Consider the following 142,872-nt stretch of genomic DNA (forward strand, 5'->3'; position numbering starts at 1 on the left):
GTGACTCGGTTACAGTATGGTGAGATAGGCTACATCAGAACACAAGATTCAACAGAAAAATCAATATTTGAACATGTCCATCTGGCACAGGATGAGGGATAAGGCTAAAACAATCAGTGCACACACACACACAGGAGCTAGTGTTTCTATCACACAACATGAACCCATCCAAATCCCATTTATTTCACCTGCAGCCGACACTGAGAAAAGCCATCAAAATTCCAGTGTAGACTCCAATCTTTTTTTTTTTTTGGCAAGAAGAGCAGGAGCTAGAAAAACCATCTTCGACACAGCTGCTGTACTTGTCAGGGTTCCTACAGGGTCTGGGAAGCTAATGCCATCATTTCCAGGTCTTGAAAAGTTTGGGATTTGCACAAAAAACGTCTGGAAAAGTAGAAAAGAATCTCCAGACCCGACGCACGTACGACTACACATTTTGATATCTGTTAAGTATTGGCCAGCCACTATCATACTCAACACTGGCCTGCGATATTAAAGCCTGGGAAATGTGCTGCATTTTGAGACTGAGAACATGTAGGAACCCTGCCTTCTCCGACATCAAGCCCACAGATGACAACAGAGGTAGGTGACGAGACAACTTCAGAATGTGTATTGCTGGCATCCAGTGGTTAGACAAAAGTTCAAAATGTACCAATACTACCCAGATGGCAGAACACTGTGTCAGTGGTTATGTAACATACTGCTGGAACTGATCACAGATGAGGAGGAACAGCCCACTACAAGAGTAACTTGAATCCCAACAGTGTATAATCCAAGTGTGGAGTAATGTTCTCCACAAGGTGGCGCTAGTCGGCTTTAGTTTGAGCTTTCACCTTGGTGGGGTATTTTGGTGTTCAGCTAATTCTCACCTGTAATTAGCACACTGTTGATGAGAAGTTGGCAACGAGAAAGACTTATTTTTCAAGCATACAAAATGTTCAGTATTTGAAATGTAACATAGTTTCAGTTTTCACAATGACCAGTGTCTTGTAATACGACTTGTACGATATTGCCTGGTTTTAACACTGTATTTGGACCATCATGACGCATTGTGACACCTAAAGGGTTAATGGCACAAGGTCTACAGGCATCAAATTCACTCACACCTCTCAATCAATTCCTCTGAACAACACGACCTCTGTAACTCGCTGAGCAGGCTTCACATGACTATCTTTTAAAGAAAACCTAAACTCAAAAAATCAAATAAGGCTTCCGAGGGACCAGCCTGGAATCAAAACAGCTTGTGTCCACTATATGCTGAGTGTGTGGACAAGAAGTATGTTAATCTGTAAGTAAATGGGCTCGATGGATCGTATGGGTTTACCCTTTTCATAACCACTCACTTTTTTACTACGGGAAGTAGGTCGGTTCAAGTGTCATCGTGTCGCACTTTAGAAACAAAAGAGCCCTGTGTTCCACTTCTCCCGGGTAAACCCCAAATCCCCTCGCTGAAAAAAGGCATCGCTCACTCCACTGGAGTGTAAATTGTCAGATGAAATGGCAATTATTGCACCGGACATGACGGTGAAGAAAAATAAAGGTAGCATGAAAAGTTAATGTCAAAAAGAAATCATGTATCCTGTGGAATGGAAAAAAAAAACAAAAGGAGGAATTAAGAGATTCTCAATTAAGAGTGATTGGGATGCGGACAGTCCCATTCAACATAAGGGCACGACAGACCAGCAGGATTACACAACCAGTCCACACTCACATGTCGACAAAATGGATTACGTCCTGAAGAGAACAAGAAAATGCAGTGGTTCAAAATACAGAGATATACTTTGTAAAACAATTAAAAAAAGATACCATCAAAATTAGCATTCAAATCACCTGCCCACTTGGGGAATCTATTCCAGATATCAGGCAAACATTGTGCACACAAATAAAATTGTCAAGTCAAATTATGTTAATGATTTTCGCCAATCATTTGACAGATAATTTATGCTTGATTGATAAATTTAAAAAAAAAGGCCATGTGGATTTAGCCTGTCAAAAGATACATAACTGTTAACTACCTATTCACTTCTCAAACATTCAATATTTTCTACTTACGATGCTTTAGAATACAAACTCAAAACTCAAACATACATTGTTATTCTCTCATTCAAAAAGTGTGGCGTGCAGAGATAAACGAGGGGGTCAAAACAGCGAAGGGGGGGGGGGCGGGCCACACCGAGCGTTGGGATAGTCTGTGAAAAAGTGTCTGGGGGAGAGGGGGGAAAAAAAATAAAATACTTTGTGGCTCTAAGAAACCTTCTCGTTCCTGCAAGACGCCTGCAGATGAACACTGGTAAAAAAAGCCACAGCGGCTGAACAGAACGTCCCCTGACCTCGTGAACAATTACAGGCCCGATTCCCCCCCCCCCCCACCCCCCGAAGTTGACAGCCGTCTTGAAAAACATTCGTGGATCGAGTGCTCCCCCCCCCCCCCGGCTCCGCACATTCAGCCCTCTTTCGAGTGTCACTACAGCAAATGCAACGGGACGTTTTTCACTGTAGTGGTTAACCGGACGGCTTTGTGACAACACTAAAAAATAAACCAATACAGCGATACAGACACGATAAACCTGGTGTGTCGGTCCGAATTCTTAGAGATTTCAAAAACTGCTCTCCTCCTGCCCCATGCTGCCTCTGCAACCTCCCTTCCCTGCGGGAGCTGGTGAAGCGCCTCTGCAGACGTTTTTTTGAGGGGGGGGTGGCGGGGGGGGTGCGACGCAGAGCTACAACATGGCTATGCTCTCCGGGGTGCAGTTGAGATGGGTGGACGTGCTGCTCCCGCCGGGGGACTTGAGGCCCTTGGTGGCCCCGCCGAGGGCCGCCGCCCGCGACCCGGGGCCCATGATGACCCCCGAGCCGTGGTGGCTCTGCTGCAGGCCCGCCATCATGGTCTCGTTGGTGACGGTGCCGAACTCGTACGTGAAGGTGCCGTAGAAGACCAGGATGTCCACGGTGAAGACCCACTCGCAGATGGCGGCGGCGTGCTGCAGCACGAAGCTCTCGTGGATGAAGAAGATGCCGCCTGGGGGGGGGGGGGGGGGGTGGGGGTTAAGGAGCGAGAACGTCGCACAGCGGAGAGAGACAGGAAAGAGACGATGATGCATGAAAATGGTCTTTAAAGATATTGAATATCGGCACAAAATATTTGAACCTACTCACAGCTTCAAACCAAAAACATCGGTATTGGCTTTCCGAAACCCATATCGGTCCACTGATAAAAAATGATTCTAATCGTGTTTATAATATAAACTGTCTACAGTTATGTGAGTACTTTGTTGTTAAAAATATGAGCACGTTGAAGCCGTGTTGCTGTAGATCCTCTTTTGAGGCTGAAACAAACAGGCTGACAGGCCCATATGTTCCTAGTATGGCCGATCTCAACCGGCCAGGCAGAAAGCACAGCATCTGTCTCTTATCCCTCCCAGCCCGACTGGGACGGAGCAGGAGAACGAGGAGGAAGAGGAAGAGGAGGAAGACCAGCCTCTGACAGCCTTGCAACAATGTGACAGAAACTCATGTTACATTATGCACCTTAATATCAACTCAGTCAGCCAGGAGCTAGCCGTCACACCTCCGCCCCCAAATCCTCTTCATCCCTTCATACTTCATTCTCAACAACACCCCAGTCTCTTGAGAAAACTCTCTTATTCATCACTAAACAGACAACTTCTGACCTCAAAGGTGCTTTAAAACTGTACAGATCTACAAAAACAGATGATGTCAATATTCATTTAGGAAACACAGCCAATGTGGAAATCAGTGTTCCTGCACATTTCCTATTATACAAACATTTTTTCAAGACAGTAATTGTCTCGACTTGAATTGAGGATTCTGGTCAGTGTGTAGTATAGTATATGCTGATAGGCTGGGTAATACAGGCTGACAAGTTCCTGCAAGTTCCATTTTTAAAGATGTATTTAACAGACGCTAAAATAAAAATTGAGACCAATTTCACCTGAAAAATTACCCTGAAGAGTTAAAAAAATAAACAGTAAAGTATATATCTGCTCAACCAAGGAGATCTCTCACTAGAAAAGTAGTCCACAGAGAACATTACGGAATTGAATTTAAATAATTAAGAGACACCCTACAATATGACTGTGACTGAACAGCTGAAGATTGTAAGTCACAACAAATACCACAGTATGTGAGATGACATTAGGTCTATAACTACATGAATTATGTAGTCATATATACATTGTGTCTGAACAACAATTTCTCCCCACCATACTTCTTCCAGATTTTTTCCCCATACTTTCTTAACAATCAAACTGATTCTCCATATATTTCCATACTTCCCAGACCTGTGTAGGAACCCTGAAAGATGGCTGTGCGCCCCTATTAAAAGTCAACAACATACTACAGGTTCAACCCACTAACCAACTGAGTTTCAATTGGACAATCAACATGAAAGTCTGTACTGAAGTGCTGTTTCTTCAGGTTCTGCACTGGACCTTTAAGGTGTAAAAATACACCTTGACTACACAGGAAATAATGTGTGACTAACAGACTATAAAAAGAAGGATCCAAGGCAAGTCCAAAACTGTTAAAAAGCCTTAGTTCTAATGGCTATTCATGATAATAGATTAACTGTAGTCAATGACCTTATCTTCTATTATAAGCAGCCAATGGAATAGAGAGCTTCTTAATTGGTTTTGGTGTGCTGAGCAACTCTCCTTTTCATTGCGATTGAAGAGCCTTGTACCTGAACAGTCAACATTTTAATAAAAGGTTTCCCTTCTTTTATTCATCCATAGATTGAGCTTAATCTCTCTGTTGCTTGTACTCGTTTCTCTGTGTATACATTAGCTGGATTCGTGGAACTGTGGATTTCACTATTCCATGCTGTATGTACTTAGTTCTTCATGTCGGAGATGTGTAAATCATTTCTAAAAACACCTTTGAGGTCTAAACAGATTTTCCTCCATCTCTGCCATGTGGAAAGAAAAGGATACTAAGGACGAGGGAGACCATGGCACCCAGTGCCAGTGCCACCCGGAAGTGGGCCATCCAGTAGTCGAGGGCGGTCACAGCCACCCGGTAGGTGAGCACACACTGCAGGCACACGAACAGCAGCCCCGCCGGGAACGCCACGCCGGCGCCCACGTAGTGGAGAGACTTGGCGTGGTCAACCTGCCGACAAAACATACGGTCAGAGGGCATGTTCATATTATTCTGATTCTTACCACAGTGCCACGCTCATTAATTCAGGTCAGTCAGTCGCTCCTCTATACCTGTACGCCATCAACATGCTACACTGTTTACAGTACTTGACAAAATCATTCTCTACAAATCCTGTTCTAAAATGAGCAGTATCGTAACAAATAATAGTAATAATTGTAATTTTGTGGTTAACTATGGCTCTTCACACAAGGCTGCAATTTTTCATCCCATATTCCAGAAAGAACTATACGTCATTGCCACATAGAAAAGAGTGGAGCTCCAACCCGAAAGCAAGGCAAAGGAGCTTTTTAGTAGTTTAGTTTCATAACAAGTGGATTTCAGTGGTCTTGCATTTGTTTCTCAAAAACACCACAATATGTGACACAGATACAGATACAAAGTATTTATTGTCACCTCACAAAAACACATTACACATCATGTGGTCTAAAAAGTTTTGCTGTTCTCAACTTTAGAAAGCACTATGCTCTGGAGAAGGCAGGCATCTTTTTCTAAATCAGTTGCTATCCATTGATTTTAAGTAAGTAAGGTACTGGCAGTTTGAAAAAAGCAAAAAAAAATTGCATGAACACACTCATATGTTTTGTTCCTGAGTTTTTCTTCCTCCTGTTAGCAATGCTAGTGCAACTCAATGGGATACAACACCACCATTTAATATCCCAACCAAGGCCCGGACCTACTAAAGGTTTTAGCACTGCAAATCGCATTGCGGGTGCTAAAACCTTGTTTTCTGATCTACTATGACAGCGCACAGTGCATTTGCGCCTGAAATCATGGGTTGATCTGTGAGCGCCGTTTTTTGCGGTTTGGTCTAATTGCAGATGCATTTGTGGGTGTTCCAAGGCCGAGGCGCAAAATAAAGGGGGGGATTTATGGAAATTGGCAGTGGACATGATTCATCAAGAGGCGGTGGCCGTTAACACCTGTCGATTGCGCACAGAATTTAAGAATTACCTAGAAAAAGAATCATTCTGAAACTGCCTCTGGAACCGGCTCCAAGATCAAAGTGACACAGTCATCTACACAGCATAACACACAGTCATTTGATCGCAGGGTTTAAATGAGTATGCTGACTTAAAAAAGTACAATTTAAGCCTCATTGGCAGAGTGGCAGAATACGCACTCAAGATGCAGACTATTACCTAAATATACAAAAAAGAAAAGTTGCACGCTCTTCTCTGGATTTGCTGACACTTATTATGAGCCAATGTCTCCGCGACATTGCCTTGATGAAAACAATACAACATGTGTGTGTAATAACTGTCACTACAGTGGAGAGGTGTGCGCACGGCTTCTCCAGCTATATGTAACCACACCTTCACCCTCTCCATCCCTCCCACACCTGGCACCTGCGTCTCAGCCAGGCTCTCCTGCACTTGCTCCTCCAAGGGAGTTAAGGCTCCTCTTTGGCTTTATTTATGGTCAGCATTTTGGCTCACTTCCTCATATCATACCAGTGCTTTTTACCTCCACTAAATCGCGCTTGTGGTGCCCAACTGCATTTACTTTATGTCGCTCCAGAGTGACTTTTTACGCGCGGGTGAAACTCTTCTCTGCAGCTCTTTGGGGTTTTCTCTGCCACCAACACTTCCAGCTCCACTGGAGAGACATTTGCGCTTCTTTTGCCCATCATTACGTTGCCGTTAAAGGGCTATTGTGCGCATTGCTTGGCCCTTGTATTAGCACAGTCGCAATTCTACTTAATTATCTGCGCCTCTGCTCATTTGCGTGCCCTACTTTAGTAAATACCTTGCACTAGCGGTACCAATTGCACCCGCAACTGCTTTTGCGCTGCGCTGGGAATTGCGACATGTTAGTAGATCCGGGCCCAAAATCTCTAAGTCCTTTCTAACAGTTATATTACAATCTCACCATTACTACAGCGATGGAAAGTAGCTTGTTCAGTAAAACAAAAACTCTGGTGCTAAAACTTTGTAGGTGTTCTGAAGAGAAGACTTCAGGAAAAGACCAAAGCATGAAGGTGAGTGGTGAGTAGCAGCAGATGGCAGGACTCTACAGTGATGAGTTCACCAAGGGGCACATGTCTTCCTAAATTGAAACTGAAAAATGTAGGAGCACAGGAAAGAAACAGCAGTACAATCTCTGTAGTAATTAAGGTTCCCTTTGAACCTTGAGTTGCACACACATGTTTCTTTTTCAGATTTTTTTTTAGCAAGCATAAATTTAGTTTTAGCAGTCCATCACTGCCGTTGTGCGAAAACCTCATCTCTCCAAAATTCAACTTTTCACGCTTTAAAAGGGTTTCATACACCCAAGGGTCAGAAAGGTTTCTTAACTCGTAGAGGAGAACCATGGAATTCTTCAATTCAAGTGAAAAATAAAGAAAAAAAAATCATCAAAATTAGAGTATAGTATTTCCTTACATGGAGTAGAGCAGAGGAGAAATCCCAAAGGGAGAGATTACCTGGAAGTTGCCCACCATGACCAGGCCCACGGCGTTGGTGCAGCCGGACACCAAGGCGCTGGTGTTGATCCAGCACCGGTGGCTGTGCTCTATCACCTGGGCGTAGCGCAGAAGGCACACCATCACCACTGCAGGACAGAGGAGGAGACGGGTACATTTATACTGTATTCACATTGTGGCCTAAAAGATGCCATACCGGTCAGCATCACCGGATGGCAGTAAAGTGCAAAATGCAACTGAAGAAGCCTTCTTGTTAGAAGGATAATTCTGTTTGACCATACAAAAAAAGCCAACAAAAACTGATTTCTTAAATGGGATCATGTGACTGTTCATTTTCATAAATATATTTAATTTCAAAATGTCTACTATTTTGCAGACTATTTTAATATTAGTCCCACTAATATTATTCCCACTGAAAGTATATGAACTGGAGATGAAATGGAGAGGAATTGGAAAAGCCCGACCAAACAAACATTTGGAAGTGCATCTTTTTCTCCTGAAAACTTTTTCCTGATTCCAAAATGGTCACTTAGACAAAGAAAGTCTTGCTTGTTCACTACTTTTATCTTCATCTGAAGAGACAAGAGTAGCAGGTGGACAAACGCATGTGTCTACATCCATTTTGTTAGATGTTACAACATCTGATTTGCATTTACCACCATGTTAGAGGGCAAAAGTTAGAAAAAATCAAAAAAGCGTAACAGTAAAATACACTTAATTTCCTCGATCGGCAATATTACAAGCAACCAACAGTAAGGAGGTCAAAGGTCAAAACCACAGCACCCAGACAACAGACAGACTGGTAAGAGAAGAGCAGTGAGAAGGGGGGAGGAGAGGAAAGGAGGGATGAGAGTAAATAGTGGTAGAGGGAAAGATGCAAGGCAACATTAAAGGGGGTGAGGAGGAGATGGAAATATAAAGGGAGCGAGGGGGAGAGGTGAACTGAACGATGGAGTGAGGGAATGAGAAAAAAAGAGTGAGAGAGATGTAATTAAGAGCAGCGGGGGAAAATGGGGGCAGAGCTGAGTAGTGATAAACAAGACAGGAAGAGGAGTAATGGAGGAAGGTCATGGAGGATGAAGGAGGGGAAGAGGAGAGAGGGGGGAAGTGGAAGGAAGACCACATCTATTATTGATTAGAGAGCACAGGCTATTTAAAGCCCCTCTGCATCTCTTGAAGGCTAGTGGCAGCCGCATGTAGCTGCCATACAGCATTATGGCTAGTTAATATAAAACAGAAAATGCAGTGTCTAGTGTTAAAGAACAGAAACCAATAACCTTAAAACTTCATTCAAGTGGGGGTTGCAATAGGTTAAACCATTGAGATTAAGTCACTAGCCAAGTTTTAGTTTTTAACATATGAATTATGGGTATGTATTAACAAATTCCTAGAGAGCTGCACTACTTATTGATAGAAGATCAGGTTTTTACAGCATTCTCATACTATGCCTCAGTTAAATGCAGCTTCCAAACATAATTAATAAAGTGATATCTCCCCGAATTTCCCCACGGGGATTAATAAATTGATATCTTATTACCTCCGCCAAGGAGGTTATGTATTTGGTGCCGTTTGTTTGTTTGTTTGTTTGTCTGTTTGTCAGCAGGATTACGGAAAAACTACTGCCGAGATTTTCATGAAACTTCGTGGAAGGGTGTAGCGTGGGCCAAGGAAGAACCCATTAAATTTTGGAGCGGATCCGGATCTGACTCGCGAACAAGCCTCACGAACAAGCAATTGGCCTTGGCGGAGGTCTGCGCTCTCCGAGTGCCCTTCTAGTCTTATCTTAAAGTTTAACATATTGTTGATTCATGTGGTCACACTGTCATATGAGGATACTGATAATAACTCAATCAGTCAATCAGAATGCAAACATGTCTCCCATAGTCTCCCAATTTCATATTCACAAAGTCCGTCTAATGTTGCCCAGGGCTGCAGTGATGGGAATACAGATGTAATCTACTGCATTAATCACTCACCTATGAAAGAATTTCAGCACATTTAATATGCAACAGTAAATTCCATTCCCTATTGATAACTCTGGTCAACCAGGCCTAATGTAACCTAATGTAATAGAAGCAGTCCTTTATAGCCAGAGTGGTCAAATAGCCTGGAAACACTACAAATATGTCTTGTATCTCTGATCTAATAAATATCTCTCAGATATAATTAATCATCATGGAAAAGCAAAGTGTTTCTGCTGGTCTCTAAGCACAGTTGAGCTGCTAACAGCCCTTCTTACCATCTGTAAATTCAATAGTTTTCCCCTGTACAGTTCTTTTTTTATTACTTGCCACTTTCATCTGAATGTAATGTTTTTGTTCATATCGGGATTTGGAGATGAAATTGTTGCAATAAAGTTTAATAAAAAGTCTTCTAGGAGTGGTGATGCAAATTTTCCAGAGAGTTTATTGGTGACTAAGCGGGCTTTCCTACGTTTGGATCCAATAGACTCACCATTACCTGGTCCGGAGCAGGGTTAGCTGTGCAGCCTAGGTAACTATGGTGATCAACCCCACTATGAAGTGAGCCACCTTCATGAGACTGAAAAGCCAGGGTTAAGCCCAAAGTTATCTCGCTGAGCCACTAAACTCGCTTTGTGAGACGGGCCCCAGGACTCACAGGTTGACAACAGGTTCCATGGTTTCCTTGTGGTGTGGATAACGGTAAACAACACCTTACTTCCCACTTCCGCTGTCAAACCAGACGAGTGACCCGGAAAGTTTTGTGAAGCTTTACTGGAATACCGTAATCTTCCCGGATCATGTGTGTGAAGTGGGTATAAAGATCTAACCTCACTTGCTGCCACCACTCCTCTTTTAATTACTATAATTTAGCTAAATGTCTGTGTGTGTGTGTGTGTGTGCCGCTCGACTAAATCAAGGCCTTACCCATGAAGGCTCCAACGTTGCCAATCAGACTGAACAGGCAGCTTTCTGGTGGGTAGGAGCCACATTTACTGCAGGACACACCAACAGAGACAAAGAGACACAACGCCACCCATTATTACAGAAAGAAGAAGCCAAACTCTAATCACAATACTAGATACTAAACAGTGTCATATGACTTGCACTAGATGAGAGGCTGTGGTCCTTGTACCATCACCCAGTATTTGTTACACTGCAAGTTGTCACTGTGTTTCTGCACTATTCCCACCAAGACAACGACCGTCCTGTACACTGTACTAAGCAGATAAACTGACTATGACGACAAATGTATGAAACTCATTTCGAGATATTTTTGTCCCCCATGATAAAATCTGAGAGCCTGGGGATTGGTCTCTGTGCATTTGTATCACTGCTGATCAGATTTTGACAAAACTCGGGGGAGTGCAAATGACTGCGTTGCGTCATTTTCAAAATTACGCTGAATGGCCAAAAGGGGTCCTACAATAACAGGTCAAAATGAGCCATTTTATATCCACTCATATCTCCCACACTACAAGTTGGAATTACATGCAATTTGGTGCACACATTTTCCACCAAATTCAGTTTTGTGAAAAACACTTTTCCCACCAAGGCATTTATTTACCGATTGGCCCAGCGGGGGACTAAATCATTTGTAGGGTACGACATGTTTACTGTTGCCTTATTTTACTTGGCCATGTATGTGAAACCACCTGCGATGTTATATCTGGATATAAAACCAAGCTTTAGATGAGGAATTACCTCTACATACGCTCTGCGAACAAAGGCCACTGTGTCTCATGATGCCGTTTAACAAAAGCACGTCTGTACCTACTTGCCAGTGGTGGAGACTGATTTGCAGATTGGACAAATGCAGTTTATGCAGAGTGTGGGTTAATGACTTGCGCAGTGCCACCACATAACAAGGTGCTAATTCAGGCCTCGGGGCCTTCGGTGACAGACAATTGCTTCCTGTGTTGCAGATACAAAGAGCAAGAACTGTCCAGAGAGGCGAAGAGGTTGAATGGGAGACCTGATGAGGGGGATGTCCTGGATGGTGCAGCATGTCTTGGGGAAGCCTGGTCGGGGCAGCTCCTCTGTGCATGTTACGTTGTAAGACCTGCAGCCGGGACACAATGACGAGTTTAGTTTATTGAAAGGATCCCCCATCGGTAGTTGAGGAATGAGACTGTGTCCAAATTAAAAAACGGAAAGACTGGGATATTAGATTTCTACGCCCGTTTCCTCACATCAAATAATCACTCACCAGTTCTCCACAGGACAAACATGGTGATTCATCACGGCCATGGCATAGCTGCGGGGTGAAGAACACGCCATTATGCAAAATGAGAAATGTCAAATGTCAAAAACACACAGCATCATGACACATAGAGTGACCTAACCCGTGATGACACGAGTGGAACTATTATCAACAGAGAAGATTACACCGTGCCTAAGGAAAAGGGACATTTCGCAAAATAGGAGGAGATAATCGCTGGAGCACATGGATCTGTGCAAATATGATCTGACAATGTGAATATCTTACAATACACATTTGCACATCTGGATGTATTTCTGTTTATGTCATCTCCATCTGTGATGATGTCGAACGCTTACTTCTGTGCATTTGTTTTTCCATCTGTATACCTGATAATGTGAACAGCTAACAATGCACACTTGCATATCTCTATTGCAAATCTGTCAACGAAGATACTTTATATATATTCATCTGCTGTAATATTCTCACTATGCATATTTGTTGTGTTATCTTCATTTAATTCGCTCTATTGTTATCTATTTCCTTCTCCCCACTGCTGCTAAGACCCAATTTCCCCACAGGGATCATTAAAGTTTCATCGAATCTAATCATCCAAACAATTTATGCCATTACTATAGTGCTAACAGGCTAATGTTTCAATGCTGCAGTGTACTTCACACACACACACACACACACACACACACACACGATGAACTGTCACTCACACTATCCATATTCCTGTGATGGAGAAGGCAGAGAGGCTGACAGGCAGGACAATCCAGGCAGTCATTGGGCTGGCAGTGAGCTGACTTTGTCCAAAGCATGGGGGGAGAGGGGGAGCTTCGGGCCGGAGAGGCGACACAACAAGGGGGATCAGGTGGGGGTGGGTGGGAGGGGATCACTAACACATAGGGAAACACACAGGGGGGGGCATGAGAGGACGAAAGGGGAATGGCACACCACTTCTGCTCCAGAGAGCCCTGCAACCAGCAGCAATCTGAATGGAGACAGAGAATGGAGAGAGACAGAGAAATGCGTTATTAAAAAGGAAAAATCCACCCTCAGATACTCTTCAACTGTGTGATATCAATCTGTGATGTTCAATGCATTCCAGGAGTTATTTTGTGATGAAGTGCTGTAATTAACTTTTTTGGGGGTGTAGCCTACACTTTCCCTCAACCTGCCTCGTCTACTTCTACTTCAGTTAGTGATTTCCTACATTTGCCACAATGCCTTTAACAACTCCCACATAACTCGCCTAGACTTGTTGCTTCCAGCTGTGGGTTATACTGTACGTGTAGGTGGAGAGCAATTACACTAGCAATTGCATAGTAAGAGTGAGACAGGGACAGTTTTCCCCAATCGAGAGTAGTGCCGCTTACTCAAAACACAACATGTCCTGCATTGCATTCTGGTCTATTGAGGCTACTGTTGGTGGAGAAATTTGTCTCTCTGCCTCTTCTACAATGGATTTCTCGCTGTATGATTGTTGAAGGTTGGTGCAAAATGGTGAGTCTAGAAAGAAGCCCTTGTTCTTTGGTTCTGAGGGACTGACACCAAAACCTGACGTTTACTGTTGAGGTTTTAGATCGCTGAAACATGTTATGCTATCAAACTCCGTTGCACACCACCAAATAACAAAATGGGCCCAGAAACGCAGGATAAATCACCAACAGCTGTTTCTTAACAGTGCTAAACTGTTTTAGGGTGCATTTTCCCCTTAAATGACATGAGCCCTGATCATAAGGACTACGGGGACACAGAAGGACAAGCACCTCTTAAAAAGATATGAACAGCAACAATGGAGCTGTAAAAAGGTACTACTGTCCTGAAAGATCTGAGGTAAAGTGCACACTTGTGAGAATGAGGACTCAACCAAGGTCAGCTCTATGGTGGAGAAAAAAGCACGGGACAACACCGGCAGTATCATTTTGCACAGTGTACAGTTACAAATCTGACCTTCGCTCAAAGAGATTATACACTGAACTAAGAATGAACTCGTCTTAAGCAAATCCAAATAAAAAGAAGCTCTTGTTCTCCAAACAAGGTCACTCTCGCAAATAAGGTAGTCTAACAAAAGGTTATCATAGTTTTTATGCAGCTTTTATCATATCTGCCATACAATTATTCTAGGGACAAACGAATACATGATATGAATACTGTTAGGGTCTTGTGGCTTTTACACTTTAAGTCCTTAGTACTATGCTCTTGCTCTGTTTATAATCTCAGTGTAAACTTATTCAACTACTACCCTTATTACACATTTATCAAATATGGCTAAAATGTAAATGCATATGTAACCTAGTGGGCATTCACAGTTTGCTTTCCCTGCTATGTTTTTGGCTCACTATTACTATTTGGTGGTTCCAGGGACCTCCATGGGTCCTTGAGAGGGTTCCAGGGGGTCCGCAAAATGACACAGGATAGTTTAATTTCACCATTACTTCTTTCATTAGGAGTTAGCATAATGAATGTGTAACAGCATGAGGTTTTAATCTCCACAGTCCCCCTCCCTCCCAAACCCACCACCTGCTGTATAGACTGACAACAAAAATCCTCAGATTAGGGTGCCCCAGCACAAATCTTTACAAATGTGGATATGGAAAGGTTGGGGAAACACTGGTTTAAGTTAGGAGCAGCCTGCATTTGCTCCTCAACTGTAATTTTCTCATGGGCTGTTTAACACTGTAAACAGAAAACACACTGAGTAGATGGTTCATTGGTGAATTGCCTGGTTTATTGACCAGTTGACTGATTTACTGATTGATCGACATAATTGATTTATTGATTGATTGGCATGCAGGTCGCTTGTCAATCATGTCACCATACCGGGCTTTTAGTAAACCGATGGTTTAGGTAGCTGCTGGTTCCCTAGCCCTGATTCCCAAATGGTCCTGTATCAGGGATAGTGGTTCCCTTGAACATAATGTAGTTTTAATATGCTAACATTAGCTACCGTTAAGGCTAGCGTCTTATCAAGGCTAGGATCAAAGAGTTGACAGTTTTAGCATCGAAACAAGAGCAGACGTTATTCCGTACAATTCGCCAATGTAGCATCCTAACTATCTTTAGGCACTAACGTTATAAACACATACAGTAGCCTAATTGCTTGCATGCCAACTAAAACTGTGAACAACAATGTGCTTTTCAATTAACGCTGAATTACCCTCGTCAAATATAAAACCAAAGGCTATTAATGCAACCAAACAAAAGGATGAACATTATTGAGTTCGCCAGCCAGCTGTCGTGAACCGGTACAGTTAACGTTAGCCTGGTTAGCTAGTTAGCTACTTAGCTTGCAGCTAACCAGCTCTCTTGACTTGACACTCGCCCGCAGCTTCATTTCCGCTAGCCTAAATGATAAACTCGTCAACGAGACACATTTTGAGCACAAGAACACCAATAATGGTTTGGTAGTCAATACAGAAGAATCAGTTTTCACCTACCCGATCCCGCTGTGCCCACCACAGACCTCAACAACCTTGGTTTCCCTTTAAAAACCAGCTTTACTTATCAGTGTCAAGCTAGCGACAAAAAAACTTCCGTTTATAATTTTCACAATAACACCCTCATTAACGAAGCCATAGCAATGTTTTGAGTAGTACAAACTGCCAAAATGAACATAAAGAATATATTTAAGGAGTAATCTGTAAATGACAGAAAATAATCGTTATTTTTCACCAAAATGTTCTTTTCATGCAAGAACCCCTCCAGCGCTACCAAAACACACACAATGAAATATCACAAAGTATAGGCCTACCACAGCAGACAACTTGGAAGGATGTCTATCACCTCGAAAAAGTAGATTTTAACCCACAGCGGTGGCACATTTGTTTCCGATGGCAATATAATGAGGTACCTGTCCGCCACCCTGTGCTTGCTTACTTTACAGCTACAGTTTCACTCCATAGTAATCGAATCCATTTTGATACGATTTTTTTTTCTGTAAACCCAGTACTAGCCTGTTCTTTCATTCAAGTGACAAGTGTTATGCTTTTGTTTTGAATGCAAATCGCATAATTTCCGGTCTTATTCTGATTAACTATAACTAGCTTGACGCAGCTCGCTCTCTCTCAGGCCCCACTATGCCTTTCATGCGCTACCTCTCTGTTTGTAGTTTTTGGTGAGGAAGTCTAGCATTAATCTAAGGGAGGCCAACAACTATAGTGAACTACAAGACCCATAACATAAGAGGTAAGACCAGACAGCGCCAAACCAATGAAAAGTTTGATATGTTTCCAACGCAGCTCTTAGCTTTATGAATATCTATCTATTTCTTTGACATACATAATAGTAACGTACTTCCTTAAAATACATAGAGTGACATTTTAGCTAGGCCTACCATGGGCCTACCTCATACATTCTTTGTTTCTGTGATGAGAAGGCTCCATTTATCAAAAATAGATTTCACATATGCAGTACTTCAGAATATGTTTTAAGATATGTTTAAAAAATCTATAAAACTTTGTCCAAAAATGACGACATTCATTTGAAATGTTTTGGACAATGGAAATAATTTTCTTCGTATGTAGGCTACTGTTGACAACATATAGCCTACCATACTGTTTGACAAGTTTTTGTATGTTTTGGAACCACATATCTATGCTTGTATGTGCAAAATGTATTTTTTTTGGCCATATGGGAGTACATTATCACAGAGTTTAAAAACAGAATATTTTGTCTATAAAATCAATTTATTGCCAGCAGAGTAGTTGCACTGTACCTCGACTCAGCCCAATCCAAGGTATGGGTAAGTGTACAATTAGTGTAAAAAAAAAAAAAGCTATGAAATTGAGCTCACAGGTGGCCATTGTCAAATGTTTTTTTTTATTACAAATATATTAGTAAATTAATTCATGTAGGTTACAAAATGCTTTGCCATTAAATGTATCTAATTCGAGTTTTTTTAAAATCTTAATTCCTCTTGCTTATTTTAAACTGGCAGCAGTTTTTTTTAATATATATTGTTTAGTGTCTATGATGTTTTGTGCATGTTTTCTGGTATTTTTCCTGCTTCAACGTGGCAGCCAATCATGTTAGGCATGCAGTCATCAGTTACACCTGCACTTGTACAACGCTGTACATCTTTGTCATCACTGTTGATCCACATGATTAGCCATGCTTTTCTTTATCAGTGGAAAGTCCTGTCAGGCTGTATGTCACAGTACTGAGCTGTCTGCATAGTTTGTACAGTTTGACAATGCTTAGTCATGTCTGAGGATTGGGATTTTTTTCCATTTTTAAAATTCTGTCCTCAAAATTATCTTGTTTCAGATTAGCCTACATGTTTCTTTTTTCAGTACTGCCAAATACAAATTACAAAAGACATAAAAATAGTTAAATATATATTTTTAATGCATATAATGGATGCACTGGACATTCCTTAGTGGCTTATAATTCATTAACCACAGAGTCTAGGACATGCAGAGTTCATCCTACAGCTGAAATCTCATGGAAATAATTGTTCTGTCTTTTACTCATAGGCTATGATGTATAAAGCAGTCGGGTTGTGGGCTCCAGGTAAGCTCTATTTTCAATTTTGCATATGAGACTGATAAAAGCAGCTTGAATAACTGGTTCCCAACACCCCATCCAGGTATGCTTTGTAACAGTCTGCTACATGCACATCTATCAGAATGACAGGCACAGTCAGGGAAGGTGAGGACAGTCTCCGGTCTGTAGAGGAGCATCCAGTGCAGTTCAACCAGAGGTAAGCTACGATGATGTTTGTTATGTTTTATTTGTATAGAGAGTACACTGGGTTCTTCAAGGGTTCTTTGGTTAGATTAGTGATTCTATATAAAACCATAATGACTCAAAGAACCTGACTTATTAAAACAAAAACAAACAAAATCAAGTAAATCATGTTAAATATCCCATTGTGTTTCTTAAAAAGTTAATTTAATATGGCTGGTTTGGAGCATTTAATTTAGCATTTTTAAATGGCTCTTTACACCATAAAGGTGCTATGTGGAACCATGGTAGAGAACCTTTCTAAAAGGGTTCTTACAGCACCAAAAAGTGCTCTGCTGTGGTACACTGTTATAGTATATTATAGAATATTATAGTTCTACCATAGGAGATACAAACAAATATTTTCAGCTGCACATCATGATGTTGAATAAATACTAATAAAATATAATGTAAAAAAACGACTAAGAGTCCATTGAGGCTGCTCCGGAGAAGATAATTTGTTGTGATTGGTGCACTGGTATAATCATTATAATCTACTGTGTTAATAGTATTCAGATCCAAATTATGTCCCACTCAACCATCACTGGCATCACTGAGTTGGCAGACTGTTCAATTTCATAGTGCTATAATTACATTTCCAGGGCTCTCAGCGGGGCCTGAGTGCATAATGCAGCTCCTGCTCGGCGGATTGCTCTGGGTTTCTGTGTTTCTACTCGGTGCTTCGGAGTCGGCTCAGCACTGCCCCGGTGATGACGGCGGCGCCCGGCCCTTCGTCTCCTTCACCCGGCCCTCGGCCCGGCAGGTGCTGACGCCCGGGGACGGCCTGGGGCCCCTGTACAGCTTCTCCCGGGCCTTTCTCAAGGCGGTGCAGCCAAATCCTTTCCCTGAAGGTAAGTGACAATAACTTGGTCTCGTGTCTTTTTTGACCCTGACTTGTCTCTGTCTCGTGTCTTTTTTGACCCTGACTTGTCTCTGTCTCGTGTCTTTTTTGACCCTGACTTGTCTCGGTCTTATACCTCAAACTTCTGTGCATCAGTTGGTCAATTCTGATGCATTAGTTGGATGTTGAAGGGTTAATACAGAGCTCCTGAAAATCTATATCTCTGTTGATCCCTAAGAGACTCTTTAAGCATTATTTGGAAAGACATATACACTGTTTATTCACTATTTTGGAATAGGAACAGGACTTGATTCCCTCTGGTCTCGGTCTTGACTTGGTCTTGACCCCCTTTGGACCTGGTCTTGGAATTGACTTGGACTCCACTAAGGTGGAGTTGACTGCAGCCTTGATAAGAGATGTTTTCAGTATTGATCTACTGGCTTACTGGTTGTATCTGCTGGGAATGTATGTGAAATTCATAACAGATTTCTGGCCATTCCCCTCCGTTATTACTTTTTTACTCCATTCTTCACCAAGGTTATTTCTTCATTTCTCAATCAGTAGGAACAACAGGTATACAGTGTACTGGAGACACTAGGAAGATACAGGAGATATTGTTTTTTTCCAATCATGAGAGAAGTTATCCTCTCATTATACAGACCACAATTATTCCAAAATAATGGAAATGTATTCTGTTTCTTTTTATTTCAGCTATTGTATCTAAAGCCTTGAAGAATGAACAGCAAGACATTCCTACGGTATGCAAAATTGCCATGGTTGTTCCTTTGTGAGATATGTTATGTATCGATATTCATGCATACTGTATGTTACGGTGAAAAAAATCTATGTGTCATTCTTAATTGTCTCTGACAAGGCGTGAACTAAAGTGTTTTTTGACCGTTTCTTTTTTGGAAACAATGACTTGACTTTCTTGAGTGATGAATGAATTATTGGAATCGTATCCTCTCTGTGGATCATTTCCTTGTCACTTGTCACCTTGTCACTCTGGTTCTTATGCAACTAATCTTCCACTGAAAAATGTACACAGATTATCATTCATCTACAGGAACCTATAGTGCTTATTTGGGCCAATCAATGCTCTGCTTTGAGGATGGTGAACCTATAAATATATAGATAAACCAAAAATCTTGTTGTTTGTTGTTATGTCAGATGCTAAGTGCTAATTCCTAGCAGATTGGAGCCAAATACTATCTTTACATACTTTTAAGGTTTGTTTTTTGAGCCTACTTGGGTGTCAGATGGGTGTAGTATCTTGCATATGACAAAACAATGAGCCAGAAATCTTAAACAATCACAGCAATATGCTTATATAGCGTGCAGAGGGCGACCTTGTGGATTCACAGCTCATGGAATGCATACTATCCAGATAATAATATAATGATCATATATTTGTCAAGCACTTTTCAAAACAAAGTTAAAACTACAATATGCAACTTCCCACCTTGAGGCAGGAAGTGAATTGTTAGTCCCGCCCCCCTCCCCCTCAGTGTGTGTCATTCTTAATTGTCTTTGACAAGGTGTGAACTAAAGTGATTTTTTGATTGTTTCCTTTTTGCAAACAATGATTTGACTTTCTTGAGTGATGGATGAATCATTGCAATCTTATTATCTCTGTGGATCATTTTCTTGTCACTTCTCTGTTTCTTATGCAAATGATCTTCCACTGAAGAGTGTACACAATGTATTATACACAGCATACAGTGTATTGACACAATATCGGACAACACAGATTACCATTCATGTCAAGGCCTTTTCAAAACAAAGTTAAAACTACAATATGCAATTTCCCACCTTGAGGCAGGAAGTGTATTGTTAGTCCCGCCCTCCTCCCCCTCAGTTGGTCAAGTTCCCACCCCAACACTTGTCACTCATCTTGATGAGCTGTCGTCTACCTGAGACTGAGGTAACCTTAATCTTAAAAAAAAAAAAAGGTTTTCGATGGGTCTTGTCTGCTGCATGTTTAGCTTCGCTGTACTTTTGCTCCTTCCTGCTTTCTTCCATTGTTGTTGTGTTGTGGCCACGCCCATACAACATGCCCACAGCAAACGGTCCACACTCCAAAACGTCCCCAACATCACTGACAAGCCAATTTCATGTAAACAGGGAGATTTAGGCATGTACACACAGGGATACAGACAGACAGACTGATGATGTATAATATATGGTATACATTTATTGTTATATTAATGTAAAAAAAAAAATAGCAGTTTTAATAAAGTGCTATGAGGAAACTAACAAATCAACAATACTTAAGACAGCTAATAGATTAAATAAGTCAAAAAATAAGTTGGGTTAGGGTTTATTACCTTTGTTACCACCCCCTCTAAATATCATATATTGAAATATCGAAATATAAATTGAAGATTAATCATCCAAAATCCCTATCCCACCACCATCTTCTGATTAATTATCTTCATAACTAGATGTCATCCTCTCCTGTTGATGCAGTTCAGTATCACACAGCTAGCAAAATGGCAGAAAAGTTCACTTTGTCTGGGTGGAAGTGTTTATCAAGATTGTGTTGGAGGGGGAAACTTGAGTGTATATGGAGTGTGTGTGGTCACAGTGTACATCTGTGTTTTTGTGTGAACAGCTGGTGCGGTACGAGGCAGGATACCTGGTGTGTCTGGTCCTGGCTGTGCTCTACTTGCTGCTCATGCCAATAGCTGTTGGCGTTTTGCTCCGGCAGCATTTTCACAGCAGAGCGGTGCGCATCACCAGCCCCTCATCGACCCCACCATCGCGTTACTATAAGGACATCGCAGTGTCAGGATGCCTCATTCTCATCACACTGCTGCTCCTGTAAGGCATTCACTTCACTTCATTTACTGTATTGGCATGACTGTTTATCAGAAACAATATTGCCAAAGCATTAGCCTATATAAAATGTAAATGATCAAAAAACAACAACAAAAGTTTATACATTCAAACCATAATGAGATGATAAATTATTTGGTGTGGAAAAAATATGCTAATGCAAAATTACAAATGTCTATTAGAGCTGCAACGATTAATCGATTAATCGATTAGTTGTCAACTATTAAATTAATCAGAAACTATTTTGATAATCGATTAATCGATTAGTTGTCAACTATTAAATTAATCGCCAACTATTTTGATAATCGATTAATCGGTTTGAGTAATTTTTTAAGAAAAATAAGTCAAAATTCTCTGATTCCAGCTACTTAAATGTGAATATTTTCTGGTTTCTTTACTCCTCTATGACAATAAACTGAATATCTTTGGGTTGTGGACAAAACAAGACATTTGAGGACGTCATCTTGGGCTTTGGGAAACACTGATCCACATTTTTCACCATTTTCTGACATTTTATAGACCAAACAACTGATCGATTAATCAAGAAAATAACCGACAGATTAATCGACAATGAAAATAATCGTTAGTTGCAGCCCTAATGTCTATAATAATGTAAAACAGTTCAGAAATTCAGAACATGTTTTACAAGCTTGTTTTTTACAAGCCTGTAAGAGCATAGTAGACATTGTGTGTGTGTGTGTGTGTGTGTGTGTGTGTGTGTCTGTCTGTTTCAGAGTGTTTCTGATGTTTTTCTGCCTTTATTTCTCTCGCTCGCTCTTTCTTTTCATTACTCAAGATTTAGTCCCAGATGATTGTAACCTTCTGTTGTCATTTTGTAAACAAATGTATTTTGTTATCTGCTAAGATCAATAATGTTTTGTGATGGTTTTTACTTTTAGTCCGGCAAGAATTGTTGCCTCATTTTGGTCGTCACTTGTAGAAATGATCAGGCGCTGAAATATCAGAGGATAGAAATGTCCTCTCTTGCTCTGTGCTGCTGATATCTAGTTGTCATTCTTCATTCCTTCATTCCTTCCTTCATTCATTCATTCATTCGTATGGGTGTTGCAGGATCGGAGTGATTCTGGCTTTCACCACCAACAGCAGGACCAGAGCCAACTTGCCACCCAGCCTCCAGCATCTAGACACCAACGTCGGGATCATGGAGGACAGTCTAAGATCCGTCCCTCTGGTCTGACACAACAACACACCTCCCACACCTCCACCACCTCCACCTCATTATTACGCTAAGCAATATCCCTGGTTTATTTTTATTTTTCATACTCACAGGTCACATACATTTTTCAGAAAAGCTCAGAACGATTCATTGCTATTCAGTATATATGGCAGTGTGTGTGTGTGTGTGTGTGAATTGTGTGTGAGTGTGTGTGTCAGGGTGTGTGCTTGCGGTCTGCTTAATGAGTGCCTGAATGGCTTTTGAGTACGACTGAATGCTGATTACTCATATACATATAATATTAATGCATTAAGTGCTGTATATGTCAGTTTTTAATCACACTTGACCTACTGAATTCCCCTCAAGGGACAATTTAATTTTCCTTGTTCATAACCTTCCATAAATAACAGCGATCTACCATCACTGGCCATGTAATGTGTCTATAAGCTTCACTGTGTCTTATGAGGGAAATTGGATACTTAACTTTATGGATACAGGCCCTATAGTAGTGATGTCACTTGTTTTACTGTCTTCGCAGAAAATGGAAGCCATCGTGGAACAGTACAACATTCCCAAATCAGAAATCTCAAAAACAATCCAAGGTGAGGGTGATTGGTTCGTTTATTTCGGATATTTTATCAACATTTATGTTTGGATATATTAAAGAATCTACATTATTTTGCACTTTCAGAGGCTGATGATGCCGTCAGGGCGACAATAGTCACGTCTTTCAGCAGTGAAGTCCAGAAGGCTCTGACGGATTTGTCCTCTGCTGTTAAAGGTGTGTTAAGTTGCAGAACAGGACCTCACTGGTGTAGCTGGCATGCTTCGTCGGACATATACAACACGTGCTGATATGTCATGCACGCCGATCTCAGGTGTCTTATGGGTGTGGTTGCTCTCTCTATGGCGTGCTTTTAGCTGCTATGTACAATCAGATAGAGCTTCAAATATGCTGCACAGCAAAGCACAACGGAATGGTGTTTACCCAGTAGATACTGACATCTAACCAGCATCAAGATATTGTGTAGTATAAAATAACTCAATGGATTCTCTCATGTGATGGTTAGGGGTTTCTTTGCATCTTTGAATATTTGCACTCTTAAAACGGATGTGTCTTTTTTTATCATAGTCAGTAGTTTCAAACTGATGTAAGCTGTATGAAGATCGGGTCTTTTAAGGAAAAAACAACATATATTCATGCTTTTCTGAAAATATAATGATTCTTCTATATTGGTGGTTGCAAGTGTACAGTCTCTCTCTGTAACCCCACAGATGCCATTGGAACCACTGATAACCTGAATACAATTGAGACAACAAGACCGTCCATGCAGAGAAGACACAGCGTCCTGCAGATAGCCCTGCGCCAGCTACAGGCTCGACTGGACAATCTAAACTGTCCAAACTGTGATGTTCCTGCCTCCACTAACCTGGAGACCGATGCTGACTATACACTGGTATTCCATTTGATTTGTTCTGGGCAAAAAAACACACATGTTAAAGCCTCCACACACAGACATATTTGAATCTAATTTGTACAGAATCTAGTCAGTCTTTGAGCGTCACCTTACCCGAATCAAAATTTTGGTTTGTCATTTCAGATCCCAAGTGTTCAGGACAAGCTGGATTCAATGCCCCCCAGAAGTGAGCTTGAAGGCCTTGTTGAACAAGTAAGCATGATTAATAATGAAGCAGTAACCCCTACTGAAGTGTAATGGAGATGCCGATGAGAAAAAAACACAAGATAAGATGAAACTGTAATGATCCTGAGGGGAAATGGAATCGTTACAGCCGGACATACGTAGATTCTTGCTGATCCAGGGTTTGTAATTGATGAGTAATGAGTTATTGTAGCCAGAGGAGGTGTATGTGATTTTTGACCACAAAATTCATGTAATCATGATCAAATCTAATCCGACTTATTTGCTGATTGATAATATTTGCTTCAGGGTAACTCCACCTTCCGGGGTATTCCTCAGTTTTGCTCGGACCAAATCGCACCGACTACAGCAGGTGAGATAGACAGTCATTGTACACTTTCCAAAGTGCTACACAGAAGTGTTTCCTCCCCTTTCTGTTTTCTTCTTTCTGTTTCTCTGCCTCTTTCTTCCTTTGTGAGCTTATATGTGTTATGTGACTGTCTTCCACCAGCTCTCATATCGGAGCTGAATGAGACCCAGAAGTCATTGATGAACACCAGTCAGAGTTTTCCCTCCCTGCAATCTTTCACTGAGTTTGTATCCCAGCTGAGAACCTCCGTCCGGCGCTTTGAAGGACCGATAGACTACTACGATTACATCAGGTAGCTCTGGGACTATCACATCCCTCCTATAAAGCCAGATATACACATTAGTGTAGCTCAACCCCTCCCCTTTTGTGGCGGTGGCCTAGAAGACTGTGGTTTTGCTTGACCAGCTCTCAGGTGTGAATGATGAGGCACCAGTTCACTAAACCCTGTCCCTATCCAACACAGTCTCACAAATTTTCTAAAATGAGCACGAACTCTGAAACGCAGATTACATGTTGTAGACACAAATAATGTGAAGACTATGTTCCTCCACTATGAAAAGATTATGTGACAAAAAAGTTTATTTAACCATGATCAAACCTTACCCTAACCTTAACCAAACTGTTTTAGTTGCCTTAACTTAACCATTAACTAACCTTTTCATGTGACAGAAAACTTTATAACACACATAACATAACATAACATTACATAACATTACATAACATAACATAACATAACATAACATAACATAACATAACATAACATAACCAACAGTCAGTCATGGTCAATGTGTGTAATTGTGTGAATGTGAAATATAACATTGCTGAAAAAAAGCATCCATCCTCAGTAAACCATTCCACCAAACCATAAATGTTGAAAAACAACACATTGGTATGTCGGCTTGGTGTGCACCTTCATACACAACAAATAGTCTCATGTGATTGATAAGAGATCAGTGATGAGCTGTTTGATTATACAGACCATACGGCAATTCTGACAAGATCTGTCCTCTAACATGTGAATGTGTGTTTATCTGTACATACATCAGCCTGGTAGCCGGCCCCTAGCCTAGATGTTTTTTAAATGATCTGAATCTAAATTCCAAACTCCAACCAGTATGGGTGGTAGGAAATGTGATGTTAAGTTAAATGTGATGTCTTTGTCTTATTGGCTGTGTGTCCTCTGGCTCCCTCTATAGGTGGGCGGTGGCAGTTACACTCTGCTTTGTGATGCTGGTGATAGTGCTGCTGATGGTGGCTGCTCTGTCCATGGGGCTGCCTGTGCTTTTCAACCCGACTATATACTCCTCTTTCCCAAATGCAGGACTGGAACGAACAGCGCTCAGCCTATTCCAAGCGTAAGTAGTTCAACCCCAACATGGTGCTTTTCTGTTCTGGCTGACAGATGAGTGATGAATCCAACATCAGTCCCTGAGTCTCTTTTTTTTTGTTCATTTCCATCCACAGTTCTATGATTTTGAGCTGTGCCTTCTCTTGGCTTTTCATCATCTTGGTCTTTGTCACTCTGTTCTTCGGGGGAAATGCGTACACCTTGGGTTGCCAGAGTTTCACCAGTGGCCAACTTTTTACAGTAAGGACTCAGCTCAAATTTTGAAATTTTGATTCTAATAGTTGTCCATAGTCTGCTGAGTTATATTTGTTGTTCTCTCCGGTGATAAGAAACAATGAGTGAGTAAATGAATGTATGAATGAATAAAGAAGCAAGCAAACGGGCAAACAAACAAACAAATAAATAGATATACATGCATTGATACAAGATTACATTCATATATATTCATTCATCATTCATACATACACATATGAGTTTACTGCACTAAATCAGTCTTGTTTCAATGTATTATTTGCATAGATTACAAATCACAAAGGTAAATAAGTGCAACAAGTCAGTCTATGAGTGATCAAGTGTGCAGCAAATCTACAGTTTTTTTATGAAAGAACTGGATGGACTGGTGTTTTCCAATAACATGATGGTTTGTCCTACACAGTTCCTCGACCATCAGGAAAACCTTTTCAGTCTCAATGTCAGTCAAGGAAATGACACCACACAAATTCACCCCAGCGTGTCAGCCGTCTACCAGTAAGTCCTCCATTATTGTACTAATAACAAGATATTCCCACCACAAATGATTCCCAGCAGCACGCTCAAGCAGTGTCATTCATCAATATTCTGTCTCAGACGCTCTGTTTCTGCACCGTCACTGTTTCTTTTGTCCAGAGGCTGTATGAGAGGAAGCTCCATGTTCCACAGCATGAACATGAATCAGCAGTTTGACCTGGCAGACTTCCTCAATTCCACCAAGGTGTGGGTCTAATTGTTATATTTATAAACATATATTTGCATAGCACTTTTTAAAACATAAGTTACAAACTGCTATAACAGTCAAATAAAAGCGAACATCGATCTCATCAAATAAATTGGAAAAATTAAAAACAAGATGGCACCAGAATAATCATGTTTTCATAGTGCATATGAATATGAACTGTACACTGACTGTTGCTAAGAACCTGTGCATCCATTCTAGTACCTGAAAGGCTTCAGTGAGACTGCTGGAAACATGAGGGTCGACATCAACGACCTGAAGCTGCTGTCTGATAAAGACAGACGAGGCCTGCTGGGCTTCAGAAATCTCGACTTGGAAAGCTACAACTATGACATGATGCTGCTGCTGGTATAAAGACGCACACCTCTCCCTCCTTGCCTCTTTTGATGTGTGTGAGCGAGTCTTGTTTCCTTATAATAATCAAGGATTTGCATTTCACTCTTTCCCTTCCCAGCTCAGCAAGCCAGTGGTGAAGCGAAATCTGTCTGCTTTGGCCGAAGAACTAGATGAGAAGGCAGAGCTGCCTGTAAGTGTTTGTCTGACAGTGTCGCTAAAGAAATACACCAAGGTTTTGGGAGATTGTCCCGCTGGTCAACTTTCAGTGATGAGAACATAGACACCAAAATCAAAAAACAAAAAAATAACATAAAAAAGCTGTTTTGGCCTACCAGGAACGACTTTATACTTCCATGTGGTGGTGTCTGCAGCTAAAAATCACTGCACAGCGGATGAATACATGTTCACCTGAAATAGTTCCAAAAATAATCCTGGCTACATCAACTGTACTGAGTTAATGTTTATTTCTGAAATGTATAAATCTATAGGCTATATAATAAAAACTAAAAACTTTTTATTATCAAGGGGTCAGTCTTCTTCTAGTTAGTCCTCTCAGTCAACATACTGTATTGCTAAGTGTTAGCATGGAACACCAGAGCCAATGATCTATCATCACTTAACAGGTCAGTTTCCCAAAACGTGGTGTATTCCTTTAAGATAAAATTACAAATCCTGTGAACAGTAAAATCATTTACAGTGTTTGCATCTACTCTGGCAGGAGAACACTCTGATTAAGGCCGACTTACAGGCAGAAGCAGCAAAAACCAGATCTCTGCACGACCTTGTGAGACAGCAGAGAGCAGATGCAGTATGTTCCCCACGTCACGTCCAATTTACATGCAAAGACATAAACTTTAATACTGAGACCGAGTTTCTGATTCTCTCATGTGGATTTGCTCTTTATAATGTCAAAATGTTGACTTTGCCTGTCTGCCTGTCTGTTGATCACTTCAGGCCAACATGACTGCAAGTGTCAAGGCCTTGAGGGACATAAGCCGAACTTACAAGGTACATTACAAACAATCTGCTTACACATTTCTGTTGCCTGTCTCTCTGTCTTTTGTGTGTGTGTGAGAATGTGTGCATGTGTGTGTGTGTCCGTACAAGAATGGGTGTGTCCATATCAAAGACAATCACTTGAATGAAGTCATGTGTTCGTTGGTAACTCATTTCTTTCACGCCTGCAGGCTAATGTTGACAAAACGCTGAATGGTTTCAGCCAAACTGAAGCTGCCATGCACGCTCAGGTTCCATACATTGTGGCAAACGTAAGAAAAAGATTCTTTATTATAAACATGAATCATCAATTCAAGAATTTGAATCATTGTCCTGGAGAAATAGCTCATGTTTCAGTCTCTTCCAGGTCTCCCAGTGCACCTTGGAGAAAGCAGAGCAATGCCTGCTGCGTTACCTGGACTGGGTCCGTCATGCGGTAGGTGAAGTAAAGCCATACAGACCACAATCAACACAATCATTCAGACTCACAAAAGAAAACTGTTGAAAGAGGATTTGTAATGGATTGTAGGCACACATTATGTAGACTACATTGCAAAAAATGTCCTTCTTAACAAGGTGTTTAGTCTCATATTAAGTCTTAAAATCTTATTCTAATGAGACAAGTGAAAATTGAGGCAGACCCCCCACTAGGATCAAGAAAATGACAATTCAAGAAAATCCTTGAAACCAGTTAATTTGCATTGGAAACAAGTGAAATGATCTCATCCCATTGGCAGATTTTTTTTTCCACTTGTTGTAAGAAAAATAAAATTAAGACTCAATACTAGATTTAATGACTTGCTAAGATGGATTTATTTTTCAGTGTAAAACGTTAGCAGTTTTTTTGCAGTGTTATGGCTTCAGATCCAGCTCTTAACCTGGGTCGCTTGTCATCTTTCATCTTTTCTGTCACTTTCCACTGTGTAGTATCCAGTCAAGCCTTATATACTGCATATAAAAGTCACTGAATAGTTTGCTCCAATAAACTGAGACTATCCCATCCTGTCACTGGCATTGCATACTGCAAAGAGCTCATACAAATAGGGAATGTTTTTGAGATAAATGTCTTCTACTATGTCACACCAGTAGTAGTGCTTAAATAGACCTTCAAAATGATAAATGTAAATGTAAATGGTGTGGATGACTTAAATTGGATTAATACTGCCTCTGAAAGTTCCTATGGACGTTTTTCTCTATTCTTGTTTGTAGATCTTGGATGAGATTATGGGTTGCCATTGGCTTGTAAGATCTGTGGAAAATGTGTACACTGCAATATGCCTAAATGTGATCGACCCATGGGTGAGTGAGACATCTTCATTACATGATTTACATTGTAGGGATTTCGCTGATTTGCAATGGGCGCAACAGTAGAATAAGCTTCAGTTTCTACTCAATATCATTGATATTACAAGTAGCAAATTGTGAAAGTGTCAAAGCCACAGCAGCCTGGCAATAGCTTTAACCAAATATTTTTGTATTCCTAGAATGATTATCTGATATAAGAGTGCAGCCTACTGGGTAAAGAAATAATAAAAGGTAGAAAGGATCATATTAGAGCAAATAGAGGAGAATATGGAAGAGGGGGATGTGACTCACAGTGGGAGAATCTTCAATTTTAAAATACCCTGAGATGCTAATGGATTATTTGTCTATCAGGGGTTATAAATATGGCTGAGAGTAGGTCAGCAGCACCTTGCTGAGTGTGTCTCTGTCTCTGTTTGTGCAGAATGCCTTCTGGCTGTGTTTGGGATGGTGCTGTGCGTTTCTGGTTCCTGAAATACTCCTCAGCGTCTACATAGTGAGACGTGTGAGACCAAACCCACCCACGCCGATTTTCATCGGGTAAGAGCAACTTTCACCGCAACGCAGTCAATGGATTTGACCAAAAAAAAGTCATTCTTGTTTGGTCCAAGGGCAAAGGTCAATTTTAATCAGGGATGTAGCGGAGGATAAACCCACATAAACTTAATTTCACAACCTTTCAAATTGCAGAATAGATTTTTTTTTCACAGTAAGCATTATCAAACTAATGCAAGTTATATGAGAATGGGGTATTTTAAGGGGAAAAAAAACCAAACAGAAACTAATGCGTTGTGAAAATCTCTGGAAATGCTTTTCTGAGTTTTTATCAAGCTGACATAAATCTACGATATAAATTCACAATATGCATTATGGTATTTATATGAGACTTTAAAACATGAAATGTATCCAATTTTGAAAATATGTTTTTTGTTTACATTTGTGGTGGTTTACATTTGTGGTGGTTGACCTTGCGGCGATCACCAACCGGAGTCCACAGTTAACTGAACTTTTTTAATTTACCGCCACATCACAGACTGTGACCACATCCTGTGTCTTATTGCAGGAAAGACCAGTTCATCCTGGAGAAGAAGCAGCACATGGAGGAAAACCCCACAGAGAAAACCAAGTCCAACATCTATATGACTTTAGAGGAGCTGCACAACATGAACGTCAAAGATGTAAAAATGAAAGGCCAATCTGTGGACACCTAGAAATCACTCAAGTACAGAGAGTCAACAGATGTCTATTAAACTGTAGACCCAAGTTTGCTAAGATTTTATCATTGATTCTCTGTTGGCTGTTTGTCAAGATCAAGTTAAGCACTTCTTTTTTCTTGTAATAGTTTTGACTAATGAACCAAATGATGTTGCTACTGGGCTTTTACTTAAAAGCCACCCATTTGATGAGATTATGTCTCAAGGAACACACACACACATATACACACACACAAATGAGAAGATTATTGTTGTTAGATATGGCTTCGAAAATAATTACATAAGTGATTGCATTCATATTTGGGGAGGGAGAAACCCATGATCAGTAGTCATCGTTACACATTCTGTGATTCTGTTAATGTCTAGCCAGTTCAAAAAAAATCCTGAAATTGAAAATGTCCTCATTTTGCTGGGGAACACCCTGGAGGCAGGGGCCCACATTCACAAAAACATGAATATATGGCAAAGTTCCTGCATCTCATATCTGATATTTAGCACCAAAACATCATAAAACACGTATATCCACTACATTTCTGTGGACAAAGTGGAGCAATGTCTGATGACTGACAGGATATTATTATTTGGTCAATGTGATTAGTTGTCCCTCTAAGTCAGCTTAGAGGGAACATTGGTCCTGAATGCTTTTTTTTTTAGATATGGCTTCCAAATAAATTTCTGGTGATTTTTGCTTCATCTTTGCTCTCGATTATAATAATAAAAACTACAAAATTAAATGAGGACTCACTTCAGGTCCAGGAGGCGTCACCCTGCCAGCCAAGTGACAGCATATTTTCAGCCTGTATAAAGGCTTAAACCAATATTAAAGTCAGTAGTGGCTTTTTATGGAAAATAAGGTTTGGTGTCAGATGAAGAATTCTAAAAAGTGTTGCTCTGATTGGAACTGAGACTGAGAAGGATGAGATGCGATGGAAAAGATCCACATGCCAAGACAGGTGAGGCTGAGTGAACCACAGGAGGAACCAGGTGTGGTAAACTGGTCTTGCTGAAAGGAACTAAGTCAGTGTTTCCTCCCTCTACAACGTAAGACTGTCCCACTGAGGGCGCTTGCATCATAATATAACACCAAACACAACACAGCACCAGGGTCTGTGTCACCAGGGCCTCAATGAGGACTTAGACCTTACTTACATTCCTATAGACTATTGTGCATGTACTTTGCCATTGTATGTGGAACCTGTAGATAGTCCTATAGTGTCATGATGGCCCTGCCTGATGTTTTCTATAATGGCTGCTTGTGGATTCCAATGTACCAACATGTCTTATCATCTCTATGATGTACATATATATATATATATACATAACCTGAATGTATTTGTGTCTATGAGTGATCTCACAGATTTATGAACGGCCCTGCCTGATATCCTCTGCTCTGACCAACCATGGACCTGTTCATCAATTCTTTATCTGTATTTATTCTGTTTGTTACTCATTTTGACTGCTGTGTCTATGACAACCTATCTACTTAAGTGATCACCTCTCACAGATTGGCCAGCAGCTCTTACTGAATGCAGCTGGGCCTATCTGTATAAAAGATGGTGGGCGGTTACTAAGATTGAGCCTGCACACTGAAGAAGGCACTAGCCGAAACGTCTGTGCATGATTTCCCTTCTGCATTTATACACATTTTTTAAAAGAACATAATAAGAACATAAAAGGTCTTGGAAAACGTATTTCTTCTTTGAGTGTGAACCACTTTCTCCACTGAAGATCCAGACTCCAGAAACAAATGGTTCATCATGATAACACTCAACTATGTGTTGAAGTTGACTGCAGTGTGAGTTGTCGTGGCCGAGTGGTTAAGGCGATGGACTAGAAATCCATTGGGGTTTCCCCGCGCAGGTTCAAATCCTGCCGACAACGCTTGACTGTTTGCATTAATAATGCTGCATGATGGAATGTTTAGTGATTGGTTACCAGTGATAACTATAGAAAATGCTCCATGTTGGGAGGACTGACAATAAAATAGGACACAGTGACTTTGAAACCTATTCCCCCCGAATGAAAAAACTGTTCCTCTGCACTTGCTGTGTGAAACACATCAAGCTTAACATCAGCAAGTTAATGACAAGTTTGTTTCTCCTATCTATCTCCTATATGCTGCTGACCCCCCAGGGTGGTCATGAGATAATTTGGTGGGGTCGCAAGATGATTTATGGAATAGCAAACAAACATATTTCTACTGTCATTGTGTCTATTTTTTCCAGATTTTTCTCAAATTTTTTGCTTTATTTCTTGTGACACTGATTGGTTTTCAGCCTCCATGCCTCCTCTGACAACTAATCAAATGAAAGAACCTGGAAAGGGAAAATCATGAACTATTCATCATATGCAGCCTGTGACTGGGGGGTGCAGGTAGGCATCGCCTCATTTTAAGGGCTCACGAGGTTCAGAACCACCGCTCTACAACACATTCAAGGTGCATGACTGCCAGTGGGTGAAGTGAGGTGGAAGAGATTTAAATGTAGTCCTGCTTCACTGACTATCAGCGGTCACACTTTATTTGGATAGTCCAGTGTTGATATTCAACTTCCTATCAAGTGACTATAAAGTGTCACTAAAGAGTCTTCTGAGTTTGAAGTGATACTCATAATTGTGTGAAAAGTAATCTATAGATATTCAATGTCTGGGCAAGGGTTCATCTTAGGGTTAATGTTAGAAACAGGGTCAGGTTGGGTTGGGTTAGGCTCAGGCTCAGGTCAGGGTTACATAGAGACAGTGACACATTGATGAACATCTTTGTGTCACCTGATAGTCAGTTGAGTAACATCACACTATCCAAATAAAGTGTTGCCTTAATCATTTTTCAAACAGGTCATGTCAGAGCATCCACACAGTGACATAAGTTTCATCAAATAAATGAAAAACACACAAACAATTTGCATAAGTTAAAGAAAGAGGGCTTTATTAAAGAATATTTCAACTAACTACAATAACACATATTACAACACAAACACACATATTATTTGTATTTTCTATTTTCTTATTTGTTTTTGTTTTTTTTGGTATAATTTTTTTATTTGTATTATTATTGTTGCATTATGTTTAACCCGTCAACTATGGTACACCAAACAAACTATTTACAAATGTACACTAACACCCCCCTGGGCTGACAGGCTGCCAGACGCTGCACCATGTGGCCCTGGGCCCAGGTGCAAGACGCTACCTGAGGCCCTGCTGGCCCTGCCAGACGCTAAGGCCATCTTTCAGGGTGAAGGGTCACTCAACCCCCCGCAAGACGCTGAGGGGTCCAAAAAAATTATTATTTTTATTATTTTATATTGTTCTGCTGTTTTTTTTTTTTACTATATTATAATTATTGTTATAAGTAATATTATTTTATGTTTATTTAGTTATATATTTAATGAGAATACTTACCCCATATTCCTAATTTACTGATTTTTTTTCTTTTCCTTATGTAATATTCTATTTTTATATGCTTATTTCTATTTGGCTTTTATTAACCATAAACCTCTTGCACCTACTCTTGCTGCCAAAGACCAAGACCAAAGATCAATAAAGTTGAATCTTTTTAATTTAATTTAATTAAAATAAAAAGTTAGTATCCACAAATGAGTTATCCTAACTGGTTTGGGTTTGCATTTTTTTTTTAACACATTCACAAATTTTTATTTAGTTGGAAACATTAATTTAGTTGTGGAAACATTATGGGGGTTAAATTTGATCCATACTTTACTGTACTATTTAATATAAAACTATAAGGTTAAACAAGATGGCCAAAGTCTACTTTAGCGCCTGGCCCTCTTGCTGCAAGGCTGAGAACATTTAGGTTCATCACTAACATCTATGTCTATGTGGGGCACCTGCTGTCCTCCCACACCAAAGGATACCGCCTCCCACAGCCGCTGCTTGATCCTGCGACCCAGCTGCAGGCTGTAGGGGCGAGACCGGCCAGAGGAGAAGTGCAGCATGGGATCCACCACCGAGTGGTAAAGCCGCCGGTACTCTGCTACGCTGCGGCCGTGGATCATCAGGGGCTCGTCGCTGGTCTCTGAGCCACCGGCCGGGCAAGTCTCCTGTTGAGAACCACTGGCTTACAGAGACATTTCCCAACCAGATTTCAACACTCTTACACTGAAACCTCCTGTTACCCAGAGACAATCTGTGTGTATGATGTATGTTTTTACATTCATCACTATGAAATCACGTGTGAAAAATGATATGACATGACATCACATGACATGACATGACATGACATGACATGATATGATATGATATGATATGACATGACATTAGCCCTAAACCTAACCCTAACCTCTTCCAGCTGTGGGAAAGACTGAGCAGATCTGGAGTCAGCCAGCCTGGAGACCAGGGGCGCAGCAGAGATCTGGGAGATCTGTTCCCCACTTTAATAATAATAATAATAAACTTTATTTATAAAGCCCAGTCAGAGTCTACACAGTGCTTTCAAAAATCAAAACGAAATAGAAAAGTAAAAGAAAAAGTGAGTTTTGAAGATGAGGCTGACTCAGCTAACCTGGTCTGCTGGTCCTCAGCTGGTCCTGAGCGAGGGGAAGCCTGCTGCGGGCCAGAGGAGCCGACAGGAGCGGCTGGAGAGGAGTGCAGGGCCTCGCTCTCCTGAGAGCAACAGCAACACCACAAACAATGACAACAACTCTACTGCATTTCTACATGTTTTTATTACCTTTCCAGGTAGCACCACTTTTCCCTCACAATACAAGGCATGGCAAAGCAGACTTAACAAGATGTACAATTGAGAATAAACCCCTTTTTCACATTCAGTAGCTAGGTATACAGACTAATTACAAAGTTTTAATGAAAATAACTCAAAATAAATTAAAGACAATTACAAGTGTATAGTAAAAGATCCATTTAGAGAGGCCAGGTCATGTAATATGACACAGGACAGTGCAGTTGTCTTGTATCAGTATCAGTATCTACAGTCTCATGTTTTGTGTGTGACGGTAAAAAGAGTTGAACCTCCTTCCTGGCTCGGCAGCGCCTCCCTCTGGTCAGCTTGCTGTGGCTCCTCCAGTAGCTGTGGTCCAGCAGGTGTCTGGGCACAACATGGCGGCTGCTGCTCGTCTGGAACAACACAGCAGGCTGCTCATTAGTGACATAACCGGCAGGAATTTTCACACAGCTTCCTGACACCTCAGGGAGCAATTTGAAAACAAACAGCCGATATCAATTTGAAAATAAACATTTTTTAACCCCCCCAAAATTGACCTAAAAATGTCTCTCTGCCTCACCTGCTCCATGAGAAAAGGTCGAGAAGAGCAACTGATAGAGTAAAGTTGAGGAAATGGTCGAGAAACGTCGAAAAAAATCGTCGAAACGTCGAAAAAGTCGTCGAAGAGCTGTGAATTTGCCGTCGGTTTGCTTCTGTGTCTCAGAGCAGAATGACTGACGTCTGGACGGTTGCCAGGGTTTCCAGAACTTTGATGATGTTCCACATTTACTTCTAAACATGTAATAGGAAGTAGGTAATGGCGGATCAACTGCAAATAAATGGATGGAAAAAGAAGCCTATTTATTGCCAATTATGAATGTAGCCTACTTGCCATTCCCACCTGGACTTATTACCAGATATTAATGGAATAAACATGAAGATGCACTGAAAAAGCAACAGTGATCAACATAGTCGGCCTAGCCATTTTATTAATTTAGTAATCTAATCAGGCTACAGGCTAAATGATTAATGTAATCGCTTAAGAACGAATCGCTAATTAATCCATCTTATTTTTATTTTCACCAAACCAACATAACTTTAACGTTTTTATGTTAATGCGACATAAAAACGTCTCTTCTATAACAGCTGTAAGTGTAACACCCTCAGTTTGCTCCATACTCAGTTTTAAAAAGTTAGGCTTCATATTCAGAGAACAGATTTTCACTAGGAGGCCTCGGCTACTTCTTAACAAAGTGGAGGAATGGTTATAAGCTTTGTGAATATGATCTGTAGACTCATAATAAATTGTATCTTTTATAAGAAATACAAATTCTCGATTCATTGCACGTGAGGCTGCGTCTTCCCTTATAGTTTAATGAGCCGACTGGCAATTAAAGAAAGGAAAACAATTCAGTGCTCGTTCTGCTTGTTCTAGGACTGCTGGACAGATTGTCATCAGGTCGTAGGAAATGTGTTAATGGGCACTCAGAAGAAACGTTATTTTGACTTGTGAGTCACAAAATGACACGACAAAAGTCTCAAAGTGTCTGCATTAGTGTGTGTTGGGCAGAATGGCTCGCGGCACATGGTGAGGCTACAGGGCATCCAGCTGTTTTCCTATATTTCACCTATATTATAAGGGAATGATATGCTAATATTTGATTTCTCTTGTAAGTACTGAAACTCTTAAAGGAAGAGCCGCTAACAGACGTTGCATTTGTGCGCAATGTGTGTGTGTGTGTGTGTGCGTGTGCGCGCGCGTGTCATCAAGCTTTACAAAATATTAGTTAGACTTTTTTCACCTTGTGTGAGGGAATGCTGCCCTTTCCCTCAAGTATCATTGGATTTACCTTCAGTTCTTCAGTTCAATACATCTGTCGCACCTGCTGTGAATAGATGTGTCATAGTAAACAGGTTTGTCTCCATCCATACACTAAGTGCTAAATACCCTGAAAAGCATCTGTAGTGATATAACACGGAGCAAACAATGGTGTGGTCTAGCTAGTGAATGAAAACAAAAACAAATATTTGTCTTTTATTCTTTTCTATTGAACACCTGAAGACGATACATCTTCACATCAGTTGCTGTAAGTAGAGAGAAAACGTATTATTGATTAAATATTTGACATTTAGCAAATGTAATTCATACTGGTTATTTGCTATTATTTGATATAACACTGTAAGGTAGGCTACAGGAAATGTGAGATGAGTGCGTGCATAAAAGCGCATTCCAAGAATTCTGTGCTGTAAGATGACGCTGTCATCTTTGTCACTAAATCTCTCCAAATCCCTTTGAAATGTCAAGTGGCTTCAGATTTAAATGCCCCTGTCGTTTTATTAAAAAAAAAATCTGCCTTCTCTTCCTGGCTCCCATTTCTTTCCCTAAGATCACTCTATCTAGGGACACAGGAATATTCGTTACTTCTAGGGCTTTGACATTTTTCCTCTTTACGGTTGGTTCCATCAAATGTTGGTCATTTTGGAAATTAAGTTTCCTAAATCAGCTTGTTCCATAAACTACACTGTGAAATACCTGGAATACATTTGGTTCCGGGTGCCTCAGGTTTACAAAAAACAAAATCACTATAAATAAAAGTACAGGCTGCACTTTTCAGTAAGTTTCTGTTCAGTTTCTTCATTGACTTCCATGGTGAAATTAGAGAAGAGAAAGAGCGCTGAGGGAGCTGTGTCTGCTTCCTCCAGCAGAGGGAGGTATCAGTCTGTCATATTGGGAGAAAACCAATCAATATCATTGTATCAGATAATACTTCATGACAAAAGTCAGAGGCAACTCCCTCCACTAAACAGCCGCTCACATGTGATGCTGTTAGAAAGGAGAAGAGTGGGCTGGAGCCACAGATATGAGAAACACTTCACACATTTGAAGCACTTGGGCTTCCCTGATGCATAATCAGGAGTAGAGACTGCCCACCACTCAATAATAATGAGAAGATTAATGTATCAGTCAGCTTCACTAAAGGTTTATTAATACTCTCATCTACTGTATATGTGCTATCAGAGTGTCTAGCTGGGGAATCCAGTAAAGCCCACACCATGCCACTTCTAATGAAATACTACTTTGGGGGTTTTGACCATTTTTATTGCTCTCTTTGATCACACATAATAGATTACATGTCCTAAGGTGTTAATGAGCATGTCGTGGAATTTCTTTTAAAGTCGATGATAGTGCTAAGTCTCTAAGAAATTACCACTATCACAGGGTTCAAGATGTGATGAGACAAAGTTCTTCATTTGAGAGCTCTCAGAGAAGTCGGGTTAACAAGTGACAACACCGTGCACTGCCACCCCAGTTCTGAAGGGTGATTTCTCCTCTCTATCTTTATATTGTAGAAAAATGAAACTCTTCGCCATGGGAGTCATCTCAGACATAAAAGTAGGTACGGACCTGACTTGGTTTACGTGCCCAAAATTATTTTGATCATACCTTTTATGTGTATAAGCACATCAGAAAGGCCAGGATGAGTGCACGCTATTTGGGTTTTCTAGTTGTAAATACTAGAGAATGTATGCGACAGGAGGGATTACAGCCAGATGCCACACACTCTTTGTGACTCCCACTGTGTCCACATAATTGTCTGTGGATGATGATTATAACCTACATTCTTGGTTTACTAAGCAGCTTTGAAGAGACTTTACTAAATTTGACCCGTGAATCTTGCAGACAATAGTCACTGACGGGAAGCGAGAGACCTTGAGGGTAGATGACATTAATCCCAGTCAAATGCCAAGTATGCTCAGAGACATCCATTCTGTTGTTAGATTCTTTTTAAGGCATTTCTGCTTTATTTGATGATATGCAGTGAAGAGTGACTGGGGTTGACAGGCCACAAAGGTCATTACCTGGATTGAAACCCACAACACTGGAAGTACATGGTATGAGACAGTCTTTCCCCCAGTATTCATTCTAAATCCAGTGTACAGGATGTTGAAAAAGTCTGGAATCAGGTATCTTTTCCTTCAGATGTCTACAGAAAGCATAATTGATATGCGAATGACTTGGCTCAATCTCAACCTGGTAAGACTTTTCAGGGTACCTTGCAGTTTAGCCAAACCAATGTTTCAAACTAACACTTTCATCACAATGAAGTACCTAAGTTAGAGAGTAGTTGTAACCCTGCTGCCTGGGCCACGACCAAAACTGGCATCAAAACAACAACAAATGTGGAACCAAATTAGATCTGCTGCCTGTTAGCCCCCTGTCCATTCTCCTGAGATGATAAAATGACTTTTATTAGATGCACTTGGATTTAGAAGCTCATTAGACACCCCAAGCATCTTTAGGAATACATTGCATAGGCCTACTTAGGCCATGGATACCCATTTAGACACATTACAGATACATTACACTAGACACCCACTTTTTTCAGAGAGACTGAACTTTGAATCTGTTACACTCTGTTAGACCTTATAGAGGAAAGATCAAAAGCAGCGGAACATATTGAAAAGATCAGCAGCTAACTTGCAATAATTGCAGCACGCTGATCATCCATCACAAACACCATAAACCATCGTAAACTTTATTTTTTAACATTATTATACAATGATTTTGAACCTTTTCATTAGGTTTTAAAGGGGAGGTTGCTCTAAGTGGAAATTCTCCCTCATTGTTGGAAGATACGTGTAATGCTATCGCCAGTTCTTTTTGGAATCTGTCAATGAGCAGGAAGATCTGACAATTTTAGCTGCCTATGCTCATAAAATTAAATCAGTCCATTTCCAAATGCAGCGGTTAGATTTCCCTCTTTCATTTTGGCCTCTTCCATCCAGTGTGCCCATGTGGTTTGCATGACAAGCCCAGTTCATAAGTCAATCTTATGACACACTACACTAACAAGACTAGCTTAATCTGGTAGCTCTATTTAAATGTCACTGCTTTAACAAGCTAAATCCTTAATTGTTTTAACGAATCAGCTGTGGTTGAATGGGTAAATAAAGGTAAATATGTGGTTAATAATGTTATTAGCCAATGGTGTTGCAGAATGGCCCTGCTGGTCAGGCAGCCATGTTAATCAGCAGGACAATAATCTGATGTCCGATAAGAGGATTCAATGCCAAGCAAAGTTATGTTCGATAGATGACTTGTTTTGAATAAAAATCCCATCTTTTTAATCACTGCTACTTGTTAGTTACTGTAAGTCAGTGTGTCACAATATGTACTCTATATATCACAGCTTTACAACTGATGTCTCTGTAGTTCAGATATGATCAACAGAAGATTATTTGCAAGTCTGTGGCCTTGACACCCCCCCCCCCTCTATACACACACACACACACACACACACACCCCGCCCCTCCCAATCAAGGAAGTAGGCTAATGCTTAAAGCCTTTATCCTCTTTTATGTATCCACCCCCCTTTGTTCTCCTTCACTATGGGGGTCTTACAATACAATACAGACTGATAGATGATGTAAACATAGTAAAAATTTAAAAATTTTGAATTGATTTTCACTGAAATGAAAACCATTCAATATTTTGTACTATTTCAACAAAAAAACATCACATGGTGTTGTGGAGTTGCTCAGAGAACATGAAAGTACAAGACACGCAGTGGTATTTTCCAATCATAGCCTTCCAATATGACTTCCTTTGAATAATCTATGGGGATTGCAAACAGATTAATGACCAAGGGCGCAGTGCCTATGCATTCATAGATGGATGCGAGGAAAACAGTATTGATTGTTTTTTTTTAAACAACAATCACATAGTCTCAGCGCTACAAGTCCACATCATCCAGTATTTTTCAGATTTAAAGGGGGTGAAATCACAAGGGGCATTCCTTGAGATATGCCTCGTACCCAACGTCACGCCAGCCAGGGAGCTCAGCAGGGGATAATGGTATTTAGATGTCCTGTAAGCACGCGGATCCTCTCAGTCAGCAACATTAATGGGGCCATGAGGCATCCTGCTCATGTCCTCCATGGTTAAGTGAGGGGGGTATTAGACGGCAGTAATGCTGGCAGGTCTGAGCGTACTGTCTGCTGTGTAGTCTGGGGCATCGACATGGGGAGCACCGGCAAGATGCTCAACCTGTTGAACAGGAGACAGAGCCTCTTCCCCAACTACAAAGTCACCGGGACAGACGTCCCTCGAAGACCCTCGGAGGATAACGTCCTTCCGTTCGCCAAGGACAGCTGCGTCAAGACATGGAACTCCATGCAGGAGCTGAGCAGGGACATCTACGACATCTACGCCGAGTATGAAGATGAGGAAGAGGACAATGTGGTGCACAGCCCTTGCAAACAGGCTTCACCCTCCAAGAAAAACTATATGATCAACATCAATGTAGGGGGGAAGCCCTACCAGATCGCCTACAGGATGGCTGCCAAGTACCCCAAGACCAGAATAGGGCGACTCGCCACCTACACAGACCACAACATGAAGCTGGACCTGTGCGACGACTACACTGTGACCAACAACGAGTTCTTTTTCGACAGGGACCCGGATGTCTTCCACAGCATCTTCAACTTCTACAGGACCGGCGTGCTGTGGATCAAGGACGAGTTGTGCCCCCGCAACTTCCTGGAGGAGATCAACTACTGGGGGGTAAGGATCAAGAACACCCACCGCTGCTGCCGCATCTCCTTCGAGGAGAGGCAGGACGAGCTGAACGAGCAGCTGAAGATCCAGAGGGAGCTGGAGGCCGAGGTGGAGATCGAGGAGAACGAGGAGCTCTTCCAAGACATGTTCATGGGCCAGAATCGCCGAACCATCTGGAACCTGATGGAGAAGCCCTTTTCCTCCGTCCTGGCCAAGCTGATGGCGGTGGCCTCCAGCCTGTTCGTCCTGGTCTCCCTGGTGGCCATGACTCTCAACACGGTGGAGGAGATGCAGTATAAAACCAACACAGGTCAGCTCAGCGGGAAGACCTACTGTGAATACGTGGAGTCCATGTGCATCGCCTTCTTCACCATGGAGTATCTGCTACGTCTGGTGTCCACGCCCGACATCAAATCCTTTAGCAGGAGCGTGCTCAACACCGTGGACCTGATCGCCATCCTGCCTCAGTATCTACAGCTGATCCTGGAGGTCTTTGATAATCAGGAGAACTACGTGAAACACGAGGCTGACATGCAGGCCGTGGGGCAGGTGGGGAAGCTGGGGCAAGTGCTGCGGATCATGAGACTGATGCGAATCTTTCGTATCTTGAAGCTGGCGCGACACTCGACCGGCCTGCGGGCGTTCGGCTTCACTCTGCGTCAGTGCTACCAGCAAGTGGGCTGCCTCTTCCTCTTCATTGCCATGGGCATCTTCAGCTTCTCTGCCATGGTTTACACTGTGGAGCATGACATGCCGCAGACCAACTTCACCAGCATCCCTCACGCATGGTGGTGGGCAGCTGTAAGTCACCGACACAATCTATTGATCTATGATCTATTTATTCATTTTTTTAACAGTTCACTCTTTGGATAGAGCATGTACCATCTTTGACAGCTCCTCCACAGTATATATCTTTGTCTTATTATCTGAATATTTTTCTACTATCAAAATATCAAGTCCTCTACTATTTTATATGGCACATGTGCACCATCTTGTGCTATTTGCTGGTTCATTAAGACGTACAGTCATCCATTCTTACATTAGTCTTTAAAAACCCAGCAAAGAATATTTGACTAAATCTTTTTTTTTTTTTTTTGAGGATTGTAGATCAAACAAGCAAATTTCATATCCCCAAATAACTCAAAATCCAGGCCTCTTTTACTCCACTCATTGCCAACATATATAAAGTTTTGGTTATACTTATATAATGGCCTCATTCCACTGTATTAACCTCTGTATTAAGTTATGTACAGCATGTAGCCTACACAAGTATTTAATGGAAATCTCCCTAACACATCATGCACAAGTGTATGACAGCAGAATATAAGTACAAGCAATTGCATCTGTACTCTTTGTACTTACATTGTGTTTACATCCTTGTAAAAGCTAATAGTGTGAAAGAGCAAGAGGACAAGACTAAATTTGCAAAAAAGGAACAATATACCCCAGGCAGAAGATATACAGCAGCAATAGACAAACACACTCAATCACATATGAAAAATGAGTCTTCAAATCAGGTGTAAGTGCAGGTCCTCATTCATCACTTCATTGTTCCCCTTGGTAACCTATCAACAATACTTAATTACCTGTTAAGTATAATTGAACCTTGACTAAATCAGTTACTCACTTAAGGACAATTCTAAGTCACCTATTTAAGTTAGGTCTCCTGCTGCTTTAATTACTTAAATGGTTGCATGGCCTCTGAATGGTGTCTCGACTCTATAATGCTATTAGATGACACTACAAGAATACCTGGCACATAAACACATACAGGTCAGCTCCACTTCTGACTGTGTCGCCTCACAAACACTGAAGATTCAGTGCTTTTTTGCAGAATTGTGTCTCTTGTTCACAAACCTGGTTAAGATGGAAGACTCCCATATTTAAACTGACTACTGTGGCATGGAAACATCTCACTGCTTTCACTTTAGGTTTTCACTGTCTGCACAAATATGGGTACATTTTGATGTCAACCCAGAAAAGAATAATATAATTGCCTGTAACATCAGGTTTAACATCAGGAGCCTCAAGATCACAATGATACGTTTTGGGACCATCATTTCTTTCCCATGTATTAGAAGTAATCTGCTATTACTCAATCAAAGAGGGGGGTGGGAGCTGGTGGGACTGCAAAAAAGTATTAAATGTATGTTAGTATATACTGTATGTTAAGTATGCTTATTGGTTTATTCATGGCCACTGGCTAGTTTTACATGGCAGAGTAACTTGGCTATTGGCCTCACACTGGTTAAAGTCTCATTCAGGTTGAGCGGGAACCTTTGATACCTTGTGATTGAGTCTCCCAATGAATAAACCAGTTAACAGAATATTCCCCCTCACTCTTTGACTGAACAATAGTAGGTTACTTCTAATACAGAGGAAAGAAACAATGATCCCAGCAGTAAGTGCTGCTTTTTGTTGACAAAAAGCAGCACTTACTGCTTGTGAGATGTTTCCATGCCACAGTAACCCGTTTAACATGGGAATCATGCTGCGTTCATGTCATGTGGGAAGAGGTGGAAGAACGGGATGATATCTTGTTGCTGCAACCTTGGGAGGAGTTTAACTTGTTGGAATGCACACATCCAAAATCACTTTTATTTAGGAATTTAAAATCAACAACAAACTAACTGCAGCAGATTTTGCGTTTTTAAGTATTATTACAATCACCCCTACAAAAAACGTTCACATCCTACTTGTAATCACCACTAGGAGGCTGCCGTGAATGTTTTTTTTCCAGTCTGCAGCTCACATTTACGGAAAATCCAATATCACATGAACGCAGCATTAACCTGGCATCTTATGTTTCTCATAATCTGAGTACCCAGGTTATTCCAACCGAGTTATGATGTTTATAATATCATCAAACCACTATATGGGTCTAACCCTGATTATAAGGTATACCAAATAGGACTTACATTGAAAATGTCTTATGCTCCAGACCAACGGCTGCTCTCCTTCCCCCCTGCAGGTCAGCATCTCCACAGTGGGCTACGGGGACGTCTACCCAGAGACCGTACTGGGCCGCCTCTTCGCTTTCATCTGCATCTCTTTTGGGATCATCCTCAACGGCCTGCCCATATCCATCCTCTTCAACAAGTTCTCAGACTATTACTCTAAACTCAAGTCCAACGAATACACAGCCAACATGAAGAAGCGAGGCAAGGTGAGGTTTGCCAAGAGGACGGCCAGAAGCGTCAACCTGTGTTGTGGAGGCAGCAGCTCTCCCACACACTGATTGCTTATCTGACTTGGGGGATGAATATGCTGGACTATTGGCTGGTGGCACTGCACAGCAATACAACTGCTTGATCTGTGGATTCCTAAAACATTTGCTTTTGTATAGACCTACACAAAACCATGATTTTATGTTTATTTTATGAAGCATAAAAAAGAAACACTCCACAGAATGTACAGATTTCCCCCTGATTTTTAATGAGAAATACAAGAACAAATGAAAGAAATAACCACAGATCATGTTTAGCCCTGCTCCTGACCTATGGAGCAATCAAGCACAATGTTTTGTTTCATTGTTTTCTAATTTCTTAATATTTTATTGGCGGCACATGCCCTTGTTTTCTATTTAAAATGTATGGTTTTTTTTAAACAAACATGGAATAAAGTTTTATATGACATTATGACTTACCATACTACATTTAAGAGTATGGACTAATGAGCCCACAGTCCCACTGAATTTGACTCTCACACTAAAATATTAAAATATACAATATTGCAAACACCCCTCTGGTTGGATAAAGGGTTTATGAACAAACTCTAATGTTATTTGCAAGATATTTATTCTAGAGAAAGAATGAAATAGCCATTAATATCGCATTCACAGCTTTCATAATTCCTGGAACTCTTTGCTGAGCTAATATACATGCTAGATTTGGAAGTCACACTGCTCAGAGACAACTTAGCCCCTAAAACCTGTGGAGCTCAGCAAAGAACACTAGCTCCCTTGCATTTTAAATGTGTAGAACATACACAATGGGAACCTCCAGTGGCTCACTAAGGGTACTAAAGCTCCAAACACTGGTGCTGCTTTTTAGGGGTTTGTATGCATCATCCAATAGTCTACATGCATAAGTTAACCACTCAATGCAGTCTGATACTTTACTGTTTTAAATAAATACTGTACTGCTCATGAAAAGATTCTCATCATTGAATGAATGCAAATTCATGTGGGGTAATGGCAGGCCAGCACAGACCTGTTCATCTGCACAGATCTCTACTGACCTCTTCTGGAGGGATCAGGTCCTGCAGAAAGCCTTTTGCTCCCAGTGGAACAAACTGCTCATTTTCAACTCTGCTGTGCTGCTCTGTGAACACTTTGACTCATCTCACTATTACGGAATATGCTGCTATACAGCAATACAACATGCTATCGAGAAATAACCACACATTTTCTAGCTAGTGATTTTAAAAATAGTACAGAAGAATCATCACTGATGCTGCATTCAGGTCCTATGGGAAAAACATAGAAGCAAGGTTGGTTCCTCCTGATGAGCCGTTTCACACATCCACTTAGTAATGTACAAATCATGTTTTATAACAAACTATTGCAATGTCACCCAGACTAAACCTGCTGTGGCATTTTAAGAGTTGTGATCACACAATGTTTATGTGAAATTTGTAAATTTTGTTTGTTTTATTTGAAATGAATACAATTACAATTTAGGCATTTAGCAGATGCTCACACACTGAGCACCTTACAGTTAGTTAGTTGAACTGTAAAATAAGTGAACATTCCTCAAGCATCAATAGGGTAAGTATCCAGATAGTTCAGAGTGCTATGACAAAAAGTGCTACAACATGAATCAAGAAAAGTAAAGTAAGAACATCGGGGTCTATCAGCGACCCCGAAATCTGATGTGAATGGTATTTTGTACTTGCCAGATAAAAGTTGGCTATATGTTATAGTATGAAGCTTGTATTTCGCAGCTTCCCCGTGGAACTTGAATGCAGCACGAGAAGACTTACATGAAGACGTCACAGCTGTCCCAGTCCCACACTCCTCAGCGGCAGTAAAGTGACCTCTGCTAGCTGCTACTAGAGACTACTTTCTGTAAGACAATGGTTCCTCCAGTAGCAGTGTCGCCCTTGATCAAGGTTTGTATTGTTGAACATAATTTCTATTTGGTTACATATGTTTTTTTTGTGAAATTTCCCTCGTGTATCTATTTGTTTGCCAGCTACCTAGCGAATGCTAACCTGCTAACGTTAGCTAGCAAGACAGATGCATGCAGCAGGCAAATGAAGGCCAAACAAAAATAACTCTGCTGCATTAGTAAATGTTAGTGGCGTTATGTGGTAAGATATGGCCACGTTATATACGGAACCATAACCTTGTTGAACTTGCAAGATGCATAGACTGAATAACACTGTTGACGATGTTGGCTAACACACTCTTGCATGCAGAAAATGTCACGCCAAACTCCATTAAAAAATTTGGCATTTAAAATCCTACGCTCCTCATAAAACATTACTTAAGACCTTTTACGGACCACGTGGACTCACTCTTCAATTCGGCAAATATAAAATCCATCAATAAGCACCTGATTTAATAAAATTTCAACCTCTACAATTTATGTATTCTGCTCTCTACCGCCCACTGCGGCGTGTTTTAGAGGACTGTGATTAACAGGTGAACCAGTTTGTAAAGTTGATATTGTATTGAACTAAATGCTCCTTGGTTGATACTTTGTATGCCGAACTAAAGAGTGGCTCCTAACAATTCAGAAAAACGTTTCAATCACATTTTATGAGAGTGTTCTTTTGCCGATAACGACGGCAACATTAAATTGCCAGATTTTTGCATGGAGGTGTATGAGCTAACACTGTAGCAATCAATGGTCATGCCATACTAAATAAAGATTATTTGACTGGCATAAATTTGCGCCGTTGTTTCCGTTACAGACAGCAAGGTATTCAGCTCTAATTGCTGGCATCATCTATGGTAAAAGAAGATATGGTGAGTTATTCGTGATATTTGTCATTGTACACAATGTCCTTTATTGCAGCTGTGCACTGAGACTTACTTTACAACTTACATTCATTAAATATAGCAGCAGCTTTGATTTCATAGATGTGCAGGAGTACAGTGTACACACCTAATAAAGTTCAGAGGTCAGGTGAAAAATTACTTTAAAATGACTGACCCATGGAAATAAAACTATGGAATGTCATTCATTAGCTATCTTGAGTTGTGGAGGCAGCAGTAGCTTTAAAGGTTAGAAAAGCAGCCAGATCTACACCAAATTCCAAAACCTGATGGGAATATTTGGGTGGGGAAAGTGAATACATAATTTGCTCTGCTCTCTCAACAACTACCACTGACTTACCCTTGAGCAAGGCACTTGCCCCAACAGTTCCAGTGGAGCTGGTTGTACTATTTTCCCTAACCCTGTTGAGCAAGCAATGAATATCGGGTAGCATTTTTTTTTTTTTTTTATATAACAAATGTAAGTTTTTGAAATGAAACCCTTCGCTCGCTCCCCCCTCAGATGAACTGAAGCCTATTGCTGCTGAGGAGAGGAGGGTGGAGGAGGAGGAGAAAAAGATCCGGGAGGAGAAGGAGCGCATTGCCAAGCAGCTAGCTGAAGGTAGCCTCATCAGACTCAATCAGTCTCACATCCCACCTTTCATATGCACACATCTATATACTGCACAGCTGAGTCTTTTCCTTTGTCTTTACAGCAAGTGAAGACACCATTCTGAAATAAAGCCCTGGAGATGAGCTGGTCTGTCATGTGAGGATCTCCACGTCAACCTTCCCTTCCTTACTAGGGTGCAACAAGGTCAAAATTGGGTCACAACCTGTCCACCACTCCCGTTCTGTGGATGTTCACTCTTACCTCGGATACCCACATTTTGTCTGGACCGCCAGATACAGTTAGTTACATAAATGTGTGAAATAATGGCTTATTTGACTTAAGCATTGTAATATCGCAAAATGCAGCTGCACTCTAAGTTATTAAGTTCATGTTTGTACTTAAAGTAATGTCATATAAATACAGAACTAAACGGTCACTGAAGTTTCTGTCTTTTGTTTACCTGTGTGTGACACTTGGTTATAATATCCAGTGTTCCTCCCGCCAATTTAAGTCAATGCATTCTTGTCAGTTAGTTACTGCACAGGTCAGAGAGATGTAATATTAAAGGGATACCTTGTCATTTTGCAGTTTAGTTGGTTAATTTTTCATTCATCAGATAGTCGCCACATTGGAGGGAATTTTTTTTTTTTTTTTTGTCCATAAGTGACTTGTTGGCATTCCTCATTGAAACCTATAGGGAAATGGCTAGCACTTCTTAAACTAAAATACATCATGTTGAACAATAAGTGTCAGCATTACTGCACTCTAGAAATCACCACCTACAGTATATTATGGGTCGGCTGTGTCCATCTGTCAAACGTAATATTTCAGATGATACCTGATTTTGACTTAACTTGGGAGGGATGGTGCATCTTCACACTGTGTTCCAACATGTAAAGAAAATACACTTATTGGCCTGATGGGGGTGCTATAAAAGTAAACAAACATCACTGCTCTGCTTTTGATGAAGGGATGATGGTCTTTGCATGGTGATCCAGTGTTTAAAAAAAGTACACTGCTTGGCCAAATGAGGGCGCTATAATTATAGGTCAAAATTAACTCCTACTGTTTGACCGTGTTTGTTGTTATGAAGTCCTGGCTGGCCTGTAAAGAAGTTAAGTAACTTGGTGATATAATGGTGATCATGGGATGAATCCTCAAAACACTTATGGGAAATGCATAATATACTTAAAAACTTTGAATAATACCCATATATAGATTGACTTATGGCACTTGTGTCTAGGTATAGGCTATCTCAGTCAATTTCCTTACCATGCCGGGTTACTACATAGGATAGATTTTGAAAATGCACACTGAAGTATGGCTGAACATTTTAGATGTAGCTGTAGACCCCCTGTCCCTTCACATTGTGGTATTTGTTGTGTAGAATAATTTTGATATATATAATATATAATAGTGATATAGCCCTGTTGAGTGATTTCCAAACTTTTTCATGCGAAGGATACCCAGAAAAATGGGCATTAAACCACAGATTCCAATTTCAGATTTTCTAAGTAAAAAATATTTTTGTGGTCAAATATGACTCAATAAAATGTTAAAACTGACTATAGTGTGGGAATAGTGAAACCTCTGATCTAAACAGTCATCCTTATACATTGTGCAGACTTCTACGGAGTGAAATAACTGACATTTAACTATTCCTAGTTTTGCTGGGAATGCCTGGAACCCCTTCAGGGACCCCGGATTGAACCAATGGCCTTGCTGACAGTCATACTGCCTCACTGTCATCAGCATTCATCATACTGAACACCAACCAAAATCTTGAAATCAAAGAAGAATAAACAAGAAATCAAGGCATAGAAAAAAAGTATTTTTGAAATGAAAAATGTGTAGGGGGGTGTGTGTATCCTTGCCTCCTTCCTCTGAGGAAAATCCTTTTGTTATGCAGTCTGCCCTGCTGGTATCCAGAAATCACTGGTCTGACATGGCTGGATTGTTGAAAGTTGTGAGAACTTGAGGAAAGGCACGTCCACAAGAGGATCACTTAAACCTATCTTTTGTTTTCAGATTAGAGCAGAGGATGCAGAGTTAATTCTGTTGAGATGCTCTCTTTCTGCAACAGGTCAGGATATTTGTTTGGACAGCGCTGAACAGCCGAGGATCTCAAGGCACAGAAGCCAAAGCTAATATCCTCTGGTTATATATAGAGCAACAACAATGCCAGCGCAACCTAAAAATATAGCTGGACGCATTAGCATGCTGCTCGGCTTTACTTAACCTACTGTATTGTACAGGAATACCTGATAAGGTGGCCTGATGAGGGGTGGGCAGTGGAGAATTTACATGTAATGCGATTACGGTGATTGGATCTGACAAAAATTGTTCAATTTAATAAGATATAGTTACTCCAAAAAATAGATCACAGACTTGTACAACAGGAGATTACTTGTTGTATTGCTCAGTAAAATGTTTGAATGAAGAAAATGCTTTTTTGTGAGCTTAGATACAAATACACATAATGACAATATATTCAAGGTTGTAGTAGATAGTTATGTTTAAGATACAAATGTCCAAGTTGGAATAAATATTAAAAATTTCGACTTCATATTCCATATTCTGTCAATTTTGTAAGTGTTTTGACAAAAACAAACATCAAACTCATACAATGAATTAAAAAATAAATAAGAACAGAGGGTAAAAACAATGGTAAAAAAAATACATCATGTAAAAGTCTAAAAATAAGCTTTAAGAAATTATGGAAAAGATGATACTGATGACATATTTTGAGTAACCAAGCAAATTACTTTCTGATACTACAATATGAAGGAGCTAATTAGTAATCTGATGGATTACTTTTTGGAAAGTAACACTCCCCACCCTGGTGCTGGTAACATGGTTTCATGCATGTCAACATTCCTCTAATACGCTTCATCCATCTCCTGAACGTTTTGTCTGGGATTACAGGTGGAAGCTGTGGCAGCATTTAGGGACAAGATAACAATAAGTTACTTAACCAACTGACAGCAGACAGAAACAGCTGAGGCTCTGTTGGCATAACAACACATCAATTCACCAGGCAACTCAATGAGATTTTCCTGTCAGGTGTTTGCAGGCCACACATGGTGTTGATATAAATCTTCCATCTCATTTTTTTTATGTGTATTTTTTTTTTGTCTTACCACATATCTGAGTTATATATTATCAATACTGAATATCATAAAATGTTGAAGGGACGTTTCAGGTGGTATTTGATGCAGAACTTGTAATCGTACGACATACATTATGATTGAATGTATTTGATTTGAACAGTCTTTTATTTGATTCATAATGTTTGATTTATAATGTTTATCAAGTCAAGACAACCTCTTCTAGAATGGAATTTCATGGAATTTTATGGAATTCAATTCACATTCTGTTTCCTTAGAGTTGGTGCAATTCCAATTCCAACTCCAAGAACTGAATTGGAATTTATCCTGCATTCTCAATTCAATTCATGAATGGCCCCAAAACCGCCTGAGATAATGCAACATTTTATCTGAAGACACACCATATACATGAGGCAAATGGCTGGTTTGATGGACACTTAATGCACAGTAGACAAACTCCAAATCATACTGCCATCCCATCTCATAGCTCTTCTTTACCTACACTGTATATTACATTACCCTCTGAGCAGGCATACTGTATATCGAGGCAACAGAAAGAATGAGTCAACAAATCTGGCATCCTTACAGTAAGCCTCAAATTAGAACGTTTCCACGTAACCCAGGTGCCTAAAATACTCCTGTTGTATCATGTAAACACTTGACTGTGGCTGCTCGGCCCGAGGCTCAGGCCAGGCTCAGGTCAGGCCCTTTCCCTGGACAACTGCCTTTATGCCATTATGCAGCCCTGCTAACAATTACATAAAGCCTATATGCTGCTGTATGCAAGAGTTCATCAGCTTATGGCGGGGATTTTGTTAACTGGATTAGAGGTAGATTTAAACCCTGTATTTAGGTTCAAGAAGTGAAAATAAATGAGCTCGTCTGTGCCTCCAGTATATAAAGGCTCACACGCCGTCTGCTCATCACAGTCGAGACTTTTCTGCTCTGGATTGAACCTTCTGCAGCTCGCAGCCTCATTCTACTCTTCAGGTAAGGTGCTGCTGCTCCACGGGGAACTAGGGAATTTTTTACATACTAAAACTGGAGTTAGGAACAGTAGCCTTTTTGTTTAACATAGACACTCCAAACTGTGCTGCATAGCATTGAGCAATTTGATTAGATTTTACAAGAGCGTGAGTTTAAATGAATAGATCTACTGCTGTAAATAAGTACCAGAACAGTTTGGTTGAAAAGAGCAAAAACTGTTTTCAGAGTTTGATAGTGGGAAAATCAACATTGACCAGTACTTAAGTAAATAAAAAAATATATATATATTAACCCTATCAGGTAAATTAAAGTGTGCTTGCTTTGGCTTTTGCCCAGAATGGACTTCCAAATGTATGCGGTGGTGCTGGCTTTCCTGGCCTGCGTGGAGCAGAGCCTGGCCTCCTCCTGCGTGGTGGACAGCTTCACAGTCAAACAGGACTTTGACCCCGCCAGAGTGAGTACACAAATATATCTAATATATACCATTAGACATATTTTTTACATTATCCATATTGTATGGGTGAAATGAGAAGCGCTATATTGGTCCTGCTAACTTGTGTTGTTCTGGCTTGCAGTATGCGGGAAAGTGGTACGCTCTGCAGAAGAAGGATCCTGAGGGTTTGTTCCTGCAGGACAACATCTCTGCTGAATACACCGTTGGGGACGACGGCTCCATGGTGGCCTCCTCCAGGGGCCGGGTCACTCTGTTCGGGTGAGCGCTTGATGAACGCAATTCAATGTGTCTAAGAATAACATACAGAGGGAAATCAGTTTCCTAAGATGAATTTAGCAATTTAGAAAGTGTTAGAAGTGTTGGAAAATGGGATTGTGAATGAGTTATTTTGTACTTGCCCGTCTAGATTCTGGGTTGTGTGTGCTGACATGGCCGCCCAGTACTCAGTGCCTGACCCCACCACCCCCGGCAAGATGTTCATGAACTACCAGGGACTGGCCAGCTACCTGTCCAGCGGCGGTAAGCCTCTTCACTGACACAGGCACCCACACACACACACATCACACACACAGACACAGGACTAATTTCTTTCCTCTCCGTCCCTCCCAGGTGACAACTACTGGATCATTGACACAGACTACGATAACTACGCCATCACCTACGCCTGCCGCACGTTGAAGGACGACGGAAGCTGCGACGACGGCTACGCCCTGATCTTCTCCCGCAACCCCCGCGGCCTGCCCCCTCCCATCCAGAGGATCGTCCGCCAGAAGCAGGAGGAGATCTGCATGGCCGGAGAGTTCCAGCCCGTGCTGCAGTCCGGTACGCACCCCGACTCTCACGCTCCGCTAGATAAATAGACAAGCGGTGACCAGAAACCTTCACTTGCATTCACATTTTTAGGGATTTAGAGATTTTCTTATTCTGAGTGACTTACAATATGAGTGCAACAAAAGTATAACTTTCAGTTCCTGGATTGCCAAAGTTACAATTATAGTATTCATAACTTTAAATGTGGGAGCACAGGAAAGTAATTTAGCTCCACAGTGTGTCACAATAATTGAAAAAGCAAATTTCTGCTTTGAATCCCAATTTGTACATGAGCTCCCTGGATGGATTTATTTTTTGAGGACAGGCAGGACAAATGCTAATAAATTATTTAGACATTTTAGCCTAAATATCCTGTGTAAATGGTTAGGCTTCTCTTTCATGAACACTGATCTGACCCTTGTTCCCTCTTTCTCTTCTCAACAGGAGCTTGCTAAACTCGTCCCAAGTCGGAGTTTGTAGTGCAACCCTTGTTGGCTCGGTCATCCTGCCCAAGATGAAGACGGAGGTCCTCTCAAAGACGCACATAGGGGATTATTAGGCACATTAAGCTGAAATTTACCATTTGCTATGTCCAAATGTCGAAGACAAAAACAAAACATCAGGTAAATGCAATTCAAAGCCCCCATGGTCGATACATTAACATTAACATCTAATAATACTATGCAAATTACAGTTACAAACCAAATGCGATGAAAACCACAGGTGGTGGAATGAATGCGGTGATATAATCAACCGTACAATGTTGTCACATTGATGGGTAACATCTGCACTGTTCAATCAGTCTGTATTGGTGGCAATAAATTTTGTAAAGAAATCTGTATTTGTCCTTGTCTTTGTAAAAACTGTTCTTTTGGTGCATGGTGCAATGAATAGACTTCAGTTGGTAAAGGATCAGTCTTTTACTCTTAGCTTTTACTCCATTGTGCAAAGGCAACAGAACGTGTTCATATTTCCAAATAGGAAGCATTTCAAGTAGGCTATTATAAAAAAAAGTAAAATATAACAAAATTATTTTGAAAACAGATTACAAAAGATTAGGGATCCACCGATCAGATTTTTTGGGGTCAATTCTGATTAGCGATTCTGTAACAGCAAACATGCATAGCAAGCATGGACAGTAACATTTCAATACAGCACAGTATTTAACAGATTGTTCTTATGGCTTCCTGACATAGCTGGCCAAACCACATGGAAATAAATCAGTTTTTTATCGAGACATAGTATTTACATGCTAGTGTACATGTGATAGTGCTTGAAAAAGGTTTTCACTGCAACAGCACAGGCTATGCCTTCTGTCCAATACATTAAACTGTTTCTGATCATATAGGCTATGAAATTCATAACATCAGAAAGAGTTCCAGGTAATAGCTGAAAACAGGGATTGAATACAATAATCAAACGTAGTGAAATGAAATGACCAAGTCTCTGAAATTAGAAGCAGCACCATTCTCTTTAAAAAAAAATATCCCATATTCATTTACTGTCAAATGGAGGATGAGCATGATTAACAAGCAGATGATCAGATAAAACGGCTGATCACCAATGACCTATTTAGAACGTGTATTATTGATCAGTGGATGCCTACAAAAGCTGTATTTACACTGTACAAAAAAAACATAAACGTAACATACACAACTCTGTCATGTTAAAACAGTGGACCCAGGCCTTGTGTTTCAATAGCGGTCCTCTGAGTACCTCTCAGCCAGCGAGTACGACCCTGGCCTTCCCCAGTAGTCCACAGCCCGAACTCTGTACACACCGCTGACTTCCTGGTTCACTGTAAAACACAACATAAAACACACCATAATGAGCATTTAATATCCTACTAGGACTGTGCTCTTATGCAGCTCAATGGATAGAGCAAGGCACTAACACTGCCGGGGTGACGCCCATGCTGAAAATGTATGGACTCATGGTACAGTAAGGTGGTTTGGATAAAAGTGTGGAACGAATAGCATGCGTTACGATTTCTATCTGGGTTGTCATCGATTTACATTCAATCCATTAATTTGTTAAAAGAAATTGAGGAATTGTGGTTTATCAGTCAATGATAGAGCATTAATTCTCAATTGTTAATAGGTTGGATAGTACAACTTCTTACATGAAAACTTCATACTTGGACAGAGTTGGAAATTCTTACCAGGTGAATAGACATATGAAGTAAAAATGGTGTCCTGGGTATTAATTCTGCTGAATTCCTTCTGGTCCTTGGAGAACTCCACTTCAAATGTCTTGATGCATCTACAAAGCGATACAGGAATTTAAGATTACTCTATTGTTGCTTTTAATGTAAGTAGTTCTGGATAAGGAGCATCTTCTAAATGAATACATGTAAATCTATATCCACTTACAGTCGTGAAAGGACTAATAAAGAGAAAGTGTATCATGTGTTACCTACTTGGAATCGACACAGTGATCTGACCAGACAATCAGGAGTTGGCCTTTGGTGATCCTGATGAAGCGTAATCCATTAACCTGATCAAAGATCAAAGCTAGTTAAGTGCTGATGAGAAGAAATTATATTTCATGGAAAATAAGACACCTGTTAAAGGACCTATGTGTTACATTTTTAGATATCAATATCTCATGGTCAAATGAATAGTGCTACCTTGGTAGAATTGCTGTAAACAAATGAAACCATGGTGGTTAATGCTAATGTTTCTCAAAATTAAAACCACATTTCCCATAAACCCTGGTTCCTTCCTGTTGCAAAGAAGATGTTGCTACTTGGCCCCCCTCCCTTCCTTATACCAATGTCTCAACATGTTTGTGGTAATGATTTATTCATGTTAGAATACTACACACGTTCAAGCAAATGTTCTAGTTGTTGGGATACCATAAACTCTGAAGAACAGAGACACAAGTCTTTCAAGTTATTATTTAAAGCATAGTGAGCACCATGTCCTGCAATTGGAATTACTAACATGAAGAATCTCTCTTTTTGAATAAGCAGCCCTGTCCCATAAAAGTCTTTTTCCATTGCCTGTGTACCACTGGTAAGTCCCAACCAGGCTGGTTTCATGGTCAAATTTATAGATCTTGAGTATCAGCACAAGAGATCAGCTTCAATCCAAACATATCGGTATCCATAATGGACTTCAAAAACCACTATCGGTCTAACCCTGAGGACAACAGCCCCTTACTTACAGCCCAAAGGGACAATACAAAACACACTGTGGACAGTAGACTTTATAATTCACAACTCTCAACACAAATTGTAAGTGAAGGTGAAGTGTGGTGGTACTGACCTGGTCTGGCATGGCCTTTGGCTGGGAACACACGTGGATGAGGAGGACAGAGGGCACCGAGAGCTGGGCCTTCAGGGTCAGAGTGTCTCCTGCAGGAACGGGCCAGGGTCCACCCACCTGAGGGTCCTAACACATCAACACAGCAGTGAGGGGTTCAATCAGCAGCCATATTAGACGAGGTAGATGGAATTTGTATTTTCGCATATTTTTCGCAATGTTCCTGTTGGTTTATACAGTACCTCCACACTCCTGAGCCGTCTGAACTGCTCTGCTGATGGGTAGTCAGGGCTGCCCATGTTCTGCCACAGCTGGTATGGGTTGGTTACATTATTGTCCAGGTAATATGTGACATACACCAGCCCTAGATGGAAAAAGACAACATGCAGGACTGAAATATACTGCCTACTCAATAATGCAGGAATAAAGACCAGTATGACCACTAATGTTGTAATATTAAAGGAGGAATTCCACTTAAACTGTCTTTTAGTTTATCATGTTGCAGGCGTGTTCCTATAATTTCCCCAATATGTTTTTGTTGATTCATGAGTTTAGAAAAATTAAGTAGTAGTAATCGTAATAGTAATAGTTGCAGTAGTAGCAGCAGTCGTAGTAGTAGTCACAACAGTAGTCAAAGTAATAGTAGTAATAGAAGTAGTGCCTGGGAAAATGTACTGTGTACTTTTGCAGAATGACAACCTAAAAGTCCATTTCAGTGGAATTCTCTTTTAAAGTTCACCGATTAGATCATCCACAAAACTGCACCAAACAGCACTGATGCAACACTTTGTCCTTAAACCAACCTTTCTGTCCAGCCAGTCCTTTCAGTGTGACAGTGACGTCGTCCTCGTTGGTGGAGGTGCTGTTGTCATCGCTGTTGTAGACCAACACCGCTGCCTGCCAGCTGTCTGAGCTGCCCGGTATCACAGGCTCGTGGCTGCTGGCAAGAACTCCCACGGTGCTGCTGTTGGTTCCTGCTGAGTCCACAACCTGAGCCAGGACCTGGGTCTCTCCTGAGGGTGGAACCACACACAGGAAAAGTGCAATGTGGCAGATATGACAGCATTTCCCCTTGGCCTATTCTAGAGTGGAGAGATCCTCACCCAGCAGAGCCAGCAGGCCCATGGTGGTGAGGACGGGCTTCCTGATCAGCTGGACGTGGGGCGGCTGGGTGTTGTTGACCTGGAAGCGGGCGGTCAGGGTGCGCTGGGTGAAGGGGTGCGGGTGGTAGCTGAGGAAGGCGTTGTCGTTGCTCAGCAGGGTGTAGTTGATGGTGCGGTTCCTGTCCACTAGCAGCAGATCCTGGTGCTGGTTGATCACCTGGTGGGGAGGGAGGAGGGCAGAAGGATGGATTATGCGCGTGGTTATGTGAATCGACATCTTCTCTCCACACTCGGTCGGCAATCCTCGTCCCCGCACCTTACCTTGACTACCATGGCGGCGTAGGTCACGTCGGCCCTCCACGCCTGTGGCCTGGACCAGCCCACCAGCGGGTCGGCCTCGTCGTTGTAAACGGGGAGGCTGCGGAAGAGGGGGAAGCGCTCCTGGATCTCCCCCACCGTCTGGATCTCCTGCTGCAGGATGGGCAAGGAGTAGCCTCCTCCCTGGAAGACAGCAAAACACGAGTCAGATGGGGGAAATCTGCCACCAAAGAAGTGGCTCTAGCAGCATCAAAGAAGCAGCTCTTACTCGTCTTTCGGCAGTTCGATTATGTTGTTTTTAATATGCTGCACATAACCTTTTTTGTGGCTTGTTTGCCTTTCACTGATAAACACACATCTGTTTTCAGTAACTGGCTGCCTCTCAACTCCTGTTACATCTATGCAGTGATGTAGCGGTATGCTATAATATCCAGTAGGTGATCATAATAAGGCCATCAACCACCAATATGAAAAAAATCAATTATACACGTACTTTTTCTGTGTCAAATTTGCAGATTTTGGTCTGTGTTCAATATGACATATGTTAGCAGCAGCTAAGGAATATGACTGTCAACTAGGCAACAATATTTTTCTATATTTTCATGACTTTGCGCATCCAAGCTTATGTTTGGATTAAAGCTGCTGATGGCCAATCTTTTGTGCCGATGTTGAGCAAATTGAAATTTGACCATTTTCATGCCAAAAACTCCAATAATTACTAGGATTCAGTGTTTCCCCCAGAATATTATTCTTGTCAGGGTGGAAAAGCCTCTAAAACAGCATTTAGACCATCATGGACACTAAAACTCTCCACTGAAAGCCAGACTAACGGAGGAACCTCCTCCATTGATTTTTAATAGAAAGCCACTACTACTAACAAGCTACTGGAAATGATCAGTCTGCATAGGAACCCAGAGAACCCACCTTCTTGTGCAGGGCGATGTAGTCGAGGCGGACCCCCGTCTCTCCGGTGAAGTAGTTGGTGCCGTTGTAGCAGTGCTGCAGCATGGCCCAGCAGTACGGCGAGTGTGGGGGGGAATGACAGGAGTCTCCAGGACCCCCAAACCTCAGGACACCGCTGGCTGCCCGCAGGCCCTCCGAACAGGCATCGTAGTAGTTCATGAACCCTACAGAGAAGTGAGAGAAACCATGGGTCTGGTGATGGCTACAGCATGGCACCAACACTGCCAGGGTTATGGGTTTTTTTATTGCGACTGTGAAAACAATTAGGAGGATATCCATTTTAGCATAACTGAAATGATATAAAAGCATCATCTAGGCTGCATTCTGGGTTTACCTTGAATTGACACGGTGACGTTGTCAAAGTCATGGTTGTTGGGCTCATTCCATGTTTCAAAGTTCCACTGAGAAACACTTCCCAAACCATACTTGTCTGTAACGCAGAATTAATGAACACTGTTTAACACAAAAGCTGTCAGAAACCACCTGACATCAGACTTGGCTCAAATCTAATCAGGTCCCAGATGGGTGGGATTTGCCATAGGACAATACAACAAGTGCCAGTGAGTTTACACAGTCACAGTATTTACACATCAGTTCAATAAACTCTTCTGTGATTGACGTCTTATCTGACACTATCTGAATTGTCCTGAGTGAGATTACTATTACTATTTTGTACTCTATTCAGGTGAAAACCAATGTTGAAATATTTTTTTTTCAAATGCTATTTGGAAACAAATCTTAGTAACCAACATGAAGACAGGGTATGCACATCTAAAATAAACCGTATCTCAGGTGCAAGCTAAAGTCAAAATTAAGTTTTACTTTTTGAAAGTTTCACAATACAGTTTCAAACTGTATTGCCAAACGAAGACCTACATTGGGTTGAAATGTTACGTGTGAACTATTATGAAATGTTACGGTTTCTTCATTATGATATCCCGGTTAGACCTGAGTCAGATTGTATTTCCTAACAGTCCTTAGCATTTGTTTTAACCTGTTTGGAGGACCAGATGATTGGGGTTTGCCACATAGGACAACTCAATGATAATTCTTGTCTTAATTGGACTGATGCGGTAAACCCCACGTAAGTGGTACTTCTAAGTAGGTTGAAGCAAATGCCAAGAATTACTTTTTAAACGTTGTGGCCATTATGTGCTTCTCAATCACAACTAACTCACCAATGTACCTCTTGGCTATGAGATAGACCAGGTTTCTCCACTCTGCCACTTGTCGTTTGTCCTCAAAGTCAGTGAAGTAGTTGGAGACGCTGCCCATTAGTTCAAAACCTGATGCAGCAGTGCACAAAAAAATTATGCCTTAGGGTCTTTTTACGATTGTCTTTATTTTTCTTTTATTTATGTAAAGCACTTTGAATTGCCGTTGCATATGAAATCTGCTAAAAATATATCCAATAACACAAAAAACAGATGACTTCAGAAATATAATGATGTGATGTCTTCCAGCTCTAGGTGGAGGCAGTATATACCTGGGCGTAGTCCATTAATCCACAGGAGGTCTATCAACTGATCCAGTCTAGTGAAGTTGTACTGGGGTCCTCCTCCAACATCTCTGCAACAACAACAATAAATATGCACAATTTGATAGCTGTAATTTGTCACGATAAAGGACACTCAATGCCAGTAATTGATTTCAACTTTAAACTAACTAAACAAACAAAACGTATTTGGCTCTGTTCAAGAGCAGAGGTTTCTTTTCACATCAGGATACCATAGCAAACATGATATCTAACCATAATTCAAGCCACAATACTTGAATATACAAAGCTAAATGTGGAGTATGTGTAGTGATACTGTACTTTTACTGTCATTGCATTGTAGGTGAGATCCTTCTGCTTTGTGTCATTATGTAATATGAGACTCTGTAAGTTGCCAGTTTGCCTCTGCACCAATATCGGCAAGACAATTTTTCTATATTAATTGTACTTAGAGATTAAAGTGATTCTGATTACTGTTTGGGGAGGAGGATTAAAGCTGCCACTTACTGTGCAGTGACCAGCTCCAGCATCCAGTGTATCCTGACCTGCTGGATCCCTCCATGGGGGACTGAGCCCACATAGGCCAGGTTCAGCTCCTGGTCTCTGCTCAGGTCAAACTGGTGGGCCTGGGTGTGGGGGAGAGGGGGGCTGGACACAGAGAGAAGCTGTCATGTCTTTCCAGCTGAAAGGAAGAGCCTGCTCTCAACATTTCACTTTATGATGCACCACAAGGATGAAATATTATAGTCCAAGTACCAGCTTGCTTATATACCAAAAATCAAAGTGCACTGAGACTTCCAACTGAGTCATGTGATTTGACATTCACTTATCCCCGATAACGTTCCGTTCTCTTCCGGTCGCCAAAGGCCATTGAAAATTCTGTCAATTTAATGTTTCCTTGCTTATTATCAAACGTACATACGTGCTACATTTAATACCTCTTATGAATCATTAGGGTCTTCTGGTAGATCCGGAATAAAAATTAACCTCAAGGCTGCACTTCATTACAATAGAATCCTCAACTTTCAGACTTGGTTCACACTGCTCGCTTACCCCCCACCACGGTGTATTATGGTGGTGGAGAGTGTGGGAATAACCGCCGAACCAATTATAAAACCTGAACAATTTTATACAAAATAAGTTATGTTTGATGTATTGGATGTATGCCGAATTGAAGGCTGGCTCATAATACTTCATAAAAGGTCTTAAGTCATATTCTACCAGTATGTGTCTGCCTATAAGCAAGACAATTTTAAACTGCAAAATCTTTTGAATGGACATTGGCCTGAATTTCTCTCTTTACAAGAGAACGGCTAGGGATTGGAAACTGGAAAATACTGGGATTATTCGACCTACCAGAAACCAGTACTTCTCCAGAAGTGTTTCAGGTCTGTTACTGGTCTCCCCACATCAACTGTGATGACATACGAACTGGCTAAGCTGTCGCTGATGTTAATCAGTAACGCTAAAACAAAAAAAGTTTTCCACGGCATGTCTACAACCGAGCATAGTTGAGCTAGTTTAGACAGCTAACAAAAATAAAGTGAACTTAGCATTGCGGAGTCGAATAGCAAATGACAAACCTTACAGGACATGGTCTGCAGGCATATTTGAGAAAGGCTAATATTTTACGAGTGTATACATAACTAAAACACAAGGAAACAGAAGAGAGTCACACTCAAGTAGCTGTAGCAGCAGTCAGCTGAGAATGATGACGTCTAATAGATGCGACCCTGTCTCAAGAAGTAAATATAAGATCTTTGATACAGCCAGAGCATTGATGCACAAAGTTTGATTCAAACCGTGTTTATAATTTTTTTTTATTTCTTTTTAATTGACAAATACACGTGAATAATAAAGAGACCTGAAAGCACAGTCACCCATAAATATGAATGATTTCAAATCAATCTCTGTTTCAACCAACTGTAGTTTATTCACCAGAAGTAAAACAAAACATAGCTGCATGCATCTAAAACATCTGAAGGAAGTGGAACACAAGTCTTCAGATTCAAGGCATCAGATGGCATCACACAGTATAGTGTGCTGCCTAGGCAGCATGTGGATCAACTCCTGTTTGACCCCCTGCAGCCTCTGGCTCCACAGACTGGAGAAATTCCACCGCCTGGTACGCCATGGCAGGGGGATATGCAACCGGGATTTCCATCGGACGTCCCCTCTCTCGGAATATGATGGGGGGAGATATGCCAATGGTGGGACGCCCTGCCGGTCCGTGTGGGTTGAAGGGACGCATCTGGGGACCGTAGGGCATTAGTAGCGGGTTGGTGGCCTGACTTAAGGCTGGGTTGTAGTAAGGGCTACCAAGTGGTGGAGGGGGCAAAGAGTAAGGGACAGGCCCCAGGGGACTGGCTGCCGGTGCTAAAGCCATGCCTGGCTGTGGCATTGGCATTCCCTGTGGTAAAGCCATGCCTGGCTGTGGCATTGGCATTCCCTGTGGGGCTCCAAGCCCAAAAGCCATGCCTGGTTGTGGCATTGGCATTCCTTGAGGGGCCATAGGTGGTAAAGCCATGCCCGGCTGTGGCATTGGCATTCCTTGAGGGGCCATAGGTGGTAAAGCCATGCCCGGCTGTGGCATTGGCATTCCTTGAGGGGCCATAGGTGGTAAAGCCATGCCCGGCTGTGGCATTGGCATTCCTTGAGGGGCCATAGGTGGTAAAGCCATGCCCGGCTGTGGCATTGGCATTACCTGTGGGGCTCCAGGCCCAAAAGCCATGCCTGGTTGTGGGACATGCATGGCAGGAGGGGGAAGGTAGTTGCCGTAACCTGCAGCGTAAGAGACAGCGGGCGGGGAGAGTGGAATTCCCCGGTAGACTGGCAGCTGCAGCGGGCCAGCAGGGAGGACAGGCTGAGCGGGGCTGTTGATGTGGAGGGTGAGCTGGGGAACAGCAGGGGCGGGCACACCCATGGAGGGCACAGCGTTAGGGACTGGGACGGGGTTGATAACCACAGCGGGAGGGCTGATCCTGGGAGGAGGAGGGAGGGGTTCAGGGACCTGAACTCGGGCAGATTGTCTGACAGAGGCTATAGTCTGTTTCATCTCTGCCAGCAGCGCACTCAGGTTCTCGTCCTACAAACAAACACAATGAGCAGTGTAAACATTCAGCATGAATATATGTTTAAGAATAATACAAATCTGCATTTATACTGTGTGTCTTAAACTACATTCCTCTAGGACATCTAGTGTGCAAACACTTTTATGTTAAAGTGGACATGAAATACCCAAATTATCAATAGCAGTACACTATTTCATGTATTCATCAGTAGTAGATTATGTAGATTTATCATTCTTTAGACATCTGAGTTGGGCTTCTCATCCTGGATTATGGCACAAAGGATTGCAACTTCAAATCCTGTGTATTGGTAAATGCACAATTATATTCAGCACCATATTAATAGCAAAAACAACACCACCCTATTCTATTATGTTTCTAGAGTGCTGCAATGTTATGGAGTATAGTAAGTCTAACTCTACTGCAGTACAAAGCATATGATCATCACCTCTTCCTCCTCACTGATAGACCGCACTTCTCTCTCATGGTTCTAGAACAGAGAACATAGATAGAATATAGATCAGATTGTTTTGAAGGCAGGTGGTAGATAACATTGTTTCGAAAGTGTTTTGGAAATGCGACTTACTGGAGCAGAATGGCAGGCGGCAAGAAGGCCCAGCACAAAGAGCAGCACCTTCATCTTCGCAAACGCAGGAATCTCTCGTCAAAGGCCGGAAATGATGTTTCTGACAGATCATGAAAACCAAATGAAAAACTCAAAGGTGATTCACACATGAGACACAATAAACTGTTTTTAGCAGTGAAGTAGCAGTAGTAGCAGCAGAAGCAGTAGTCATTTATGGTCTTACCTTATACGAATATGAATCTAAACGACACTGCACATGAGCTCTTTGGACAATTTCTTCTATGTGCTCTGGAGATATAAATGCTTCTCCGTCTGCCAAACTCTCCAATCAGAATGGTGTATAGCCACATGTATTAAAATGGTAAAGTAATGACATCAAAAAGATTTCAAAACAGATGTTTTTCTTTATAAAGGAACCACACCGTAGACGTCGTGTGGCATTCTAACCAACCCAGAATAGATGAGGAGTGAAAATTGACCATGTTGTATCAGCACCTCAGAGTAATGTGTTGCCTTTTCATCTTAATTAAATGAGGGGAGTCGTGTCATGGCAGCTCTCCCCCGGAGGCTTGCGGTGGACTGCAGCCTTAACCGTCGAGGCGCATACCAGACTGAACTGAATTTTTTCACCTGTGCTATCATCAACTCCATCTGCTGTTGTAACTTCAGCGCTCCTTAACAAATGCCGTCCTGTTTTCTGGGAGCGGTGGTGAGCGGTGGAACATTTTTCCCTAGCCTGCCTCTAGACACGGCCCCAGGGGAAACCGGTGTTTGTGTCCTACTGATGGAGAAACAGGCTCGACACATGCGTGCAAACAGAGCATCAAGTGAACAAAATGTCCCGGCCTGGAGAAAGGATGGAGATGAAGTTTAGTGGAGATATTTCGTTCTTTCTATATGCGGGTATAAGGATGGTAAAATACAATCAAAAGGGGAAAATAAGATTTTGCTGGTCAGATTGAAAAAAGGGGGCTTCTAGAAATAACCTGGAAAATAACTCATGACATAAAAAATATATAAGGTTATTCATCTAGGCCACAGACTTTTTGGACTTTAATCGTATCTTATTACTAATGAAAACTTCAATTTTTCAGCTGCGTTGTCTGTCATCTTGATTTTCATATATACTGTATGTTTATCATTGAATATATTCTAGATGGGATCAGATCAAGGAGGCAGGAGTAGTTTGTTATTCAGGACAGATCCAGTGGCTCGTGGTTTCACGCGAGGGACATTCCTTCCCGATGAAAACACACTTGTTTGCCGTCGTGAAAATAATTTGATATTAAACCCGAAAGTCAACAGTGGTTCTGCCGTCCCGCCACAAGCCACCAAAAGGTATGCAATCGGAGTTTCACAATGATGCCATCCTAATGATGTGGTGGCCTCGCGTGGGATCTTGTGATTGGCTGAGATAAGCGATAAAAAGAGGTCCAAATGGCTCCTGATTTTATATTAGCTCACAGCAAATAAGAGCGTTTCTGAAGAAGAGAGGGGTCGGGAACCAAGAGGAGATCCAAGGACTCTTCACACAACTTCTCAGGGTAAAGCTGACATTTGAATTACCAAAGTATTGTTTTTATATACTTTTTGCAAATGTGCTATATTTTGCAATTTTGCTTGGTATAAAACAGTATACAATGTGCGGGTGCTCTCCATGTTTCTTCAAATTCTACTATATGAAATTGACTGTATGCTTGGATGTCAGAATCGTCACCCTTAGGTGAAATCTGATGATGAAGACCATCATCTTCATGCTGGGTCCTCTCTGTCTCTGCCTGGCAGCTCCAGTAAGTTCACTGGACTTTTCTCATTCCAACATTTGTAAATGATCTGTAATTATTCACTTGGATTTCCATTGAAACACTCTTTCTTTTGTCATTAACCTCAGGTGCATGAAGCTCATGAGAGGAAAGCCAGAGCGTTGGCCATTCAGGTAAGCATTCAAGCTGTAGCTCATATTAAGAGTCTTCATTTTGATAAATCACTATGAAACTAAACTGATATTGGGGTGATGGTGTTTCAATAGAATGTAGCATGCTGCAATGACAGATGAAGTTCTTTAACTCAGTGGTTCCCAAAGTGAGGTTTGGGAACCACCAGAGGTTCTTGAGGGGGGTCCAAGCTAAATGAGAATCACTATTATTTTACTCACTATAAGTTAGCACAATGAGACAATGTACAAGGATTACTGTTATCCACCGCTGTAATAAATTGTATCCAACAGCAAAAGCTTTAAACCTCCACTTTAATCCTTGTTTGAGACCTGTATTCTACAATCTGTATCCATAACTGTAAACTTTCCTGTGCCTCATTGCAGTACCAGGCTTCTTTTGAGGACGGCATCCTCAAAGTGCCATTCATCGGCCACATTCCCGACCCCCCTATGCCCAACTATGTGAACCCCGGCTACACCATGCTCCAAACCCCTTTCCAAAACCCTCTCCAAAACCCTCTCCAAGGACGGGCCCCGTACAGCATGTACCAGCCTGCTGCGAGCCCCACCAGCTCCTTCTATCCCTCATACTCCTCAGTGGCTTCCGGGTATTACTGCTCCCTGAACCCCATGTACTGCCAGTATCCTCAGTATGCTCAGTATGCTCAGTATCCTCAGTATGCTCAGTATGCTCAGACTCCCCAGAATCCCCAGTATCCCCAGTATTCCCAGTATCCCCGCTATCCCATGACAAATCCCCACTATGGAAACAACCTCCCTCTGACTCCCAACATTGGTGTCCAGCCGCCGATCATAGTGTTGGAGAGACCAGCCAGGAACGCCGGTGGAGGCCCAACTACACCAGTTGATCCTGCACCACCAGTAGCGCCACCGGTAGCACCACCGGTGGCGCCGCCGGTAGCACCTCCGGTAGCACCGCCGGTGGCACCTCCGGTAGCACCGCCGGTGGCACCTCCGGTAGCACCACGAGCGGAACTAACACCTGCTCCACGTGGCGATTTGTATGCATTCTAATAAGTGTTTGGCTGTGGCCCGATGACATGGCCATAAGGTGTATTTTCAGAGGGAGATGTGGTCTTAGGATTTCCTTGCAACTGGGTGTTGGTTTAATCCACTCACTTATCTTCTCCATTGCATCTTTGTTCACTACCAAGGGCAAACGTTTGGCTCTTTGTACCATGTCATGTTACATCAAAATATGCATTTCAACACATGCTAGATGTAAGTTCAGCCTCTACTCAGTAGAGACTATGCAGTAGACTCTACTGCATAGTTGCTATTAGCTCTGTAACATTGTACCTTTACATTCTTCATACCATACCAGTGTCTTGTGTACAGTGAGGAGAGAAAAAATAAAGATTCCACCAGCAATATCATGTCATGTTGTCATGTTGAAAAAATGTTGAAATAAAAAAAATTAAAAACACACCAAAGAGCTGTTACTGGGACGTTTATTCAAAAAACAAAACAAAAAAAAAAAAACTTGGGAGAATCAAGAAGGCATGAAAGGAAATTTAGACGTCATTTACAGTTGAACTCAAAGATATTGTTAAACAGCGACAGTTATACACATCCATTTACACAACCTGTACAAACATTTTTTTCCCGTAACATTTGCAAATTAATTTCAAAATAACTTAAATAGGTTTCTATGTAAAAGTGCAAATCCTTATGCGTGGGATGTCTGTGAGTAAGACTGTGGCGATAGAAGGGCGATTTGAGGAGTTCACTTGGCTTGAGGTGCTGCTCATGAGGCGTTGTGAGGCATCAGCACATTTTAACATGCCGCCTTATAGCGCATAGCTCATACCATCATGTTTAATGTAAGAATAGTTAGTGTAGAATACTCATGCCTCACAGTGCACTTCAAGTTAAGTGTCTCCGAGTTCACATCTTCTCTCATCCAAATCAATATAATGTCCAGGTAGGTGAATACCAAGTCTCTCCCTCTGTCTCAATCCCTATGGTTTAACAGAGAGCCCTTTCTCAAGTCAGCATGTCCACCCCTGAATAAAACCACTAAAAAGCAATGATCATAGTGTTCTGGGGTAATGTCTCAGAGTCAAGTGAAAAGTCATAATTACAGCATAGCAACGACGCACTGTTACCTGTTTGGTAGTGTTATAGGTTAGCATTAAAATCACAGTCACCAGAGGCCATTCTATACAGGATGAACCAGGAAATGGCGGGGCAGTAGTAGTAGTACTAGTACACAGGTTACAGGCTTTGGTTGACAGAGTGAGTGTGTGTGTGTGTGTGGGGGGGAGGTGGTGATTCTCCATAGTCACAAGGCATGATGAGGCGACGAAGAGTGGCAAACTGTTAAAAACGCTGACACTGCATAGTCTCTACAAGCATCCTCCCTGTTTGGCAGGGAGGGGATAGTGAAAGAACCCACGCACGCTATTGGGCCGTACATGCGTCTGTATTAACATGCAGCCGATGCAAAACAAAGTGGAAACCGACGTGTCATCACCACAAGTAGATTATTATACAGCATATTTGTTCATGATCCACCGGTCACCATGTATTCTACTGGACTAGAGAATGGAATTGTGTGTCGTAAATAAAAGGAAGGTTGTTTTTAGGCATTGATAATAAAAAGGAGAAAATAACGAGCAAAGTCCTTGTGTGTGTGCGTGTGTATGTATACATATAACTAGGACTTCTGCTCTGCTCCTGCAGCAGCCTGGGCTGCGCTCTCCGGTTTAAGGATCTGGTAGGTGATGAGGTACTCTGGGTAGGCCTGAAGGAAAAACACATGGCAGTTGATTAGCCAATATCACATGGCGGGGTTCCTAAACATTTTCGCTCGGCCCGGTTTCGGTGCTCACCTGCTCTCCCCTGTAGATGACGTACTCGGCGTAGGCCAGGCCGTTGACGCTGGGCCGCCCTATCACCGAGTGGTGTCCCGGGGGGGCGTGGGCCATCTTCATGGCACTGAACTGTAGGAAGGACTTGCCCAGGGTCACTCGGCAGAACAGCATCTGCCTGAGGGTGCAGGGGACAAGACACAGGTCAGGCACGGTGGCCCGAACGGAATCAATAGACTCCTGAAACATTCTCTGATATTAAGAACATGCATTTTTTTGGTAAATCCATCCAAGGACTAGTGTCTCACCTGTGGCACAGGTAGCAGGATCGGTCTTTGTGTGTCGGGCAGCCGGTGCCTCCTCCGATGCCGTAGACATACTGGTTACTCTTGGAGGAGTTTTCAGCAAAGTAGATCCCTGCTCCAAACATCCCTCCTATGTAGGCATGGCGCTCGTCAAAGCCTTTGTGGATGATGGCGTTTATGAACGGAGAACCTGGAGGAAGACGCGAGAATACAGTGGCAATATGTCATCTGAGGATTTAAAATTAATTTGCGGTGCAATCATCTGTGGGGCACTTTGATCTAAATAAATCTGGGTGGGAAATTGACACCAGCACTAGGCCAAACACTGCTACATCTTTGGCTTTGGCTGGTCAGGTTGTGTACCCTAGCACAGTGGTTTTCAAGACTGTTGGGTCATGATGGTAAATGTTTCAGAACCATTGCACTAGCAACCACTTTGGCAGGTCCTATCTAACCTAGTTGGATGGTAAAATTGTGAAAATAACTTGTGAATTTCAGGATTGACCACTGTGACAAAGATAAAAAAAGAAAAAAAGAAAAGAGTTTTCTCCCCTGAAATAGAACCATTAAATGGTAAGGAAACTCAGGTGGTTTGATGGATACTTTTATCTAAAGCACCTTACCCTGCCTACATTTTGAATATGTGGTGGGAAGTGAACCTCTAACCCTGACAGTGTCGGTGTCTCGCCCACCCATAAAGCTGTACAGGACCAATAGTCATTAATTCCTGATCTGGTATGATTTAAAAAACAGAAACAAATCCCTGACAAGGAAAAATCTGCCAGTACCTGCTGACATAATTCATTTCTAACCTTTTGAAGTCAGGAGCTAACCATAATGGGACAATAACACCACTTTGTGAGACAGCAACCAAACAGATGGGTTGGGTGTAAGTATGCTGGGTGTGGTTACCATGGAACAACATGCGCTCGTTGTGGTGGTTGTGGTTCTCATCTGCGATCTCCTTCTGCCGATGGGTGTAACGCTCCCTCAGCTTCTTGTTCACCACCTTCTGGATCTGTGGGCCACAACACGACACTCTAAACAAAATGTTTGATGCTGCATCTGTGTTACACCAGGCACTACATGTTGACTTGCGTACTTCAGGTCAGAAGGATCCTTCAGTGGAGCATTATTAGAAAACACATAAAGGGAGGAATCCACACAATGCCTTGTTAAGGGCACCAAGACAAAACAAGTACAAAAACATTTCCTGGTTCAGACCTTGATGATGTTGTATCTGCTGAACACGCCACCAGCATTGCCTCCGTCCCTGTGCTCTCGGATGGTGCTCTGCATCTGAGGCAAACAGAACAAAAACAGGACACGTTTTATTATCTATTAACATGATGCACTGTGACCAGGTTGGGAAACAAACACCAGCCACTAGGAAAATGCCACTAAATTATTGCTGTGGCTGGTAAGTTTGTCTACTCTACCGGCCACGTATCAGACATGTAACCAACTATCATTCGGAGGTGCTATTTTAAAAATTGTTGTCTGTTAAAATACTGATAATGGCAGGTGAATTTTGGCACCTGCAAATCACTGTGGCTGGTAGTCAAATGGCAGTTGCCTATACTGGCCTTTTTATATATTTTTCTCTCAAAATATGTATGTGTATATATATATATTTTACCCAACAGCTTCAAGGTGTCAGTCTGTAAAACCTGCAATGAAACCTGCCTTACAGAGCTTCTAACAGACCTAAAAAAATTTAAATGGGGGGTTTTCGTGTCACACAAACAATGGTGTAAGTGCTGTTTCAGAGCCTTTTCCACACCGACAAGAACAAAATTCTGGGGGAAACACTGAATACGTCTAACTTTTTGGAATTCTTTGGCACAAAAATGGTCAAATTCATTGGCACAAAATATGAGCTATCGACAGCTTCAGTCCAAAAATATTGGTATTGGCCTTCAAAAACCCATACCAGTGGAACGCTACTATAAACACAAAGTGCAGAGTACAGACAGTGAGGTCTACCTACCTCCTCCTCAACAGATTGGCACTCCTTGTCATCTGGGGCGAGGTCAATGAGGACGGTGCCCTGGTTGGCACAATGGAATGTCAGGTATGGGTTGGCACCTGAGGAAAAAACAATACAGCCATATTTACACAGCAGTGAAAGAAGCCTAAAGGTTGAAGCAACAGGTTTGTGACCAGAAGATTACAAATTTGAGCTGACAGGGAAAATATCTTAACCCTACCCCCCACGTAACCCAAGTGGAGCTGGTTCAATGCCAACAGTAAAAGACTGTGGCCCGAGGTTGTTGGGTGATTTCTGACTTAACTGGGCCTCTATTTTAGCCCCAGGACGCCTCCTTACCTTGTTGGCCGCCCAGCAGCCTCTCAACACCCTTGATGAGCTTGTGGCGGTGGCCATAGGCGTTAATCCCGATCTCCTTCAGCTCTTCGTGGCCCATGTCTGCCAGCACATCCAGGGTGATCTAGAAAAAGAGGAGGGACACGTCAAGTTGGGAAATTAACACCAGACAAATGGTCCTAAATCTTGGGCTGTGGTAAGTCAGTTTGTCTACTCCGCTGAAATGGTTCAGTGGACAAATGTTTCAAAACCACTATATTAAAATGTCAGCATGTTATACAGAGTTAAACCTATAATGCTGTGTGACGAGTGGCGGTAAAAATTAACCAATCATGAAAAACGGCATGATGCCACATGCGCATCAGAGTGTAAGCTTTCTTAAACTCTGATGCGTGTCTTACAAGATTATGTATGTATGTATACATATACTGATCGTTTCTAGGACAGAGCCAGGGTGATGGTCTCACCTGCTCCCTCTCGAAAATGTCCCTGAGATGCTCCAGGCCCAGGCTCTTCAGGAACTGACTGATGTTCATGTCCAGCATTGCCACTACAACAAAAACACAATACAGCATGTCAGAACAGCACAGACAAGAACAGCTCATCTCAAAACTGGCTTCCTACACATTTTAAATGTTGAAAGTCCATTCTTTTTTATATCTTGACCAGCTTTGTCGATTGCGCAGTGATCAATATGATGTATGCCGATAGTGCTAGTTCCTAGACCTCCAAGATTACAAGCAACCAACAGTAAGCCAAGCCAAAGCATTGAGACAAGGGATGCAACAAATATTCCTGTGCCCCTGGAATGAGTGCAACCTAAAGGTGTGTTCATCTTATTCAACTTTTTTCCAACCTTCCAGTGTCATTTCAAACCTTTGTGGGTTTTTTTTTTACACTTAAGTTAAGGGGAGACGAAACAGTCAAGGAGAATGGAAAGTGTCCACTTTTAGAACAATAACAATGAAAATGGAGAAAGTGGTGAGAGTGGTACTAGGGCTGGGCGATATATCAATATTATATCGATATCGTGATATGAGACTAGATATCGTCTTAGATTTTGGATATCGTAATATCGTGATATGGCATAAGTGGTGTCTTTTCCTGGTTTTAAAGGCTGCATTACAATAAAGTGATGTAATTTTCTGAACTTACCAGACTGTTCTAAAACAGGGAAGGAAACCCTGTCTTTGCATTTTATTTTGATCACAGTCTTGTTTTAATGAAAGTGCTTGTGACATGTCACATGTGGCTTTGACTTACAACTGAACATTTAGCCCACTTCGTAGAAAATACCGAGATATATATCGTGTATTGCCATTCAGCCTAAAAATACCGAGATATGATTTTTGGTCCATATCGCCCAGCCCTAAGTGGTACTAAAGTTGGTAGTAGTTGTCACTATGACCATAAGGAGTCCGCACGCACTTGGCTGGATTTTCTGCAAAGTGTTCGCGAGTTGTACCCAAGAACTCGTTACCGATAGTAGCGGCTACTGCAGCTAGTTGTTATGGAAACAAATTCTACTTATATTATCAGCACAAAACGTGGTTTAGGCAATGCTTTTCCAACAGAAAAAACAAAAAAACAAAAATACAAACAAACAAAAGCGGATTAGTGTGAGCACACCTTAAATCTGCAACTTCACAACGGTAACTCACTTTCTCCTTCCTTGCGGTCAGCCCCTGTGGCTCCATCTGCCACACCGGAGGCCCCGGCGGCGGCGGCGGCCAGCTCAGTGAGCGGTCCGGCCAGGTTGTCTATGCTGCTGGCGGCTGACAGGCAGGAGGGCGTGGAGGCAGGGGAGATAACCGAGGCGCTGACCACTGTGGCCTGGGGCTTGAAGCAGCTGGGCAGGGCGTCGGGCGGCATGGCGTCCATCAGCAGGGCACGGATGTCATCAGCCTGGAGGGACAAGGCAGGGGGGGGGGGGGGTTCAGAAGGCGTCTGATCCAAGCCCCAGAGCTTTTCTGATACTGATATTTATCAGTGTCTATGTTCAAATGCTACATTTTGTTGTTGTATAGCTGATTTGAATGTATTAGGTTTTGTTTTGCCTGATGAGAACTATAACTCGACACTTAAGTCATCAGGAAAATTCATATTTTGGTGATTATTCCTTCAAAAACGTACCACTATCTACCAGCAGCCATGCTTGACACTTGACCAGTTGAAAAAGACAGTTCCAAAACTCAATATGTGTCATTTCGCCCCCCCATTTTCCCATAACTTATCCTGGCCTGGAAAACGCGTATTGCAAATTCCATGACTTTTTTCCCCATGTTGTTGACAACTGTGAAAACCCTGACAATGAGCCATTACCGTGGCCAGGTCCAGGGCGGTCTGGCCCTCCTGGTTCTTCATGGTGGGGTCGGCTCCGTGGGCCAGCAGCAGGGCACATAGCTGGGTGCGACCCTTCTGAGCCGCCTCATGCAGGGGTGTGAACGCCCATTTGTCTGTTGCATTCACACATGTATTGTATTTGATCAACAGGGCTGCAATGTCTACATGCTGTGGGGAAGAGAAGAGATGCAAGACATCAGTGACGAGAGTTAAAACTGTGTATCTGGCTTAAATTGATATGGCTAAATAAATTCTGAATTGGGGCTTTAGTATGTGGATCTTGTCTCAGGAAAGCTGAATACCACACAAAGGCAAATTACTGTACATGTAATTGGTGAATAAAATGATTGTCTTGTTGTAACTGACCCCATAAGAGGCAGCGTTGTGGAGAGGGATGAGGCCTCCCTTGTCCTGGGCATTGACATCAGCCCCATGCTCCAGGAGATACTCTGCCACCTCAAGGTTGTTATAGCCAGCTGGGGAGGAAGGCACAGAGATGCCAGGATGAAGCTCTTTACCCTCTAGCATTCACAGAAGTACAGTGACTAGGCTGTTCCAAGTTCTGAAAATACTATGGTGATTATGCCATTTTCAATTACCTGAAAGATGACGTTCAATTAGAAAAGTTCATTCTTTAAAGAGAAAGCCTGTCCAATTGATCACTAATCAAGCCTCCTGTTTGGATATTCAACAAGTTTTCACATTTAAATATGTGCGAATGGACAACAAAACCATTTCCCTTAACATCACATGGCAATTTTTCAAGAACAACAATTTGAACGTTCCAAGAGAGGGACTTGATACATGATCAAAAATCTTCAGCTTGGCTATAAATGCTACAGCAGGAGTGTCTATTGGTTAGAGTCGGAGCTTGAAATCAGCACTAGAAAGACAAAAGCAGAAAAATGTAGAAGCAGCCAGTATCCGTTACCTGCAAGGTGCAGCGGTGTGGAGTTGCGTCCCTGGGTGTCTCTGCAGTTGATGTTCTCTGGGGAGCAGAGTTTTTGGACACGGGCCAGGCAGCCTTTTTTGGCGGCATCCAGCAGGGCGGCGTCGCCCCTCAGCAGGTCCTGGATGTCGGTGTCTCCGTCCTTCACCATGTCCAGCGGCATGTTGCCGTCACGGTTCTTCTTGGTCGGGTCTGCGCCGTGCTGTGGAGCAAAAGAGGATGTTTTTTTTTTTTTTAGCACAGATGCTGTTACCTTGTTGAATTCTTAACCTGGAAAATCTCTACCTATATACACACATGTCCAGGAGGCTCTATTGTACTGCTCTGCTTTTTTGTGTCCTGTGCTGCCTGATGCATTGATTGGGTTTTGGGATGCTTAAAGGGTGTTAAATAATCTATGACCTTTATCGGCCTCTACTGGAAACTGGTAGGAATTGCAACAACATCAGTAGAGGGGAGTGTATATCAATATATTTTAACTATAAAGAGATGGTTTGGCAATTCATAAGTAAGTTGATAAGTTGTCCCTTTCCTCCTAATACCCTAATAACCATCATTATAGTAATCACTAACAACGGACACTAATCAAAGCAAGGCAATAAAGGTGACTATGAGGGATCCTCACTTTGAGCAGCAGTTTGCAGATCTCATATTTGCCCTTGGCTGCGGCCTCGTGAAGTGGTGTGAACTTCCACAGGTCAGCCACGTTGACCGAGGCTCCGTGTCTGACCAGCAGCTCGGCCACTTCGTAGTGACCGTAGGAACAGGCGTTGTGGAGGGGAACCAGACCGCTGGGGGGGAAATACAGCCGTGAAAAACTTCTCACGCGAGTCTTGATGCATTGTGCTGAGTAGTGTTAAACTTCTGATTAACACCTGGCCTCAAATAATAAACAAACTAAAAAATCATTAATGCCATGTTGCTGGTGATTTTGCCAGGTAATTTTACAGTTCATATATCATCTCTAAAAGTGTATGGTGGTAATGACAGTGAACTCACCCCTTGTCTTTAGCGTGGACGTCAGCTCCGTGGTGCAGCAGGTACTCCACCACAGCCACTCGGTTGTAACCAGCTGCAAAGTGGAGGGGGGTGGAGTGACGGCCCTCCAAATCACGGCAGTTCACATTCTGAGGAGTGCATAGTTGCTGCCATGCACAGAGACAAAATGAAAATTAACAACTATAAGCACTGTGTTGATTCAAAATAGATTAATCTAACTTGTGTGACAGCAGCTTCACAAGGCAGTAAATATACAGTTAACGCTTCTGCAGTCATTAAAAAATCACCACAGCTGCTACAGAGAATATGAAATTAAAGTGTTATAATGGAGCACAAAATTCCTAAAGGAGCAAAAAACCAACACAGCCCCAGTGTATGGAACGGAATGAGAACTGTGTGGGATCAACTGATTATTTACATGACACACCCAAAATGATGCGACTCTTTTTCAGTCTATCAAAAGGAAGGCTTGGTACAGCAAAATCTGCATGCCCTACAAGCAAGCTACATAATTGAACATAGCAAAACATCCAAACCATGTCATATTAATTGTCAGGTTAGAAAGAAATGGTCTGATAAACACCAAAAAAGCTGTGGCAGCCTATAATACTGTAATCCCAAGTTTCCTAGCAGACATGAGATTGATCTTAAGGCTACGAAATGAGCGAAGCCCACTTACGTTTTTGTTTTGATCGTATGATAGCTTGACGAATGAGGGCCAGTGAACTTACCTGCACTGTGTCCAGATCCCCAGCTTTGGCCGCCTCAAGGAATCGATAATCCACGTCAGAGTTACGGGTGGGAACATTTTCTGAATAAAACAGGGACAAATTAAAGAGTAAGTAAATAATATAATTAAGTACATAATCACTGTCAATTCAAATACCATCAGTCATACAGGACCCCCACCCATGATGCCAGAAGCCCGGTGAGTGTAGTTACCGTTGAGAATCTGCTGTACGGCCTCGTTGCCCATTTGGGCAGCTGTGAAGCCCTGCAGGGACACGATGGAGGGGTCGGCCCCATAGCTCAGCAGCAGCCTGCAGGTCTGGATGTGACCCGCCAGCGCCGCCCTGTGGAGGGCCGTCTGGCCCAGCGTGTCCACAGCGTTCACCTGGGGTCGGAGCACAGTAAGGGATAAAAAAATTTAGCTTGTTTTGTAATATTTTGTGTGTCTCACAGGCTTTAGTCATAAATAGGCAACTCGCTGTTGTCAGAAATTGGGGATTTAGTGCTAAAGGACACCTAGATAGTATTTGTCAAGGAATGGGTAACTGTTACTCGTTCATTTCACCCTCACAGATAACAATTACTATTTTACCAACAGGATGCATACATTTTTCATTCTGCAAAAAATGTAAAGGCAAATGAGGATGACCAGACCTTTGCTCCATGCTTCTGCAGCACCTCCAGGATATCGTTGTGAGCCCTCTCAGCAGCAACATGCAAGGGAGTCATGAAGCTGTCAAGACATGACAAAAAAAAAGACAGGTCAGGAAATTATTACCATATATGATCCAAGATTGTGCTGTGCTAGTGGATGCCTGTTATTTCTTGCCATTATTCAGTTTTCTACTTTCTTCTCAGCACTTAGAGCGGGCTTAAACATACTGTCACATTGTTTCTCATTTCTGTTTTTTTAGTAATTTTAACACTTTTAAATCACTTAATCAATTTCCCCATGGGGGTTATTAAAATCTCATCTTCAAAGCTTGCAACTTAACAGAGGAAATCATTATGTTCAGAATTCCTCATGTTCTCTGTTGATTCTTCTAGCTATAAGTAGCTAGCTACCTAAAACGGAGGCAAACAGGGAAGCAAGGTATTTAAGAAATAGGCCTATACTGTAGTCAATTCAACTGAGTGGTGTACTTTTTGTTTACTTTGTTGTTTCTTTTCAAGAGAAATGTTCTTATAACCCCATTTTTTTAAAGCTCACCTGGGCAACTTAATTTTTCCTCTTCAATCAGTGTTTTTTTTTTGTTTTTATTATGTGCAAACTAAATAATGCTAATTGTGGAGTAGTGGTGGTCTTACTCTTTGTTCTTCTCGTTGATGTTGGCACCTTTACGAAGCAGCAGCTCAGTCACCTGTTTCCGCTTAGGGTGGGGTGAAGCCACAGCACAGTGCTGCAATGCACAAGAACATTAGATTAGACTCTTGGAATTATAATAAATAATGAGGTTGCAGAACAAATTTATATTTTAATTCCAACCCCCTGCCCGCAAAGGGGCCTTCTGCCTCTTACCAGGCAATCACTGTAACAAGAATTGTTCATAAAGGTTCAATAAACAACTGCACCAACCCTACGCCAGCCCGAAGCAACTACAACACTTTGCCATTGTGAGGATAGCAGTCACCGTTTACCAAATTCCACATATATATTATTAAACTGCCCTCTACCATTTTCATATATGTATATTTAACAAAATAATAGAATCTAGTATATATGTATACACATGTGTATGGGCTCCGATTAGACTTTGGCTCAACAGCTGTACAGTAACCCAAGTGATACAGGACAGAGCTAGGGCCAATTTACTTTCAACTCAACCAATTCTGGAAGTGGATTTTCTCCAAAATTCAAAATCTAGAAATCTTTGGGCATAAACGGGTCGGGATCTTAAATCCAATAAAAAAAAAACAACCGAGAATGCAGGCTCTCAGCATTGTGTGAGCTGCGGTTTTAATTTCCATGTAGCATTATGTGAACTGAAAGTGATTTTGAGCCCCGACCCTGACAGAAAGATTTAGTTCTCACCAGAGCTGTCTCGTTGGTCTGAGGGTGTTTGAAGCTGATGATCTCCAGAGCCAGGGTCTTCTTCACTTTGGCCATGTCTGCCTCCCGGGCCGCCTGCAGCAGCGAGTGACCTTTGAACTCATCTACATGTCAGGGGAGGAACAGAGAAGAAAAATGTAAATGGGGGATGCCATGCTATTATTTTGTGATGGCACATTAAATTTGACCATTTTCATGCCAAAAAGTTTTAAGTATTCAGTGTTTTTCCCAGAATGTTATTCTTGATGATGTGGAAAAGCCTCTGAAACAGCATTGTGTTTAGATCATAGGACACTAAAACTCCATTGAAACCCAGGATGATGATCATAATAATAACAATAATTAGACAGTAAACATGCCATCTCCCATCACTGATGCAGTCCACCTCTGGGCCTATCAGTAACATATACAGTACATCACCCTATTTTATCTAATACTTGTAGAATGTGTTTTTCCCTCATCATTTTGTGTGCATGTGTGTTTGTGTGTGTGAAAACTCACAGGTGAGCCTCTCTTTGAGCTCCGGGGTGGGGGCCATGTCCACGGCGCTCTTGCTGTGGCAGTTGAGCAGGGTGGGGTCGGCCCCGTGGCTCAGCAGTAACGAACAGACCTCCACTCGGTTCTTTGATGCCGCCTCGTGAAGAGGAGTGAACTGCCACAGGTCCATGGCGTTCACACATGCTCCATGCTGCAGAGTTAATGACGAGAGTAAGGAAAAAACATAAAAAATAACACATCAGAGGCCAGTATATAGTGGCACTGGGCAAGCAAATAACATTCAGAATCTGATTTAAGTTTGCACACACAAGGAATCTAAACATCTTATGGCCAGCTCTTTCAAAATCAATTGTTTGGAGGATAGGCTTGCTGAACTTGTTTGAGAATATCTGTACTTCTATGACCTATCAAACAGCCTTTAAATCCTCATATGTCACCACTATTTACAGTTTCCCAAGATTGTGGTTAGCTACTTCTTCGCATTCATGCGCTCTGCTGGCGTGGAGCACAAACAAAACACACAATACAAACCCAATGCGAGTATACACAAATTTGTATGCGGTGCGGTCAACTGCATTTCTATTTCGGGCAGGTTTGACTCTGTTGCAAGTATACCGCCACCTCTCATTTCCAATCCTGTGGGGGTCTGTTTATCAAGTTTGAAATAAAGTAACTGCAATTTTTTGGGCCTTACTTTTAGCAGAAGCTCCGTGACCTCGAAGTGACCGTAGGAGCATGCATTGTGAAGAGGAACCAGGCCACTGCAGGGACAAGACAGTCAGGTTAGTGTCATATGAATATATTATGACAAATACACCCACAACTTATCAAATATCCATGATCCTCTGTTTGGGTTTGCAGTCCGGCTGTTGGTGCTTGTGAACAAGTGTCTTACCCCTTGTCCTTGGCGTGGACGTCGGCTCCATGCTGGAGAAGGAGCTGAACGATGCGGACCCGGTTGTAGCCGGCGGCCAGGTGGAGGGGGGTGGACTGGAAGAGAGGATAGCTTGTTAGAACAGAGCTGACTGGCTGGTTCAGTATGAGCTACCTTCAGGAGAACGGCCACGGGAGCGAGCGGCTGATTAGGGCCAGAAGCAATGTGCTGCGCCAGGCTACACTCAGTGAGTTGCAGATGAATGGTGAATGATGATGCAAGATCAAGGGAGTTCTGGGCAAATTCTGCGACAAAATTCAGTGGCTGTCATTACTGCGTCTGAGCGAGTGACAGCATCAACCCCCATACTTCTCAACTTTATCTACCATTTGACAACAAGGTGAGCAAAATAAAAGTAAAAACAAATCTTTCTATGTTTTGGAAGTTTAAAAATCATATGCAAGTAGTGACCTGGCTAGTCAGTAACCACTAGTGCAACAGTTAATTTAAAATATTGAATTCCAAATGGCTGAGTGGGAATGCAAGGAGGTAGAATGAGCAGGCTGAGGTTTTAGTAAGCGTTTCTGCAGGCCATTAAAAAAATGGATTGCATGGCTTCATTTCAGCCAAACAAATGCATGTTAGTCTAAGCAAAGCAGCGAAAGAGATTCCTGTAGCGTTCATTCTCTGCTCCGAAGTCTAGCTCAGGCCTAGTTTACAATCAAAAGAGGAAAATCATTCATTTCAATTCCCATGCAGTGATATCAAGACAACACCCAGAAAGCCCGCTGTTAAAAACTCAAGCCACAGTGACAGAATCTGCTAGACAAGAGAATCAAATCAGGGTGGCATCATTCAGTGTTGGATGACATGAGCAATCAAAAGCAGATCAATTCATTACCGCTGATGGTAGCACAGAACTAGAATGAGTGGTGAAATGTAGCTTTCCATTCATTACCGAGTACCAACTGATCCAATAGGGAATGTGAGGTGGACACAAATTTCACAGAGACACATTCAAGAACCGATGCAGGGGGGCAAGCCTTCAGGCATGCATGAGTGATCATCAAAAAAAGTAAAATCAAACACTGACTTAAGAGCGAGTGACTTGAAAGTTGGAGGAAGTGTGGGTGAGTGTGCAGAGGAGAGGAGAGACGCAGAGAAAGCAGGCAATGGAGATTTTGAGCTCCTCTCCAAATTCAAAAAGGTGGACGTTGTACCACAACACCAACCCATCTCACTCACATAGTATGCGCACGCACATACACACACACACACGCTCACACAAACACACGCACACACAGAGGAGCATCAGGGTGGGATAGATGAGAGTGGCCCGTACACCCAGGTCCATGATGTGCAATTAACAAGTGACAGCCAGCTTATTGGTCAAATAAAAAAAATGGATTAAAAAGAAATTACAAAAAATAAAAAAAAATAAAAATCACAACAGTGCATCAATCAAGTGGCCGTTATCAAGGTCGACTTACCAGCATTTTTTGGGATGTTGACTGATCGACAAATGTTGCCAGAGTCACACGGAAAACAAAATGAAACAAAAATTACAAAATGATAGTATCTTTTCACAGCAATCCTATCCTCCCTTAAGTCAATGAAACACAAGGCCTAGTTATGAACCACTGTCGGATCCATCAAACATGGTCTAAATTCAATGTGACACCAGGGTACAGTGAGTAAATAGCTGAGGGGTGAATGTGACTTCTCGTCCACCAGTTTTCTCTGTGGCTTTGTGAAGAGACAGGGACTTGTTAATGCTGCCCAGAGGTTAAATCCCAGGCAAGTGCTGGGAACTGGGCCACACTGAGGTGAAGAAATTGCTCTTGACACTGACCCAATCTGCTTCGACATAATGGCTTAGTTCATGCAAACTCCAAATATGCAACAAAACAAAAGGGGTGGCGAAGGAGAAACGCTATGACTGATGAGAGAGGGGAATGAGAAATTTGGTTAGGAATGTATGTAATAAGCCGTTGGGGATTAAATATGTCCACCAAGGGACTTTGTTAGCAACGGTGAATTATTATAGCACTGTGGAATTGCTGATTACGCTCGCCAAGCATATGAATATGCAATTGTTTGTCATTGATATTTATGAAAATAGGAAAGGGCCTTCTTGCCAGGTAATAGAGGGAGGCTGCGCTCTAATAAATCCATGATGATGGGTAATGCATGAAGGACAAAAAAAACAAAAAAACAGTGGGAGTAAATCAAGCCGATTCAAAACAGGACGAGGGAGTGAAAAAAAAATATCCAAACCTACGCCAAATTCAGCAATGCCAAACACTGAAGAAAATTAAGTGGAGAATGTATTCCAAAAAAAATGCATCTTGGTGCCTTTATCCTTTTAGTCACCCACAAAAGGAAAAAACACAAAGGCAAAAATGAATCCCAAATAACATTCTACCTCCTCTAGACTGCTTACATTTTAAGCTGAGCGCCAGTAAAACTGTTGTAGAGTCCTGAGGGGGCACGATAGCTTGTGTACGGAAATATACTGCCAACATTAAAAAAAAGTTATATTTTACTTTGTTATACTTGGATCGAGTTCCTGGTCTAAGAGCTTGTGCATCTAAATGGATTTCAAGATTAGGTCCCAAATAGTTTTACTTCAGCCGTTAACATGGAAAAGTGATTATGGTGGGGAAAGAGAAAATATTGCTGCTGGGATACCTGACAACATAGTCCAAACATCCTGCAAAACATCATACCTTATTTTTACCAAAAACATTTGCAATTATAAATAAAAAAAGGAGAAGTTAATTCATTTTCCCAAATAAACCAAATAAACATCTCCAAAGAACCTCAACCCAAACTATTCTGTGCCTATTTCCTTCAATAAAAGGAACAAATGATCCCAAAGAACCTAACTTACTGGGACCAAAACTTGTGTCTTTCATAGTGAAAACACAATTTAAGTTTATGAACAGAAAAAAGGGACATGGACGTGATGAGCTGAACCTACACAGCTGAGGATTAATGAGGTAGGTAAGGCAAAGGAAGACATGTTATGACAGAAGCAAATGGATTTAAAGATGGGTCTGCTGTCACACATGCAACATTATAAAGGAAAAAAACCTACATCTATGTACAGTTACGTGGCACAGTAGTTTGTCCAAGTTAAGGCAGTCCCCAGTTAAACCTCTCCTTAATCCAATGACATAAATCCTCTTCATATTGCACCACAGAAATTAATCCAGCCACAATCAGATGATTTTAATCCTCTACATACATATTGTCTGAGTCAGGAACCTTCTTCTCTATTTTTTGTCAGGCATTTTTGGAGTGTAAAGAATCTGGAACTCTGCACATCATATAGTATCCAAGGTGTTATGACAGATCTATGACCAGTGTGGGCTGACGTCTTACCTTGCGGCCGTCGCTGGCATGACAGTTGACATTTAATGGAGTCAGCAGTGCCATCAGCTTCTCTTCGTTTCCACTCCTGTCATTACATGGTAATGGACATGAGAAAAGACGGGGACGTGTCATCAAGTATTCTGCATCAAAATACACAACAGCCTTTTCTGCAAAGCAATCTGGAGGTCAAAGACGCAATCCAACTGGGAAAAAAATGAAAATTCCCATAATGTATGGATAGTGGAGCTATTTCATGTTGTTATTAGGGTTTATCGCTTTGCCAGACATTATCGTTGACCTCCGAAATGATGCAGTTCGTTTGATTAGATATTTATTGTATTATTGATCACTACTGCACTGGTTATGTATGGGAAGCCCTTAACCTGAATTGATTCTAAGGCGATATTTGGATTTCAGACAGTAAACATGCAGGGTTTCGCACAGCTCTATATATTCAAGGTGGGTTGCCTTAAAAGAATTCTGCTGCCTTGACTGAAAAAATAATATAAAAATCTTCTTCTATTTATGTGGTTGTTTTTAGTGAGATTCAAGGACTGTTGAACACAGCATCCAACCGCAGCATCTACTGCCCAAAAGTAGCAGTAAGGAGCAGATTCAGGAGCAATATATCATTTGAGTCAAGTAACATTGGTACAATGGTACACTTCATCTAATAACACCATAATATCAGCCCTGTCTGAACCGCGGGAAATTGACTATATGAGCAAGTAGGATAAATACCCCAAAATATTTCTTTCATGCCATTGCAAACCATGACTTTTGCTCTGCCTATACCCTGCATGAAACTACTGGTCGCCTTTGTCAGACTTGTCAAATTATATTTTCATGGATTTCCATGCAGCGGTAACCATTGTATAAAACCCATCCTAACCAACAGGGCGTTCTTCACTGTGGTTGTGGGTGCTTCTGTGCCGCTGACAAGTGAACTGCTGTACTTTGTACCTATCCACTTCACCTCATACCCATAATCACAGTAAAGAACACCCTCTCTGGAATTCAATTCTAACATGACATAGTGGAAAAGTTAAATTATGCAATTGTTTGAACATAAAAAAAGACACTGGCAAATACCACTAGTGTATGATGATGACTCGACACACTGACACCCACCTTGCGGCTTCCAGGAGTTCATCCTTCTTGTATTCACCTGGATAAAAACAAATGTTCAGATTACAACATCGGTGATTATATTTGTGCTAAATGTATTTGTTCACTTCATGATGACTTCCAAACTTGATCCATTGTATAAGTGGGCAAGCAAGTTTAAAATCAACACTGAGTACCTGATTTAATTCACAAAATAGCACTGAAAACAGGTAGGGTGACATATTTCCATGAAAAATATATATGAATTATTTGGACGGTAGAAATTATTCTTGGCAGGCAGTGTCCCAGCCCTTGGCAGGTGAGCCAAAAAGGTAATTTCAGACACTGCCCTAAGGACTGAAATGTTTGTGCCATCTATTGTCAGGGCACTGTGGATTTGACCGTTATACTTACTCTTTGTTGCTTGTAATGTTGGCGATCTAAGAACTGAAGCTTATTCTACTCTTGCACTCATAAGTCACTTGGGATAACAGCACCGACTAACTGTCTAAAATGTAAATGAGGAGTGGATGAGAGGGACTGACCAGTGAGCACAGCCTTGGCTGAAGGGTCAGCCAGATCCAGAGCGGATTTGCCGTCAGTGTTGCGGATGTTGGGATCGGCCCCGTGCTGGAGTAACACTGAGTGAGAGAAAATGTGTAATTAGAGGGATTTATATGTTCTATGATTCAGATTTTTTGTAAGAACTGAAAACAGTGTTTCTTCTGTATTCATTCAGCAGTGGGGCATCACCACTGCCAGAACACTGCCACCACTGCTACGGAAAATATGAAATTAATATAACAATATAATTTAGTCAAATTCATGAAGACGTGTAGTTCTAATGGTTACAATTGTTTTCATTATGAGCAAGTATACACTTTTTTTTTTACACTGGAAGCAGCACAAGATCCATGACTGGGGCCAGAGCTTGGACAAATGTGGAACAAAAACTAAGATTACTCCCAAGAAACACAGTTGCATAAAATTACAGTAGATGCCAATGTCAGCAATTGGGAGTATTAATGACATATCTACTGACAGTTTTGTGAAAGATAACCCTTCTCAAAAAAACTGCTTGAATTTGTCCAAGAATCACAGAGAAAGGATGCACATCATTATAAAACACAATTCTAAAAACACAGAGGATACTATCTGTGTCATTTAGATTTATAGCCTTATAGCTCATTTATTACTATTCATGTCTAGTTTACATATCCCCCAATCATTCTGCGATGCATGCCATATGGAATTAATTATTTTAACATTTACAATTTTTTTTGTCATTTTTAAAATGCAAACTTTACGATGTCAAACCTAGCATGAAATTAACTGCTGTCCTGGCTAACAAACACACACAAAATAAAAAGATATGGTTATGACAATTAAGTTTATAAGGAGACATTTTTGAGGGATTATTTCCTGGCGGAGACTCCCATTTCTTGCTGTGGGTGTCACTTGATTGACAGGAAGCAGAGGGTAATTTAAATTTTACCCATTTGGCTGTTTGCTAGCTTTAAATTCCCATCCTCGTCACCACCACTCACTCGATCTAAAAAAGATTACTAATAACGAAAGCTGGAACAACCTTTAACAACAGTCACCACAGATCCCCGACGTAGCTTATGTTTTAGCTTGACTCCATCATGAGTCCATATGTACGATTCTGTTCTAAAATGTGCTAAGAGTAAAGTTACACTTTAAGCCTTACCAATGCACACATCTATCTTGCCCTTGATGGCAGCCTCGTGTAATGGAGTGTAGTTCCAGTTATCTCTGGCGTTGGGGTCTGCGCCCTGACACAGGAGGAGACTGACCACTTCAGCGTGGCCGAAAGAGCAGGCATTATGCAGGGGGATGAGCCCTCCATCATCCCTGGCATGCACGTTGGCACCCGTCTGCAAGAGGTGCTCGACCACATCTTTTCTGCCAAAACCTGAAAAAGACGGTTAAGATGATTTTAGTTCAATGTTTCCATATTCATTCGGCAGTGGTGCACCAGTCCACCATGTGTAGCTTTATCACCACTGTTGCTGCTTCAGAGTATGGGAAATTAATCCCTCTGAATACACAAAAGCTACTTAATTTATTACATTTACATATCCCCAAAGCATCACTGCTGCATAACGTTACTGATACAAATACAAAACACTGTTGTTGCTAGCACTGTACTCCTAGAGTATTATGAAGTATAAGTACAGTGAAGTTAAACTGGCAAAACATAAACTTATACCGTCTATCTAAATGTAGAGTAGGCAGAACTAATGATTTAATTAAAACTGTCAAGCTTAAAGTTGTATTGTATGTTCTAACCAGCCAAACTTCAAAGGGAGGGGGTTAAGATGTTGACGGTAGGCCTACTCAGTAATCGACCTGGGTTGAGAAAATGGTGTTAAATTGCTGTCAAACACTTGTGAGCTATTGATTCAAACGGTTGGCATTAAACTATGATCCTCAAAGGGGTAAATGACAAATGTTAGCTGCAAATACGTCGAACAAGACGTAGTAATGACGTTAGCTAATGTTAACCTTAGCTAGCCGTTACGTTAGCTACAAAACAAACGCTACCCTATCACATTAGCTTAGCTTACCCGCAGCGAAATGAAGGGGGGTAGATTTTCGTCCGGCCATGTCCTTCGCGTTTACGTTTACCGAATCGACAAGTCTCTTAACTCGAGAAACATCGCCATTTCGACAAGCCTCGAACAACTCCCTGAATGCCCCGCCGATGCCACTGCTACCGTCAGTGGGACTGGCGGCTCCAGAGCCGGGGCTGGAGACGCTGCTGCCCCCGCCAGAGGTTGTTGTGGTGGAGCTCGCACTGCTCGCTAGGACCGGGGCTGGTAGGTCCGGGGAGGCCAAAGCTATCTCCATTCCTCCGCTGCATTCCCGTTCACTCTCCGGGGGTCCGACAGCCGAAGTCAACAGAGCCATCGGCGGAGAGCCCGGAGGACCGGCCGAAATGGAGCTGTTTCGCGGCGGAGACTGTAATGTACTTTGCTGTTGTTGCTGCTGCGAGGAGCGACGAGACACCGCCATTACCGCAGCTCTCAAGCAACAATAATAGCAGTTTCTCGTTTCCGGTGAAAGTGGTCCGTTTCCTGTCAGCTGTTTGCTCTCAGTGGTTGCTAGCTGCAGAGTAACGTGAAACAAACCTACTGTCCTGTTTGTTATGCCAGATTAGATACCGAAAGACGCTGTATAACAGATGACCATGTGCGTTAAGAAATTAACGTTAGCTGTTAAGATACCAGCTTTACGCCCGACTGCCGAGCAATTTAATGGTCAGCAAACGTTAAAAAGGCTACTTTACACAATGACACACGACCTTTTCTGAATCTTTAGGGGACACTTCAATTCAGCATAATCCACAAATTGCTTATTCCAGTAACATCTCAAAATCCAGTATTAGTTCACACTGCTTGCTGCCGCTGCACGGACTATTTTGAAGGTAAACAGGCAAACTAGCATTAATTGCAATTGGATCATGTGCATTTCGAATTAAAGATTGAGTCGATAATTCAGTCATTACTTTAGTTGTATTTATGAGGCCATGTCATTTCGGCAATAAGCAGGACCACATTAATTTGCCATTTTTATGGGTAGAGTTTGATGTGACGTTTTCTCCATCGTAGATAACAGTACGAATGGAGTGGGATGGGGTAGGGCAGTGACCAAGAAAGACAGAGCCATGTTATATGAAAACCTTCCCATTCACGATCATTGCTTTATTTGCAACATTAACAACCTTAGTAGTTTAGTATTGGTCAACATTACACACAACACTGAAAGCTATTTATCGGAATTAAATAAACATTATGTGATACAGGATTGTGAACACAATTTCTGTCACAGTGGAAGGATTTGAACATTTCCGCATTAAACAATACTTAAGACACTGATCAATTGTGCCACAGGAACAATGGCTGGAAAATAAAGTTGGAAACAAAACCAAAACACAAAAATCTGTAAAGCCTGGCCTCTCCAAACTGAAACTCAACTGTTTTACTTTTTTCTCGTCAGACATTAATTATAGACACACACTCGTAACTGTAATGTAATTGTAATACAATAGTAAGGCCTTACTCTTACCAGTGGTTTTCTTCATCAAGTCATCAAGGTGTCATCTGGGCGGGCGGGCAGCCAAAACATCAGTAACATTAAAGGCCTACTCTCTATGTGAATCATAAGTGAGGAGCTATACTTTCAAGTATTCCGTACCACATGCCAAAAATGAATTCCTCATTAATCCAGATAAGTGTTTTTCACAGCTGGATTCGTTGCAACCTGAAGTTTGGGCAGTTTGCTTGGGGCACTGACTGGTGCAGCTCAGAGGAAGTAGAGCTTGTCTGACAGCTGGATGGCTGGTTCTGAGTGCAGGTACTGGCCAGACAGGAAGGCCAGTTTGTGGGCATACTTGCATGGTGCTGGAACACGAATGGTGCCGGGCCAGTTCCAGTACAAGTGGCACATCTTGAAGGTCAGCCTGGTGTGGGGCCAAGGTAACAATGTTACAACTGTCCTGGCATTAGCCAAACTGTAACCGTGGTCCGTGCTTTTCTTGTATGGTGAGAACATCAAATTCCATAAAAAAATAAAATAAAATAATGTTACCTTGCTTATCGGCAAACATACACACCTTGTGCAGTATGACTTAAAACCTTTTACCAATCTTTCAGGGCAACTCAAATTGGACATAAAGTTCATCTTTTATGATTCAGCCGGTGTACTGCATAGCCGTCAGATACTGTACCATCCAAAGCACAGAGTTCCATAAACTATCTTGTCCAGTACAATCCATTTCTTGGCTTTCTCTACAGTTCTTGAAAATGAGATGTCAAAATATCCTTTGGGAAACGCAAATGCAATTTTCAAAAACTTTCTTCTAACTGTGCTTCACGCACAGCTTCAGAAGTTTCAGTTTCAGAAGTATGTATCGCTATTGGGAAACTAACGCCTGATTAGGAAGTAACGTGGCTGTCACACCAGGATCGTTTGGTCCGGACTTTATCAACTTTTTGCTAAGTTTGGATCATTTTGACAGATGTGAGCGCGCCATGCGGACTTGGGTGCGGACCAAAATGTTGCATAACGTTCACCAAAAATCAGTAGTCTTGGACATTTTTTATTCGGACTGTGGTGCGGATCATTTTGGTGTGAAAACAACTTTAATAAAGTACGAACCAAAGAGAGGAAATTAAGATATGTGTGGATTATTTTATTGGGTCACAGCGGGTTGTTTGGGTTGATTTTAGCCAAATTGCAGCAAAGACAAAAGATAACGACCCTCGCTTGGTCGGTATTGTAACCTAATCGCCTAGCCAGTAGTGACCGTTGAGTCAGTAACAATATTCTTTTCCCTTTTTTCCCCATGGTCTGTAAGGAGCTGCTATTTTTCTTCAGTGCAAAACGGCACACCCGGCGCCTGTGTCAATATTTTATGGAAACAAACTTACATAAACTCACCTAATGCAGAGATACTGTTGACAGGGGAGTTCTTACTTGTCAATACTTTTTCCAAGTCATTTGGCCCGTCGTTATATAGATTTTATGCTTTGAAATCTCTCTAGCTAGAGAGAAACCTACCGGCTACCCAAGAGCAGAAGTACGTGCGACGCATCGCAGAGGATTGCATCGTCAAAAATTAAAAGTCCTCCGGAATACTACGGGGTAGTTCAATGGCAAAATGTAGCATTATAATGTGAAAAAGCCCTCTGGGTGCCTAGTTTGGTTTTTTTGTAGTCCCAACAAAATATCTGTCCAATAGGTCCGCTTGATATTAGTCAGTGTGAAACGAAGCGGACCAATACAATGTAACAACCTAGCAAACTCTGGTTCGGATTTTAAGCGGACTATTGCGGTATGAAAGCACCCTAACACTACTACTGTATTTAGAACACATCGTCATTTATGACGGCTGCAGTGACTCGATTCCCGACAGGGTCGCTTCCACAAAATTCAATGTCGCGGGGGATAAAGAAGAGAACAGCACGCACTAGGGGTAGCCAAACTGACACTTACTGGACTTTGTTTTAATATAGATGGGTTATGGCTCTGCAGTGGATATGTCCATTAATTTGTATTACCTTTGCAAATGGTCTGGTGTGAGGTTTGCTGTGTTGTACACAGAGATGTAGTGTGTAGGAAGTCCACAGCCCTGCCGAATTTGATGTGCCATCAGGTAGAAGTCCACCCTGGATTGAAAAAAAAAAAGAGGTTGCATTGCATACAGGGTGGGAAATTTACACTAACCACCAGCCAAATGCAAACTAAGTTTGGATGTGGCTAGTCGGCCTGTTCTATCAGCCTCTTCAACAAAGTACACGTGAATTCTGAGACTTGGCAGCCACCTGTGGCCTGCAGACAAAAGAGATCGCTGCCCAGATTCTGCCCTGATTACAAAGAGACTCTACTGACTACTTCATCAGTAAGATACACTAGGACTGACCAGTCTTTATGAGTGAGGGTGTGATCCAGAACAGTCCCAGGTGGAGGGGTGCCAAAGCGGTCCGTAGCACAGGAGTAGAGGGTTGTGGTGATGCGCTTTTGCACCACGATGAAGACCATCTTGGGCTCATAGCTGGGGAAGGTCTGAAAGCATTTGAGCAGCTGTGGGATCTCGTAGAGCTCTACCATCTTCAACTGGCCATCCGACACGCCGTCCCGGTACACCACAATCTTTTCTGGTAGGTTGTGGTTCACCTGTACACAAGGAGGCAATAAAACTACTAACAAAAATGATCTAAACATACATTTTCTTGTTCTAAAGTTTAATCAAAGTTGACACACAAAGAGCCATGTGGTTAGTTGTGTTGCTGGATTAGAGCTATCCACAGCGGACAGTGAGATGTACATGCCCACCACAGAACCGATGTGGTGTGCAAATTCTAAAAACCTGTTTTTGCTTAGTCATTGTGGGGTATTGTGTGTAGATTGATAAGGAAAAAATGAATTGAATCCATTTTAGAATAAGGGTGTAACATAACAAAATGTGGAAAGTGAAGGGGTCTGAAAACTTTCCAAATGCACTGTATATCATGACAATTGGTGATATTGACTGCTTTTAATTTTTTTCATAATTCTAGTGATATATAAACATTATTTCAGCATCAGACTTATACAATTTATCATTCATTTGAGTTTTGTATGATTATCAATATATTAGGCAAATGATTTGATTTTCAGTTATATTACCCTCCTCCCTCCCACTGGGTATTTTTATTGAGACAATAAATAAGCTGAGAGGAGCACAGAGTGGGGAATATGGGGGGGAGAAGGTCCTCGTTAACTTTGATCCTTGACCAAAAGGGGCAGAAGTGGTTCCAGAGGAGGGGGTTTGAACCCCAAGACCATCTCTGAATGGCTGCTGGTCATTTTTACCTCATAGTATTTCTGCAGTGCAGCCAGTAGGCAGACCTGGAAGCCACTGATGAGCTCCTCATTGGGTGTCTGGAAAGTCACTCTGGAGTACCATCGGGTCAGCGAGCTGGTAAAGAAAAAGTCCAAACTGAGTTGCAGACGCATTTCTAATCAGATACTTATCAGCATTTCCTGTAAGAATATTACTGCCATTGCTAGAGAAAACATGAATTAACAGTATAATTTTGTTGAATTTCCTGTAAAACACAATAAAGTGTAGTCCTAATGTAAATTTAATGTGCTTATTATAGGGATGCTCTGATAGATTGCCTAGACAGGATAGATACCGACTTTCTATGTTATTAGATTGGTGGCCTCAAAATTAACAAATTCTATAATGTAAAAGAAAGTGAGTCAAATTTCTCTACATATGGCAAAAGGGTAGAATCTGCTTTACTGGTTGTGGTTACTTGTTGACAACTGTGAAGTGAAGTGAGCAGGTTTTACATCTACATAAGTGTCAGAACATAGGGGGTTATGAACTGATTATACTGGTTGCCCAGCCTGACAGAGGGCTGTGATATTTTAACCCACCACATGGTAAGTAAAAAGAATAGACCTATTTTAACTTGGTTCAAAATAGTTTTTACTTTAATTACAGAATACAATTGTAACAAATGTGTTTGATAAATCTCCTTGTGGTCAGTTTCAAATTCCCTCACCTAAGGCGGGGCCTACATAAAGCACAATGGTAGGTGTGTGCCAACACACCTTCTGAATTAAAAATTTTATTGAATCCACATTCCTATTGGCATCTGCATGGGTCGATTCTGCTTATGTGAATTTGGCAATGAGTATTGGTCTCAAAAATCTAGATCAGTGCATCCCTAGTTCATTATGATTAACTATCCAAGGAAAGGCATTTTAAGACCTGCACTTGGACCATGAGTAGAAGCAAAACAACAGTCGCTATGACACTGAAAAATTACCGAAGCTCCACTGCTACAGAAAAACTATTAAACATTGACAGTTTACCTGTTGACGCTTGCAACAAAGCCCATGACAGATCGATTCCTCTTGCTGGTGTCGTGGTGGACATCAACTCCAACCACCATCAGGTGTTTCTATTGAAGTGAAGCAAAGGGTAATTATTTTCCCATGGACTGAAGGAACATCTGTATAATGACTTTGGGATCCGGGTTTGTTCCTTCCAATATGACTTCCCATTTTAAGAGGCAGTCATTTACAGTGCTTAATTTACAGTATTACAGTACCCGTCTGCGTCTCACATGCACACCAGTCATTTATAGTATTGCACCCTATGAAATCCGCCTATGTGCACAGAGCTTGTACTGTTTTAGCCAACCTTTTCTTTGTTTTAACAAATCACCCACAATTTCCTAATTTCTGGTGCATTCTTCAGTATTGGATTGTAGAATTTCAGCAACTTTTCCCCAGGAATTCATGGCTAAATTTTTTTGGGTTGTAGAGATGCCAGTACTAGCAAAGTCGCTCAGTTACCCCCCCTTCTAATTGGTTCATCTTAGATGAGTTGCATATAGTGCCAGGACGTGAGGTAGTGTTTTAAGTGGAAATTGTGCCTCACCCTCTTTAAAAAGCCAATCAATGTACACTACATGGCCAAAAGTATGCGAACAACCCTTCTAATTAGTGGATTTGGCTATTTCAGCCACACCCATTGTTGACAGGTATATAAAAGCAGCCATGTGCCATAGACAAACATTGGCAGTAGAATGGGCCGTACTGAAGAGCTCTGTGACTTTCAACGTGGCACCATCATCACCATCATAGAATGCCACCTTTCCAACAACTAGTTTGCTAGGGGTGTGAATACAGAGTTAGAGAGCTAGTGTTCTGAGGTGTTATGAGGTCCCAAACCTAACTAGAGCTGCTGACCAGCAAGAATAACTTGGCAAAATCATTAAAAACTCATTGTTGCAGGCTACCTCTATGGAACTCTCATTAAATGCGAAAACTATTTTCAAGCCTCATACAGTTGCAAACCAACACATCTGCCACATACAAAAGGAATGAGTATTGAGACCCAGATGTGTTACATTTTAAATGTGCTGCACTGTCCAGACATTGAAGCATGATGCACTAGATTTAGAAATATAAAAATCATTATCTGTAATTTATACATGTTTAATAAATATGCATCCATTAATAATTAGTACAGTTATGAAAATATATCAATCAGACCAGTCACTGTAATGACTGGTCTTCCCCTAGTGGATATACAGTCTTTTTTTTTTTTTTAAATCAGATTTATAATTTATTACAGGCAACAGAAGCTGACATCTGTATACTGTACGGGTGCCGGGTACTGAGCGGCCACCAGACAAATTCTGGTTACTTTTGGCTGTGGGTGCCAAGTTTGTCTTGTTAACCAGCCACTGTAGCCAGTAGAAAAAAGTTAAGCCTGCTGCTCTAGTAATAAATAATACTCACCAGAGGGACATTGACAGTCCACAGCTCTCCCCCTAGTTTGCTGTTCATCTGCAAGAGGATTTTTTGGGCAACACTCCTCAATTTCTGTGGCTGTGAAACTGTCCGGACATTGATGGCCTACAAGTAAGTAATAAAGTGAAAGCCAGAGTGGGTTAACAAGAAATATTAGGGGAAAATCTCTTATTGAGGGAAAATGCTTTAAAAACTGGAAAATTATGTTGGAAACGGTTCAATTTCTCTCAGTCTCTTTCCCTTTAGTTCTCAACTCAAAAACAGATTAAAATGAACTTGGATGAACGATTGGACCAGTATGACAAACCTGGGAGGGGATGGGGCTTTTGACACAGCAGAGCTTCTTGATGGCGCTGTAGAGGTCGTCTCTGTTGCCGACCAGGATGCAGACTACCAGCTGCATGTTGGGCTGAAATCAGAGGTGAAAGAGAAAAATGACGCAAAAGTGCATTTTAGAAGTGGTGATACTTTGACCATTGATTTTTAGCATACAGACTACATTATAGGTTGGGTACATAGGGATGCTCCAATTGATCAGCTGCTTATTTAAAATCGTAATTTTCATTACAAGTTACTGTATTTGGTGGTCTCCAAGTTTGCCGATCTTATAAGCCAATCATTGATGTAAAACGCATGAGCCAGATTTCTCCACATGCCTCGAGAGAAGAGCATGCGCTCCAAAACTCTGTGCTGGTACACCGCTGATTATGTAGCAGCAAGGGTGGAGGGAACTGCTCCACTGGACCTGGTGCGCTACTTACTACATATTGCTGCATGGGCGGTAGTAGCCTCAAGGAACAATAAATCAGTAGGGACTTGATTCCAAATCGTATGACTTAAAATTTAAGTCATAGGAATTATATCTTTGGGTGTAACAAGTTGTTGAATTGTTCAGCTGTCGGCAGTTGTCACTCTCTTCTAGTTTATTTTGCCTTCAGTATTCTAACATTCCAAAATGAGAGAGATGGTTGAAACTGAGGTGCTGAGATGGAACAGTCACACTGTAGCAGTTATAGCTAGCATGTAGCACAATATTTTTGGCCATATCGCCCAGCCCTAGGCCTAAATTGTTATTGTACAATTAGCCTCTCATTTCATTCATTTTTTTTTTAAATAAAAAGAGGCTACCAAATTAAAAATGTGCCACTTGCCTTTCGTCTGATGTAAAAGTATTTGGAGGGCCTTGTCATGAGTTTCAACATCTAGACTACAGCTCCATTTAATTGAAAGAAGTGAAATGGAACAAGACAGCAGGAACAGTCAGTATCAAACAGTAAAAAAACAAACAAAAGAACGGTATCAGGCAATCCCGAGGACAAAACAACAAAAGGTGATCGGTATCGGCCCCAAACATCCTGATTGGCACATCCCTACTTCTACATTAAATCACTTCTTAAAACACATTTTCACCAGCAGGCTTTTATATAGTCTATTTGCCTGTTTTATTGTTCTTTAACACAGTTTAAAACCAATTCCATTCCAGTTTTATTACCTCCGCCAAAGAGGTTATGTACAGTATTCGGTGCCGTTTGTTTGTTTGTTTGTCAGCAGGATTACGGAAAAACTACTGGCCCGATTTTCATGAAACTTCGTGGAAGGGTGTAGCATGGGCCAAGGAAGAACCCATTACATTTTGGAGCTGATCCGGATCCGATTCACGAACAAGCAATTGGCCTTGGCCGAGGTCTGCGGTCTCTGAGCCCTTCTAGTTAGTTATTGTTTTATTGTCTGTAAAGCACTTGACAGCAGTTTTGAAAGGTACAAGTTCTTTTTATTTGTTTTATCATTTTTTTTTCAACCAGAGCAAATACTATCACTTTTCTGTTATCTACTTAATTGCAACTCTCATACGGTATTTTGTCAGTGATAGGCATGTCATACCTCACTGGAGAGCTGAGAGTGGATACTCTTGACGTAGGTCTCTGTGCGATCGTCCTTCAGCTCCACGCGAATGGGACGCTCCACCCGCAGCCCCATAGGCCCGGCCACCTTGTGGAAAGTGGAAACCAGCTCCTCAGCCTGCTCTGCACAGCGGCGTGGGTAGAAGATGGCCCAGACATTCAAGGGGATCTGAGTGAAAGATAGGTCAGTTGGTGAAGAAACAAAACCACAATTACTAAAAGGAACCAGCCCTCGAGCTATCTGCCAAGCCTGCCGGTCAGGAAGATAACTGGTCACACTGATACTTTATGCTCAGCTTTGAGAGGAAGGCAGATAGCAACTGTGGCCTCGATCACTGCAACCAGAGATGGGGAACGATACAATTAAAGACCGCACAAAACACCTATACATCAACTAACTGTGACAAAAATGCCATAGGCCAGAGTTAAGGCTGCTGCCTAGCTTTCTCTGCTTTACAATTAAGTGTGTCCCTGTGTTAGAGCATCTGTCTGAACTTAATGGAGTTCTACAGAATGGGGAGACAGCACCAGAAGTTTCCCACGATGCACCCCCAAACTCACACAGCTGATTGAAGCATCCCTGACAACCTCCCTGGACCAGGATACATCACTGCCAGTGACGAAGGATGCTGATTGCAGGCAGATGGTCTCCATGGGCAGAGTTCTGCCTTGAATCTGCAACAGAGAAAACCATCACACTCCAATGTCCTGTCCTGTATACCCTGTATGACCAACCACTCAATAACTGGAGCTATGGAGAGTAGAATAAATCTTTACTGTAGCCAAAAGGCAAGGACAGCTAGTAGTCGTAAAAATATTATATAGGAAAACTGATATACTGCAGTGGTTCTCAATTCTGGTCCTTAGACCAGACCATTGTAGAGTACTGCTGGTTTTCTATCCTAGCAGCTAGTTAATTGCATTCATCTGGAGTCCCAGGTATAATTCAGTCCCTGATTAGATGGCTAGAATGAATCCCTGAAGACCAGGGCCCTCATTTATCAACAGTGCGTACGTACCAATATGTGTGTAAACCATGCCTACAACTATTTCCAAGCAAAGAGTCGGATTTATCAATTTGTACTTACACTTGAGAACGTGTGTGAATTTAAGCACAGCTCTGACCATGCTTATGCACAGCACCAAGCAGTTGAAAATTAAAGACCACCAAGAACGACAGGAACAGACAATCAAATGAATAGGCCTTTTCATGATTATTAATATAAAAATGCTTAGGCTACAGTAGTAGAGACTAAAAGTGCATGTTATACGATTCATGAACAATTTTGACAGTGCCGATTTACTATATTATCTAGTCCATTTATACTGATATAGCATACTGAATTAAATCGAGTAATTGGCATCATTTTAAATATTAGTATGGGTGATCAAATTCAGGGTATAGACATTCATAAAAGGCAAGGAGCGCGTTTTCAGAGAGCGCACCAACATTTTAACTGAAAGCGGCATGGCAACTCAGTAGATTTTGTTTTCCAAGCCCTGTTTTATTGGACCTCTGCCCCCACCTTCTCTTTCAGGGAGGACCTGCATGCTTAGAGAAATATATTAAAATTATAATTATTTATCACGACAGGAGGCGGCAAGTGTTTGGTCCAAAGTGGTCGTCCACATCGGACAGGCTGGTCTCAGTCTCAGTACTCTGCCTGTTGCAGCCATGTCCCTCTTGTTGACGATAATTATTTTGGATTCAGGTCAAACTTTTTTTTCATTTCTGCCACTGCTCTGCTGATAAAAGAGTTTAATGCTGTTCACACCTGCTGACAGGCTGTATGTTTTCGCGTGTTTATCAATCTACCATCGAGTGTTCCTGAAAGTACTTTGTGGTGCCACAACCTCGGTTACCAATTTGTAATAATTTTAACAATTCAATTTCTGCATAAAATGCAGAAATTAAATTCTTCCTCCTGCATTCTTTGTCCGAGCTGTGTTCAGCACAGAGGAGATATCAATGACATTTCCTGCTGCATTTAAAGAGAAGGCTGTCACCATATATGGTCAATTGGGGCGTATATTTATGTTAATGAGTGGCTGTGCACGAGCATGATGGTGGTTTAGCAAGTGTGATATTTATCAAGGCAGATTACTTACAGGTGTGCGCACGCACGCTTGATAAATACCGACTTTTTTGTACTTATGCACATTCTAAATTTTATTCGTAAGAGAGAATTTAGAACCTTTTCTATGCAACATTGATAAATGAGGGCCCAGGACCCTCATTTATCAATGTTGCATAGAAAAGCCCAATGTCTGTTGGGCTGTTTTGGAATGTCACCATGGTGGGCGTGGCAGAAGTACAGTAAGGAGAAAACATACCAAGGAGGCTTTGCTCAAAGCAGTGCTACTATATAGAAAAAGAAGAGACAGACTATACAGTAGGCCTATAAATTAAATAAGAAACTGACTTGGAAAACCTACAGTCATTCCAACGCTATACCAGGATTTCTCCATTTTATGTTTTTGTAATCCTTTAATGAGTTGTACCTTGTCTGTGCTCTCCGCTACTTTTCCCAAAACAAACATAGGAACGGCTCTAATTGGCTAAATGGATAGCAACGAATCCATCCATTCCAGAAAGAAGTTCAAATGTGTTAAAGTTCAATAGCCCTGTCTGGACAATGGACAGCTGTCTTGAAATGAACTGAAATGAGCGTACATGGACAGACACAATGGATCAGTGTGGCTACCCAACTCAGCCATGGGTACCTAGAAAGCCCAAAAAGGATTTTTGTCCTAAATGGATACAAAGCATTTTGGAAATTAACTCTTCAAATGTAAATGCAGGGTCTCACCACCACAATGTTGTTGCTGATGTCCAGTCCCCATCGGCTGACCTCCTTCAGGCTCTCGGGGTTGGTGCTGATGTTTTTCAAAAGCTGCTTTATGGAGTGTGTGTGCTGTTCACTACTCACATTGATATGCATGGTTAGGTCCTACAATGGGTGGTAAAGACATTGAGTCTGCAGTCAGGGTTATCACACTTTTTTCATTTTGAATGTTTTCAGATCTGTATCTCCTGACATTAATTCATAATCTCAGTGGCATAGAAAGTATCTCTCTCAGGGGCTAGCAATTCACATTCTAGTGGTAAATGCCCAGACTGGGGTTAGACCGATATATGGGACCAATATGGCCCCCATATTCCCTTCACCCTTCCTCACAACTTATATATGCATGAATATATTTAATTTCTTCCTCTTCTTATCATCAGTTTCAATGAAGGACTTTAGTGACCTATGGTCTACATGCCATTTCCACCCTGACAAGAATTAAAGTCTGGGGGAAACACTGAATACTTTTACTTTACTTAATACTAAATATTTGGAATAGCACAGATTCTAGGCTATTGGCAGGCATGTTATAGGTACAGTGTCTAGTTCCTACAACTGTTGAATGTCGGTGGTGTGCTTCATGGTACGTTGATATGAATAACAGCCTCTGGGAAGAAGTACACTGTGCTGATACATCGACCTTACCTTCATGGCTCGGAAGTCCTTCCTCATTTTGTCAGGGATGCCCGTCATGAAGGAGAGCTCTGGCACTAGAAGGATCTCTCCTGTAATTATTTGCTGCAATACATCGATTTGTAGGTTAGTTATTTTTACAGTTACATATTTTTTATTGCTGCTTCATATTTTTGGTATCATTTCCTCTTTACCTTTAATATAATGTATCTTATTATGCTCCTGATGGACTAACGGACCATCTATCCATATAGAAAACATAACATAGATGCCTGAGTTGCTGAGTGTAATATCTCAACATGGAACAGCTTGATATGATGAGACTGATTCTGTTGCATTACTGTGTTCTTAATATCAGTGTAAAAATACTGTTGCATTTGATCCAATATCATAGATAGGCTTGAACTGGATGGCCCACCTAGGTAAATTGCTCCCAAATTGTGACTTCACATTGACATCATTGACAACACATGTGTTTGAGATGGTCAGAAACAGGCATACCTTCATCACCTGGATAATTTATTAATCATTTCCCATCCAATATATCAAGCTTATCCCGTTTCATTTGCAAAAAGTGAAAGTGAATGCCAAATTTCTACAATTTGCTCCAAACTCGCATGCGTTTAATCGTGTTTGTTAACATCAGTGCAGTGCAAAGACTAGCATACTGTCCCTGTTCACCATTGGATTCCACTGGACACACTGCTGTCACTATAGGTAAGGACAAGTAACTAATCCATAATCCACAACATGCTGTGATGTACTGAAATTAAATCACAACAAAATAACTCCCCACACCGCCCAAACAACTACCACACATATATTGTCAACCTGTGGGAAACACTTAATATTGTAATAGTATTATTATTATCATCATTATAATAAAATGCGGTAAATATTCTGTTAACACAGCAATATTCTGATACTCATTCTAGCCACAAGGGGGCATTCTGCTGCAAGAATTCAGATTAGGTCTGCTGAGAGGCCAACCTGAGAGGGCTTTATTTTGCCATTACAGAAATCATGTCTGACCTGTGAGCCTTTAAAGAATGTAATCATGTTGAAATACTTGGTGCAGAATTTTACCTTCCCTCCAGGCTTGGATCTCTCCTTTGGCCGATGGATGAGCAGAGGCTGGTCCATCTCTTTGATTGTAATTCCGTAATTTTTGCTGTTTGGACATGTTACACAAAATGGGAGCCGATGCAATGGCATCGGCTAGTAGTAGTAGCAGCAGTAATAGTAGCAGTAGTAGTAATAATGATAGTATAGAACTTTGATTAAGCAATTGCAAAGATAAACAAATAAATTAATGGCCAGCTATAACGAAGATTACACTTGTACAAGTTGCACTGCTGGCTTCAGAAAGGCCTGCACAGCAAAAAAACATAACACTGTAAAGGCCAACATTGTAACACACAAATACACAAACATAGCCACTATAGTTTATAGTAAGGCCTTTTTTCAGTTCAGTTGTAATGAGTTAATGAACAGAGCAATCTTACCTGTAGTAGTCCACAAAGGTTGTTTTGGAGCCATCAACCAGAGTGAAGGTATCTTTGGGAGACTTGTTCCACTCAATGTCATCAATGCGGTAGGTGCGGTTATTGTACCGGGTGATGACGATGGCGCCAATCAACTCCTTGGTGCATTCGTCTTGGAAGCTTTCTTTACTCTGTTGGTACATCACTCTCCTGGAAGACAGTGGGCATCAAAGATCATGGATTTGCTCGTCTGTTGAAAGGGCTTTATAAATAAGTTTGATAGCTAGACGTTATAAGCCTCTAGCATTTCCCAAGCTGCTTTTCGCTGCCCTCCAACTCACCTCTTACTCTAACCACATGTCCCAAAGGCAGGGTTATAGTGGTTGTGGGATGTATTTACAAATCTGTCTGACAAGACAGATGCACTCAAGAGTTATAAGAATGCATCTTGCAACCATACAATTAAATATGTATGAATATATCAAAGAATATGGTGTTTGTACAGCTCTGTGTGGTGTAGTGAAGGCATACTGCATGTTTAAAGTTGTATGAACATGTCATTGTACCCATAGCTGAAGCAAGACACATTCTTGATGTATACAAAAATAGATTAATTGGAATAAAAAGCAGACAAAAAAAGGACATCATATATAATTCCTCCCCTGTATCACAGACAACTGAGTATATAATGCTACATCAAAAACACAAGTGTGAATATATCAGGATTTGGATACTTTCCCAATTTCCCCTCAACTTGATTCCCCCTGTATATATTTAATGCTACAATATGTTACATCTCAAATAATACCAATAATACCAATAATTTACCAGAGAGGTCAAAGTTGGATTCTGAATGCTTCTTGTCCTCTCCCTTGGCAAAACAATGCAATTTCACAGGTCTGTTTGTACATATCCAGTATTAAAGTAGTAAGTAGCAGTAGTAAATAAGAACCCTTCATTAAGCTTTTAGGCCATTAGCCTAAAATTACCCTGTCATTACCTTTGACAAAATAATGGAGTAATTTTGATGCATTTACAAATACCTTTATCTTTTAAGTCTAGATTAAAGGTAAAGGTGTTCAAGTCTCAGACTAGCCTGCCTGAAGATATGATTTGCAAACCTTCTATAACACAACTGAACATTTATTTTTAGCAATTTGCATTTAACTGATAATTTACTGTTACTATTCTCATGCTATTGTTAATTCGTTTTTAGGAGTCCAACATAGTTTAAAGATTTTGCAATGTGGGCCAAAGACATCTATGGGTGTTATTGCAGCTATAAGTTCCCTTTAATTATGATGATGGTATTTATTGCTGCTGTGGCTCCTGGGGCCAGTGAGCTGCTGAGTGAACCAACATGATATCCAGCACAGAGTCGTTGCGGAGAACTTTGTGAGACACATCCACCGACAAGTACAGCCCTCCATCTGTACGCTTGATACAGGTTGCATAACCTGGCCACACCTGCAGCCTGCAAAAAGACAACCAGGGTTTTGAAGGAAATGTAGCTGCTAAGTCTCCAACATATTAGCTGTGGTCTGGCCTCTCAGAGGCGAAAATGTAATTCAATACTCACCGATGTTTTCCGAGAATGACTGCGCTTTCTGGATCATAATGATTCCGGCCCACTAGCTTCAATCCCACGATCTTCATTACCCTTGACAAAATAATGGCGAAAAATACTCCTTTCATTTGACCATCCTGAGCTGTCTTTATCTATTTTTTCTTTGAAAGGGGATGGTGGTGGTAGCAGTGTATTTGCTTACAATAATTAGCTGCTTAGGTTACTTCAGTAAAGGGCTTTTAGGATTAAGAGGGAAAATGGACCATTTTCTAAAGCAGCCTGGCTTTGTGTGAAACAGCTCAGGCCTCTCCAGGGAACACATTTTAGCTTGAAGCTGTGAGTGAACACAATGCATAAGACATCATGTGGAGAAAAAAGAGGGGATTAACTTATTAGCCACGACACGAATGCTTCAACCCCACTCTCACACAGATAGCACTGGACTGGCCATGCTGTTTTCTTTATCAAAAGCTTGGGTACAAAGTCCAAAACTGATTTATATCATGTCATTGTGGATGGGAGTAGGTTTCGGTTTGTGTTCAATATGATGAATGCTGATAGGAGCAGGGCCATATGACTGTCAACTCACTATATATTTGAAAGGTATTTGATGCAACAACAAATGCTCTGATATGTGAAATGACACTGCATCTATAAAATGTAGTTACATGTGTATTGACACTCAAGTTTTTCTCGATACTCAGAATATATTATTATATTACTATATTCAGAATTTCTGTGCAATCCCAAACTTTAACATTATCAAACTCAGTTTCCATACTTTCCTGAAAAGTGTAGGAACCCTGTTACTATACCTCCTAAGCACCACATTATAGAAGGGGATGCACAGATCTGAGTCGGGTGGCAGAATCTTCGTCATCTGGATTTTGATTTCTATTTCCTCACTGTCAGTGCGTCTCACACTCTTCAGGACAACCACCTGCACAAGGACCAGACAACACACATTATTCAAAAACCAGGGTTAAGTCCCAGGTTCTGACACATTTTCTACTGTAAATTCTACATAATGAAAATTCAATACCTGAAAACTGACCATTTTCCATAGTTTCTAGATCTGTGTAGGAACGTTGTGAGTCTCTGGACGCACTCTTACATTCAAATCAACTCAAAATTACAAGACACTTCCTCATGAAATTAATTTGAGTAAAATTCATGCTGTGGGTGCTTGCCAGCTTCAGCTAACATCAAACCTGTGCTACAATAGACAAAACAACTTAGTCATTCAACCAGACAGGAGATATCTGTGATACCTACATTGTTCAGTTTGACAGGCAGGTAAAGTATTGAGCCATCAAAAGCCACTACTTCTCCTGTGGTCGAGCGGTGGTCTTTCATCATGCCGAAACGCATCGCCATTGACTCAACATTTGGGCTGAAACATATCATTGGAAACACAAATTACTTCTGACAACATAAATAGTATTCACATTCACAATTACCAGTATTGATTGCCATTATAGAGTAAAAAAAAATGTTGCTTTAGAATGGCCTAGCGATACTAAGCGTGGTTCCTCTGTAATTTTATACAGTGGTAAACATTAGGACTACAACTTACATTTCAGAGGGAAATTTGTCTAAATTATAGTCTTATTATAATTTATTGTAGTTACTTTAATTTCTCATTTCCTCCAGTAATTTTTGCTGAAAGACTGCTGAATTAATACAAAGTAAACAGAGTAAAGAATGAGATGTGTCACACTTACGTGAAGGTAACGTGGTATTGATAAACGGCCTCATTCTTGCAGCGAATGGGGATGTGGTTTGAGCCAATAGTTAGAGGGTGTCCTTTTGTACCAGCTTTATTAAGCGGCTCACTGACCAGGGAAGAGTATACATAAACATGCATGGATATATTTACAACATCATAAGACACACAACAGCACAACCTGTATTTGACCATGTAGTCCGCTTTTTTCAAGAGACCTGGCCAAGAGAGCAGCATCATGACAAACAACATATAATAATATATACAAGCAAACATACAAGGTATAACATAACATGTAAAGGTAAATGCATAGTAGAAGTTATACTTACTGAGCTGCCTCCATTTTCAGCTCTACCTTAGCTGGTGCACTGGTAGGAAGCTGCGGGACCTCTTTAACGGGGGGCGGAGGGGGCATGGTCCCTACACATTTTGTGCATTTTAAAATGTCATACTTTTCCATACCTCTTGTTTTATTATACAAATTCAGTTTCCATCCAAGTATTTTTATGCAAATGATGTATTGAATTAGAAAAGCTGAAGAGTAATGGCAAATTTTGATCAAAACAAAAGTATGCGATAAATATTGATGGAAACACATTTGTCAAAGCTAATGATGTAGACTTAGTTCAATCTCATTGCTCAACATTTGAGGATATTGTGAAACACTGTAAAATATCAGTCCACTACAACCTCCCAGAAATGTCATACGTATGGCCGTATACATCATATTTGTATAGCCATTAGTTGGTAAATTAGAATATCGCCGTATTGATGTGCATTTGTTTTCATCTTTGGATGAAGGTATGAAATATGCCCAACATTAGCTGACACAAAAGAAAACAACAACTGCTAATACAATTTTTTGCAGTGGATGTGTTTTGTTCCTGATGTTTAGGAAGCCTATTTATATCTGCTTCAACCAGAGTGATGGACACACACTTAAGTTGCATTTTACCTTTTGCGACATTTCAAAAGGTTTGCTTAAAATTCACTTGGAAGTTGGATGGAAGCATAACTACTGTCAGCTGTGTACAAAGTTGTGTATTTTTCCATACACATTCCCTGGGCTGAAGACCTTGAAAATTGCCACAATCATTTTTCACTTTCCATACCTGCGTAGGAACTCTGAGGCCGTAGAGAGGCTGGTGGGTCGGAGGTTGGAGCAACAGATTGAACGGGACCTGGAGGTAAAGCGGGAGGTAAAGGGGGTCCTCTTCCTACTCCCAGCAGAGGCATCGCTGCTCTTCCAATCCCCACCATTGTCTGAGGGGACAGGCCTCGGCCAAGGAAACTGCAACAAGTCAAATTCAATGACAACCGGGGCTGGATATCAGCTGAGAATTTATCAATACTGATAAATGGTTCCAATACTTCAATATCAATACCAGTTCTAAAATTATACTTGAAGATACCTGATACCTTTCTTTGTTGAATGGAGCTACATTTCATTATGCAAAGAAGGAAATTATTTTCTGTTTAACATATATACATGCCCTCTGCCTTTCTAATTTAGATCAGGACCCTGTTCAATTGATTTCTTCGTAAAGAATACCTGTAACCAAGAACAAAATGTCTGATGCCATAAAACTGATATCAAACATTATTTGTTGCTTTATGAACCTGGAGACTTGAGTAGTAGTAACCACTGTGAGAAATTGGGTCAATCCTGATGAATGAACTCTGCACACTCATTTCAATCAACAGCTGCTCTTATATGTTTATAGCCTAGGTGCAAAAAGTGCTCCACTACATATAACTATAATAACTATTGCAAGAAATACACCAACCATCCTGGATAGAAAAGGACGAAATCAAGTTATAATCTGAATGCAGTGGTTAGTCAGATTACTATCTTCATGGCCTGTAAAAAGACTGAATGAGCATAGGAAAAAAACAATAAAAAAAAAACTGAATTTTCAAACCACCAGAGGCTGCAGTTGTTTAAAGCTTAGGTATATGCCTTTCCCTCTTGGAAACAAGTACTGTGGTGTTGAACAGAATCCCCTGGCCTACAAATTAAGATGCATGTTGGATAGAATATATTTAATTTTATTCAAAATGACCAAATATTAAGCTTTGACATCTCATTTCCTTTTGCCAGAAAGAAAATGTAGAAAAGCTGAAATCATGAATGATGCAGCCTTCCTGAGTACCAGATTACAAGTTAACAGGCTTACAGTAAAGGGACCACAAAAAAAAATTATAAATCCATTAATCAGCGCAGCCACAGATACAATTCAATACTAAATAGACAACTCTTCTCATATGGGTGCCTAGCATAAAATCTTCTCAAATGGGGGTCTCTGGCCTTAATGTGTGTCTATTTGGGGGTCCGTGACACACTCATACCCATTTTTTTTGGGATGACTGTTTCTATCTATTCTAGGATGTGACCCACATCATGTACCATTATGAACGGACACTGTCAAAAAGACACGTGCTTTAAGTAACAATAACAAAAGACATTACATCCAATTTTGTATCTATGCATCTCAAACGGTTTGGTTCTGTATCTGCCTTCAAGTTTTGACTGAATCGAGTTGTTTCCCCAAATACCAATCACATCAGCTAACTGGCTTTTCTTTCTTTTACATTGTTGTGTCTTGTTGTCCTCCATGCTAACACTGCTCAGCCAAGTTTATGACACTTGTCTCGGGTGAATTATATTGAGATTTACTTATTGTCATGGCAAATTATATTGAGATTTACTTATTGTCATGGCAAAGCTGATGAATTGCAAATTTGAGCATTCAAATACACGTCGCTGGTGGTCACATGCCTCAGGATCCTATTTTGTACTGCATATCCATGTGGTCCAGTTCAGAATTAGGAAAAAAAAAAGAAAAAAAGAGACTCCATTCAACTTTTTGCTGTTTACACCAATTAAAAGCATCAGATCTGTGTCACATGTATGGGGGGGGGAAACACAGAATTGGGACACTTTCAGCTGCGAGGTGTACGTAACCATAAAAACACTGAGAAGCCCTGCCGTCATCAAAGAATGGGATCTGGTCACTCCCCTGTCTCCTACCTGCTGCCTCTGCCCATCACCTCCTCAGGTTGGCCAATGCTTCCTGGGCTACTGATGACACCTACTGGGGCAGGCCACTGCTTCAACTCTGCTCCAAAATCTCCAGCTGTCCCCCTTCCTGCAACAAAATGTAACACCCAATTTCTCAATTATGGCGAATGGTTTTTATGTACCTATTCTGTGCTTTTGATCAAATCAAAACCAAAGGTGCAATTTAGGAAGAATTGATATTGACCGTCATGTGCTTTGAACTCACAGGATGGAGTCAAGGACTAAGTTGTAGAACGCTTTTATAGATGAAGCCCCTGATCACCATTGATCTTTGGTGATTTCAAATACCCTTAAGCTTTAAAAACAAAAAACAAAAACAGGGCAACAAAAGAAACCATAGAGCCACTGAGCAATCACTCAGTGCCATGTAATTCTAAAAAACAAATCCCTTAATGGTGATACAACATGGTGGAAAGTATTATTAGTATACAACATACATGCGGATAGGGCAATTAATATTTTTCAATGCAAAACATTGATTATTATTAAATTTCGTCTTGAAAGTTTGAGGAGACACTGAGAGCCAAAGGTAGATGGGCAATTCTACAGGGAGCTGCGGATGTTTTCATTCATGTTTAATTGACGTGATGTTTTTTTTTTTTTTTTATATTTTTCTCCCATCTCAGCCACAGACTGCTGAATTTAAATCAAGCAATGGCCCTTTTGTACAAGTGTGACTGTACATAAAAACATGAGCTTGTATTACAACCAGCATACACAGTGCACATTTCAAAATAAGAGTGAAGCAGACCAATGTTGATAACTACTCAACTGTGACCAACAGCCTCAACACATCATTCATATTCAGTTATCCATTTGTATTAACTACCATCTTAAGGTCATTAGGACTAGTTACAGTTGAGCAGTGATTAAATCTAGTATTCTGTATCTGAAACTTCAAGCTTTTGAGTGACTTTTTATGCATGTTTTACAGTGCCTATAAAAAGTACTTTTGACTATTTGCACATTTTCTTGTGCTACAAAATGAGTTCAAAATACCTTTGTTGTGGGAGTTTTGGTGTGGAATCTATGCAAAGTAGTCATTTTCTATCAAAAAGGAAGTTTAAGATATTCATGTGAAGGTATAAAATTCCAATAACTGAAAAATGTTGTTTGTTATTTGTATTCACACCTTCTATGTACATTTCATAACATATTGTTCATACTTTATCTTTAAGTTATTGTTAAATCGTTTTTCAAACTTGTTCTAATTTTACTTTTCTTGCCAGAAAGTCTCATATCAGGTCCCTTCAAAACATTTTAGGATTTAAGGATATAGGGAGTTTTCTGCTTCAGAAGCGTGGTGCAGTGTGGAATACTTGCTTCACTTACGGATGATATTTGATTCCAGTTTCTTGTATTTCAAGGAAAAAATAGATCATCATACTTCAATCACTATATGTGAAAACAGAGAGGGTGCATTCACTGTGGACTTTCTCCTCGAATTTTATAATAGAAGCTGCTGAATAAATTAGACTAGGGATGCAGCGATAACAGTGTGATCAGCTGATCCAATTGTAGATTGAAATTATGTATTTCCCCCAGACTTTCTACTTACAATGGCACACCATGTAAGTGCACACCAAGCATAAATAGTAAAATTCCAATATAGTACTGTGTTTATCAGATTATTTGTATGGCTGCACGACATTCCTGGCCTATCCATGTGTGAATAAATCATAGTTTTATCCCAACATAGTAATTACATGTCAAGTGTGCTTGATGACTGTGGTGCTGACTCACCTATTGCCACTGGTAGCGCATCAAAGTTTTTTCATTGTGGCAGCATAGGCTCTGCTTTCTGTCCAATATATTAAACTTGTTCTAATCTATGATCATGGGCTGTGAAATTTAAAACACAATGTCAGAAATGAACTGCCAATGCCAGATGGACGACACGCCCAAGCGACTAACGTTCTGCTGACTGCTGCAAATTGGCTCATACGTTTTACAGCAACCCCTTTCCTGATATGGTGTTGGAATTTTTGTTGTTGTTGTTGTTCAGGCAGCTAAAACAGATATCAGCCGATCACTGATGACCTACTTAGAACTAGATATGCACCAATATGGCTTGTTGAGGCTGATACTGCCTTTCTTAAGATAATTAAGTGTTTTAAACAAAAGACCACATGTGTTTAATTTAAAAAAATTCCACAATCGGCCAAATATGGGCATTAAAAATATTTGCAGTCGGCTAATAACAATAAAATATTCTGCTGAGATACCGGTGCATCCCTGCTTAGCATGTTTGACGATCGGTGCACCCCTAAATTGGACAAAACAGAAAAATACTGAAAGCTGCACCTTCTATGTTTTCACATATAATGACAAAAGGGTAATTATACTGTATATGAACGTTAAAAGGAGGCAAATACGCTCTGTAAACACTGTATAGCAGCAAGTGGAAGATATTGCACCAGAACCCATTTTTGGCCACTTGCTTTTTGCTGCATGGCACACTTAAGATTTCCTCCCAGGTTTTACATTGCCCACGTTCAGACACAAGATGTTATTAAATCCAAATGAACAGCAGCAACAATCTTGAGGTCTTTTGGACTATCACCTTTGTTTACTTAACTTACTTTCAAATTTCATTGTTTCCTAATTATATGTAGCATTATTGCTGGGGTTTTTAGTTTTCGTACCACATCCATCTATGTTCCAATTAAAGAAACGAATGCAGGTTGCAGTGCTAAAAATGTTTTGCCTTTGATATTTTCATAACAAATGCAGTAATTCTAATTATGAGGACTATACTTATTTTTGTTATAGAGTGAAAATAGTTTCAATTGAACTGATATTTTACATTTCCTATGTTCTTTTGCAATGGTGAAAATTATCTTGCTTTGGTGGAGCAAAACTGCTTAATGAATACAGAGGAAACACTGAATGCGATCCAATAGATTCATCTTAATTCTACACTTTTCTAATACATACCCACTGGCGGCGCTCCTCGCCCCCATGAGGGCTCAATGCCCATGCCTCTAAACATTGACACCAGAGTTGATCCTTGACCCTGGGTAGGCATGTCAACCTGTGAACACACAAAAAAACATACCAGTTCGGAATATAGGAGAAAACTTTTAAAACTTGCAAATGACTATACAAACATTCTTGGTTACAACCTCCTCTTTCATCTTCAAACTCCGTGTCTCTTCTGTCAGGTCTTGCTTCATGGGTTCACATGGCGATGCGTGCCCATGCTGCGGCTCCAAAGCGGGCAGGATCGCTCCCCTTGCCACCCCTACCCTTGGTTCAGCTGCTGAGAGGAGCAGCCCTCTGGCTCGGCCCAGTCCCCCATCATCAGGTGGCACAAGGCGCCCTCTGGCAAATCCAATTAGGGGTTCAGTCATAGGGGGAGTTGCTCCTCGCCCGAATTGCACTAGTGGTTTATCACCAGGGGCAGTGAAACCTCTGGCTCGTCCTACACCAGGCCCCTCTGTGGGGGGCTGCAGTCCTCGACCACGTCCTACAGCCGGCTCCTGAGGCTGGAGTCCTCTTCCCTGCCCCTGCAGCCAAGGCATGCCCATTGCACCAGGGAGTCCAGGAGGCTTGTTTGGGTCCATCCCAGCAACTTCTCAAATATGTCTGAGTTGTAAATAAAATAAGTTGACTGTTGGGGGAAAAACAAATACGAAGTCTCATGAGCAGTCTTCCAAAGAAGACTAGGCATGTCAATGTCAAGATAGCCTTGGGTATCAACTGTAGGCTGGGATCACACTTCTGCAACACGTGTTGTTGCCCACTGTGTGCAGAGTTCTATACTGGCTCAAACATACAGAGATCAGACTGATTAGACGTGCTTTCCGATTGTTGTGTTCATGGTTTATCAACCATAAATAGAATAAATCTAACACATGTAGCTGCTGCATCTATTTGGACTAGTGGCCTCAGCTAGGAAATCCAACAGTATCCCTCTCTTGCAAAAGAGGAGAGGGATACACCAAACTGCATTCAAAAGCCTTGTAATGTAATGTGGCATTGCTTAGCGTAAATACATACCTCATAAAATAGTCTAGACATTTTCTGAATCTTTAAGACCATCTCTTAAAGTCTAACTATTTCAATAAAATTTAAACTTTTTTAGAGGTGGTTCACCCATATTCCCCAAGTCTTCTTCACCCGCGTGAGCGCTAGCGAAGTCTGAAACAATTCTAAAAGTGGAAATTTTTACCTTACTTAAATTAAGTGCCCCAATGTGATAACCTGTATGCAGTATTTACCACAACACCCTAACAATTCGTCAAAGGTTTTACCATTGTGTTCTACCACATAACATTAACCGATAATCAAGGTAACATTAAACTGACAGATTTTTCAAAAGTCGTAATATTCGCTCCATACAAATGTGGAGGGAACATGTGGGGATAGCACGGCAGATAAACTAACATTTTGAGATAGGATAAGAGTTAAGATAAGCTAACAATTTGCACGTTGTGTGTCAAGGTCAAGCTACAAGTCGTTATTTCTTCCGTTAGTCCGTTATTTGGCTTTTTCTTCAGTTTGGAAGAATTGCACAAAAACTTTGCTCACCAAGGACCTATAAACGCCAGTTGGCACCTAATTACTTTATCTAAATTACCGTATATGCTAACTTTAGCTAACTTGACATCATACCTATCTTACTGTGCTAGCTAGCGCAGGTGTTATTTTAGCATGGTTCCAGGTTGAACGTTAACAGTCATTGTAACACGTGTTTAAGGACGGTGTAAAGCGACAAAAAATTGAGCTAACAACAGCATTAAAACTTATTCATACCGCTGAAACACGACTACAAACCTGAGCAACTGTGTTTTTCTGTTTTTGTTGAACAGGAATATAATGTTAGTTCTCAAAGCATGGAGACATTTTTTCTTAAGCAGGTCGCCCGTGTCAAATCGTCTACATCAAATTAATTCAATTGACCGTAATGCGTGGTGCTGATGTGGTTTCTGCCCCCCTATAGTCCTATTGGACATTCAAGAGATTCTGCAGCAAAGCATTGGTTTACTGCACCTGTCAATCATTTATTGTCAATTTAAATCATGGAGAAATTTGTCATGTCGCCCTCTGGTGGTTCATCATGTATATGTATGTACAGTATGTATGTCTGCATGTCTGTAAATATGTATGTAACGTTATGTATGCATGTATGTATGTAACGGTATGTATGTATGTATGTATGCCAGATGTAGGCCTGTGTATGAATAAAGCATTTAGAAAATATGCCTCCCTTTCTGTGTCTTCAAATTGTCCAAGCTGGAATCCAAACCAATATGTGCACTGGATCTGTATGGGTAGAAATCCTTCTTTTTAAAGTAAGAAACACATTTGCCACCATGATTGCAGTTACATGGTTTTCCCATGGCAGCAGCAGTAGAGTATTTTGGTCACTGACCTGCGTGCCCTGAACTTCACTGTTCGCTCATGCAGGCTCATGTGATGTAATCCAGGGCTTATCCATATCTGTGCCGGGTGTCTGGCTCCCATTCATCACATTAAATCTTTTTATTCCACTAGTAATGCAATCAAGCCGAAGTAATGAGCTAAACGCACAGATCACCACAATTCTGGTAAAGTGGTGTCATGTGTTTTTATAGCTACATCTGTTTGATGGGATTCCTAACGTTCAAATTGCATTTGTTTTAGGCTATTATGCTCTTTTTCAGCAATGCCCTGCTTCTCATTCATACAGCTACACACACACCCAGAGCTGGGAGAGTCTTATTTATTCACTAATTCACAGGGAATCAAACCTGTGACCTTCTCACCCTTAATCCCAAAGCTACTGCTGCCCCTGTTGAATCGTTTGTGTATACATACATATGTGTATGTTTGACCACACCAGCCATATGGTGCGGTTGAGTCTAGTTTCTAGTGTGCAGCTGATATCTTATGGTTATTCACACAAACAGTAATTGTCGCACAATAAACCAGTTCTGTCCCTAGCCCAGCTACACATCGATGTGGCCTCACACTCCCAGACCACCACCGCCACCTCACCGACAACTCAGATATCTGCACAAAACACTGACGCGGGCCAACTGTGCCCTTTTGTAGATTCTTTATTTTTAAAATAACATTTCAGAAAGACTTAAAGAGACCTACGCATGTCAGAATGGTGACGCACCAGCTCAATCTTTGAACAATATAAATGGGCAAAGTGACAAAATGTTCCCATGTGATTAAAGCAACCACACTGAGACAGTGTTTTGAGAAATGTTGCCCTGTGTCTCACAGCCTTTTATGATAGTTCCCAGGTTTTAGTGATAATGGCAAGTCGTATAATTCTTAGCTTTCACCTAAATCCCTAAGCTCACAGCTATGGCCATTTTGCATCCCTTAGTGTCTTATACAGTTTATTTGGAGATGCAAAATGCCATGAGTAAAAAGCTACCCATGAGGACAAGATGATTCTTAGAACAATGTGGAATACAGTTTATTGGCTTGGATGATTTTTTAATACTACATTTAATTTGTTTAAATATGAGCTCTGTATAATGCAAACATGTTCATATACTGCGTGTAAGTATGTTCATTCAGGTGCTCTAAAATTCCGAAAAAGAAAAAAAAATGTAAGCCAGCTTCACTTTGGTTTTCAGGTCACTGGTTAGGCACATTGGCAATTAGTCTTAGACATGTTTGAAGTAATCACAAAAATGCTCCCAGAAGTATTAAGATGATGATTTTCCACTCACACCTGTGGTCTCTGCTAGAATAAATGAATCACTGTTCCGGAAAGTAACCTTTCCACTAACCCCCCTCTCCTTTCATTTCAACCACAGTTATTCAGGGAGTGACCAGATGGGACGGTGCATTTCATTGCTGTGGGAAAAAACACAACCTCCGATCTTCTCAATGTCAACTTTTCAGGCATGAAGAAGAGCGGAGTTATTTTTGATTGACGAGTGTGCGTTTTTCTAATCATAGAATGGGTTTTGGAAGGATTCCAGCTGACCAAGATCTTAAAGTATCAAACCCAAATATATAAACTGTAGGCCTATACTGAAAAATTCCAATAGTTTCTAACATCTAGGCTAAGATGATGACATTACACAAAAGACAGAAATCAATATGACCCAAGGCAGCCTGCTTAGGCCTATACATGATTTTAATCTGAGAGGAGATAGTGCCATCTACTGACCAGCAGAGGCAACTGCCACAGATACAAGTGAATGAAAGGGAATGAGCATCCAAAATGAATGGAAGTCTATGAGCGTTGACCCCCCAAAACGTTGCTCCTTACAGACAAACCACACAGTCAATGCTTGTTATTTATTACCAAGGTTGGGGAGTAACAGATTACATTTACAAAAGTAGTAGCAATAATTATTACAGTTATTGAACAAAAAAACAAAAACAAAAATATAAGTAATTACTTCCTAACCAAAATAGTTTCATGACCAATAATATCCAAAGCTTTTCCACTTTTTCTCCCATATTTCTTTCCTTACTTTCTTTCCATCACAAATGATCGCATTAAGGACACAGGAATATTCACATCTATTGTCTCCTGTCAGCTAAATGTTTACAATGTAAATGTAAAACGTTGGAGCCAATAATTAGTCAGCAGAGAGGGTGATTTTATTCTGATCAGAGCGCAGCCTTGTTTTCAGTTAGCTGCTCAGTGGCCAGCAGTAGTAGACTGTGGCTGCACTGGGCAGTGTGCGGGCGTGAAAGCGTGCTGCTGTATGAATGTGAAGCAGGTCGGCACGGGAGAAAAGCATGCACGCTCAGCAAAAACCAATACCCTGGACATACACAGTTTAAGAAAATTTGAAAACCCTGTCAACTGTTGAGATTAGTCAGCCGTGTCTCCATCGCTGGAATTGACAAGCTGTCATGTTTCCCTCTCTCTGCTATGCATTGTGTTACTTTGCACTTTTCCTTCTCCTCTCTCTGCCTCCGCTGCCTTCAGTCAGGCAGTGGCAGATGAAAGATGGCTGAAGTATGAACTCCAGTCTCCAGATCACCATAACAACCAGCAATATAAAAAAAATATATAGCAATGTCCTCAAATCAGTATAAATTTTTATGCAGTGTAGACAGGATACCACTTATTATAACATATGAATACTATGAAGATATTTTATTAAGAATTCAATCAGCTTAAAAGGGGGATAAAATCTATTTCACACATTAAAAGGTGGGTAGACTTGATTTAGGTGGGTCCAAAGTGCTCATCTAACCAGACCTTGATTATCCCTCTGGCAATTACCCAATTAAATGACCCATAAGGCCAAGTAAAGTAATTGGGATGTGCAATATAATTCAAATCGCGCTGATACTTTAACCTTTTACAGGGCCAATGTGGACGAAGTAACTTTGGCCTCTATTAAAATGCCATTCATGGGATGACAGCGATTCCAGGAAAGGAGTTCAGTCATTATATTGTTCTTCAGAGAATAGAGAGACTGAATGCCATACATTGTAAAAGGAAAAAATAGCTTCAGTCTGTTTTGGGGAGTTGGTGTCATCCCATAAATTCAAATTTGAACTATTTTTACTACATGGAGCACGCCTATACTATTTAAACCTTATTATGTGGCGGCATACAACGCTGTTAAATTGACTCATAACAACATTGGCCTCGATGTGTTTTTCCAATATCTAGCAACGGTTAAGGGTGAATACCAAAAATGGGTACAGTCTGTGTTAAAGGATGGAAAGCCAAGGCCTTTTGTTGCTATGGCTATGGGTTAGGAAATAGAGTTTCTAGCATTTGCACATCTACAATGTATTTAGGAACCTTATGTTGACTTGTTCACTAATGGATTCAATAGGATGTTTTTTTTCAACATGACCTGTGACCTGAATACGCTGATGAGCTGAATGGACATAAAAGCCTTTATCCCTTATTGATTTCCCTTATTAAATCTAGACCAATCACAAAGGAGGAGATGTATATAGATAAAGAGCAGATGAGTTAGAGGAGTTAGTGGATTGCGCAAAAGGGGCTGCAACGTAAATCAATGTCATCAATGTCCCTAACATTTGGTACATTCAGTGCATTTAAACGTGTTTTTACATTGGCTTGGAATATTGGTTTATTCTATTTATTTTATTTGCCGTAGTTCATAGTTTCCCCACCTTTTTCTTTATCTCTAATTAACAGTATTATTCTCTACGCTGTTCATTGGCCATTTCTCCAGGCAGGTACCTTTTATGAGCCGGGGGAACAGATGGGTTTCTCTATTCTGCTCATCACTTGCATTTTGTTGTCATGATGTGATTATCTATTTGTTGCCCAGCTCCTGCTCCTTGCCAGATAATGCCGCTTTATTAAGGTCACGGTCGCAAATCCTCAATTTACTGCCGAGAAAACGAGATAAACGGTGTTTATCTTGGCCGGGGCCTGTGAAGGGGGACAATCACAACCTGCCTGACATCAAGTGCAATCTGCTTCTAAAGAACAAGGCAATTGAGCTCTGCATCTGATTGGCTAAGGCAATTAGGTCAATTTGTAATAGCAGGACTCAGACGGGCTCCGAGCCAACGTTGACGATATCGTCACCCGGGATGACAAATTGACACGCGACACACTCGCTGAGCAGGTTAAAGGAGTTGATTTCCTCCCTCAAGTCACATACAGAAGGTTAAAGGATTATATGACTATTGGGGGGGTTTGGCACATTGGTCAATATGTGACAAAAATCATCTCTGTGTCTCCGGTAGAGAGCTCCGTCTGGTGTGAATCACTGTTCAAGACAATATCTCACAAACAAACACTTCCACTTTATAATCAAGTTTATTCGATTTTTGTCAAGCGTTCAAAGAACTGAAGGAAAAATATGCCTAAAACAGTAGAGGGGACAGAAGAAGAACCTGGAGGTTAGGTTTTAAAAGGACATTTTCCCAGTCTAGTGGTCTAAGGAAGGAGGTATTCTGAAACAACAAAACACATCTGACTCCAGTTCGTGTAACATTAGCTGAGCGTGATGGACTTGTCTGCACTCTTCTTCTCTGGTGTTCATACCAGTTAAGAACACATGAAGAAATAGCAGCATATGAGCATCAGCCCAGACTTTTGTTCTGCTAGCAGACGTCAGCATCCGTCTCCCTCTACCCATAATCCCTTGCGTTTTGGGGTCGTTTCCTGCACTTTGTTTCAGATGATGCTCTCACAGGCAGCAGTTTTCCAGCAGACTCCACACGGATGAAACAACGCCACTTCATCGCCAAACGATTCGCGGCAGCTTGTCACTCTCGCTCTCACCCAACCGTCTAGCACCACGGCCCCCAAAGCAGGTGTAATCCCATACCTGCTTAACCCTTCTCATTACACCAGCTTCAGAGGGCTGAAAGAGACACTAAACACGCCGACAGCTTGTTTTGCATAAGCCCCGAGAGCTTTTACCTCGGAGGCTTTCCGCGCCGGAAAAACCCGCGCCGTCTACCTCATGACATCTACGCATCCGTGATGTCCTGAAATTTCCCCTGACAGCAGGGCGGGGTCAGCCGGCGACCGCCAGTGGCCACCGGCGTTAATCCGACGTGACGATCATCATTACCGACCTGTCCGTCAGGCCGCGCAGTAGGTAATGGTGAGTAAAGGCCAGGGCCGCGGTGATCTCATCCAAAAGGGGGGGCCGGTGACAGGCGGTGGGGGTGGGGGGTGGGGGGATTGTGGGAAGCAGCACCGGGCCTCTCCTGCAGCCAGAGGGGACAAACACACCACAGCTGTTCCTGCCCGGATGATGATGAGGATGATGCAAGCAAGCCGATGTCCTGGGAAGCGTTCCCATATGTCCCCGCCGCCTCTCCCCGGGTCTTCGGCGGCGCGGCGTTTGATTCGCCTTGAGCGCTTCAGGGTGAGGAGGCGAGGGCGACCGAGAGAGAGAGAGGGAGAGAGAGAGAGAGAGAGAGAGAGAGAGGGAGAGACATGTGATGGAAAGTCAACAGCAGAGGAGCATATTGTCAGGCCGCACGCTGGCCTACAAGACAAAATGTGCTTTCAGTTCAGCGCTTTTGCTTTTGAGTATTGGGGAATCTATTTATAAACAGGTGACTTCTGCTGCTGGTGCTGGCAAAATGCCACGAGGTTCATTCACTGTCTCTTTAAGAAATTCAAGCAGCATGTGGGGAAAAAAGCAAGCGATTTTTAAACAAGTTTTGCTGCAATGATGTGTTTTTTTCTCCCAAAAAGGCTGGGCTTGTTCATGGCCTTCAGAACAACTAGCTGTCACGGTGCTGCCTGAACCTTATAATATTAAATATAGGGCTCTAGATCCAAGGTGTATTATGTGTGATATTATCTTAGAACCAGATAGCAGCTGTAACTGAACCCCCCTAAAGTCTGTGGTGAAATTCCAGCTTGGTTTCTCCATTTCCCCCATAGTGATTAAGCTCTGGTGTGCTATTCTCATCTCAACTTTTTATAAACCTTTATTTCTCCAGGTCCCCAAATAGACACACATTAGGCCCCACACATCCCAATTTGTTAAGAAGGAAGCCCAGCTTAGAGGATTTTTGTTAGATATGAACTGAACCAGCATTACATAACTGTCTATACAGTAGGTGGGTGATAACTACAGTCTGGAGAAGGAAACCTGTGTGCAAAACAGCCATTCTTAGGCATTCTTTCTATAGGGAGTAAAATAAAAGCAAAATTAAACCATTCCTCATTTGGCTGGGGACCCCCTGGAAGCCTGTCAAGGTCCCTCTGGAGGTCCCCAGACCCCAGGCTGAGAACCACTGCTGTAGCTAGTATGTACTGTATCTTGTGTTGGTGGGCTGTTCGTGCGTCCTAAGCGGTGTGTCACATGGAGAGGTGCAGTTTGCGCAGCTCGCCACTCTAAATAGTCCACATTTGCCATGGAACTGGAAGAGCACCGTGGAACCTGGACTTCTGGAGAGGCTACATTTTTCATTTTCTAATTTCTTTACCTCGGGGCAGAAGTTCTGCGTACAAAGATCTACTCTGCCGTCTATGGATGGACCGTGCGCCTTTTCTAGCACATTATCAGAAACGGTGCGGATCATTCACTAAAGAGAAACCAGTCAAGAAAAACCCCGTCGTGAGTTGCTGACAGCTCTGAAGTGGAGCCATTTGCAATAGACCAGGACCCGAAACCGCTGGACAGGAGCCGAAAGCAGGTGACACACTGATCAAATATGCGCGTAATTGGAATACACTGGCGAGGTGTCCCTTGCATCCACACCGGGGTAACAGTGTCGTAATGTTCAATACTTCGGGCATCGAGCTCACTTTTAACAAGAAAGAGGAGATCTCCGAAGTTATCAATGGCACTCTGCAGCTCCTGTACAACGTCCTCGTCACCATCAGTCCCACAACCATGTGGAACGAGTCGTGCGGGGAGCAGCTACAGGATTTCGGCCGGCCGGAGAAGATCATTATCGGGGTGATGCTGGCGATCATCACGGCGGTCACAGTGATGGGGAACACGCTGGTGGTGATCGCCGTGTGCGTGGTGAAGAAACTGAGGCAACCTTCCAACTACCTTCTGGTGTCCTTAGCCGTGGCGGACCTGTCCGTGGCCATCGTGGTGATGCCGTTCGTGATAGTGACGGACCTCACCGGAGGCAAGTGGCTTTTTGGAGAGGTGTTCTGCAACATCTTCATCGGCATGGATGTAATGTGCTGCACCGCCTCCATCATGACCCTGTGTGTGATCAGCGTCGACAGGTAAGTTCCCCAAAAGTTGGCAGCCCGGAGCCCGCTCGAGCTGATGAAGTCTGTTTGATTTTTTTTTTTTAAACGGCACCAAAATGACGCATTTTAGCGCGTAGTGCGTTTTTAATGCAAGTAGGAATACTTGCAAGGAAACGACGCACGTCTGTCTCTGTTATACGCTGCTGAAGTCCAATTAGGGCACGTTCTGATTAAGTGTCGACTGAACTATTGAACTAACGAGTTTTTGCCTACATAAGAGTTCATGGTTTAAAATGAGACGCGTATTTTGCGCAAGGGAATGGCTGTTTAGGAGTCTAACGTCTGACCACAGATCAAGCTGTCGGGTTCCCTCGATGCGGTTAAATGGCCACTGACTTAGAAAATGAATAATCAGACTGTGATTAATTTAATAGCACGCTTAATTAATTTGGTAGACCAGACCATGGCCGTCCTCCCGCGTCATTACGCATTCAGGTTCAGCGCCCACCGACCTCAGAGGTGCTATATGGTTTTACATGATTTACCACCGTCCTACATTTCTAAATAAAGGACAGGCCGGGTCCCACCTGCTCTCAGTGACGTGCTCCATACACGCTCACGGTTCATTAACGCTGGAGTCAGGGCGAAAAGTAGTGGCATACCATTCACATGCTTAGTGATTTGTCATCCTGCAAGTCAAGTGTTCACTAAAAATCAAGCATGATAAATTCGCATAAATACCTTGAACTATATTCCAATAGGAGTTTTGCCCAGGTCTCAGTACAACATTAATATTTTTTAATTTGATTATCCTATATATTTATGTACTTTGTAGACATATTCAACTCATATGTCAAAAAAAACAACAAAAAAACCCCTGCATCCCTTCATCTTGCCAAAAAGACAGGAGCCCATTGGCTGCTTCCCTGCCATTAACATGGTGATAAAGCATTCAAATTGAAGATGGTTCAGTAAATGTCTGTTTAGAATCCACACAAGCTAGGTTTTGCACACTGGTGGCCACACTGTTTCAAACATTGATGTTCCAAAATAATTCATGGAACCCAACCCAGTGATTTCCTACATGCATGACTAACAAACTGCTTAGTTTTACACTCAAAGTAAGGCAGTGCACTCCCTCCCATCGAGATCCACTCTGTATCTCAGGCACTCGTCTTTGGAGTCCTTGCCCACAGTGACAGAGCCGAGCTTGATGGCAGTGGGAGACGGATTGGACACCTCCACCGCTCCCACTGTAATCTGCGGCGAAATAAAGTCAAGTGATCAATCTCACTCCTCTGCCTCAGCAACCACAACAAAGACAAAGACTCATTGTTATACTGATGATCAGATTATTTCCCCCCCCTCACCCGCTTGCCCACGAGGCTTTATTACCTCAATACATTAAACCCCGGAATTATGCATGCTGCCTGCTTGTGGATTCGGTGAACAAGAGGGACTTAAGTACGCCTGAGGAGATAACACTATTATGGGAGGAACCGGATCACAGATATGAGGCGGTGATACATCGCTATTACTCCAGTTGGCTGGGTAAACATGACGTGCGACCTTGCTGAGCTATGAAGGAGTTTTTTTTTTTTTGGCTGTGGGAAGAGATGGGCTTGAGGGAGCGTAATAAGATTTTCGAGCTCTCCTGAGGTCAGGTCAGAGGTCACAGCGTTTGGAGAGGATGGATGGGGGTGGCTTGATGTGCACGACATCAGCGGCCATTCACTCCCCCCGTGAAGGCATGACCTGACCTTCTATATAGAGCGTATGAGTCGGGTGTATGGAACCTGTTCATAACGCATCATTCCGCTACATCCCACTGGGGGAGGACACCACCCATCAATCCCCCTAGCTGACTTTAAATGTCGAGTAGAAATGAGTAAACAATGCCAAAGTGTTAACCATAGCTTCTCCTCGGAGCACAGAGAAGCAATATTCACTGTTTATAAGAACATATAATGGGTAAATCATTTCTCTGGAGGCGAAGTCAATGTGACAGCATCCCAGAAAAATGGATGTTTCCTTGACTGATTATCGACTTCAGATGGATGTCTCTTCTTTCCCAGTTACGCGCGGGAGGATAAGTGGGAGTGTGGCGAGCTGTCGGGTCTGATGGCCATTCTCTGTGATTAGGGCTGTGAATTGCTCATAGCATATGCTCAGCAAGGACGGAGGGGACCCAGCTGCGAGCGGGCATGTCTGAAACGATGAAGTTGGACGATTGAATCTGTTACCATGAAATTAAAGCGTGCACACCCACCGAATCGCACCGGTGTCGAGCCGCTGCATAGCTCCCTGTTTTGTTTTGTTTGTTTTGTTTTTTTTTTGCTGGGCACAAGAACAACAAAAGCCTGTGAGAACTGAGAACTGTAACTCAGTAAGACCGAGATTAGCGAGACGTAATCGCCCAGGATTTCATTGCCACACAAGCTTTTCAGTGGGACCCACTGTACAGAAAGTCCTGAAAACTCTTTGCGCTGATCTTCATGAAAACAGACTCATGTTAATTAAACAATGGAAAGCGTGTTTGGCGTATGACTCAACGCCGGGAATCATAGAGATAATTCATTAGGGTGGGAATTGGCAATTAGAGACATGATTAGATGTATTCAAGGCCCTCACGCCGTCATCCAGGGTTCCCAAGGACGCAATCTGTAAATCAAGCTGTCCGCTCTGATAGTAAGGAGTGCTGCAGATGAGGCTCAACATTGATCAGATGTACTTGTTGGGGCTTTATGGTCCCTGCAGACTAGGTGCTCTGCTGCAGCGCTGGCTATTGATTGTCTCTGCGAGAGCTCCTTTAGCTTCACAGGGGAGATGTATGCCAATATTGACAGTGTGGTGGTGGAGGAGCGGTCCCTGGTGTAGGGGGACCGCTGGATTCATATCGTCCAGGCTTTGACGGATGCTGAGAGAGAGATCTACTAACTAATCTTGGACATATCCCATCACATTGGTCCACTCTTTACAGTGCCTGAGGGTTGCACTTAAGCGGTGTTGAATTTGTATACAGTTATTGTGATTCTGTGGTTAAGTAAGCCATGCTCAAGTGGGGTCTTAACATACCCAAGTATAATTGGATCTTGTCTAAGGAGTCGGTCTAAACAGATGACACTGGTGCAGCAGCAACCAATTAATTTCTTTTAAAGGGGCTATACTGCAGGAATTGAAATCTTCTTCTACGTTTATATAAATGTGATTGGGTTTATTTACTGAAGATATCCTGAAAATGTTCAATTGATTTTAAGAGGCTAGATCGAAAGTTATAGCATTTTCGAAACTCCATAGATTTTTGCAGGCAGTTTCAGATTAGTTCCAGTTAATGCATCACCACTGGATATGATCTTGATTGGCACCCGTCCCTAAGTAACTGCTTAACTCCTTCCACACAGGCAGGTTTGCACTGGTGCACTCTCTGCACTGCCTACACTCAAGCAGGTTTTCATCATCTGAATCAGGGGAGCGAGTGCTATCTGCCATTCAGGGTGTATTGCGACGTTATTCAATTAATTGAAGAATACCATTTATATATATATATATGTATATATATATAAGGTACTCCTGCATGCATTCAGAGACGCTGATGTCCAAACTACAGCCTGTTTATTTCCCAAATGTCAATTCTCTAATGCATTAGAAAGAACTGAAGGGAAACTTGCAGTGTGTGCATTGTACTTCACCATTTAATTGGACTGGATTCCGTCCAGCACCTGTCCTAGATAAGGACAATGGATGTGTGTGCTACCACTACTCCTATTTCCCAAACTACACTTGTAAAACTTAGTTCAGTAACAGTTCTCAACAGTATAAGACCAAGCTGTTAGCAGACTGGTGTCTTTCCGTCCTTTAGCCTGGTTCACTTCAAAATGATTGAGGAATGCACTTCACCGGTGTTGAAGTTGTATATGCAGATGCTGATTTGTGGCTGTGAAAGCCGTGCTTATGGATGAGTACCCATTCATCACCTCTGATCGCCTCAAGTGGAGTTTCCATGCTTGCCGACAAAATGAACCTAACGTACCGCAGCATTGACTCAGTCACAGCAAAAAATAAATCCTGTCTGGTGTTGTGAGCTGTAGGAAGGAGAAGTTAGATTCCCATTTCTATGGCATGGCCTCCTGTCCAAAACAATGTAGGACTATTCCCTCACAGGTATCCCAGCATGCTCCTTTGTCAAAAGCTCAGCTTCACCCTTGCCCACTTCCCTAAAAAGTTAGTTGCTCTGGTGCTCTTGAGACAATTTTTACCCCCACCGAAAGTAATATGTTGTATATTCAATAATTCAAAAGCAAAATATGAATGATTCATTCGGAACAGCGGATATTCCTTTTCTATAGTTCCTCAGCTGTCTGAGAAAAGATGGAACTAAAGGGAATGGAAGAGCTTGCTATTGCAAGAGACAGACCCTCATTAAATTTGCAAATCCAAAACACACTGGCTTAGTCTCAATGAACATGTGGATGGAGGATGGATATGGGTCTGGCTTAAAATACAGATGCCCCTTTTTCCCGGGATCAGGTGGGCCGGTGTCCCTCTGTGATGACGCCAACAATCTAATTTAGTCCTGAGACACTTTTCAGCAGCAGATAGGCTCCTTGGCTGCCACTCACACCAGCCAGTGTTTACTCTTATAGTTTGGTTTGTTTGGCCAAGTGAGAACAATGCCATTCCAACTCAGAGATGCCTGGAAATGTGAGTCTCAGTCCTCTTCCTAGAGAACTGTGGTGCGGTTCATTAGGAGTGAGAACGTAATCCAACCAACTACAGTAAACAACCCCAAAATGCAAGGGATTATGGGTATAAACAGGCGGATGTTGACATCTGATAGCCAGCAGTCCCTAATGCTTGGAAAGCTTAACAAAATGATATCTGGACTGATGCTCATATTCAGCCATTTCTTCATGTGTTTTTACAGTAACCGGTATGAACACCAGAGAAGAAGAGCGCAGACAAGCCCATACTTAGCTAGAGTTACAGGGACGGGGATCAGATTTGTTTTGACTCTCCCTGCTGCCAAACTCTCTAACCTGGCAGCATGACAGGTTACCAAAACTGTCCAATAAACAAGCTACTTATGAGTCCATGTGACTTTTGTTATTATTATGCGAGTGAGAACCTAAAAGAACCAAATACAAAACTGCAACAAAGTGAACTTTTCCACTCTGGTCCGAACCGCAGTGGAAACGAACCGTAGGTGTGATCGCACCCTTAACCTTGCGTGGGGGGATTTGAGGGAGGAAATCACACTAGCGAGGACACTTAGATGGCACCAGGATTAGCTTCGGCAACCGTTGACAGCCTGGCCGCCCGCTGATGTGTCAAACTCCACCTGTCCTCTACATTTGATTATATTTTATGAGGTCGGTGAGCAAGTTCGTCCCAGGAGAGACAGCACTTGTTATGTGCAGCTGGGAACATCCACCCGCAGCACCAGACACAGATGACTTGACCTGGCTGACGTGTCCTCAGGTAATATGATGTGACGCCTCGGCTCTACTCTCTCGGGCTCTATTCACTTCTGACTTGTCGTCCACCTTGCCGCAGTGCCACGGCGACGCTGAAATACGGAGGGATCGGACATCTCCCGAGGAGCCGGCGCGGTCCAGATCGAAAGGCGGTTCGCGCTTGTCGAGGAATGCTAAAACGGGACGAAACGCGCGTCCTTGTAATATGCAGTGGGATATTACACTGAAGTTTGGGTTCCTGCGATAACAACCGCTTTGTTAAATTCAGGGCACAAAAGATCCATTTCATACTGTGAAGAGGAATGCTGCCACTCATCCTTGTCCTTTAAGGGGGAATAAAAAATGTGAAATCCATCACTGTTCATTCAGCTTGAGTCCGAACCATGCAAACATGTTCTGTTTACGCATAGAGCTACTGTAAATGGGAATATTAAAATAGTCAGGTTAGTTAATCATTTATAACTGACAATTAAACTGTTCGCTGCTTGTACTATGAACCACAGAGCGCCATTCTATTTGACTATCTGACTGATTTCATTACAGGAACACATGCGCCGAGAGGCAAATCCTCCACTGTTCATTTGATCAGATAGAGTCGGGACGAATGAGAGCTGAAAATGAAAGAAAGAAAAATAAAATGAAATGGTAGTGCAAACCGTTTGTCTCTTGACCTCGTGGATTTTCATGAATTTTCATGAATTTTGAGTACGGACACTCAGGGTCATGGAGTGTCCCTTTGGCCTCAGTCATCACACAGCTAAGGTGATAAGGTGTCTACCCCACTTGAGATTTGGAGTCATTTGTCTTAGGCTGCATTATGAAAGCAAACATTATTGGATGGTTTGGACTAGTTCTTGCAGTAGTAGTAGGTCTAGTATGGCTACAGCATGCCCTTTGGTTTGCCATTCAAATGCTGAGCATGTTTGGTCCCACCAGCAGCCACTTAAAGTGGGTCAATGCCAAATAAGATTAGGTGCCTTACTAGCACTCTCCTAGGTCACTTGTACCAAACTGAACACACCACACTGTACCATGGTGCACTCATGCAGTGGAACAAAATAATCAAAAACATCATCATCATATTGCTAAATGTGTTTAAACGGCATACAGAGTCATGGCTCACTGATGGATCATACAGTCTGTCAAACCAGTGTTGGATTTGACTTCCTGCTTGTCTTTTTTCCCTTCATCAGATTTCCAAACTAATCAGTGAGCTCTTGAGCCAGATCCAGTGATACATCATATTTGAAGAGTGGCAGTCATATTGATGGATCAAAGACCAACATGCAAATTTCCCCAAAGAGATTCTCCAGCCAAAGTGGCATCACAAATAAAAATAGGTTGGGGGGTCATTTGGCTGATGTCTTAAATAATTTGCATATCCCTCCTGTTGGGTAAAAACCATCTGACTCCAATTTTGTGATTTTCTTTTTCGTGCTGGAATTGAGTGATATTCATTACCAAACATGGTATTTTAGTCCATGGAACCTGTGAAAAACACAAGTTCAAAAATACAGGGTGTTAATGAGGACACACAGTAGGCTTTGTTTTCTCAATTCCTGAGAATTGTGGAGACAACATTGCTATGTTGCACTTTTGCTGTGCAAGACATTTGACATGAAGGATGATGGATTAGTTTCTAACCCATCAGAAGAAAGAGATCAGATTTTTTTATTGCCTTGCACCAAGCTTGTCACCCTCTTTCCCCAGGTAATCTCCGGGGAAACGAAAAAGAAAAGGCCAAATTCTTGACTGAGTTTCAGAATGGTGCCGGTAGAAGTGGCATAAATCATGTTTCGTGTTTGGCATGACAAAGGTGGGGTCCCATTATTCATCTAGAATGAACAAAGGGCAGAAAAATGTTTACCGAGCAGTGGGATAATGAGTTTCCTATTGACGGAGCTGAGAGATTGGAGACACACAGAGTTTTTGTGGTTTTCATGTTTATACATAAACTGAAAGTTTACATGGTCCATTATAGATAAGGCAAGTTTCACCAATTAAGTACCAATTACTTAATATCTGTGAAGGTCTCTTAAAATATTAAGTGTTAACCTGACAGCAGCATTATATGCATGCGTGTGTATTTGTGTGTATATGCACTGTATGCTAGGGTGGTATGTGTGTGTGCATTTGTGGATCCATATAATGTTCCCAAAGGCAGCGCTTCGAAGAGAAATCCCATTGAACATGCAGACATTAGTTAACTGCCTCATATTTCTATCACACAGACACATCAATCTCCATATATGTCTGCCACTGTGCATCGATCTTCTGTAGTTGCCAGAGTTTTCACACTCAATTCTCAAACTGATCATCCAAGGCTACCGTACGATAGAAATATTTCTGTTACGCTGCCCATAGTGATGGCAGATCTGGAATTTCCCTGCTTACTCTTACTCATCAGTGCAGCACGAGGTGAGAACTGGATGCCATGAGCAGTTTGGCCTAGATGTTGACTAGAGACTGAGAAGTTGTTTGATCCTGACCGACTGGAATATGGAACATTTTCTGTGCCACAATCCAACAATAAATGATCACATCTAGCATAAACTATGTTGAGTGATAGAATGCTCCATGCTAACCCTTTAGCATACACTACGTTGAGATTGAGACATTGAGATTGAGTTGAATTTTAGCTGTACACAAGCTAATGGTAACATGGAAAGTAGTCCCTGGTAGTTAACAACAGTACATTAGGCTATCATATTTTGTGTAAATCTCCTACGCACAACTGCCAGACTTGACCACATCTAATTAAAATGACTTACGATTTAGCTTGAGAGATGCTGTTCTCAATTTCTCACTTTTGAGATATAATGGCTTATGCTAAAGTGTTATGGAGCTCACACATAGTGTAAGCAAAAGTGTTAGCATGGAACCTACTATCACTCAACATAGTGTATGCTAAAGTGTTAGTGTACTAAAGATAGCTTTCAAGAATTCTATTATTTCACCACGCTGTTTATTGCAATGTAGTACATTGTCACTGGATATATTGATGTGGCCTCAACACTGACCTTGACTTTACAAGATCAGTGTTATCTTTGGTGCCATGGTGTCACTGTACACTTTTGTTTGCTCACCTGCAATGATATTTTGTTTGTCTATGTTTCAAATTAGCCTGCCATAGAGATGAATCCTGGAAATGTACAAATATTTTACAATCATGTTACGGCTTGCAAAGACAAAGAGGCTGAGTAATTTCTCCTAATTTTCTCTCCCTGCTCATATGTGAGATAAACAGCAGCGAAATGGCTCTCGTAATGAATATTCCTGTCATCAGTCATAGTTTGCCTGGTTAGATCACGCTGTGCACGAATAGGAACATAGATTCCTCCTCCATATCTGATGTTCTGATGTACGTCAGGGTCTGGTGTACGAAATCAAATTACATTCAATTTAGTGTCTTCTCCTGAAAACGTTAATATAACCGCTGCTGATGTAAGGAATGGGTGAGAGCACTGTTGTTCCTTTTTGCTTGAAACATCAGTTCCATAGTACATTTTTCTCATTTGTTTTACAGAGTATTAGTTTATTGAGAGACTTAGATTGTTTATTGGCCATTAAAAATACACACACACACACACAACCTCTCTGGCCTTAGATGCCCTATAGATAAAAATAAGTCAAAGATAGTACAAAATCCCTTGAATCCTGGTTCTTTTATTTTCCTTTTTTTCGGTGGAGAAGTGGGGGTGGAGGACAACAGCAAGGGAACCCGTGGCAGCAAGAATCAATGTGCAGTTTGCCTTTTCACCAAGAACCAGCAGCTGTAAATGTCTGTTTCCTTGTTGAGACACGGATGTTACTATGATACACTGTTCAAATACTGAGGTGAGGCAACCGTTGCTCCACATAGATAAAGCTAGGGAGAGGTGCGTGCCTTAACTGTCTATATTTGCGGAACACTGGACAGAATATGCATATCAAATTTGATCTTCAATATACCTTTCACTAAGATTTATGAGTGGAGAGTGTAATGTAATATCCACTGTTGACATGATTCCATTGTTGATAGCACCAATTTGCGACTAATTCCGGTCATTTTAAAAGCGAGGTATGTTACTGAAGATTGAATGATATGTTCCAAGCCATGTTTTTTTCTCAAAATGGACATATATAGTGTTTTAGAATAAATATCTTCAAGTATTGTATAGCTAATGTCTATAGGGCAATATCAGAAATATCCAAGACTCTGGAAAATATGATTTAGAATGAAAAAAAGAGAGAGAAATATGAAAAGAGAAATATATCTTTGAATTGGAAAGCATCAGAACTACACATTGGAGACAAATGTTTTCTCTGTGCGTGCATAAGAAAACGCCCCAGAATTCATCCAGATATATGAAAGTAATACTAGCGTTTCTCTCTCTTGGAAGAGAGAGAAACTTTTTTTTACAACAGAGGTCCGTGATATTTTCTTGTCCCAAAATAAAAGGTCAGTAAAAGACTAGGAGGTAGAAAAAACCCCCCAAGAATAGACCTCAACATTGGCCTTTATTTTACATGGCACCGCCTAATGACTCAGGAACAAGTCGGATACAACTCCTCCTCACTGTCCTCTTCTATTCAGCGAGCCTTGAAATGATCACATGTAATGGGCCGCACGGACTCCTCAGCTATAGCCTACTAACTGTTGGCTCGCTGCCGAATTGGAAGAAAGTGAGTCGGATAAAAAAAGAGGAGGAAAAAAAAAAGAGGAGCTGCCTGTGGTCTCCGTGGTAACTAAAATCTTTAAACATCTCCTCTCAAAGGTCAGAAGTAAAACCAGAGGAAGCGGAGAATTACATACCTCCCCCAACATCTGAGACTTCCTCGCAGCTTATTTAGCTTCAGAGGCGTCCTCCGAGAGAGAGAGTGCACTCTGTGATAGAGCCGAGGGGAAGGTGACAAAGATGGAAGGGCTCTTCACACTCGCTCCCTCACACCATCATGACAGGGAAAAGAGAGGACGACAGACTCGCCGGCGCATAATTATTCCGCTTCCACCAATACACTTTAGTCATTGTATAATGATGAGGAGTTAGCACATTCATTAATATTTGAGGAAGCGTTTTAGGGCCTCGCTAAATGAGTCGGTAGATTTTGGAGCTTTTAGTGGGATGCCACCCGCAGCAGGAGATGTATAGTGGGCAGTAATAACACTTCACACGCCATATTAGGATTCTTTCTCTGCATATCCCTCTGAGGCATGCATGTACGCATTTAATACCCTTGGTAGAGAAAAAAGTCTGTAGAGGCTTTGCTTCACAAATCGAATGGAGGTCCATTGGAGAATTGACTGTGCAAATAATGTCTAAATATACAACAGCCAGCCAAAAAAAAAAAGAGAGATATCTCAAAAAGATTGAGCCATTCAGTAATGTTATAAGTAAAAGTGAATAGCAGATTTGTTTCCAAATTTAGCTGCAAACTCCAATACACTCAGATTCACTATTCGCTATATCACCAGAATAACCAAATCAGAACATCATGCTATTCACCAACAGTGCTCAGTGAGTGGAAAGCTGCCTAAGAGCGCTGGTCAAAAATAAAGCCTATTTGTGCCTGTCATGGTCATGCATATGTAAAATCTCATTATTTTGCCCACGTAATATTTATTTGTAGGCGAGGCCATGAAAATCCAGATTTTGCCCAATTTACTAACACTTCACAACACCAACTCAACCCAAATTATTGCAGCACATACAGTATAAGCTCCTTTGAAAGGTGGCGTAAAGACTCTGTGCAAAGCGCTTGTCCGTTCAGACTGGCTGTTATCATTGCTGCAGGATGCAGGCATCGTGGCCAGCAAGTCAGGAAGCAAGAGAGATTGTATTTCGTCTTAAATCAGGACAGAGAATTATTGATTTGATTTTTGTATTTATTTATTTAATCATTAATTTTTTTTTAACACTTATTTCCTTTCTTCACTTGTTTATTGTATTGTGTTTCTTAGTTTGTTTAAATTAAAATAACTATATCCTTGAAAAAAATAGATCAGACAACACTCCAGTTATAAATGAGCTTTAGGACTCAAGGGTATCAGCCTTGGTGGATTAGTGTTAGAGCTGAAGCACACACTTTGTGCCTGGTGGTGGGTGATGTGTGGTGATGAAGGGGCTATTTGCTTGCGCAGTGCTCTTTCCTGAGGGCTTGTTAGCGCCTGAACTTGATTTGCATACATTTCTTAGTGAATAAGATAAAAACTTGTTTTTAGCTAAAGCAACTAAGATGCAAAAAATGCGGAAATTGTCCTCGCAGCATAACTGTAGTGAATTTGGACCTCTGAACTGTTAACCTGAACAAACTGTTGTTTTTTTTGTTTTGTTAGCTAGCTAACTAACCAGCAGACTAATTAGCAAAGCAACCAGTATTAATGTTAACATGCCATTAGCACTACTAACACTAGCTTCTACTAGATACTTTAGCTAAGCCCCTTTCACACATGAAACCTGTAAAATTGCCTTTGCGCTTTTTTTTACGTAATGCTACCATTCACACAATACTTGACAATACTGTTAAATTCGACTGTTGTCATTTAGCGGAAATTACGTTTAACCACCGGAATCACTGCAGTTTGAAAATACAATGGGCTATCTCAATTCCACATTTTCGTCAAAAAGTAAAGCTATAGGCTACCTGTTGTATAGTGATTTGTATTTCCCTCAGTTCGACAACAGAGTGTCCAAACATTGTGCTCGTGCCGTTAAGCTAGCTTTCATTATCTAAACACAAAATCGATTTGATTCATCAGTGGTGAAATTATCAGTCACCGGTCACATACAGCACAGAAATGAAGCCTGGCTATTTACTGTAATACTGTTGAGACAGCCAAGTTGTATATTTAGAAGCACAATAAGCTGTTAACAGCCATGGTTGCCTAAGAAGAAAGACCTTCACTATGGCCGCCAGAGGGTGTGTTATGTCAACCCAATGCCCTCTTTCAGGTCTGTTTTGCCTAGTGCAGATGACCTACTTAACAAAGCAGACGGAATCACTTTAACTGCACAAAGCTTTATCTGTGATTGTCATATGCACTGTGCTGTTTTGCACTGACCATCATTTGTGGTGCTACTGTATTGCCTTGTATGGTGGTGGTGTTTTTAAGCATATGTTTTTTCATGGTCTATTCTATTCTATTCTATTCTATTCTAGCTTGTAAGGTATTCAGTGTGTTGCTCAAGGACACTCTGACGGTTGAGGGGAGGGTTGGGGAGTGTGTGTGTGTGTGTGTGTGTGTGGGGGGGGGGATAAATGGATCATTTATCACTTAGGCACTAATAGCTGCCCATCATCTCTATTGGTGTGAGAATCAGTAAAGCACAGATAGGCACAGGTGGTGTGCTACGCTGCTCAGGCCATAAAACATCCATGCTGACTGCTTTCACTGCTTTACAGCAATTAGGAGGAAATACAAGAGACATCATAAAGGTGTCAGTACTTAGGACAGAGGAGTACAAGTAGGGTTTATAGGTGTGTCCTTCAACTATACATACCTATTGTGGAAATTGGTCTATGAAGGGACCTACAGTACCAGACCCTGGCCCATATTAAGGACCATGGATGAATATGGGCTATTGTGTACATAGAGAATTACATGACAAGTTTATTCCAAAATGAGATATTTGCCATTTAAAAAAAAAGCTCTTGCAAAGCTTTTACTCTTTCAAAATAATTAACAAAAACAAAGTTAAAACAACACTTGGCACTTTAAAAGGATAGTTGCTAATGGATGTCCTTAGAGGACAAATAACAATCCTTTTAAAAGGCTGGATCCTCCGTATTTTAGAGACACTGAATGAATTCCTTTCCAAAATACTGTCTTGAAATACAACAATTCACATATAGAGGGATATTTAAAGTTTGTCTTGCACTGTTGCTTGGCACTGTATGTGTTCCTGTTGTCCTTGTACCAGACATGGGGACTCGAGTCACGTGACTTGGACTCGAGTCAGACTTGAGTCACAGTTTGAATTGCTTGAGATTTTACTTGATGCATGAAGAGAAGACTTGACTTTGACTTGTACTCTGATGACTTGAAAAGGTTTCTAAAGTCTTGACTTGAGATCTTGTGTTTGTGTAAATGACTTGGATTGAAAGTGATGAGATTTGTTCCAGCAGACGACTGAATTTAAATTCTGTTTTCTGAATTTGTATGGAATGATTGAATTTATTGAAGTTGAAACTGAGTCTAGAAATCAAACTCATGATGCTCTTACCAAGTTTTTATCCTATTAAAACCATATTGCATTGAAAAGTCCTAGATATTTAGTTTTCTTTAAGATATTAAATTGATACTGGACTCTTGATTTGTTCTGACTTGACTTGCTGTTCTACATTTAGACTTGAGACTTGACATTAATGACATGGACTTGACTTGGACTTGGACTTGACTTGGTAATCTTCATTTAGACTTGGGACTTGACTTGAGACCTGAGCCTCAAGACTTGAGACTGACTTGGGACTCCAGCAAAGTTGACTTGGTTGTACTATGAAACTCTTTAAGTTGACTGTGTCTCTGCATCATGGTTACCAAGAACATGTCCTGTATATCATGTTTGGTGAATTAGGTGTTTCTGATTCTGAATCTGGAAGTGAAACAAGCTGTCAGGCTGCAAATAGTAAATGAAACATCTGTCTGTGGAGTTTGATTCATTTCAGGACATGCTGTCATTAATAAACAAGTGAAAACTAGCTTAGTGCTAGTTGTATGCGTGTCAGCTGTGAGTGTCTTGATAAGTAATGTAATAATTGAGTGCTTTCTCTGACTGTCATGGATACAGACACCTCTAATGTTTTTTTCATGAATTGAAAAAACAGAAAGCAGAGTGGTTTCATTTGTAATTACTACAGCAGAATAAAATGTTGTGATTAGTTTTTCTGCCCCACGATACACATTGTCACATTTGTATTGTGATATATTGAATTCTTTGTCTATGATATATTGCTGTAGTGTGGGTTAGTGATGTTAGGTAGTCATTATGTGGTATGCTCACTCAGGATGTGGACTGGCCCAAGAGGATGCCAAATGTCTTTTCAAACTACTTTTCTACTTTTGACTGTATGAACTTTCTGGTGAGCATCGCACTGTCCTGTGTAGCAATCCCCAACCATCTGCCACTCCAAGTAGGTTAAAACAAATGGCATGAATTATTTACAAAGACCATTTGACCCCGGTCTGGCCTGGGCCGCCGCGGTCGGGTGGCTGGAGGTAGACGACAAATCTCAGGGAAGAAGAACCTGTCTGTCCAGGCATGACTCATTTTTGGATGTTTATGCAAGAGTCTATTTTAGATAAAGATGTTCTGCCACTAAGTGACCTTCCTCGCTCAGTTATTTTAACCTGAACTTGACCAGAAAAGAGAGGAAAAGAAATAACAGAACCTGGTTCATTCATGAAACAGATGGGATTTCCTCGTTTGGTTTCTCCTTTCGGGGGAAAGTAACAGCTCCACTGATGTTGTTGTGCAGCTCGCTATGTGACATTAGAAGTTCAAATTCTGTCTTACTGAGGTTTCTCAGAGAGAGTGTAGGATTTCCAAAGCGTTCCTTGAGGACCAAGGTCTTTCTCTGTTATCAGAGAGATTCAGCAACTCTTCAGTCTGGGGCAGCTAAGATAATTACTGTACTGTATTGTCAGTACTCCTTGCTTAAAATGAAAGTTCACATGGTCATTTCTGTGTTTTATTACGTTCACAATGCTTTATCCCTTGAAACCTGTTAAAAACCCATTGTAAATACAAGGGTGTCAATGAGAAAACAAGCATTCTTTGCCTCTCACATTTTGCAGATACCCGTTTTTAGTCCAACAAGAGCAGTGTGATTAAAATGCTCTTTCTCAGCCATGGATTGGGTGTTTACAGATCCCCCCACTTTTCAGCAGCCCCACTCTCTTTATGTTAAACAAACCAAGCATGAAAGCCGCAAATACAGACTACTGACCGCTGGATGAAAAAAACCACAGTGGCGCTGTACTTCTCAGTTCTGGAAGAGACAGTTCTTCAAGAAAAATGGTTTGATCTCAGACGACGTGTGCGTCTCAGCACCCGCTTCGTTCACACACACACACTGTAACACAAAAGATATTCTCCCTAAAATGGGCAACACCTCGCTCTTTCACATGCTCGTCTTGGACGGCCCTCAAGTGCAGTGACATCGGATTTATAAACATCTCCACGAGATAAAACCCATTTTGGAACGAGCCGTTCTCCGGTTTCCAGACTTTCTGTGGGAACAAACTAATTCAGCAGACTTCCCTTCCCCCCCCTGTTTCTCTCTTTTTTAGGAGGAACTGTTCTAAATTTGCCACCTCGCCACCCATCTCCACCGCAGCTTGGTAAATATTTCACTGCGTATCCCCTCTCAGACATAAAAGGTTTGAGTGGTGCTCCTGGAGATGACTGCCGACCGCTGCCGACACCGGGGCCGGTTTGGATGTGCAGAAAATAGTTCACTTATACTGTGCCCTCGCTGGTAGCCTAGCGGAAGTAATGGAATTCTCCATTAACTCAGGCACACTGTTTGTCCGCGGCAGAGTAATCCCCGGGGGCCGGTACAACTGTGGATATGCCCCAAATCCTCCTGAGATAGGAGAAAAACACAACGACTCGCTCCTCATTTCAAGTGAGCTGTCCTTCTGTCTCATTGTTTCTGCTTGGTGCGTGTTGTTTTGTGGAAGGCGATTAGAGCCAGTTGCCATTGTTTTTTGGGATTTCTATGCGCCTCCCCATGTGGTTTTTATGTGTTGAAGCATATTGTACAATCTGCTATAATTTTGCATGGTGTTTGTCCTCATATTCACATATGCCTCTAATTTCTTTCTCCTTTCCCTTACTTTCTTTTGTAGTTTCTTTTGTTATATTCTCAAATTTTACATAATTTTGTTTTTCTTTGCCTCCATAAGTACTTCATACATTTGTACTTCGCATGTTCTACTGCTGAAATTGTTGGTTGTGTCTGTCTATATGACCCTCAATTTGCTATGCTATATATTTATTTTCTGTATCCTATTACTACTTGCTGCCGCAGTGACCTAATGTCTCCACAGGGATCGCTAAAGTTTCATCTCGTCTTATCCCATATATACTTCAAAATGAACAAAAGAACAGATCCGATAAACAGCCAGCGCCGTGTTTGGTTTTTTTTGCGTCACCTCATCCTGCGATAATACATGCAGGGACCTGTGTGATGAAGTGTTAAAATGCGTACAGTCTCACCCAACCTGGCAGCCGTCTCTCTCTCCCGGTGAAGATGGTGAGAGGATGCCGGAGCCAATGAGAGCGCCTCTAAAAATGGCTCTCTCTTGTAAAAGGCCAAATATGAGTCACGGGTTGTAGAGACGCCCCCCCCCCCCCCCCCCCCTCCTCCCCATTAACCACCACCACCTCTCCCATTGAATAATGCATTCAAAGAGGAGTGTTGCATTACTGTGTATCCATTATGTATTCCCGTGAATTCCCACAGCATGGAGTGTGTACCCATCCGGAGATCTGCCTTGTATCTATTTGACGGCGCGCGCCTGGCTGTGTTCCGGCCCCTCCGCGAAGCTTTAACTACGTTTTAAGCGCGGGTTGTAAGCTAGGCTGAGCAGTGAGCAGTGGTTGCAGGGCTGGGGATTGGATACACACTGCTTGTTATGTAATACCCACAGAGCACAACAAGCAGCCTTAACCGGGGGATCTGTAAAGAAGGAGAGGGCAGCACAGCATGGCAGCGGAGCTTAAATGGGAGCTGAAAAGTCACTCTCTACACTCTACAGCTGCAACCCTATTGTTTTCCATCCTGCCTGAATATACACAGCAGTATGGCAAATGTATATATATATATGTACTGTCTAGTGTCTATTGTCTGGCACAGAATGTAATGTCCTCTTGTCCGTGTGTTTACTGTGATGTATATACTGTGAAATTCTGTAAGCTGTCAATATGTTTCTGCACGTCAATGTCATTGTCAATTGTCTCAGGTGAATGATGTAAGATTTACTTATTGTCATGGCAATGCTGCCACATTCTGATTAGATCGTTTAAATACAAGTCTGGTAGGTCACTTGCCTTTGGATGTGATTTTTTTTAATTTTTTTTTACCACATACCCATGTGATCCAGATCGGAATTGAAAAAATGCGACTCCATGCAGCTTTTTGCTGTTCACTCTAATTAGAAAACATCAGATCTGTGTCACACGTGAGAGAAAAAAAATCCTATTTGGACACTTTCAGCTGCTGAGTGAACAAAGCCTTATTGTCCTTGCCAATTAAAGTGATTCTGATTCTGATCGATACCGTTTGGCCATTGTGCTGTCAGTTGCTAACAAGCTATAGCCTGCAGCATGAATGATGGACTACAGTGGGGTGGTTTTTCTTTCCCTTTAAAAACCCTTTAGCATGTGGCAAACTGAAGACCTGGGTCAAGTATTTCATATTTGCACATAAACGTTAATGTGCTTGGAGCGCCAAATGGTGGGGTTTGTCACACAGCATGGGCAATATGGCAAGCGCCAGAGAGTTAAGACAGTGACACATGACTGGGATGCATTTCAGAGTCAGTTTAGTGTATCTTCCCGTGTGACAACCTGACACTGTCTGAATTGTGTTGATGTTGTAGAGCTGCCATTTTGATTAATAACAGCCTGTCTTCTAAGGCGAATGTAAACCAGTAAACAAGATTCAGTACATTGGCATTTGCGCACCATATAATTGTTTCTGAATGAGGATTGTGGGAGTTGTGTGAAAATTTGCAGCTAATGTGCAAAGCTTCATCATTCTAGTTAAATTTTCACAATAATAGAACTTTAACTTCCTTTTATTAATTAGATACTGCACAATAAATACCAGACATAATTTGTATAAAAATCATTTTCTTAACAGCTGTAAATAAAAAGTACAATTTCTCACCCTGACTGACTGACCTGAGTTTACCTCTTGATTACCACAGCTCTGTGGTGACAGCAACATGCAAAAGAGCTGTGGGCTGGGTGAATTGGCCAATGCTCCCCAAAGCTTTTCATCTTGTGATTAACAATAGAGCTGAAACTAGAAAAATAGGCAGCACTCTCAAGCATTCATCAGTGTGGCTTTTGATGCCAATCAAGGCTGTACAGTCAAAACGCGCTCAGATATAAATATACACCTCAATCATTTCTTGAGAGCGCTGGCTATTTTCCCAGTTTGTACCCTTTCAAGCCTTTTGCACCTCACTTTATCTTTCTTTGGCGTTTGACACCTCCAGCTGCTATTTGAAACCACAGAGCTGCCCGTTTGATTGATAGCTCTCTGTCCTCCTGGTGAAGCTCTTGTAGCCCGAAGAAAAGGAGCTAATGGCCCTCCAGACAATGACGGGGCTTAACTCTTAGAGCTCACGACCTCTTATTGAAATGGCCCTCTCTCTGAAAAGAATGAATATGAATTTGATGCTACTGCACGCCGGTGTGATCATGATGAAGACAGGCTGTGGCTTTCTGCTCTTTAACGGAGCGTTGGGGCGCAACATTTGTGATTAAGAGGCCATCCAGCCGAGCCGTTGCTGAGATAACTAAGCGACTGTATTTAAATTAAAAGGCTTTTAGAGCACACATCAAGGTACTTTCAAACCTTTAAGAGAGGAATTATACTAAGCTGACAAGCAGCCTGGACGTTAGTGCTATACATAGTAATACTTCTTTGTTCTCTTCTGCTCGCAGGTATCTGGGGATCACACGGCCCCTCACCTACCCGGCCCGGCAGAACGGCCAGCTGATGGCCAAGATGATCCTGGGAGTGTGGCTGGTGTCGGCCTCCATCACCCTGCCCCCCTTCTGCGGCTGGGCCAAGAACGTCCACACAGCCGGCGTGTGCCTCATCAGCCAAGACTTTGGCTACACCATCTACTCCACAGCCGTAGCCTTCTACATCCCTATGCTGGTCATGCTGGTCATGTACTACAAGATCTTCAGGGCGGCCCGCAAGAGCGGCGCCAAGCACCGCTTCACCGACTTCGCGCGGCGCGAGCGCCTGGAGACGGTGGCCAACGAGGCGCTGCGCATGCAGGGCCTGAAGCCGCCCGGCGTGGCGGAGGAGTGCGCCGCCCTGTCGCGCCTGCTGAGCCGCGAGCGCCGGAACATCTCCATCTTCAAGCGGGAGCAGAAAGCGGCCACGACGCTGGGGGTGATCGTGGGGGTCTTCGCCGTGTGCTGGCTGCCGTTCTTCATCCTGTCCACCGCCAGGCCCTTCATCTGCGGAGTGGAGTGTAGCTGCGTGCCCATCTGGCTGGAGCGCACGCTGCTCTGGCTGGGCTACGCCAACTCCCTAATGAACCCCTTCATCTACGCCTTCTTCAACCGCGACCTGCGCTCCACTTACCGTGACCTACTCCGCTGTCGTTATCGCAACATCAACCGGCGACTGTCCGCCGTGGGCGTGCACGAGGCTCTCAAGGTGTAAGGAGTGGGAGTTTAGCAGCATACTTTATTGTTTTGGAGCGACTCTCAGAAAGTGGAAAACGCTGCCCCTGTGCTTGTACACTTGGAGCTTAAAGGGCGACCTGTGCACAGTGGGCCTGTAGATAAGACACAGACTGACAGAATGGGAGTCACTGTTAGTGGCTCTCTGGCCCCTCCGCAGAGGCAGAGAGACAGCGCGATCACTTCAGTGTCTGTATGACTCAGTCATTCTATTTTGGGAGGAAAATCATAGAGCGTACTTGATGGGCTATTCATGTTGACACTGCTTTTGTGCATATGCCACAATTCCGTCCGGGCTCCGGATTTATGGTAGGATGATGTAGTGACAAAGGAAATGACAAGCAAACACAGTCAATGATTCGAGGGTTTTCAAAGGGAGCAGAAAGCAAATTGATTTCTGTACATTTACTAAATTGATGCTCGAGAAGGATTAACCATTGTATTGTGGCACAATGTTGTCTTCATTGAAACGTGCGTTTGATCTCTTTCCAGATTAATTTCAACCGGAAGGTGAAGACTTTTTGAGCTGTATCATGGTCTGCGCAGGTACACATAAATCTATTTTCCACTGGAGGCAAATGCTCCATATGACCAAGATGAGGTATTATTTGTATAACTTCATCTCCAGTCATAACTCAATTTGAAGGTTAAACTAGTCACAACACTAAGTTCAGGCATAGTTTGTAGTCCATGAATGAAATAAGTGAAACAATCTCAACGACAGGAACACTCAGTTTGAGTACCCTTAAGTGTAGTGCAAACATTTAAATTGTAATAGAATTGGATGCCAAGGGAACGAGGGGCGGGCGGGCGGGCGGAAAAACATCTTTGAACATTTCCCATTCATGAAATCCCAGTGACTGTCGCTTAAAAGAATAACGAGAGAAACTGAAAGGACTTAAGTTCGGCGGCGTCTGCATGAAACACATCTGTCGGACATGCTAAGTGTGTACATTAATCATGAGAGCAATCTCGCATCGTGAGTGACATAGTCGGATTAAAATTGTACCATGTTTCACCCGAGCACTTCATCACACAAGTTGTATTATCAATATGTAATGCCTGTCAGAAACCATGATACCGTGGGACTTGGTTCCCTCTCCGATTTGTTATGTTACCCCGATCCGTTTCATGTCACAGTTGGCTGCTGACGTACTCGTTTTTTTTTAAATGTCTCGCTGCAACAGTTGACGCAGCGAACTGAACTGTGCGGTCTCACTGATCAAGAAACTCTTTGGATCCACTGGTTTGTCGACGGCGTTCCTGTCTCCCTCTCCTACCAGGATCTGAACTCTCTCCGTGACCCGTACCAACCCACGTCAAATGTAATCATTCGAGCGGTGTGTGCTTTTTTCTACCTCGATTTTTGGAGAATACTGTACATTTCCCGCAAGCGGACGTACCGCTGCCTTGCGTTGTTTTGTAAGTGACTATTATTTATTTGTGTGGAGTCGATCTGCGACTGCTTTGTGATCGCTCTTGTGTGACCGCTTTGCCACCGCCTCCGGAAAGACGAAAACCTGGAGAAGTGGCAGAGCGTTGCATCACTTTGTAAATAAAGCAACACTTGGTTGAAATATCACTGTGGCCTATGTCGGTGACCTCGGATGGTCCCGTGTGCATTCATGTGAACTTAACTGGTTGAAAGGTGTAGTCCCCGTTCTCTAGATCTAGGCTGTTTCATTCAGAAGAGGTTTTTTTGCAGGAGACAATCCACAAAGGTCCCCCTCGCTTTCTAGCTACATAAAACACATCCTCGTCAAAAGGCTGACGCACACAGTGTGCTGTACAAAATTCATCATCCTAGCCGACTTGATTGATAGGTCTATCGTGAGGAAGAAAAGACACACCTTCAGGCGCGTTCGATGCCTTTGAAACATTCATGGTGTTCCTTAATGAAGTGGTACAATAAAAAAAAAATAAAAAAAAAAGTGCCGTCACAAAACTGCAGGGACTCTGGAGACGCGTTTGAGGATGGTGACCCAAAAAAAAAAGACACCTTTATTCTCCGTCTGCTCGGAGCATAATCTTTTATTCAGAGCCTAGGTGACAGCTGTCTGCCTGCTATCCTGACTGGAGCTGTCCTGCAGAGACAGAGGGTGAGGGAGACATTTGGGAGAGTTTTGTGTTTTGTGGCCAGCAGGTCGCCGGTTCAAATACTCATCAGACCAGTGGGGATAAAATTCACTTCCCTGTGTTGGAATGAGTAACACCCCAACAACCCATCAAGGTTCCCTTGAGCAAGGCGCTGAAGCTTCAGCAGTGCCAGTTGAGCTGCTCAGTGACCAAAAGTACAAGACTAGAAATCCTGGGCAGCTATCAGGTGTTAGTGTGTCAGTGTGTGTAACCGTCTCAGGCTGTTCCTGTAAATATGATGATATGTCAGGCAACTCACCAGGTGTAATAAATACTACAAAAAAAAAGTCCAATCCTGAATAT

General features: G+C 41.8%; 9 protein-coding genes and 1 non-coding gene across 12 annotated transcripts; 6 read left to right on the forward strand and 4 right to left on the reverse strand.

The window, feature by feature from the left end:
- Nucleotides 1-2,442: 2,442 nt before the first annotated feature.
- Nucleotides 2,443-15,258, reverse strand: LOC139644244 (transmembrane protein 150A-like). The gene is made up of 8 exons (XM_071519664.1): nt 15,211-15,258; nt 12,490-12,761; nt 11,774-11,821; nt 11,540-11,626; nt 10,492-10,559; nt 7,604-7,731; nt 4,953-5,130; nt 2,443-3,019 (listed from the first exon to the last, which is right to left on the reverse strand). Exons 2-8 carry the CDS (start codon nt 12,552-12,554, stop codon nt 2,721-2,723), a joined length of 873 nt encoding a protein of 290 aa, XP_071375765.1. The 5' UTR covers nt 12,555-12,761; nt 15,211-15,258; the 3' UTR covers nt 2,443-2,720.
- A 2,126-nt stretch (nt 15,259-17,384) lies between these two features.
- On the forward strand, nt 17,385-31,243 carry LOC139644242 (prominin-2-like). The gene is made up of 24 exons (XM_071519662.1): nt 17,385-17,474; nt 18,100-18,348; nt 19,050-19,096; nt 20,953-21,161; nt 22,248-22,368; nt 22,892-22,955; nt 23,045-23,134; nt 23,629-23,810; nt 23,955-24,023; nt 24,303-24,366; nt 24,505-24,655; nt 25,560-25,718; nt 25,828-25,951; nt 26,367-26,458; nt 26,597-26,681; nt 26,904-27,050; nt 27,157-27,228; nt 27,757-27,846; nt 27,993-28,046; nt 28,226-28,306; nt 28,402-28,470; nt 29,244-29,333; nt 29,761-29,876; nt 30,400-31,243. The coding sequence occupies exons 2-24, from the start codon at nt 18,126-18,128 to the stop codon at nt 30,545-30,547; spliced, it is 2,547 nt and encodes an 848-aa protein (XP_071375763.1). The 5' UTR covers nt 17,385-17,474; nt 18,100-18,125; the 3' UTR covers nt 30,548-31,243.
- Nucleotides 31,244-32,349: 1,106 nt separating this feature from the next.
- trnas-aga (transfer RNA serine (anticodon AGA)) lies at nt 32,350-32,431 on the forward strand. The gene has a single exon. It is a non-coding gene; the product is annotated as a tRNA-Ser (tRNA).
- Nucleotides 32,432-41,244: 8,813 nt separating this feature from the next.
- Nucleotides 41,245-45,873, forward strand: LOC139644250 (potassium voltage-gated channel subfamily V member 2-like). Its single transcript, XM_071519671.1, has 2 exons — nt 41,245-42,582; nt 44,753-45,873. Exons 1-2 carry the CDS (start codon nt 41,245-41,247, stop codon nt 45,017-45,019), a joined length of 1,605 nt encoding a protein of 534 aa, XP_071375772.1. The 3' UTR covers nt 45,020-45,873.
- Nucleotides 45,874-52,423: 6,550 nt separating this feature from the next.
- LOC139644246 (purpurin-like) lies at nt 52,424-54,545 on the forward strand. The gene is made up of 6 exons (XM_071519666.1): nt 52,424-52,474; nt 52,808-52,925; nt 53,047-53,183; nt 53,332-53,444; nt 53,535-53,747; nt 54,180-54,545. The coding sequence occupies exons 2-6, from the start codon at nt 52,809-52,811 to the stop codon at nt 54,188-54,190; spliced, it is 591 nt and encodes a 196-aa protein (XP_071375767.1). The 5' UTR covers nt 52,424-52,474; nt 52,808; the 3' UTR covers nt 54,191-54,545.
- A 108-nt stretch (nt 54,546-54,653) lies between these two features.
- On the reverse strand, nt 54,654-62,561 carry idua (alpha-L-iduronidase). The gene is made up of 14 exons (XM_071519665.1): nt 62,237-62,561; nt 61,388-61,528; nt 60,872-60,954; nt 60,564-60,671; nt 59,720-59,815; nt 59,347-59,549; nt 58,426-58,605; nt 58,105-58,321; nt 57,805-58,014; nt 57,244-57,365; nt 57,005-57,130; nt 56,155-56,231; nt 55,897-55,997; nt 54,654-55,533 (listed from the first exon to the last, which is right to left on the reverse strand). The coding sequence occupies exons 1-14, from the start codon at nt 62,371-62,373 to the stop codon at nt 55,430-55,432; spliced, it is 1,905 nt and encodes a 634-aa protein (XP_071375766.1). The 5' UTR covers nt 62,374-62,561; the 3' UTR covers nt 54,654-55,429.
- Nucleotides 62,562-65,998: 3,437 nt separating this feature from the next.
- LOC139644251 (uncharacterized) lies at nt 65,999-67,851 on the forward strand. Its single transcript, XM_071519672.1, has 4 exons — nt 65,999-66,078; nt 66,243-66,324; nt 66,426-66,470; nt 66,855-67,851. Exons 2-4 carry the CDS (start codon nt 66,268-66,270, stop codon nt 67,503-67,505), a joined length of 753 nt encoding a protein of 250 aa, XP_071375773.1. The 5' UTR covers nt 65,999-66,078; nt 66,243-66,267; the 3' UTR covers nt 67,506-67,851.
- Nucleotides 67,852-67,926: 75 nt separating this feature from the next.
- LOC139644236 (poly [ADP-ribose] polymerase tankyrase-1-like) lies at nt 67,927-87,901 on the reverse strand. Of its 2 annotated transcripts, XM_071519654.1 has the most exons (28): nt 87,454-87,901; nt 86,574-86,798; nt 85,408-85,503; nt 84,887-84,923; nt 83,765-83,840; nt 81,868-81,888; nt 80,399-80,493; nt 80,198-80,264; nt 79,507-79,693; nt 78,988-79,109; nt 78,264-78,355; nt 77,610-77,688; nt 77,169-77,340; nt 76,958-77,037; nt 76,227-76,372; nt 75,853-76,018; nt 75,210-75,429; nt 74,645-74,754; nt 74,258-74,446; nt 73,597-73,840; nt 72,403-72,485; nt 71,939-72,059; nt 71,600-71,697; nt 70,834-70,908; nt 70,522-70,627; nt 69,613-69,799; nt 69,326-69,482; nt 67,927-69,237 (listed from the first exon to the last, which is right to left on the reverse strand). In XM_071519654.1, the coding sequence occupies exons 1-28, from the start codon at nt 87,899-87,901 to the stop codon at nt 69,151-69,153; spliced, it is 3,786 nt and encodes a 1,261-aa protein (XP_071375755.1). In that variant the 3' UTR covers nt 67,927-69,150. The 2 variants fall into 2 exon arrangements, with proteins under 2 accessions (XP_071375755.1, XP_071375756.1); XM_071519655.1 differs by lacking the exon at nt 81,868-81,888.
- A 1,290-nt stretch (nt 87,902-89,191) lies between these two features.
- Nucleotides 89,192-111,513, reverse strand: piwil2 (piwi-like RNA-mediated gene silencing 2). 2 transcript variants are annotated; one of them, XM_071519658.1, is made up of 23 exons: nt 111,073-111,513; nt 110,885-110,981; nt 107,897-108,014; nt 105,978-106,156; nt 105,195-105,285; nt 104,864-104,974; nt 104,415-104,532; nt 103,955-104,079; nt 103,152-103,232; nt 102,933-103,046; nt 101,594-101,782; nt 101,175-101,259; nt 100,101-100,193; nt 99,417-99,557; nt 97,168-97,281; nt 96,587-96,775; nt 95,013-95,114; nt 94,694-94,810; nt 93,257-93,345; nt 92,243-92,348; nt 91,311-91,564; nt 90,949-91,056; nt 89,192-89,348 (listed from the first exon to the last, which is right to left on the reverse strand). In XM_071519658.1, exons 1-23 carry the CDS (start codon nt 111,511-111,513, stop codon nt 89,192-89,194), a joined length of 3,219 nt encoding a protein of 1,072 aa, XP_071375759.1. The 2 variants fall into 2 exon arrangements, with proteins under 2 accessions (XP_071375759.1, XP_071375758.1); XM_071519657.1 differs by having other exon boundaries at nt 111,058-111,513.
- Nucleotides 111,514-120,105: 8,592 nt separating this feature from the next.
- On the forward strand, nt 120,106-140,413 carry htr7c (5-hydroxytryptamine (serotonin) receptor 7c). Its single transcript, XM_071519669.1, has 2 exons — nt 120,106-120,572; nt 139,675-140,413. The coding sequence occupies exons 1-2, from the start codon at nt 120,106-120,108 to the stop codon at nt 140,411-140,413; spliced, it is 1,206 nt and encodes a 401-aa protein (XP_071375770.1).
- Nucleotides 140,414-142,872: the final 2,459 nt, after the last annotated feature.

Source organism: Centroberyx affinis, unplaced genomic scaffold, assembly GCF_046629955.1.
Source record: "Centroberyx affinis isolate AG114_WGS23_722 - 3 ecotype Tasmania unplaced genomic scaffold, CSIRO-AGI_Caff_v1 ptg000719l_1, whole genome shotgun sequence".
Lineage (NCBI taxonomy): Eukaryota > Metazoa > Chordata > Actinopteri > Beryciformes > Berycidae > Centroberyx > Centroberyx affinis.

Bases quoted from the DNA above. Each gene is read 5' to 3' on its own strand.
- LOC139644246 (XM_071519666.1), top strand. From the start codon at position 52,809: ATGGACTTCCAAATGTATGCGGTGGTGCTGGCTTTCCTGGCCTGCGTG. The intron at 52,926-53,046 runs GTGAGTACACAA...TCTGGCTTGCAG, and splicing joins AGGACTTTGACCCCGCCAGA to TATGCGGGAAAGTGGTACGC. The intron at 53,184-53,331 runs GTGAGCGCTTGA...TTGCCCGTCTAG, and splicing joins GGCCGGGTCACTCTGTTCGG to ATTCTGGGTTGTGTGTGCTG.
- idua (XM_071519665.1), bottom strand. From the start codon at position 62,373: ATGCCGTGGAAAACTTTTTTTGTTTTAGCGTTACTGATTAACATCAGC. The intron at 58,015-58,104 runs GTGAGGATCTCT...TTCCACCCTCAG, and splicing joins GGGCCTGCTGGCTCTGCTGG to GAGAGACCCAGGTCCTGGCT. The intron at 56,232-57,004 runs GTCAGTACCACC...ATCTTTGATCAG, and splicing joins CAAAGGCCATGCCAGACCAG to GTTAATGGATTACGCTTCAT.
- htr7c (XM_071519669.1), top strand. From the start codon at position 120,106: ATGTTCAATACTTCGGGCATCGAGCTCACTTTTAACAAGAAAGAGGAG. The intron at 120,573-139,674 runs GTAAGTTCCCCA...TTCTGCTCGCAG, and splicing joins TGTGTGATCAGCGTCGACAG to GTATCTGGGGATCACACGGC.
- LOC139644244 (XM_071519664.1), bottom strand. From the start codon at position 12,554: ATGACTGCCTGGATTGTCCTGCCTGTCAGCCTCTCTGCCTTCTCCATC. The intron at 11,822-12,489 runs GTGAGTGACAGT...TTCACCCCGCAG, and splicing joins ATCACAGGAATATGGATAGT to CTATGCCATGGCCGTGATGA. The intron at 7,732-10,491 runs GTAAGGCCTTGA...TCTGTCCTGCAG, and splicing joins CAACGTTGGAGCCTTCATGG to TGGTGATGGTGTGCCTTCTG.
- LOC139644250 (XM_071519671.1), top strand. From the start codon at position 41,245: ATGGGGAGCACCGGCAAGATGCTCAACCTGTTGAACAGGAGACAGAGC. The intron at 42,583-44,752 runs GTAAGTCACCGA...TCCCCCCTGCAG, and splicing joins ACGCATGGTGGTGGGCAGCT to GTCAGCATCTCCACAGTGGG.
- LOC139644242 (XM_071519662.1), top strand. From the start codon at position 18,126: ATGCAGCTCCTGCTCGGCGGATTGCTCTGGGTTTCTGTGTTTCTACTC. The intron at 23,135-23,628 runs GTGTGTTAAGTT...GTAACCCCACAG, and splicing joins TTTGTCCTCTGCTGTTAAAG to ATGCCATTGGAACCACTGAT. The intron at 27,051-27,156 runs GTATAAAGACGC...TTCCCTTCCCAG, and splicing joins ATGACATGATGCTGCTGCTG to CTCAGCAAGCCAGTGGTGAA.
- LOC139644251 (XM_071519672.1), top strand. From the start codon at position 66,268: ATGATGAAGACCATCATCTTCATGCTGGGTCCTCTCTGTCTCTGCCTG. The intron at 66,325-66,425 runs GTAAGTTCACTG...CATTAACCTCAG, and splicing joins GTCTCTGCCTGGCAGCTCCA to GTGCATGAAGCTCATGAGAG. The intron at 66,471-66,854 runs GTAAGCATTCAA...GCCTCATTGCAG, and splicing joins CCAGAGCGTTGGCCATTCAG to TACCAGGCTTCTTTTGAGGA.
- LOC139644236 (XM_071519654.1), bottom strand. From the start codon at position 87,901: ATGGCGGTGTCTCGTCGCTCCTCGCAGCAGCAACAACAGCAAAGTACA. The intron at 86,799-87,453 runs GTAAGCTAAGCT...CGTCTTTTTCAG, and splicing joins CCCCCTTCATTTCGCTGCGG to GTTTTGGCAGAAAAGATGTG. The intron at 77,689-78,263 runs GTAAGACCACCA...ATGTCTTGACAG, and splicing joins ATCAACGAGAAGAACAAAGA to CTTCATGACTCCCTTGCATG.
- piwil2 (XM_071519657.1), bottom strand. From the start codon at position 111,513: ATGGACCCAAACAAGCCTCCTGGACTCCCTGGTGCAATGGGCATGCCT. The intron at 108,015-110,884 runs GTATGTATTAGA...ATTTTGTTGCAG, and splicing joins GCGAGGAGCGCCGCCAGTGG to GAAGGGGGACAGCTGGAGAT. The intron at 106,157-107,896 runs GTAGGAGACAGG...GACTTGTTGCAG, and splicing joins GTGATGGGCAGAGGCAGCAG to TTTCCTTGGCCGAGGCCTGT.